Source organism: Catharus ustulatus, chromosome 38, assembly GCF_009819885.2.
Source record: "Catharus ustulatus isolate bCatUst1 chromosome 38, bCatUst1.pri.v2, whole genome shotgun sequence".
NCBI classification, from domain to species: domain Eukaryota; kingdom Metazoa; phylum Chordata; class Aves; order Passeriformes; family Turdidae; genus Catharus; species Catharus ustulatus.
Window position 1 is genome coordinate 235,287 of NC_046258.1, and position 142,257 is coordinate 377,543.

General features: G+C 41.2%; 5 protein-coding genes and 2 long non-coding RNA genes across 10 annotated transcripts; 2 read left to right on the forward strand and 5 right to left on the reverse strand.

Annotated features, from left to right (window-relative positions):
- Positions 1-2,601: 2,601 nt before the first annotated feature.
- PRMT5 (protein arginine methyltransferase 5) lies at positions 2,602-33,850 on the reverse strand. Its single transcript, XM_033084398.1, is given in 20 exon segments — positions 2,602-2,795; positions 2,798-2,836; positions 3,889-3,953; positions 8,899-8,992; positions 8,994-9,016; positions 10,824-10,853; positions 10,856-10,916; positions 12,733-12,842; positions 14,912-15,087; positions 17,430-17,552; positions 18,693-18,751; positions 19,518-19,595; positions 23,885-24,046; positions 26,072-26,235; positions 27,232-27,281; positions 27,924-28,036; positions 29,601-29,735; positions 30,364-30,449; positions 31,436-31,554; positions 33,729-33,850. Coding segments are annotated over 20 exon segments (1,908 nt in total). The 5' UTR covers positions 33,836-33,850; the 3' UTR covers positions 2,602-2,681.
- Positions 33,851-34,634: 784 nt separating this feature from the next.
- Positions 34,635-36,753, reverse strand: LOC117010141. Of its 2 annotated transcripts, none has more exons than XR_004420575.2 (3): positions 36,575-36,753; positions 35,487-35,590; positions 34,635-34,771 (listed from the first exon to the last, which is right to left on the reverse strand). It is a non-coding gene; the product is annotated as an uncharacterized LOC117010141 (long non-coding RNA). The 2 variants fall into 2 exon arrangements; XR_004420574.2 differs by lacking the exon at positions 34,635-34,771 and adding an exon at positions 35,031-35,207.
- A 1,327-nt stretch (positions 36,754-38,080) lies between these two features.
- Positions 38,081-64,458, forward strand: MMP14 (matrix metallopeptidase 14). The gene is made up of 10 exons (XM_033084348.1): positions 38,081-38,201; positions 42,228-42,376; positions 44,987-45,109; positions 45,842-46,152; positions 48,374-48,535; positions 50,147-50,289; positions 54,020-54,158; positions 56,880-57,030; positions 61,750-61,862; positions 64,139-64,458. Exons 1-10 carry the CDS (start codon positions 38,124-38,126, stop codon positions 64,456-64,458), a joined length of 1,689 nt encoding a protein of 562 aa, XP_032940239.1. The 5' UTR covers positions 38,081-38,123.
- Positions 64,459-68,475: 4,017 nt separating this feature from the next.
- Positions 68,476-77,247, reverse strand: PSMB5 (proteasome 20S subunit beta 5). The gene is made up of 3 exons (XM_033084339.1): positions 76,849-77,247; positions 74,085-74,391; positions 68,476-68,773 (listed from the first exon to the last, which is right to left on the reverse strand). Exons 1-3 carry the CDS (start codon positions 77,224-77,226, stop codon positions 68,493-68,495), a joined length of 966 nt encoding a protein of 321 aa, XP_032940230.1. The 5' UTR covers positions 77,227-77,247; the 3' UTR covers positions 68,476-68,492.
- A 1,375-nt stretch (positions 77,248-78,622) lies between these two features.
- Positions 78,623-92,757, forward strand: LOC117010134 (dehydrogenase/reductase SDR family member 4-like). 2 transcript variants are annotated; one of them, XM_033084384.1, is made up of 9 exons: positions 78,623-78,908; positions 84,561-84,678; positions 84,851-84,910; positions 86,421-86,522; positions 87,668-87,738; positions 88,649-88,700; positions 90,053-90,187; positions 91,522-91,577; positions 92,558-92,757. In XM_033084384.1, exons 1-9 carry the CDS (start codon positions 78,637-78,639, stop codon positions 92,670-92,672), a joined length of 981 nt encoding a protein of 326 aa, XP_032940275.1. In that variant the 5' UTR covers positions 78,623-78,636; the 3' UTR covers positions 92,673-92,757. The 2 variants fall into 2 exon arrangements, with proteins under 2 accessions (XP_032940275.1, XP_032940276.1); XM_033084385.1 differs by lacking the exon at positions 92,558-92,757 and adding an exon at positions 92,463-92,550.
- Positions 92,758-93,906: 1,149 nt separating this feature from the next.
- Positions 93,907-106,517, reverse strand: NGDN (neuroguidin). 2 transcript variants are annotated; one of them, XM_033084389.1, is made up of 10 exons: positions 106,451-106,517; positions 106,278-106,349; positions 104,011-104,151; positions 101,960-102,044; positions 101,817-101,869; positions 100,114-100,237; positions 97,442-97,592; positions 96,240-96,378; positions 94,602-94,668; positions 93,907-93,971 (listed from the first exon to the last, which is right to left on the reverse strand). In XM_033084389.1, the coding sequence occupies exons 1-10, from the start codon at positions 106,496-106,498 to the stop codon at positions 93,952-93,954; spliced, it is 900 nt and encodes a 299-aa protein (XP_032940280.1). In that variant the 5' UTR covers positions 106,499-106,517; the 3' UTR covers positions 93,907-93,951. The 2 variants fall into 2 exon arrangements, with proteins under 2 accessions (XP_032940280.1, XP_032940281.1); XM_033084390.1 differs by lacking the exon at positions 104,011-104,151.
- Positions 106,518-109,133: 2,616 nt separating this feature from the next.
- LOC117010150 lies at positions 109,134-112,375 on the reverse strand. The gene is made up of 3 exons (XR_004420576.2): positions 112,158-112,375; positions 109,876-109,976; positions 109,134-109,276 (listed from the first exon to the last, which is right to left on the reverse strand). It is a non-coding gene; the product is annotated as an uncharacterized LOC117010150 (long non-coding RNA).
- Between the last annotated feature and the right edge of the window lie 29,882 nt (positions 112,376-142,257).

Genomic DNA, 142,257 nt, shown 5'->3' on the forward strand with positions numbered 1-142,257 from the left:
ACCCATTTGGACCCAAATTCCCGCAGTTTTTGCCCCAAATTCCCCATTTTGGACCCAAATTTTCTTCAGTTTTCCCTCAATTCCCAAAGATTTGACCCCAAAATCCCCAATTTTCCTCCAAAATCCTCAAATTTCCCCCAAATTTCCCAAATTTCCCCCCCAAAATTCCTGATATTTTCCCCAAAATCCCCATTTTTTTTCCCCAAAATCCCCCAATTTCCCCTCAAAATCCCGATTTTTTTACCCAAAATCTCCAAATTTCCCACATTTTCCCCCCAAATCCTCAATTTTTACCTCAAATTTCCCAGATTTTCCCCCAAATTTCTCAGATTTCCACCCCAAAATCCCCATTTTTTTACCCCAAAATCCTCGAATATCCCCCAAAATCTCTAATTTCTCCCCAAAATCCCCATTTTTTTTTCCCAAAATCCTCAACTTTTCCCCAAAATTCCCCAAATTTTCACCCCCAAATCCCCAAATTTTCCCCCAAAGCCCCAATTTTTTTCCAAAATTTCTCCGATTTCCCCTCCAAAATCCCCATTTTTCCCCCAAATCCCCATTTTTTTCCAAGATTCCCTTTTTTCCCCCAAAATCCCCAAATTTCCCCCCAAAATCTCCAAATTTCTCCCCTAAACCCGTATTTTTTTTTTCCTAAATTTCTCAGATTTCCCCCCAAAATCCCCATTTTTTACCCAAAATTCCCCAAATTTTCCCCCAAAATCCCAGATTTTTTTACCCCAAATCCCCAAATCTACCCCCAATTTTCCATTTTTTACCCCAAAAATCCCCAAATTTTCCCCCAAACCCCCCAATTTTTTTTCTAAATTTCTCAGATTTTTCCCCCCAAATCCCAATTTTTCCCAAAATCCCCAACTTTTCCCCCAAATCTCCCCCAAATATCCCCAAATTTTCCCCAATAATCCCCATACTTTCCCCAAAAATCCCCAAATTTTCCCCCCAAATCCCCATTTTTTTCCCCAAAATCCCCAAATTTCTCCCAAAATTCCCAAATTTCCCCTCAAAATCCCCATTTTTTTACCCAAAATCTCCAAACTTCCCACATTTCCCCCCAAAATCCTCAATTTTTAACTTCAAATTTCCCAGATTTTCCCCCAAATTTCTCAGATTTCCACCCCAAAATCCCCATTTTTTTACCAAAATCCTCAAATTTCCCCCAAAATCTCTAAATTTCTCCCCCAAATCCCCATTTTTTTCCCCAAAATCCTCAACTTTTCCCCAAAATCCCCAAATTTTTCACCCCAAAATCCCCAAATTTTCCCCCAAACCCCAATTTTTTCCCTGAATTTCTCAGATTTTCCCCCCAAAATCTCCAAATTTCCCCCCCAAAAATCCCCAAATTTTCCCTAAAATCTCTAAATTTCCCCCAAAATCCCCATTTTTTCCCCAAAATCCCCAAGTTCCTCCCCAAAATCCACAAATCTTCCCCCCCAAAATCCCCATTTTTTCCCAAAATCCCCAAATTTCACCCAAAAATCCCCAAATTTTCCCCAATTCCTATATTTCACCCCAAAATCCCTATTTTTTACCCAAAATCTCCAAATTTCCCACATTTCCCCCCCCAAAACCCTCAATTTTTACCTCAAATTTCCCAGATTTTCCCCCAAATTTCTCATATTTCCATCCCAAAATCCCCATTTTTTACCCAAATCCTCAAATTTCCCCCAAAATCTCTAAATTTTCTCCCCCAAAATCCCCATTTTTTCCCCAAATCCTCATCTTTTCCCCAAAATCCCCAAATTTTCACCCCCAAATCCCCAAATTTTCCCCCAAACCCCAATTTTTTTCCCTAAATTTCTCAGATTTCCCCCCCAAAATCCCCATTTTTTTCCCCCCAAATCCCCATTCTTTTCCCAAAATTCCTTTTTTTCCCCCAAAATCCCCAAATTTCCCCACAAAAAATCCCCAATTTCCAATAAAACCCCGTTTTTTTTCCCCCAAATTTTCTCAGATTTCCACCTCAAAATCCCCAGATTTCCCCCAAAATCCCCAAATTTCCCCTCAAAATCCCAATTTTTTTGCCCAAAATCTCCAAAATTTCCCACATTTCCCCCCAAAACCCTCAATTTTTACCTCAAATTTCCCAGATTTTCCCCCAAATTTCTCAGATTTCCACCCCAAAATCCCCATTTTTTACCCAAAAATCCTCTAATTTCCCCCAAAATCCCAAAATACCCCCAAAATCTCTAATTTCTCCCCCAAAATCCCCATTTTTTTTCCCAAAAATCCCCAATTTTTTTTCCTAAATTTCTCCGATTTCCACCCCAAAATCCCATTTTTTCCCCCCAAATCCCCATTCTTTTCCCAAAATTCCCTTTTTTTTCCCTCAAAATCCCCAAATTTTCCCCCCAAAATCCCCAAATTTCCCCCAAAATCCCCATTTTTCCCCAAAAATATTCCATTTTTTTTCCCCCAAATCCCCATTTTTCCCCCAAAATTCCCTTTTTACCCCCCAAAATTTCCCTTTTTTTTCCCCCAAAATCCCCATTTTTCCCCCCAAAATCCCCAAATTTCCCCCAAAATCCCCATTTTTTCCCCATTTTTCCCGCCAATAACCACACACATTTTTGTGGGGGCGGGGCTCTGTCCCCGTTTATTTCCCGTGTCCGTCCGTCCCGTGTCCGTCCCGTGTCCGTCCCGTTGTCCGTCCGTCCCGTGTCCGCTCAGAGCCCGATGGTGTAGGAGCGCCCGCTGGGGTTGTGCAGGGCGGAGCACGCCGGCGACGTCACCGCCCACTCGTACCACACCTTGGTGGGCGTGGCCACGCGCCCAGAACGCCCACCGACACCGACTGCCCCGCCCGCACCGGCACCGGTTGCTGCCGAGAGAGGGGGGCGGGGTCAGGGTGGCCACGCCCACAAATATGGCAGAGTGGTCACGCCCACCAATATGGCGGCCAACTTCCTGTAGGGTGGCCACGCCCACAAAGATGGCAGGGTGGTCATGCCCACCAAGATGGCTGCCAACCTCATATAGAGTGACCACCCCCATCAAGATGGCTTGCCAGTGTTGGTGGATTTGGCCACGCCCACCAAGATGGCCACCCAACTTCCTGTATGGTGGCCACGACCACCAAGATGGCCACTAATTTCCTGTAGAGTGGTTACGCCCACCAAGATGGTCCGACAACCTCATGTGGAGTGACCGCACCCATCATAATGGCTGCCAGTGTTGGTGGGCTTGGCCACGCCCACCAAGATGGCCACCAACTCCCTGTAGCTTGGCCATGACCTCCAAGATGGCGACCAGCCTAATGTGAGATGGCCATGCCCACCCAAGATGGCCACCGACTTCCTGTAGGGTGGCCACGCCCACCAAGATGGCCGACAACCTCATGTAATATGACCACACCCATCAAGATGGCCACCAGCCTAATGTAAAGACGCCATGCCTACCAAAATGGCCACCAACTTCCTGTGGGGTGACCACGCCCACCAATATGGCTGCTAGCATTCTGTAAGTTGGCCACACCCACCAAGATGGTCGCCAGTGTTGATGTATTTGGCCACGCCCAACAACATGGCTGCCAGTTTCCAAGATGGCTGCTCCTTTTGGCCACGCCCATTCCAAGATGGCCGCTCCTTTTGGCCGCGCCCATTCAAGATGGCCGCTCCCTTACCCAAAATTCCCCTTTTGCCCCAAAATTTTTTAAAAAAACTTAAAATTTTTACTTTTTTAGCCCAAAATTTCACATTTTCACCCCAAAATTTTAAAATTTAAAATTTTTACCCAAATTTTACATTTTTGCCTCAGAAATTTAAAATTTTAAATTTAAAATTTCTAATTTCTTTCCCCAAAATTTCTCATTTTTCCAATTTGAAAACTCCCAATTTGCCCAAAATTTGCTTTTTTTGCCCCAATTTCTCTCACCTTGATGGGGAAGAAAATCGGGAACCAGGAGAACAAACCCGGCGAGTGCGTCTCGGGCCGGATGCCTGAAAAACCCAAAATCCACAAATTTCACCCCAAAAATTCCACCCCAAAATCCTCAAAATTTTCCCCAAAAAATTCCACCCCAAAATTTCCCCAAATTCCCAAAAAATTCCAAATAATTTTCAAAAAAATTCATAAATTTCACCCCAAAATTCCCATTTTTTCCCCAAATTTTTTTCAGATTTCCCTTTCAAAAATTTCCAGTTTTTCCCAAAATCCTCAAATTTTTCCCCAAAAAATTTCACCCCAAAATTCGGAATTTTTTCCCAAAATTCTCTAAATTTCCGCCCCAAAAATCTCAAATTTTGACTCTAAAAAAATTTTTTCCCTAAATACCAAAAACTCATTCAAAAGGTTTTTCCAACTAAAAAATTCTCCAATTTTTCATCTCCAAATTTCCTAATTCCCAATTTTTTCCCCCAAATTTTCTCCTGAAATTTCAATTTTTCCTCAAAAATTCAAATGTTTCCCCCCAAAATTTCCCCAAAATTAAATATTTTTTTTTGGTCAAAACATTTCCAATTCCAACCCAAAATTTTCCCCCAAAAAAATTTCCCTAAATTTCCCTAATTTTTCTCAATTTTTTTACCCAAATTTTTCATTTTTCCCACCAAATTTTTCCATTTTTCAAGATGGCTGCCGCTCCTTTCGCCACGCCCCTTTAGGCCCCACCCACAAACCTCAAGCCCCGCCCCCTTTCCCTTTTTAATCTCATATTTTCACCGTTTTTTCACCCAAATTTTGCCGTTTTTCACCCAAATTTTTGATTTTTTCAAGATGGCTGCCAATGCGTCAGCCACGCCCATTTAAGCCCCGCCCACTAAGTTAAGCCACGCCCATCCTCCATTTTTTATCCTATTTTTTCACTCAAATTCCGCCATTTTTTACCCAAATTTCGCCGTTTTTTCCCCAAATTTTTTCAGTTCCCCCCCCAGCCCCTCCCCTTCCGGCCACACCCATTTAAGCCACACCCACAAACTCAAGCCACGCCCCCTTTCCCCTTTTTTATCTCATTTTTTCACCATTTTTTGCCCATATTTAAATTTTTCACCTAATTTTTGAGTTTTCCAAGATGGCCACCAATGCGTCAGCCACGCCCATTTAAGCCCCGCCCGCAAATTAAAGCCACGCCCATCCTCCATTTTTTATCCTGTTTTTTCACCCAAATTTCACCGTTTTTTCACCCAAATTTTTTTCAGTTTCCCACCCAGCCCCGCCCCTTCCGGACACACCCATTTTAAGCCACACCCACAAATTCAAGCCACGCCCCTTTCCCTGTTTTATCTCAATTTTTTTTCCGTTTTTCACCCAAATTTTTGATTTTCAAGATGGCTGCCAGTGCATCAACCACGTCCATTCAAGCCACGCCCACAAAGTTAAGCCACGCCCCCCTTTCCCCTTTTTTATCTCATTTTTTCACCATTTTTTTGCCCATATTTCAGTTTTTTCCCCCAAATTTTTGATTTTTCCAAGATGGCTACCAATGCTTAGGCCACGCCCATTTAAGCCACGCCCACAACCTTAAGCCACGCCCCTTTCCCCTTTTTTATCTCATTTTTTCACCATTTTTCACCCAAATTTTTGATTTTCAAGATGGCCGCCAATGCATCAGCCACGCCCCTTTAAGCCCCGCCCACAAACCTCAAAACCCGCCCACTTTTCCTTTTTTTGTCCCATTTTTCCACCATTTTTTTCCCCAAATTTCGCCGTTTTTCACCCAAATTTTTGATTTTCCAAGATGGCTTCCAGCGCATCGGTCACGCCCATTTAAGCCCCGCCCACAAACCTTAAGCCACGCCCCTTTCCCCTTTTTTATCGCATTTTTTCACCATTTTTTGCCCATATTTCAGTTTTTCCCCCAAATTTTTGATTTTTCCAAGATGGCCGCCAATGCGTCAGCCACGCCCATTTAAGCCCCACCCACAAACCTCAAACCCCGCCCCTTTTTCCTTTTTAATCTCATCTTTTCACCATTTTTCACCCAAATTTTTGATTTTCCAAGATGGCTGCCAATGCGTCAGCCACGCCCATTTAAGCCACACCCACAAAGTTAAGCCACGCCCACTTTTCCTTTTTTTGTCCCATTTTTCCACCATTTTTTTGCCCAAATTTCGCCATTTTTCACCCAAATTTTGCCGTTTTTTCACCCAATTTTTTTTTCAGTTTCCCCCCCAACCCCTCCTCCACAACCACACCCCTTAAGCCCCGCCCACCACACCTCAAACCACGCCCACTTTTTCCCTTTTTTGTCCCATTTTTCCAATGTTTTTTGCCCAAATTTCGCCGTTTTTCACCCAAATTTTCACCGTTTTTTTTCCCCAATTCTTTTCAGTTTCCTCCCCAGCCCCTCCCCTTCCGGCCACACCCATTTAAGCCCACACCCACAAATTCAAGCCACGCCCTCTTTCCCCTGTTTGATCTCATTTTTTTTGCCGTTTTTTCACCCAAATTTCGCCGTTTCTTCCCCCAATTTTTTTGGTTCTTCCAAGATGGCCGCCAGTGCTTAAGCCACGCCCCTTTAAGCCCATGCCCACAACCTTAAGCCACGCCCCATTTCCCCTTTTTTATCTCATTTTTTCACCGTTTTTCACCCAAATTTTTGATTCTCCAAGATGGCTACCAGTGTTTAGGCCACACCCCTTTAAGCCACACCCACAAACCTAACCCACGCCCACTTTTCCCTTTTTTTGTCCCATTTTTTCCACATTTTCTTCGCCCCAAATTTCGCCGTTTTTCACCCAAATTTCGCCGTTTTTTCCCCAAATTTTTTCAGTTTCCCCCCCAGCCCCTCCCCTTCCAGCCACGCCCATTTAAGCCACACCCACAAATTCAAGCCACGCCCCCCTTTCCTTTTTTATCCCATTTTTCCACCATTTTTTGCCCATATTTCAGTTTTTCCCCCAAACTTTTGATTTTTTTCAAGATGGCTGCCAACGTGTCAGCCACACCCATTTAAGCCACGCCCCACAAACCTCAAACCCCGCCCACTTTCCCTTTTTTTATCCCATTTTTCCACCATTTTTTGCCCAAATGTCACCGTTTTTTCACCCAAATTTCACCATTTTTTCCCCAAATTTTTTCAGTTTCCTCCCCAGCCCCTCCCCTTCCAGCCACACCCATTTAAGCCACACCCACAAACCCAAGCCACGCCCCCTTTCTCCTTTTTTTATCCCATTTTTTCACCATTTTTTGCCCGTATTTCAGTTTTTCCCCCAAATTTTTGATTTTTTCAAGATGGCCGCCAATGCGTCAGCCACCCCCATTTAAGCCCGCCCACAAATTTAAGCCACGCCCATTTCTCCATTTTTTATCCCATTTTTTCACCCAAATTTCGCCATTTTTCACTCAAATTTCGTTCGTTTTTTCCCCAAATTTTTTCAGTTTCCCCCCCCCAGCCCCTCCCCTTCCGGCCACACCCATTTAAGCCACGCCCACAAACCTCAAACCCCGCCCATTCCCCGTTTATCTCAATTTTTTCACCGTTTTTTCACCAAATTTCACCGTTTTCACCCAAATTTTTGATTTTCAAGATGGCTGCCAACGCGTCAGCCACGCCCATTTAAGCCCCACCCACAAATTTAAGCCACGCCCCCCTTTTCCTTTTTTATCCCGGTTTTCCACCATTTTTTGCCCAAATTTCGCCGTTTTTCACCCAAATTTTTGATTTTCCAAGATGGCTTCCAGCGCATCGGTCACGCCCATTTAAGCCCCCGCCCACAAACCTTAAGCCACGTCCCTTTCTCCTTTTTTATCCTATTTTTCACCATTTTTTTTCCCCAAATTTCGCCGTTTTTTCACCCAAATTTCGCTGTTTTTTCCCCAAGTTTTTTCAGTTTCCTCCCCAGCCCCTCCCCTTCCGGCCACGCCCATTTAAGCCACACCCACAAACCCAAGCCACGCCCCCCTTTCCCCTTTTTTATCTCATTTTTTGGCCGTTTTTCACCCAAATTTCGCCGTTTTTCACCCAAATTTTTTGATTTTCCAAGATGGCTGCCAGTGCATCGGCCACGCCAATTTAAGCCCCGCCCACAAATTCAAGCCACGCCCCCTTTTTCCCTTTTTTATCTCATTTTTTCACCATTTTTCACCCAAATTTTTGATTTTCAAGATGGCTGCCAGTGCATCGGCCACGCCCATTCAAGCCACGCCCACAAACCTCAAACCCCGCCCACTCTTTCCTTTTTTGTCCCATTTTTTCCACCATTTTTTCACCCAAATTTCGCCGTTTTTTCCGCCCAAATTTTGCCGTTTTTTCCCCCAATTTTTTTTCAGTTTTCCCCCCCAGTCCCTCCCCTTCCTGCCACACCCATTTAAGCCACACCACAAACCCAAGCCACGCCCACTTCCCTTTTTTAATCATATTTTTTCACCGTTTTTTCACCCAAATTTCGCCGTTTTCACCCAAATTTTTGATTTTCAAGATGGCCGCCAATGCGTCAGCCACGCCCCTTTAAGCCACGCCCACAAACCTCAAGCCCCGCCCACTTTCCCTTTTTTGTCCCATTTTTCCTCACCATTTTTTTGCCCAAATTTCGCCGTTTTTCACCCAAATTTCACCATTTTTTCCCTAAATTTTTTCAGTTTCCTCCCCAGCCCCGCCCCTTCCGGCCACGCCCATTTAAGCCACGCCCACAAGCCTCAAACCCCGCCCATTTCCCCTTTTTTATCTCATTTTTTCATCCAAATTTCTGGTTTTCTCCTATTTTTTCATTTTTCCAAGATGGCTGCCAGTGCTTTGGCCACGCCCCCCTAAGCCCCGCCCACAAATCTAAGCCACGCCCATTTCTCCATTTTTTATCCTATTTTTTCACTCAAATTTTGCCGTTTTTCACCCAAATTTCGCCGTTTTTTCACCCAAATTTCGCCGTTTTTTTCCCCAAATTTTTTCAGTTTCCTCCCCAAGCCCCGCCCCCTTCCGGCCCCCGCCCTCTAAGCCCCGCCCCTCACTGAGGGTGACGTCATCGTAGAGCGTGGTCTCGAAGTAGCCGGCGAATCCGTGCAGGACGGTGCCCACCTGCACCCGCCAGGTGAGCTCGGCGTTAGCGCCCGTTGTCGGGGCAGGGATCTGGTTAAAAAAAAATAAAATTTACAAATTTTCAAAATTTCCAAAATTTCCCAAATTCCCAAAAAAATCCGCAAAAATTCGCCCCAAATTTTGGGTTTTTTGGGTTTTTATTGGGATTTTTGGTGATTTTTGGGATTTTTTGGGTGGGTAATTCTGGATTTTTTATTTCTTAAATTTTGGGATTTTTCTTCATAATTTTGGGGTTTTCTTCCTAATTTTGGGATTTTTTTTTTTTTTTTAAAACCTCGGATTTTTGGCATTTTTTCTTCAAAAATTTGAGATTTTATTTTTAAATTTTGATTTTGGTTTTTTTTCTTTTTTCCTAAATTTTGGGATTTTTTTTTCAAATTTTTTTTTTCTTAAATTCTTGATTTTTTTTTTCATAAATTTTGTGATTTTTTTTTTTCTTGGATTTTGATTTTTGTAATTTTTTTTGTCATAAATTTGGATTTTTTTGCTCATAGATTCAGGATTTTCTTAAATTTTCATTTTTTCGATTTTTTTGTTCATAAGTTTTGGGATTTTCTTCATAAATGTTGGGATTTTTGTTTCTTAATTTTTGATTTTTGAAATTTTTATTTCATAAATTTTGCGATTTTTCTTCAAAAATTTTGTAATTTTTTTTTCTTATATTCTGATTTTTGTAATTTTTTTCATAAATTTTAGAATTCTTCTTCAAAAATTTTAGTTGGTTTTTTTTCTTAAATTTTTGCCTTTTTTTCATAAATTTTTGCATTTTTCTTCATAAATTTTGGCTTTTTTTTTTTTTCTTATATTCTGATTTTTGTAACTTTTTTTCATAAATTTTGGAATTTTTCTTCATAAATTTTAGTTCGTTATTTTTAATTTTTGCCTCTTTTTCATAAATTTTCAGATTTTTCTTCATAGATTTTAGGAAGTTTTTTTTTCTTAATTTTTTATTTTTGTAGGTTTTTTTTCATAAATTTGAGAATTTTTTATTCATAGACTTTGGGATTTTTTTTCTTAAATTTTGATTTTCACTTTTTTTCTTGTATTTTGGGATTTTTCATAAATTTTAAGATTTTTTTTTTCTTAAATTTTGATTTTTGGCTTTTTTTTTTCATAAATTTTGGGATTTTTTTGATCCTAGATTTTAGGATTTTTTTTTTTAAATTTTGATTTTTTTGCTTGTTTCATAAATTTTGGGATGTTTTCTTACATTCTGATTTTTGTTTTTTCTTTTTTTCATATATTTTAAGATTTTTCTTCATAAATTTTGACATTTTTTTTTTCTTGAATTCTGATTTTTTTTTTAATAAAATTGGGATTTTTTTTTCCTACATTTTAATTTTTTGGATTTTTTTTTAAATAAATTTTGGGGTTTTTTTTCTCAAATTTTAATTTTTGTAATTTTTTTTTTAATAAATTTTGGGATTTTTTGGGCAATTTTCCTGGAATTATTGAGACATTTTTCCTGGAATTTTTTTGGCTGATTTTCCTGGAATCTTTTCCTGGAATTATGAAGATTTTTTCTAGAATTTTTTTACCATTTTTCCTGGATTTTTTTTGAAATTTTCCTGGATTTTTTTGCTGATTTTCCTGTAATATATTGAATTTTTTTCTTGGAATTATTGAAGATTTTTCTGGATTTTTTTTTACCATTTTTTCTGAATTTTTGGGCAAATTTTTGAACCATTTTTCTCCAATTTTCCCTCGAATTTTCCTCCAATTTTTGGAATTTTTCCCCCAATTTCCCCAATGATTTTTTTTGGGTTTTCCCAATGATTTTTTGGGTTTTCCCAATGATTTTGATGATGATTTCTGATTTTTTCCAGAACTTTCTGACCTGGGTTGGGGTGCTGGAAGCTGAAGCAGGCAGGGGCGGAGCCACCTGGTGGAAATTGTGCAGCTCACCACGTAGGGGGTCTCACACTTGGGCCTGAAAAATCAAAAATTCCCCCAAAAATTTGAATTTTTTACCTTCCAGATTTTTCCATTTTAATCCCAAATTTTTCCCTTTTTATTTCTCATTTTTCCCCATTTTTTTCTGATTTTTTTCCCCATTTTTTTCTGATTTTTCCCCATTTTTTTCCCAATTTTTCACCATTTTTTCCTCAAATTCCCATTTTTTCTCCAATTTTTCTCCCCAAAAATCTTTTTACCCAAATCCCCTTTTTCCCTTTTTTTTTCCTCTTTTCCCCCAAAATTCCCATTTTTCCCCCCTTTTTTTCCCCAAAATCCCCATTTTTTTTTCCTCAAAATTCCCATTTTTTCCCCATTTTTCCCAAATTTTTTTCCCCAAATCCCAATTTTTTTTTCCCCATCTTTTCCTCAAAATTCCCGTTTTTCTTAATTTTTTCCAATTTTTTCTCCAATTTTTTCCACCAAAATCCCATTTTTCCCCATTTTTCCCCAAAAATTCTCTTTTTTTCCCATTTTTTTCCCATTTCCCCCCCAAAAATTCAATTTTTTCCCATATTTTCAGTTTTTTCCTCCCAAAAAATTCCATTTTTTTCCCCATTCTCCCAAATTTTTTCCCAAATTCCCATTTTTTCTCTTTTTCCCCCCAAAATTCCCATTTTTTCCCCATTTTTCCCCCCCAAAATCTCAATTTTTTCCCCATTTTTCCCCCCAAAAATTCAATTTTTTCCCTATTTTTACCCCAATTTTTTCCCCAAAATCCCCATTTCCCCCCAAATATTCCTATTTTTTTCCAATTTTTTCCCCAAACTTTTCTCCATTTTTTCATTTTGTCCCAAAATTCCCATTTTTTTCCCCTAAAATCTCAATTTTTTCCCTTTTTCCCATTTTTTCCCCCAAAATTCAATTTTTTTCCCCATTCTCCCCCAATTTTTTCCCAAAAATCCCATTTTTTCCCCCCAAAATCCAATTTTTCCCATTTTCCCCCAAAAAATCTCAATTTTTCCCCCCATTTTTCCCCCCCAAAAATTCAATTTTTTCCCCATTTTGTCACTTTTTTTCCCCCAAAAATTCCATTTTTCCCCCATTTAACCCCAATTTTTTCCCCAAAATTTCAATTTTTTCCCCCCAAAATTCCCATTTTTCCCATTTTCTCCCCCAAAAATTCAATTTTTTCCCCATTTTTTCACATTTTTTTCCCCAAAAATCCCATTTCTTTCCCAAAAATCCCCAAATTTTTTCCCAAAATTTCAATTTTTTCTCTTTTTTCCCCCCAAAATTCCCATTTTTTCCCCCCAAAAATTCAATTTTTTTTCCATTTTCCCACCAATTTTTCCCCCCCTAAAAATTCAATTTTTAACCGATTTTTTCACTTTTTTTTCCCCCAAAATTCCAATTTTTTTTTCCCAAAATTTCAATTTTTTTTCCCAAAATCCCAAATTTTTCCCCAAATTTCAATTTTTCCCCCCAAACTCCCATTTTTTCCCCCTAAAAATTCAATTTTTTTCCATTTTCCCACCAATTTTTCCCCCCAAAAATTCAATTTTTAAACCCATTTTTTCACTTTTTTTCCCCAAAAAATTCCATTTTTTTCCCCATTCTCCCCCAATTTTTTCCCAAAATCCCAAAATTTCAATTTTTTCCCCCAAAATCTCAATTTTTCCCCTCCAAAATTCCCATTTTTTTTCCCATTTTCCCCCCAAAAAATTCAATTTTTAACCGATTTTTTCACTTTTTTTTCCCAAAAATTCCATTTTTTTTCCCCAAAATCCCCATTTTTCCCCCCAAAATTTCAATTTTCCCCCCCAAATCCCCATTTATTTTTCCCCGCAGACCTCGGGGTGCCGATCGTGCTCCCTGCACCCCCGGACCTCGTTGTAGAGTTTGGAGGAGCTGACGGGGGCCAGGAAGGAGGTGTACGACTGGGGGATGGAAACTCCATCTTCTAAAATATAAAATAAATATAAAAATTATAAATTTCAACCCAAAACATCAATTCCAAACATTTTCACCAAAAATCCCACTTTTTTCCCTAAAAAAAATCCCTTTTTTTTTACCCAAAAATCCAATTTTTTTCCCATTTTTCACCCAAAAAATTCCATTTTTTTTCTCATTTTTCTCTCCAAAAATTCCTATTTTTCCACCCCCATAAATTCTTCATTTTATTCCCCAAAATTTCCTTTTTTTTTTCCCTTAAAAATCTCCATTTTTTTCACCAAAAAATCCCATTTTTTTCCCATTTTTCCCCTCAAAAAATTGAATTTTTTCACATTTCTTTCTCCAAAAAGTCTCATTTTTGCACTCCCAAAATTCTCATTTATTTTTTTCTCATTTTTCCTTCAAAAAATTCCATTTTTTTCCCATTTTTCTCTCCAAAAATTTCTCATTTTTCCACTCCCAAAATTCTTATTTTATTCCCCCAAAATTTCAAATTTTTTCACCCAAAAATTCAGGTTTTTTCCCCAAAAATTCAATTTTTTTCCCATTTTTCTCTCCAAAAATTCTCATTTTTCCACCCCAAAATTCTCATTTTATTCCCCAAAATTCCCTTTCAGAGGGGGCCAGGAAGGAGGTGTACGACTGGGGGATGGAAACCCCGTCCTCTAAAACACAAAATAAATATAAAAAATTAATAAATTCAACCCAAAAATATCAATTCCAAACATTTCACCAAAAAATCCCACTTTTTTTCCCTAAAAAAATCCCATTTTTTTCTCATTTTTCACTCAAAAAATTGAATTTTTTTCTCATTTTTCTCTCCAAAAATTCTCTTTTTTTTCACCCCAAAATTCTCATTTTATTTTCCCAAAATTCCCATTTTTTCCCCCCAAAAATCCCATTTTTTCTCCCAAAATTTTAATTTTTTCACCCAAAAATTCAATTTTTTCCCCATTTTTCTCTCAAAAAATTCTCATTTTTTCACTCAAAAATTCCATTTTTTTCCCCACAAAACCTTATTTTATTTCCCAACATTCCCATTTTTTTCCCACCAAAATTCAATATTTTTCACCCCAAAAATCCCAATTTTTTTTGCATTTTTTCCCTCAAAAAATTCCATTTTTTTCTTCAAAAATTCTCATTTTTCCACCCAAAAATTCTCATTTTATTCCCCAAATTTCCTTTTTTTTCCCCCAAAAAATCCCATTTCTTTCCCACCAAAATTCAATTTTTTCACCCAAAAATTCCATTTTTTCCCCATTTTTCCTTCAAAAAATTTCTTTTTTTTCCCATTTTTCTCTCAATAAATTCTCATTTTTCCACCCAAAAATTCTCATTTTTTTCACCCAAAAATTCCATTTTTTCCCCCAAAAATCCCATTTTTCCACCCCCAAAAATTCCATTTTTTAACCCAAAAATTCAATTTTTTTTCTCATTTTTCCCCCCAAAAATTCCATTTTTTTCACATTTTTATCTCCAAAAATTCCCATTTTTCCACTCCCAAAATTCTCATTTTATTCCCCAAAATTCCCATTTTTTCCCTCTAAAAATCCCTTTTTATTACACAAAAAATTCCATTTTTTTTGCCATTTTTCCCCCGTTTTTCCCCATTTTTTTTCCCCAACTCCCCATTATTTTTTCCCCAACCCCCAATATTTTTATTTTTCCCCCCAAAATCCCCATTTTTTTCCCCAAAAATTCCATTTTTTTTTCATTTTTTCACCCAAAAATTCCATTCTTCACCCATTTTTCCCCATTTTTTTCCCATTTTTTTGCCTTTTTTTTCATTTTTTTCCCTATTTCCCCATTATATATTTTTATTTTTTCCCCAAATCCCCATTTTTCACCCCATTTTTTTCATCAAAACCCCCATTTTCTCACCCAAAAATTCTCATTTTATTCCCCAAAAATCCCATTTTTTCACCCAAAAAATTCAATTTTTTTTTCATTTTTTCCCCATTTTTTCCCCGTTTTTTTCCCATTTTTTTCACCATTTTCCCCCAATTTTTTTTCCCCATTTCTGCAATAATTTATTAATATTTTTATTTTTCCCCAAAATGTGAATTTTTCTCTCACCTTTGAGGCAGCCCCTGGCCCCGTCCAGGCACTCGGGGCTCAGCTCGTTGTCCCCGAAGGACCCCAGCAGCTCCGACACCACCAGATCCGCCGGCTCCGGGGCCTCCCAGCCCCGCATGTCCCGGGAAACCACCGAGACCTGCGAGCCCCACTCCTCCCACTGGCAGTTCTCCAGCCTAATCAACATTAATTAACACCAATTAATTAATTATTGATTATTAAAACCCGTCCGGAGCAATCCGGGATTGAATCTGATCAGAGATCAGTCAGATATTGGTGATCAATAACGCCTCTATTGGTTCCTCAGTCACTTTTCCACCTTTAATTAGCTCTAATTAGCCTTCATTAGTTCATTAACAGTCTTAATTACCATTAATTAGTGTTAATTAATTAATTATTGGTGATTAATGACAGCCCTGAGCAATCCCGGTGTGATTCTGATCAGGGATCAATGAGATATTGGTGATCAATAACCTGCCCCACTCCCCCCACTGGTGCTTGTCCATCCTTTATGACCCCTAATTAACCTAATTTAGTTCATTAAGAGCCTTAATTACCCTTAATTACCCTTAATTAGTGTTAATTAATTACTAATTATTAATAACTCCCTGGAGCAATCCCGGTGTGATTCTGATGACACATCAGTGAGATATTGGTGATCAATAACTCTCCCTATTGCCTTATGAGACACTTTTCCACACTTAATTAGTGCTAATTGAGTTGTTACCAGCCTTAATCAGCCTTAATTACCATTAATTAGTGATTATTGATTAATTATTGGTGATTAAAACCCGTCCGGAGCAATCCGGGATTGATTCTGATCAGAGATCAGTGAGATATTGGTGATCAATAACCCACCCCACTCCCCCCACTGGTGCTTGTCCATCCTTTATTACCCCTAATTAGCCTTAATTAGTTCATTAAAACCCTTATTTACCATTAATTAGTGTTAATTAATTAATTATTGGTGATTAATAACTCCCCGGAGCAATCCCGGTGTGATTCTGATATCAGTGAGATATTGGTGATCAATAACCCACCCCACACCTCCCACTGGTGCTTGTCCATCCTTTATGATCCCTAATTAACCTAATTTAGTTCATTAAGACCCTTAATAACCATTAATTAGTGTTAATTAATTAATTATGGTGATTAATGACAGCCCGGAGCAATCCCGGTCTGATTCTGATCAGGTATCAGTGAGATATTGGTGATCAATATCGGTGATCAGTGAGATATTGGTGATCAATAACCCGCCCCACTCCTCCCACTGGCAGTTCTCCAGCCTAATTAGTGATAATTAACACTAATTAATTAATTATTGGTGATTAATATTGATCATTGATCAGTTATGGATGAATCACGTGACCACGGCGTTGGGGTTTGATTATTGATCAGTTACTAATCAACTATTGGTTATCGATCAGTTAGTGATCAGTTATCAGTTACTGATCATTGATCAGCTCTCAGTTATTGATCAGTTATCACATATCAGCTATTGATCAGTTATCAGTTATGGATTATTGATCAGTTTTCGATGACTCACGTGACCACGGCATTGGGGTTTGATCATTGATCAGCTACCAGTTATTGATCAGCTATCGGTTATCGATCAGTTACTGATCAGCTCTCGGTTATTGATCAGTTATCAATGACTCACGTGACGACGGCGTTGGGGTTTGATTATCAGTTACCGATCAGTTATCAGTTATTGATTAGTTATCGGTTATTGATCAGTTGCTGATCAGCTCTCAGTTATTGATCATTGATCAGTTATCGGTTATCGATCACTCACGTGACCACAGCGTTGGGGTTTGATTATCGATCAGTTACTGATCAGTTATCAGTTATTGTTCATTGATCAGCCCTCAGTTATTGATCGGTTATTGATCAGTCACGTCACCACGGCGCTGGGGTTCGGTTATCGATCAGCTATTGGTTATTGATCACTTATTGATTATTGATCAGTTATTGATCAGTGACTCACACGACCACGGCATTGGGGATCGATTATCGATTAGTTACCGGTTAGCGATCAGTTCTTGGTTATTGATCAGTTATTGATCAGTTATCAGATATCAGTTATTGATCAGTTATTGATCAGCTCTCAGTTATTGATCAGTTATCGGTTATCGATGACTCACGTGACGACGGCGTTGGGGTTTGATTATTGATCAGCTCTCAGTTACTGATCAGCTATCAGTTATTGATCAGTTATCGGTTATGGATTATTGATCAGTTATCGATCAGTGACTCACGTGACGACGGCGTTGGGGTTCGATTATCGATCAGTTACTGATCAGTTATCGGTTATTGATCAGCTATCGGTTATTGATCAGTTATCGATCAGTGACTCATGTGACGACGGCGTTGGGGTTGGATCATTGATCAGCTACCAGTTATTGATCAGCTATCGGTTATTGATCAGCTATCGGTTATTGATCAGCTATCGGTTATTGATTATTGATCAGTTATCGGTTATTGATTATTGATCAGTTATCGGTTATCAATCACTCACGTGACCACGGCGTTGGGGTTCTTCTCCACGGCGTAGAGCCGCACCCGCGCCCCGGCCTGGCGGGCGGCTCTGAGCGCGGCCGCGACCAAGGGACCCCGCCCGGCGCCCAGCACCATGATCACCCTGGCAATCAACAAAAACGGGAAATTCCGGCGTTTATGGGGTGTCCAGGAGGGATTCTGGGGGATTTTGGGGTTTTTGAGATGATTTGGGGCCAAATTTGGGGTGAATTTGGGTGGTTTTGGGGCTCTCTTGGACCAATTTCGTTGAGTTTTCCGATGATTTTTTTGAGCAGTTTGGGATTTTTGGGGTGGAATTTTGGAGGAATTTTGGGATTTTTGGTTGGAAATTTTGGGATTTCTGGGATGTCCAGTTCGGATTTTGGGGCATTTTGGGGTTTTTGAGCTTATTAGGAGATGATTTTGGGGTCAAACTGGGGGGTTTTGGGGCTCTCTTGCAACAAATTTGATGAGTTTTGGGTGGAATTTTTGGGCAGTTTGGGGTTTTTAGGGTCGGATTTTGGGGGGATTTTGGGATTTTTGAGTGGAAATTTTGGGATTTCTGGGATGTCCAGGTGGGATTTTGGGGCATTTTGGAGTTTTTGAGATGATTTGGGGTCGATTTTGGGGTAAATTTGGGCGATTTTAGGGCTCTCTCAAGCCAATTTCATGCAGTTTTTCAACAGATTTTTTGGGCAGTTTGGGGATTTTGGAGCGATATTTTTTGCAAATTTTGGGATTTTTGGGTGGAAATTTTGGCATTTCTGGAATGTTCAGTTTGGATTTTGGGGGATTTTAGGGTTTTTGAGCTGATTTGGGGTCGATTTTGGGGTGAGTTAGGGTGATTTTGGGGCTCTCTCGGGCTGATTTCGAGTAATTTTCCAGAGATTTTTTTGGCAGTTTGGGCATTTTTGAGATGGAATTTTGAGGAATTTTGGGATTTTTTCTTGAAAATTTTGGCATTTCTGGGATGTCCAGGTGGGATTTTGGGGGATTTTGGGGTTTTTGAGCTGATTTGGGGATGATTTTGGGGTGAATTTGGGGGATTTTGGGGCCCTCTCGAGCTGATTGCGAGCGTTTTTCCCGAGATTTTTTTCGGGCACTTTGGGGTTTTTGGGTCATTATTTTTTGGGAATTTTGGAATTTTTGAGTCGGAATTTTGGCATTTCTGAAATGTCCAGGTGGGATTTTGGGGGATTTTGGGGTTTTTGAGTTAATTTGGGACCGATTTTGGGGTGAATTTGGGGGGTTTTGGGGCACTCACTGCACTTTCGTCTCCCGCTCCTCCTCGGGCACCCGGTCCTGGAGGCACCTGAAGATCGCCTGTCAATCATCCCAAATTTATGCAAATTTATGCAAATTTAGGCAAATTCCCCATTAATTAGCTGCTGAGAGATGCAGGCAGGTTAATTAGCAGTGATTACTGAATCAATAAAACCATTGATGATGTTAATTACACCACTAATCAACATGAGAACCAAACCATTAACAGAATTATTAGTTAATTAATTAATTAATAAGCAAATAACACAAATAACTGATTAATTAACACCAATCACTGATTAATTAACACAAATCAGTGACTAATGAAATTAATGGTTAATGCAAATCAACTTAATTAACACAAATTAATAATTAGTTAACACAAGTCATTAATTAATGCCAATCACCAATTAAAACAAATCATCGACTAATTAATGCCAACCACTAATTAATTAACACAAATCATTGATTAATTAATGTAAACCACTGATTAATTAATGGAAATCAGTGATTAATTAATGCCAATCACAGATTAATTAACACAAATTGCTGATTAATTAACGTCAATCACTCATTAATTAACATAAATCAATGGTTAATTAACACAAATCACTGATTAATTAATGCCAACCACTAATTAATTAACACTAATTAATAATTAACGCTGCACCACCCATCAATCAACACAAACCCAGCAGGGATTGATGGGAATTACTTTGATTCATTTAATTTATTAATTTATTTAAAATTCAGATTAACAACTAGATATGCAAATTAGATTGATTATTAATTAATTGATTGATTGATTGATTAATTAATGAGGCACCTGTTGGTACTGGCAGTACTTGATGGGATCCTTCTCGAACACCTCGTAGGTCTGGGACTCCAAATTGTCCATCAGGGGCTGGAAAATTAAAAAATTTAATTAAATTTTATCAAAATTGGAGAAAATTAACCCAAAAATTAATTAATAATTAATTAAAAATTGACAAAAAATAAACAAAAATTAATAAAATTGGATTAAATGGACTCAAAATTGTTCCCAGTCTGGGACTCCAAATTGTCCATCAGGGGCTGGAAAATTCAAAAATTTAATTAAATTTGACCAAAATCCAGGAAATTTAACCCAAAATTTAATCAATAATTAATTAATAATTAATTAAAAATTAATAAAATTGGATTTAATTGACCCAAAATTGTTCCAGGTCTGGGATTCCAAATTGTCCATGAGAAAATAAAAATGATAAAAATTAATAAATTTTAACCGAAATTTACCAAAATTGGGAGAATCAAACCCAGAACTTAATTAAAAATAACAAAATTTAATCAAAAATTAATCAGAAATTAACAAAATTTAATTAAAAATTAATCAAAAGTTAACAAAATTTAATTAAGAGTTGATTAAAAATCAACAAAATTTGGGTAAAATGAACCCAAACTTGACCAAAATTGGACAAAATCGGCCCAAAAATCGACAAAATTAAACAAAATTTACCAAATTTGGGCAAAATTGACCCAAAATCGACAAAATTTGATTAGAAATTTACAACTAATTAACACAAATTTACAAAATTTAACCAAATTTGGGCAAAATTAACCCAAAACTTAATTTAAAATTTTAATCAAAATTTAACAAAAATTGACCCAAAAATTGACAAAATTTAGTCTGAAATTTACAAAATTTTACCAAAATTGGGGAAATTTAACCCACAAATTCATAAAATTTGATTAGAAGTTGACTAGAAATTAACAAAAATTTACAAAACTTTACCAAAATTGGGTAAAATTGACACAAAATTGACAAAATTTGATTAGAAATTGACAAGAAATGAACAAAAATTTACAAAGTTTTACCAAAATTGGGCAAAATTGACCCCAAAACTTAAATTAAAATTTTATCAAAATTTAACAAAAATTGACCCCAAAATTGACAAAGTTTAGTCTGAAACTTACAAAATTTGACCAAAATTGGGGAAATTGACCCAAAATTGAAAAAATTTGAATAGAAATTGACAAGAAATTAACAGAAAATTACAAAATTTTACCAAAATTGGGGAAATTTAACCCAAAATTGTCAAAATTTATTCAAAATTCACCCAAATTTGGGCAAAATTGACCCAAAAATTTAATTTAAAATTCACAAAATTTAACAAAAATTTAAGAAAATTTTACCAAAATTGGGGAAATTTAACCCAAAATTGACAAAATTTATTCAAAGTTGATTCAAAACTTTACCAAAATTTACCAAAGTTGGGAAATTTAACCCAAAATTTACAAAATTTAATCAAAATTTAACAAGATTTAATCAAAATTTAACAGAAATTGACCCCAAAAATTGACAAAATTCAGTCTGAAATTTACAAAATTTGACCAAAATTGGGCAAAATTGACCCAAAATTGACAAAATTTGATTAGAAATTGACAAAAAATTAACAGAAATTTACAAAATTTTACCAAAATCGGGGAAATTTAACCCGAAATTGACAAAATTTAATTTAGAAATTGAACGAAATTGACACAAAATTGACAAAATTTGACCAAAATTGGGCAAAAATTCCTTACTGGGAGTTACTGGTTTGGGGTTTTTCCTTACTGGTTCATACTGGTTTGGGGTCAGGGGTTACTGGTTTATACTGGGATGAACTGGGATGGGATTTTAGGGCACTGGGACTTACTGGGAATTCATTTTTCCTTACTGCTTTGGGGTTTTTCCTTACTGGTTTATACTGGTTTGGGGTCAGGGGTTACTGGGAGCTCCCTGGGCCCTTACTGGTCTATACTGGTTTATACTGGGGCTCACCTGGAGGGGGCTCTGCAGGTAATCCTCCTTACTGGGAGTTACTGGTTTGGGGTTTTTTGTTACTGGTTTTGGGGTCAGGGGTTACTGGTTTGAACTGGGATGAACTGGGATGAACTGGGATGAACTGGGAATGGATTTTAGGTCACTGGGACTTACTGGGAATTCATTTTTCCTTACTGGGAATGGATTTTTCCTTACTGGTTTGGTGTTTTTCGTTACTGGTTTGGGGTTTTTCCTTACTGGTTTATACTGGTTTGGGGTCAGGGGTTACTGGGACACCCCTGGGCCCTTACTGGTCTATACCGGGATGAACTGGGATGAACTGGGAAGGGATTTTAGGTCACTGGAATGAACTGGGAATGTGTTTTTTGTTACTGGTTTGTTGTTTTTTGTTACTGGTTTGGTGTTTTTTGTTACTGGTTTGGTGTTTTTTGTTACTGGTTTGGGGTTTTTCCTTACTGGTCATTACTGGTTTGGGGTCAGGGGTTACTGGGACACCCCTGGGCCCTTACTGGTCTATACTGGGATGAACTGGGATGAACTGGGAAGGGATTTTAGGTCACTGGAATGAACTGGGAATGTGTTTTTTGTTACTGGTTTGGTGTTTTTTGTTACTGGTTTGGGGTTTTTCCTTACTGGTGGTTACTGGTTTGGGGTCAGGGGTTACTGGGAAGTCCCTGGGCTGTTACTGGTTTATACTGGGATGAACTGGGATGAACTGGGGCTCACCTGGAGGGGGCTCTGCAGGTAATCCTCCTTACTGGCAGTTACTGGTTTGGGGTTTTTGTTACTGGTTCATACTGGTTTGGGGTCAGGGGTTACTGGTTTGAACTGGGATGAACTGGGATGAACTGGGATGGGATTTTAGGTCACTGGGACTTACTGGGAATTCATTTTTCCTTACTGGTTTGGTGTTGTTTGTTACTGGTTTGGTGTTTTTTGTTACTGGTTTGGGGTTTTTCCTTACTGGTGGTTACTGGTTTGGGGTCAGGGGTTACTGGTTTGAACTGGGATGAACTGGGAGGGACTGGGATGAACTGGGATGAACTGGGATGAACTGGGATGAACTGGGAAGCGATTTCAGGTCACTGGGATGAACTGGGAATCCATTTTTCCTTACTGGTTTGGTGTTTTTTGTTACTGGTTTGGGGTTTTTTGTTACTGGTCGTTACTGGTTTGGGGTCAGGGGTTACTGGGAGCTCCCTGGGCCCTTACTGGTCTATACTGGTTTATACTGGGGCTCACCTGGAGGGGGCTCTGCAGGTAATCCTCCTTACTGGGAGTTACTGGTTTGGGGTTCTTTGTTACTGGTTGTTACTGGTTTGGGGTCACGGGTTACTGGGAGGTCCCTGGGCTGCTACTGGTCTATACTGGGATGAACTGGGATGAACTGGGGCTCACCTGGAGGGGGCTCTGCAGGTAATCCTCCTTACTGGGAGTTACTGGTTTGGGGTTTTTTGTTACTGGTCATTACTGGTTTGGGGTCAGGGGTTACTGGTTTGAACTGGGATGAACTGGGATGAACTGGGAAGGAATTTTAGGTCACTGGAATGAACTGGGAATGCATTTTTCCTTACTGGTTTGGTGCTTTTTGTTACTGGTTTGGGGTTTTTTGTTACTGGTGGTTACTGGTTTGGGGTCAGGGGTTACTGGTTTATACTGGGATGGACTGGGAAGGGATTTTAGGTCACTGAGACTTACTGGGAATTCATTTTTCCTTACTGGGAATTAATTTTTCCTTACTGGTTTGGTGTTCTTTGTTACTGGTTTGGGGTTTTTCCTTACTGGTGGTTACTGGTTTGGGGTCAGGGGTTACTGGTTTGAACTGGGATGAACTGGGATGGGATTTTAGGTCACTGGGACTTACTGGGAATGTGTTTTTTGTTACTGGTTTGGTGTTTTTTGTTACTGGTTTGGGGTTTTTCCTTACTGGTTTATACTGGTTTGGGGTCAGGAGTTACTGGTTTATACTGGGATGAACTGGGATGAACTGGGATGAACTGGGATGAACTGGGATGAACTGGGATGAACTGGGAGGGGCATTGAGGTCACTGGGATGAAGTTCTGGGCCATCAGGACTTACTGGGAATGTGTTTTTCCTTACTGGTTTGGGATTTTTTGTTACTGGTTTGGGGTTTTTGTTACTGGTTGTTACTGGTTTGGGCTCAGGGGTTACTGGTCCATACTGGGATGAACTGGGATGAACTGGGATGAACTGGGAAGGGATTTCAGGTCACTGGGACTTACTGGGAATGCGTTTTTCCTTACTGGTTTGGGGTTTTTTGTTACTGGTTTGGGGTTTTTCCTTACTGGTGGTTACTGGTTTGGGGTCAGGGGTTACTGGGAGCTCCCTGGGCCCTTACTGGTCTATACTGGTTTATACTGGGGCTCACCTGGAGGGGGCTCTGCAGGTAATCCTCGTAGCCCCTGGCGTAGAGCTCGTAGGCGGAGGGCGGGGGCCGGTGCTGCCCCAGGTGCTCCAGGTACTGCAGGTACGCGCTCAGGGGGCGGCCCCCGTGCTGGGGGGAGCCCTGCAGGATGATCTGCACGTCCAGCTGGGGGGGGAAACCAGTTAAAACCAGTATGGACCAGTACAAACCAGTATAAACCTTTTTTTCCCATTTTTTCCCCATTTTTTCCCATTTTTTCCCATTTTTTCCCATTTTTTCCCATTTTTTCCCATTTTTTTCCCTTTTTTTCCCACTTTTTCTCATTCCCAATTCATCCCCTGTGGACCCAATCCCAGTATAAACCAGTATGGACCAGTATAAACCAGTACAAACCAGTATGAACCAGTACAGACCAGTATGTGCCAATTTTTTCCCATTTTTCCCATTTTTTTCCCATTTTTCACCGTTTTTCCCATTTTTTTTCATTCCCAGTTCATCCCAGTTTGGCCTTCTGAAGGTCAAGTCCCAGCACAAACCAGTATAGACCAGTATGAACCAGTACAAACTAGTACAAACCAGTATGGGCTGATTTAACCTGTTTTTTCCCCATTTTTTCCCCATTTTTTACAATTTTTTCCCAATTTTTCCCCATTTTTTTCCCTTTTTTTCATTCCCAGTTCATCCCAGTTCATCCCAGTTTGGCCTTCTAAAAGTTAAGTCCCAGTATAAACCAGTATGAACCAGTACAAACCAGTATAAACCAGTATGAACCAATTTATCCTGTTTTTTCCCATTTTTTCCCCATTTTTCTCCCATTTTATTCCTATTTTTTTCCCATTTTTCCCCTATTTTCCCATTTTTTTTCATTCCCAGTTCATCCCAGTTTGGCCTTCTGAAAGTCAAATCCCAGTATAAACCAGTATAGACCAGTATGAACCAGTACAAACCAGTACAAACCAATATGGACCAATTTATTCTGTTTTTTCCCCATCTTTTCCCATTTTTTTCCCATTTTTCCCCATTTTCCCCATTTTTTTTCATTCCCAGTTCATCCCAGTTCATCGCAGTTTGGCCTTCTAAAAGTTAAGTCCCAGCACAAACCAGTATAAACCAGTACAAACCAGTATAAACCAGTACACACCAATTTAATCCCATTTTTTCCCATTTTTTTCCCATTTTTCCCCATTTTTCCCATTTTTTCCCATTTTTTTCCTGGTTTTCCCACTTTTCCTCCTTCCCAGTTCATCCCCCGTGGACCCAATCCCAGTATAAACCAGTATGGACCAGTATGAACCAGTACAAACCAGTATAAACCAGTATAAACCATTTTTCCCCCATTTTTTCCCATTTTTTTCCCATTTTTTCCCGTTTTTTCCCCTTTTTTTCATTCCCAGTTCATCCCAGTTCATCCCAGTTTGGCCTTCTAAAAGTTAAGTCCCAGTATAAACCAATATGAACCAGTACAAACCAGTATAAACCAGTACACACCAATTTAATCCATTTTTTCCCATTTTTTCCCCATTTTTTCTCATTTTTTTCCCATTTTTCCCCTTTTTTTCCCACTTTTCCTCATTCCCAGTTCATCCCCTATGGACCCAATCCCAGTATAAACCAGTATGGACCAGTACAAACCAGTATAAACCAGTATAGGCTGATATATTCTGGTTTTTCCCCATTTTTTCCCATTTTTTCACCTCCCAGTCCATCCCAGTCCATCCCAGTTCCCTCCCAGTCCCTCCCAGTTCCCTCCCAGTCCATCCCAGTTCATCCCAGTTTGATCCCAGTTCCCTCCCAGTTCCCTCTCAGTCCCTCCCAGTCCATCCCAGTCCATCCCAGTTTGATCCCAGTCCCTCCCAGTTTGATCCCAGTCCCTCCCAGTCCCTCCCAGTCCTTCCCAGTTTGATCCCAGTCCCTCCCAGTCCCTCCCAGTTCCCTCCCAGTTCCCTCCCAGTCCCTCCCAGTCCATCCCAGTCCCTCCCAGTCCTTCCCAGTCCCTCCCAGTTCCCTCCCAGTCCCTCCCAGTACAAACCAGTAACCACAAACCCCCATTTTTTTCCCATTTTTAACCCTTTCTCCTCCATTTCTCCCCCATTTTTAACCCTTTTCTCCCCGTTTTTTCACTCCCAGTCCCTCCCAGTCCCTCCCAGTCCCTCCCAGTCCCTCCCAGTATATCCCAGTTTGTCCCAGTACCTTGAGGAGCTGTCCCAGCAGGCGCTGGTGGCCCCTGCCCAGCACTGGGAACCCTTTTTTGTTGGTCAGGAAGAGCCTGGTGGGGAGCAGCGCGGCCCTGACCGGCTCCCCCAGCCAGCGAGCCAGGGCTGGGGCTGAGGGCAGGTCAGGGCCCAGCTCCAGGGCTGTGGGACCAGTATGGACCAGTATAAACCAGTATGAACCAGTATAAACCAGTACAGAGCAATATAACCCAGTACTAACCATTATAACCCATTATAACCCATTATAACCCAGTATAGCCCAGTATAAACCAGTATAACCCAGCCAGGGCTGGGGCTGAGGGCAGGTCAGGGCCCAGCTCCAGGGCTGTGGGACCAGTATGGACCAGTATAGACCAGTATGAACCAGTATAAACCAGTATAACCCAGTACAAACCACTACAAACCATTATAAGCCATTATAACCCAGTATAGCCCAGTATAAACCAGTATAACCCAGCCAGGGCTGGGGCTGAGGGCAGGTCAGGGCCCAGCTCCAGGGCTGTGGGACCAGTATAAACCAGTATAAACCAGTATGAACCAGTACAAACCAGTATGAACCAGTATAGAGCCATGACACCCACTATAACCCAGTATAAACCAGCACACACCAGTACAAACCACTATAAACCACTACAGACCAGTACAAACCAGTATGAACCAGTACAGACCACTATAAACCAATATGAACCAGTATAAACCAGCACAAACCAGTACAGACCAGTACAAACCAGTACAGACCAGCATAAACCAGTACAAACCAGTACAGACCAGTATGAACCAGTATAAACCAGTACAAACCAGTACAGACCAGTATGAACGAGTACAACCCAATACAAACCAGTATAAACCAGTATGAACCCTTCCAGTTCACGCCCCGCCCTCTCAGTCCAAGCCACGCCCCCTCATTTAGCCACACCCCCATGTTTTAGCCCCACCCCCATGTCAGGCCCCGCCCCTTTTAAGCCAAGTCCTTCATTGTTTAAGCCCCGCCCCCTCAGATTTAGCCACGCCCCGTTCTCCCTAGGCCACGCCTCTCACCCCAGGCCCCGCCCCCCGGGTTTAGCCCCACCCCTTCCTGCCCAGGCCCCGCCCTCCGGTTTTAGCCCCGCCCCTTCCGGCCCAGGCCCCGCCCCTCACCCAGGGCGACGCGTTTGTTGAAGTCGAGCAGGGTGCGGAAGTTGTGCCACCTGGGGGGGACAAAAACGGCAAAAATCAACACCAAAAATCATCCTAAAATATCCCAAAATCAGCCCAAAATACACCCTAAAAATATTCAAAATCAGCCCAAAAATCCCCATTTTTTAACCCAAAATCCCCATTTTTCCCCCAAATTTTCCTTTTTTTTTACCCCAACTCCCCATTTTTCCTCATTTATTTCTCCCCCAAAATTCTCAACTTTTCTCCCAATTTGTCCTAATTTTTTTCACCCAAAATCCCAAGTTTTTCCCCTATTTTTCCCCATTTTCCCCCCAAAATCCCTATTTATTTTTAACCCAAAATCCCCATTTTTTTAACCCAAAATCCACATTTTTTTCTCTCATTTATTTTTACCCAAAATCCTCAATTTTTCCCCAATTCTTCCTTATTTTTTTTTACCCGAAATCCCCATTTTTTAAACCCAAAAATTCAATTTTTTCCCCAATTTTTCCTGATTTTTTCAGATTTTTAGGCCCCGCCCCCTCCCCAGACCCCGCCTCCTCACCCCATCCCAGGCCACGCCCCCTCACCAGGCCCCACCCCTCACCCCATCCTAGGCCCCGCCTCCTCACCAGGCCCCGCCCCCTCACCCCATCCCAGGCCCCGCCCCTCTTCAGGCCCCGCCCCCTCACCATTCCCACGTGCTCTCCTCGGCCCCGCCCCCTTCCTGTGACGTCACCGCCTCGTTCCCGATGACGTCATCGCGGGAATCCTCCGGGGCCACCAGCGGCACCTGCACCCAGAACTGCCCAGTACGGACCAGTAAGGACCAGTACGGACCAGTATGGACCAGTATGGACCAGTATGGACCAGTATGGACCAGTATGGACCAGTATGGACCAGTATGGACCAGTATGGACCAGTATGGACCGGTATGGACCAGTATGGACCGGTACAGACCAGTATGGACTAGTATGGACCAGTACAGACCAGTATGGACCAGTATGCACCAGTACGGACCAGTATGGACCAATATGGACCAGTATAAACCAGTACGGACCAGTATGGACCAGTAAGGACCAGTATGGACCAGTATGGACCAGTATAAACCAGTATGGACCAGTAAGGACCAGTACGGACCAGTATGGACCAGTATGGATCAGTATGGACCAGTATAAACCAGTATGGACTAGTACGGACCAGTATGGACCAGTATGGACCAGTATGGACCAGTATAAACTGGTATGGACCAGTAAGGACCAGTATGGACCGGTATGGACCAGTATAAACCAGTATGGACCACTATGGACCAGTATAAACCACTATGGACCAGTATGAACCAGTATGGACCAGTATGGACCAGTATGGACCAGTATGGAGCTGTAAGGACCAGTATGGACCAGTATAAACCAGTATGGACCAGTATGAACCAGTATGAACCAGTACAGACCAGTATAGACCAGTATGAACCAGTATAAACCAGTACACACCAGTATGGACCAGTATGAACCAGTATGAACCAGTACAGACCAGTATGGACCAGTATAAACCAGTATGGACCAGTATGGACCTGTATGGACCAGTATGGACCAGTATAAACCAGTATGGACCAGTATGGACCAGTATGGACCAGTATGGACTGGTATAAACCAGTATGGACCAGTATGGACCAGTATGGACCGGTACCGACCGGTATGGACCAGTACGAACCAGTAAGGACCAGTATGAACCAGTACAAACCAGTAACCCCAATCCCCATTTTTAACCCTTTATTCCCCATTTTTCCCCCATTTTTAATCCTTTTTTTGCCGTTTTTTCCCCATTTTTTCCCCTCCCAGTATAAACCAGTACAAACCAGTACAAACCAGTACAAACCAGTACAAACCAGTAACCCTTAACCCCATTTTAACCCTTTCTCTGCCATTTTTAACCCTTTATTCCCCATTTTTCCCCATTTTTAACCCTTTTTTTGCCATTTTTTCGCCATTTTTTCCCTGTTTTTTCCCCTCCCAGTATAAACCAGTACAAACCAGTACAAACCAGTAACCCTTAATCCCATTTTTAACCCTTTCTCTGCCATTTTTAACCCTTTATTCCCCATTTTTTCCCCATTTTTAACCCTTTTTTTGCCGTTTTTTCACCATTTTTTCACCATTTTTTCCCCTCCCAGTACAAACCAGTATACACCAGTACAAACCAGTACAAACCAGTAACCCTTAATCCCATTTTAACCCTTTCTCTGCCATTTTTAACCCTTTATTCCCCATTTTTTCCCCATTTTTAACCCTTTTTTTGCCGTTTTTTCGCCATTTTTTCCCCGTTTTTTCCCCTCCCAGTATAAACCAGTATAAACCAGTTTGTCCCAGTACCTGTGTGGCGTGGTGGCCGCTGTGCAGGTGGGCACTGAGCCCCCTGGCCAGGTTGGGGTTGTGGCTCCCCCTGAGGGGCACCAGGTGAGCGGCCAGGCCCAGGTAGGCGCCGAAATCGAGCTCCTGACGCAGAGCCTGGGGACAAAAAATGAGAAATTTAACCCAAAAAAATTCAAAATTTATCTCAGAGTTATCTTAGAATTATCTAAAAATTATCATAAATTTATCTCAAATTTATTCCCAAAATCTCCTCAAAATTATCCAAAAAAATCCAAAAAAATTCCAAAAAAAATCCAAAAAAATTTTTAAAAATCATTAAACTTTCTTTTAATTTCCCCAAATTCCCAAAAATCCCCAAAATTCCAAAATATTCCCCAAAATCCCCCCAAAAATTCTCAAAAAATTAAAAAAAATTTTAAAAAATAAAAAAAATCCAAAAAAAAATCCAAAAAAATCCAAGAAAAATCCAAAAAAATTTTTAAAAATTTTTAAAAAATTTTTTTAAATTCCCAAAATTTCCAAATTTCCCCAAAATTCAAAATATTAAAAAAAATCCCAAAATACTCTTTAAAAATTAAAACAAAAATCAAAAAAAAAATTAAAAAAAATCCAAAAAAAATCCAAAAAAATTCCAAAAAAATCCAAAAAAATCCAAAAAAACCCCAAAAAAATCCCCAAAAAATTTTTAAAAATTTTAAAAAATTTTTTAATTCCCAAAATGTCCCAAAATGCCCAAATTTTGCCCCAAATTTCCCCGTTTCACCTTCTGGGAGTTTTTCCTGACGTGCTCCAGGGGCGAATCCGGGCGGATCCAGGGCGACAATTTCCCCACGATCAGGGTGTTCCAGTCTGGGGAAAAAAAAATAAAAAAATTCCAAAAATTGTCACAATTCAGCCCAAAAATTAAAATTAAATTATTTAAAAATCAATCAATAAAAATTAAAATAAAAATCATTAAAAAATTCAGCCCAAAAATCCCCAAAATTGATCCCAAAAATCAAAATAATTCACAAAAAATTCACCCAAAAAATCCCAAAAATTCAGCCCAAAAATCCCCTCCCAGTACAGACCAGTACAAACCAGTACAAACCAGTATAAACCAGTACAAACCAGTACAGACCAGTATAAACCAGTATAAACCAGTACAAACCAGTACAAACCAGTATAAACCAGTATAAACCAGTACAAACCAGTACAAACCAGTATAAACCAGTATAAACCAGTACAAACCAGTTTCTCCCACTCCCTCCCAGTTCATCCCAGTTCCCTCCCAGTCCTTCCCAGTAACCCCAGTTTGTTCCCAGTCCCTCCCAGTCCCTCCCAGTCCCTCCCAGTTTGCTCCCAGTCCCTCCCAGTAACCCCAGTTTGATCCCAGTTCCTCCCAGTTTAATCCCAGTCCATCCCAGTCCCTCCCAGTCCCTCCCAGTCCCTCCCAGTCCCTCCCAGTCCATCCCAGTCCCTCCCAGTTCCCTCCCAGTTTGATCCCAGTCCCTCCCAGTCCATCCCAGTTTGTTCCCAGTCCCTCCCAGTCCATCCCAGTCCCTCCCAGTTCCCTCCCAGTTCCTCCCAGTCCATCCCAGTACAAACCAGTAACCCCAATCCCCTGTTTTATCATTTTTAACCCTTTCTCCTCCATTTCTCCCCCATTTTTAACCCTTTTCTCCCCGTTTTTTCTCCCTCCCAGTCCCTCCCAGTCCCTCCCAGTCCCCTCCCAGTACAAACCAGTCCCTCCCAGTCCCTCCCAGTCCCCTCCCAGTGCCCTCCCAGTCCCTCCCAGTCCCTCCCAGTTTGTTCCCAGTCCCTCCCAGTATAAACCAGTCCCTCCCAGTGCCCACCTCTGCCGGCCAGCACCAGGTCCGAGCGGGTTTGAGGCCCCGGGCGCTCCCGGGCCGGCCCAGCCTGGAACTCACGGCGGTGCCGGGGGTGGAACAGGGGCAGGCACAGGAAATCGAACCTGCAAACTGGGGTTACTGGTGGGGACTGGGAGGGACTGGGAGGAACTGGGAGGGGTTTAAGGGTCACTGGGATGGACTGGGAGGGACTGGGGAGTTACTCCAGCCCAGCCTGGAACTCACGGCGGTGCCGGGGGTGGAACAGGGGCAGGCACAGGAAATCGAACCTGCAAACTGGGGTTACTGGTGGGGACTGGGAGGGAACTGGGAGGGGTTTAAGGGTCACTGGGAGGGACTGGGAGGCACTGGGAGGGAACTGGGATGGACTGGGAGGGACTGGGAGGGACTGGGAGGCACTGGGAGGGAACTGGGAGGGAACTGGGAGGGACTGGGGGTTACTCCGGCCCAGCCTGGAACTCGCGCCGGTGCCGGGGGTGGAACAGGGGCAGGCACAGGAAATCGAACCTGCAAACTGGGGTTACTGGGAGGCACTGGGAGGGACTGGGAGGGACTGGGAGGGACTGGGAGGGACTGGGGGGTTACTCTGGCCCAGCCTGGAACTCGCGCCGGTGCCGGGGGTGGAACAGGGGCAGGCACAGGAAATCGAACCTGCAAACTGGGGTTACTGGTGGGGACTGGGAGGGAACTGGGAGGGGTTTAAGGGTCACTGGGAGGGACTGGGAGGGAACTGGGAGGGGTTTAAGGGTCACTGGGAGGGACTGGGAGGGACTGGGATCAAACTGGGGTCAAACTGGGGGTACTGGGAGGGAACTGGGAGGAACTGGGATGGACTGGGAGGGACTGGGAACAAACTGGGAGGCACTGGGAGGGAACTGGAAGAGAGTGGGAGGGAACTGGGATGCACTGGGATCAAACTGAGATTACTGGGAGGGACTGGGACAGGACTGGGATGGACTGGGAGGGAACTGGGAGGGACTGGGGGGGAACTGGGAGGGACTGGGAGGAACTGGGATGGAACTGGGATCAAACTGGGGGTACTGGGAGGGAACTGGGAGGGAACTGGGATGGACTGGGAGGGACTGTGAATGACTGGGAGGGACTGGGAGGGGATTGGGATCAAACTGGGAGTACTGGGCAGCAAGTGGGAGGGACTGGGAGGGGCTGGGAACAAACTGGGATGGACTGGGAGGTACTGGGAGGGAACTGGAATGGACTGAGATCAAACTGGGGTTACTGGGAGGGACTGGGATCAATCTGGGAGGGGCTGGGATGGACTGGGAGGGAACTGGGATCAAACTGGGATCAAACTGGGCTTACTGGGAGGCACTGGGAGGCACTGGGAGGGACTGGGAGGGGCTGGGAACAAACTGGGATGGACTGGGAGGGACTTGGAGGGAACTGGGATCAAACTGGGAGTACTGGGCAGCAAGTGGGATCAAACTGGGATCAAACTGGGCTTACTGGGAGGCACTGGGAGGGACTGGGAATAAACTGGGATGGACTGGGAGGGGACTGGGATCAAACTGGGGTTACTGGGGGGGACTGGGAGAGAACTGGGAGGGACTGGGATGGACTGGGAGGGAACTGGGATCAAACTGGGAGGGACTGGGAGGGACTGGGATCAAACTGGGATGAACTGGGATGAAACTGGGATGGACTGGGAGGGAACTGGGAGATTTTTGGGGATCCCTGAGGGAATTTGGGGATCCCTGAGGGGATTTTGGGGATCCCTCAGGGAATTTGGGAATCCCTGAGGGGAATTTAAGGACCGTGATGGATTTTGAGGGAATCCCTGAAAAGATTTGGGGATCCCTGAAGGATTCTGAGGGAACTCCTGAGGAGAATTTGGAAATCCTTGAGGGAATTTGGAGATCCTTGAGGGAATTTGGAGATCCTTGAGGGGATTTGGGGATCCCTGAGGGGAATTTGGGATCCCTGATGGATTTTGAGGGAATCCTTGAGGGGATTTTGGGGATCCCTGAGGGGATTTGGGGATTCCTGAGGGGAATTTGGGGACCCTGAAGGATTTTAAGGAACCCCTGAGGGGATTTTGGGATCCCTGAGGGGATTTTGGGATTCCTGAGGGAATTTGGGGATTCCTGAAGGGAATTTGGGGACCCTGAAGGATTTTAAGGAACCCCTGAGGGTCTCTGCGGATCCCGCCGGAGCTCTGGGCCCTCCCGGAGACACGAGGGGAAATTCGGGGACGATTTTTGGATGTTCCCCAGTGAGATTTTCGGGGTTTCTTTAGGGGTTTTGGGGATCCCGCTCTCACCCCTGCCTGGCCACGGCCCCCAGCGCTCCCGCCACCTCCGGGACGCAGCTCAGGTCCCGGCCTGAGGAGACGCGAGCGGCGCCCGCCGCTCCCGGCCCCGCCGCCATCGCTGCGCTTCTGCTCCCGCCCCCTCCGTGAGGCGGCGGCCAATCAGCGCTGAGCCCGCCTCCCGCGCAGCCAATGGGAACGCGAGAACGCGCTGTCAATCAAAGCGCCCGCCCACGAGCGGCGTGAGGCCAATGGGAGAGCGCGTAGAGGTGTCGATCATAGAGGGGGCGGGGAAAACGGCAGCCAATGAGAGTGCGACGCTGGCTGTCAATCAAAGCGGTGGCGGGAAGGGTAAGCCCGCCCCGTGTGGGAGCGTGAGCCAATAGGAACGCGCTGTCCAGCTGTCAATCAACGCAGAGTAAGCTGGGCACGCCCACAAGAGGCTCTGAGCCAATCAGAGCGCGGTACGAGCTGTCAATCAGCGCTCAGGGGGCGTGACCTGCCTGACAACCACACCCCACCGGCCAATAGGCGAGCAGGTTTTACTGTCAATCATCCCTTTGGTCCCGCCCACTGTTCACTCAGATTTTTTTTTTTTTTTTTATTATTATTTTTTAGGTGGATTTTTGAGGAGAATTTTGGGGATTCCAGTTGGATTTTGGGGTGAATTTAAGGGATTTTGGGAAAATTTGTAGGGAATTTTGGAGTGATTTGGTGGTGATTTTTGTGGGAATTCTGCAGGATTTTTTGTGGGAATTTTGGGGTGATTTTCCATTATTTTTTTGGCAATTTTTGCGGATTTTTTTTGGCCTTTTCAGGCAGATTCCGGCGCGAATTTGGGACAAATCCCGACACAAACCAACTCCCCCCAGGAGCTGTCAATCATCCCCTCCCCACGCCCATATAAGGACACCGGCGGGCGGTGCTTGCAATATTTTAATGAGCTGCGGTGACATCATGGGAAGGGCGGGGCAATCCCAGGCTCCTCGAGGCTGCAAGCTCCGCCCACAAGATGGCGGCATCAGCCTTAGCGTCGTAGCGGAATGAGCAACGCCCTAAAAAGGAAAAGGGGGCGGGGCTTAGATAAGGGGCGGGGTTACAGCAATAAGGTGATGTCATCATTATGAGGGTGGAGCTCTGGCAATGAGGTGATGTCATTGTGGGGTGGGTGGGGTTATGCTAATGAGGGGGCATGGTCTCACACCTGATTGGCTGGCACGGTGAGCGTCCAATGGGATGCACGGCTGCTCCAGCCTAATGAATATTAATGAGCGTTAATGAGGGGGTGGGGCCTGGGGACGGGCTGGGAGGGGGGTTTGGGGTTACTGGGAGGGACTGGGATGCACTGGGAAGGACTGGGGTGCTCACCTGGTTAATGCCCATGCGCTAATGAGATGCAAATGAGATGCAAATGAGATGCAAATGAGATGCAAATGAGTTCCCGCCCCCAGCACAGGTGAGCACAGCTGGGCCAGGAGGGACAGACAGCGCCTGGAGAAACCAGTATGGACCAGTATAAACCAGTATAGACCAGTAAGGACCAGTATGGACCAGTACAGAACTCAAAAACTCAAATCAGGAACCCCAAAAACCCCAAAACCAGGAAATTTTGGGCAATTTTGGGCTGAAATTTGAGAAAAAACTGGGAAATTTGGGCTAAAAATCGGGAATTTTTTCCCAAATTTTTGGGTTTTTGGGGGGATTGTGGGGTTTTTTGGGAGGATTTTGGGATTTTTGAGGGGATTTTGGGTTTTTTTTGGATTTTCTCACCTGGCAGCAGCAGCAGGTCTGGGGTTGGGAGCTCCCCCAAATCCATTTTGGGGATTTTGGGGATTTTAGGGATTTAGGGGTGATGACCCCACCACAAAAAGCACCTGGGGAAAGGTAAAATTAAGTAAAATTAAGTCAGAAAATTCAATCAGGAAACCTCAAAATTAATCAGGAAATCCCAAAATTAATCAGGGAAACCCAAAACTAAATCGGGAAATACCAAAATTCAATCAGGAAACCCCCAAAATTTAATCAAGGAACCCCAAAATTCAATCAGAAAAAACCCAAAATTTAATCAGCAAACCCCAAAATTGAATCAGAAAAACCCAAATTTCAATCAGGGAACCCCAAAATTGAATCAGAAAAACCCAAATTTTAATCAGGGAACCCCAAAATTCAATCAGAAAAACCCAAAATTTAAACAAGGAACCCCAAAATTAAATCAGAAAACCCCAAAATTTAATCAGGGAACCCCAAAATTCCATCAGAAAACCCAAAACTCACTCAGGGCACACCCAAAATTAAATCAGGGACCGCCAAAACTCCCTCAGGAACCCCAAAAACTCAATCAGGAAATGTGGAATTAAATCAGGGAACCCCAAACCCACCCAAAATCTCCTCAGAACCCCCCGAATTTCCCTCAAAACCCCCGAATTTCCCCTCAAAACCTCCGAATTTCCCCTCAAAACCCCCGAATTTCCGTCAAAAACCCCGAATTTCCCCTCAGGACCCCTCAAAACCCCTGAAGCTTCTCTAAAATCTCCCACAATTTTACCCCCAAACGCCACAGGGCCGCCCCAAAACCCCACAAATACCCCCCAAAACCCCACAAATACTCCCTAAAACCCCACAAATACCCCACAAAACCCCACAGGATCCGACAAATCCCCTCTAACACGGTAAAAATCCCCTCCAGGATCACCCCAATTCCACTGAGAACCCCACAGAGGCCGCACAGGACCCAACAGAGCCCCTCAAAACCCCAAGAGAACCCCTCAAGGATCCCCTGGATCCCCCTCAGGACCCCCCGGATCCCCTCAGAACCAGCGGCCCCCGCCCTCCCTGCGGGCCTGCCCTCAGAACCCCACCTGGGCTCCCTAAACCCCACAAAAATCCTCCAAGGGGTGGCGGGGAAGCCGCCAGGAGCCCTCGGGGCCGTTTTTCGGTTCCTTTCCGCCATTCCCGGCCCCGTTTTTGCCATTTTTTCCCCCAATTTCCTCCCCCCGTCGCTGCTTCCCCTCACGGGGTTCGCGCCGCGCCAGCCAATGGGAGCGAGGGGCGGGAAAACCGAGGACCAATAGGAGCGAGGGGCGGGAAAACCGCGGACCAATGGGAGCGAGGGGCGGGAAAACCGTCAGCCAATCACAGCGTAGAGAGGCGGGGTTAGTTTGACTGACAGTTCAAGTAACCAATAGACGTTCGCGAATGCGAGAAAACGACCAATGGGAAGCGAGGGGCGGGGCAAAGCCGGCCCAGTGACCCGGACTTTACTCCCAGTCCTTCCCAGTATGGCCCAGTTCATCCCAGTTCATCCCAGTGACTCCCAGTCCACCCCAGTACGGCCCAGTAACTGTCCCAGATCAAACCAGTGATGCCCCAGTATAAACCAGTATGGCCCAGTGACCCCCGGGCCCCCTCCCAGTCCTTCCCAGTAACTCCCACCCTGCGCCCCAAAAGCTCCCAGTATAAACCAGTGCAGAGGGCTGAGGACGGGGGGTTACTGGGAGGGACTGGGAGGGGCTCTGGAGGTCACTGGGCCGAACTGGGCCGAACTGGGCCGAACTGGGAGGGGGCGGAGCCTTGGAGCCTCGGGTGGGGCCCGTTGGGGCGGCCTTAAAGCGGCAACGGCGTCTTAAAAGGGCAATGGCGCCTTAAAAGGGCAATGGGCTCTTAAAGGGGCAATGGCGCCTTAAAGGGGCAATGGCGTCTTAAAAGGGCAATGGCGCCTTAAAGGGGCAATGGCGCCTTAAAAGGGCAATGGCGTCTTAAAAGGGCAATGGCGTCTTAAAGGGGCAATGGCGCCTTAAAAGGGCAATGGCGCCTTAAAAGGGCAATGGCGCCTTAAAGGGGCAATGGCGCCTTAAAAGGGGCAATGGCGCCTTAAAAGGGCAACGAGGTCCCGCCCCCGCCGGGCCCCGCCCATTCCTGGCTTTAATTAGCCCGGCCATGCTAATTAGATTTTAATTAGGGGGAAAAAAAAAAAAAAAAATCCCGGAATTCCAGCCGGGAAGCCCCAAAATGATCCCGGGCCGGTGATGACGTCACGGGGGAGTCACGGGACCGGAGGGGTGGGGGAGGGGTGAGGAGGGGGGGGGGTGGGGGGAGGGGCTGACCACATCCTGAGCAAAAAAAAAAAATAAAAAATTAAAAAATTAAATAAATAAAAATTAAAATTTAAAAATTAAAAATTTGGGGGGGCCCCTCTCGAATCCTCCCGGCCGCCAGGGGGCGCCAACATCCCCCCAAAAAAAATTTAAAAACCCCAAAAAAACCCCAAAAAAATCCAAATTTTCGGGGTTTTTTTTCACCCCGGCCCCTCCTCCCTCCCAGCCCCTCCTTCCTTTTTTTTTTTTTTTTTTTTTTTTTGGGAATTTTTTCCCGATTTTTTTTCCCGCAGCAGCGCGGCCGCTCCCGGAGATGCTCCTGGAGCTGCTGCTGATTTTTTGGGGGGTCCTGGCCCCCCCCGGCGCCCCCCAGCCGCGATTTTCACCCGAGGTGAGACCCCCGAACCCCCCCCCGAAAAATCCACCAGGGCCCAAAAGGCAAAAAAAAACCAAATCCGGGGATTTTAGCACGAAAAACAGCGAAAATTCGGATTTTTTAACAAAAAAAACCCCAAAAATCGGGGGTTTGAACCCCAAAAAAAGCCAAAATCCGGGGAATTTAACCCAAAAAACAGCGAAAATTCGGATTTTTTAACAAAAAAAACCCCAAAAATCCGGATTTTTAACCCAAAAAAAGCCAAAATTCGGGATTTTTAACCCTAAAAAACCCCAAAAATCGGGATTTTTAACCCAAAAAACTCCGAAAATTCGGGATTTTTAACCCAAAAAAAGCCTAAAAATCGGGATTTTTAACAATAAAACCACAAAAATCGGGAATTTTAACCTAAAAAAGCCAAAATCCGGGGATTTTAACCCCAAAAACCCCAAAATCCGGCGGTTTTAACCCAAAATCTGGGGAATTTAACCCAAAAATCCCCAAAATCTGGGGAATTTAACCCAAAAATCCCCAAAATTGGGAAATTTTAACCCAAAAAATCCCAAAATTCGGAAATTTTAACCCAAAAAATCCCAAAATCCGGGAGTTTAACCCCAAATTTCCGTGTCTTTGACCCAAAATTCTCCGATTTTAACCCAAAAAATCCCAAAATTCGGAAATTTTAACCCAAAAAATCCAAAATTCGCCTTTTTTTACCCCAAAATTTCCCACGATTTGGGCAGGAAACTCCAAATTTTGGGGTGAAATCTTCAAATTTTGGGCAAAAATCCCCAAATTTTGGGTTAAAAACTCCGAATTTTGGGTTAAAACGCCCAAATTTCTCCCCGAGACCCCGAAATTTTGGGGTGAAAAACTTCAAATTTTGGGTAAAAATCTCCAAATTTTGGGTTAAAATTCCCGAATTTTGGGTGGAGACCCCCGAATTTTGGGCTAAAATTCCCGAATTTTGGGCAAAAATCCCCAAATTTCGCTCCGAGACCCCGAAATTTTGGGGTGAAATCTTCAAATTTTGGGTGAAAATCCCCAAATTTTGGGGTGAAATCCACGAATTTGGGGTTAAAAATCCCGAATTTTGGGCAAAAATCCCCAAATTTCGGTTCTGAACCCCCAAATTTTGGATCGAAATCCCCAAATTTGGGGTAAAAATCCTCAAATTTTGCAGCGGGACCCCAAAAAATCCGAGCCGAGACCCACAAATTTTGGGGCGAAATCTTCGAATTTTGGGTAAAAAACCCCGAAATTTGGGTTAAAATCCCCCAATTTTGCATTAAAAACTCCGAATTTTGGGGAAAAAACCCCAAATTTCGGCGCCGAACCCCCAAAATTTGGGTCGAAATCCCCGAATTTTGGGTTAAAAACCTCAAATTTTGCATCAAAATCCCCAAATTTCGCCCCGAGACCCCAAAATTTTGGGGTGAAATCTTCAAATTTTGGGTAAAAATCCCCAAATTTCTCCTCGACACCCCCAAATTTTGGGGTGAAATCCGCGAATTTTGGGGGAAAATCCCCGAATTTTGTGTTAAAATTCCCGAATTTTGGTTAAAACCCCCAAATTTCGCTCCGAGACCCCGAAATTTTGGGGTGAAATCTTCAAATTTTGGGTAAAAATCTCCAAATTTTGGGTTAAAATCCCCCAATTTCGCCTCTGAACCCCCAAATTTTGGGGTGAAATTTTCAAATTTGGGGTAAAAATCTCCAAATTTCGGGTTAAAAACCCCGAATTTTGGGTTGAGACCCCCGAATTTTGGGCTAAAATTCCCGAATTTTGGGTAAAATTCCCCCAATTTTGGGTTGAAAACCTCAAATTTTGGGCAAAAACCCCCAAATTTCGCCCCGAGACCCCGAAATTTTGGGGTGAAATCTTCAAATTTTGGGTTAAAATCCCCGAATTTTGGGTAAAAGTCCCCAAATTTTTCAGCGGGACCCCAAAAATCCGGGCCGGGACCCCGAAAATTTGGCGTGAAATCTTCAAATTTTGGGCAAAAATCCCCAAATTTCGGCTCTGAACCCCCAAATTTTGGGTTAAAATCCCCGAATTTTGGGCAAAAATCCCCAAATTTGGCAGCGGAACCCCCAAATTTTGGGTTGAAATCCCCGAATTTTGGGTTAAAAACTCCGAATTTTCGTTTAAAACCCCGAATTTTGGGCAGAAATCCCCAAATTTCAACTCTGAACCCCCGAATTTTGGGTTAAAAACCCCAAATTTTGGGGTGAAATCCCCGAATTTTGGGCAAAAATCCCCAAATTTCACCCCGACACCCCAAAATTTTGAGTTAAAATTCCCGAATTTTGGGCTAAAATCCCCGAATTTTGGGCAGAAATCCCCAAATTTCGGCTCCGAACCCCCAAATTTTGGGGTGAAATCCCCGAATTTTTGGTTAAAAACACCGAATTTTGGTTTGAAATCCCCGAATTTTGGGTTAAAATCCCCGAATTTTGGGTTAAAATCCCCGAATTTTGGTTTTTTTTGGATTTCCCCGCCCCTCCCCCCCCGCCACGTCTCCCGCCCGCCCCTCCCCCACCCGCTCGATTTTTTTATTTTTATTTTTTTTTCCGCTTTTTTCCCGGTTTTTTTTCCGTTTTTTTTTTTTTTTTTGCGGTTTTTATTTTGGGATTTCCGCTTTTTCCGCGTTTTTCTCCCCAAAATAAATTGGACAAAAATGAACCCGGGGGTGGGGGAGGGGCGGGACGTGGCTCCTTCCCCTCCCCCTCCCCCCGCGTTTCGGTTTTACCAAAATCCCGCGGGTTTACCCCAAAGTTTCAGTCCTAAAATAACAAAAAAATAAAAATAAATATAAAAATAAAATAAAAATGAAAATAAAAATAAAAATGGGAGGGGGCGACCAGACCAAAAATAAAAATAAAAATGAAAACAAAAATAAAGATCAAAATAAAAATACGGAATAAGAATAGAAAAAAAAATAAAGTATGAATAAAAATAAAAATAAAAATAAAAATAAAAATAAAATTAGAAATAAAAATAATAATAATAATAAAAATAAAAATAAAAATAAAAATAAAAATGAAAGAAAGAATAAAAATAAAATAAAAAGAAATGAAAATATAAATATAGGTAGAAATACAAATGGTACTGTAACTAAACTATAACAACTATAACTATAAATATAAACATAAATTAAAATATAAATATAAATATAAATATAAACATAAATAAAAGTATAAATATAAATATAAATATAAATATAAATATAAATATAAATATAAATATAAATATAAATATAAATAAAAGCAAAAATAAAAATATGGAATAAGAATAAGAATACAAAGAAAAATAAAATAAGAATAGAAATAAAAACTAAAATAAAAATAAAATATCCCTAAAGGTCCCCCAGAAAATCCCCAGAAAATAGAAATAATTTTTTTTTAAATTCCTAAAAATATTCAAAAAAAAACCCCCAAAAATCCCAAAAAATACCCAAAAAATCCAACCCCCCTAAAACCCCAAAATTTTAAAAATCCCTCAAAAAAAAATTTTTAAAAAATCTCTCAAAAAACCCTTAAAAATCCCTAAAAATCCCCAGAAAATCCCCCCACAAAAAAAAATAATTTTGAAAAAATATCCTAAAAATTAAAAAAAAAAAAACTGCAAAAAAATCCCCAAAAGCCCCCAGATAATCCCCAAAAAATCCCTAAAAACCACAAAAAGACTGGGGAAAAAAAATCCCCAAAAATGCAAAAAAATCCTAAAAAATCCCCAAAAACCCCAAAATTTAAAAAAAACCCAAATTTACAAAAAAAAATCCCTCAAAAAACCCCTTAAAAATAAAAAAAAAACCCTCAGAAAATCCCCCCCCCAAAAAAATTTTTTAAAATGGCAAAAAAATCCTAAAAATATTCCAAACATTCCAAAAAAATCCCCCAAAAAATCCCAAAAAATCCCCCATAAAATCCCAAAAAAATCCAGAAAAAAATTTTTTTAAATCCCAAAAAATCCCAAAAATCCCAAAAACCCCAAAACCCCCCAAAACCCCCCAAAATTTCCCTTTTTTCCCCCCCCAGGCGTGGCTGCAGCAGTACGGGTACCTCCCCCCCGGGGACCTCCGGGCGCGGCCCCGCGCGGCCTCGGCGTCGCTGGCGGCGGCGCTGGCGGCCATGCAGGAGTTCTACGGGCTGCGCGTCACCGGCACCGCCGACCCCGAAACCATCCGGTCAGTCAGGGGTTAAAAACGACGGGGGCGGGGTCGGCGGGGTCGGATTTGGGGTCAAGGTTGGGTTTGGGGTCAATGGGATCCATTTTGGGGTCAATGGGATCCATCTTGGAGTCATCGTTGAGTTTTGGGGTCATCGTTGAGTTTTTGGGGTCGATGGGATCCAGTTTGGGTTCAATGGGATCCAGAAACGCCAAATTTTGGGACGATCGTTGAGTTTTTGGGGTCAGTGTTGGGTCTTTGGTCAATGGGGTCGGGTTTGGGGTCAATGGGATCCATCTTGGGGTCATTGTTGGGTTTGGGGTCAATAGAATAAATTTTGGGGTCAATGGGATCCAGAAACGTCGATTTTTGGGACGATCGTTGAGTTTTTGGGGTCAATGTTGGGTCTTTGGTCAATGGGGTTGGGTTTGGGGTCAATGGGATCCAAAACCATCAATTTTGGGGATCAAGGTTGAGTTTTGGGGTCATTGTTGGGTTTGGGGTCAATGGGATCCAGAAACGTCGATTTTTGGGATCAAGGTTGAGTTTTTGGGTCAATGGGATCCATTTTGGGGTCATTGTTGAGTTTTGGGGTCAATGAGATCCAGAAACGCCAAATTTTGGGACGATCGTTGAGTTTTTGGGGTCAAGGTTGTGTTTTTGGGGTCATTGTTGGGTTTGGGGTCAATGGGATCCATTTTGGGGTCAATGGGGCTGGGTTTGGGGTCAATGTTGGGTCTTTGGTCAATGGGATCCAGTTTGGGGTCAATGGGATCCAGAAACGTCAAATTTTGGGATCAAGGTTGAGTTTTGGGGTCAATGGGATCCATTTTGGGGTCATTGTTGGGTTTTGGGGTCAATGGGATCCAGAAACATCAAATTTTGGGAACATCACGGAGTTTTGGGGTCAATGTTGGGTCTTTGGTCAATGGGGTTGGATTTGGGGTCAATGGGATCCAGAAACGCCAAATTTTGGGATGATCGTTGAGTTTCTGGGGTCAATGTTGGGTCATTGGTCAATGGGGTCAGGTTTGGGGTCAATGGGATCCATTTTGGGGTCATTGTTGAGTTTTTGGGGTCATTGTTGTGTTTTGGGGTCAATGGGATCCAGAAACGCCAAATTTTGGGACGATCGTTGAGTTTTGAGGTCAATGTTGAGGTTTTTGGGGTCATTGTTGAGTTTTTGGGGTCAAGGTTGGGTCATTGGTCAATGGGGTTCATTTTGGGGGTCATCGTTGAGTTTTTGGGGTCAATGGGATCCATTTTGGGATCAAAGTTGAGTTTTTGGGGTCAATGTTGGGTTTGGGGTCAATGGGATCCAGAAACGCCAAATTTTTGGGACGATCGTTGAGTTTTGAGGTCAATGTTGAGGTTTTTGGGGTCAATGTTGAGGTTTTTGGGGTCAATGTTGAGGTTTTTGGGGTCAATGTTGAGTTTTTGGGGTCAATGTTGGGTCGTTGGCGAATGGGGTTGGGTTTGGGGTCAATGGGGTTGGATTTGGGTCAGTGTTGAGTTTTGGTGTCAACGGGATCCAGAAACGCCAAATTTTGGGACGATTGTTGAGTTTTCGGGCAGTGTTGGGTCTTTGGTCAATGGGGTCAGGTTTGGGGTCAATGGGATCCAGAAACGCCAAATTTTGGGATGATCGTTGAGTTTTTGCGGTCAAGGTTGGGTTTGGGGTCAATGGGATCCAGTTTGGGGTCAATGGGATCAGGTTTTGGGGTCATCGTTGAGTTTTTGGGGTCAAGGTTGGGTTTGGGGTCAATGGGATCCAGAAACGTCGATTTTTGGGACGATCGATGAGTTTTGGGGTCAATGTTAAGTTTTTGGGATCAATGTTGGGTCTTTGGTCAATGGGGTCGGATTTGGGGTCAATGGGATCCATTTTGGGGTCAATGTTGGGTCATTGGTCAATGGGATCCAGAAACGTCAAATTTTGGGGTCATCATTCAGTTTGGGGTCATTGTTGGGTTTGGGGTCAATGGGATCCAGAAACGTCGATTTTTGGGATGATCGTTGAGTTTTTGGGGTCATACTGGTCCATACTGGTCCATACTGGTCCATACTGGTCTGTACTGGTCCATACTGGTCCATACTGGTCTGTACTGGTCCATACTGGTCCATACTGGTCCATACTGGTCCATACCGGTCTATACCGGTCCATACTGGTCCATACTGGTCCATACTGGTTTATACTGGTCCATACTGGTCCATACTGGTCCATACTGGTCCATACTGGTCCATACTGGTCCATACTGGTTTATACCAGTCCATACTGGTCCATACTGGTCTATACCGGTCTGTACTGGTCCATACTGGTCCATACTGGTTTATACCAGTCCATACTGGTCCATACTGGTCCATACTGGTCCGTACTGGTCCATACTGGTCCGTACTGGTCCATACTGGTCCGTACTGGTCCATACTGGTCTGTACTGGTCCATACTGGTTTATACTGGTCTATACTGGTCCATACTGGTCCGTACTGGTCCATACCGGTCCATACTGGTCCATACTGTTCCATACTGGTCCATACTGGTCCATACTGGTTTATACCGGTCCATACTGGTCCGTACTGGTCTGTACTGGTCTGTACTGGTCCATACTGGTCCGTCCTGGTGTCCCCAGGGCCATGCGCCGGCCCAGGTGCGGCGTCCCCGATAAGTTCGGCGCGCAGGTGAAGGCTCAGGTGCGGCGGCGCCGCTTCGCGCTGCAGGGGCTGCGCTGGGAGCAGCCCGAGATCACCTACAGGTAACGCACCTGGGGGGGGGGGGACACCTGGGGACACACCTGGGGGGGTTGGGGACAGCTGGGACACACCTCAGCTACACCTGAGACACACCAGGGGACACCTGGGACACACCTGGGCACACCTGGGCACACCTGGGGACACACTTGTGACACACCTGGGGACAACTGGGCACACCTGGGGACAACTGGGCACGCCTGAGACACACCTGGGCACACCTGGGACACACCTGGGATACACCTGGGCACACCTGGGCACACCTGTGACACACTGGGGGGTTACCTGTGACACACCTGTGACACACCTGGGCACACCTGGGCACACCTGTGACACACCTGTGACACACCTGGGCACAGCTGTGACACACCTGGGCACACCTGGGCACACCTGGGCACACCTGTGACACACTGGGGGGTTACCTGTGACACACCTGTGACACACCTGAGCTCACCTGTGACACACCTGGGCTCACCTGTGACACACCTGTGACACACCTGGGCACACCTCAGCTCACCTGGCCACACCTGGGGGTTACTGTAACACACCTGGGACACACCTGGGGGTTACCTGGGCACACCTGGGGACAGCTGGGACACACCTGGGACACACCTGGGCTCACCTGGGCTCACCTGGGCACACCTGGGCACACCTGGGGACACCTGGGTACACCTGTGACACACCTGGGCACACCTGGGACACACCTGTGACACACCTGTCCCCACCTGTCCCCCCAGCATCCAGAACTACACCCCCAAGGTGGGCCAGGCCGCCACCTGGGCCGCCATCCGCCGCGCCTTCCAGGTGTGGGCGTCGGCCGCGCCCGCGCTGCGCTTCCGGGAGGTTCCGTACGGCGACATCCGCTCGGGCGCGGCGCCCGGCGCCGACATCATGCTGCTCTTCGCCGAGGGCTTCCACGGCGACGCCACGCCCTTCGACGGCCCCGGGGGGTTCCTGGCCCACGCCTACTTCCCCGGGCCCCACATCGGCGGCGACACGCACTTCGACGGCGCCGAGCCATGGACGCACCGCGCCGACGACCTCAGCGGTGAGCGCTCAGCTGCCAGGACCCGAATTTATCACTGGGGTTGAGATTTGAGCTGCCAGGACCCGAATTTATCGTTGGGGTTGGGATTTGAGCTGCCAGGACCCGAATTTATCGTTGGGATTGAGAGTTGAGCTGCCAGGACCTGGCTGCATTCATTGGGGTTGGGATTTGACCTGCTAGGACCTGAATTTATCACTGAGATTGAGATTTGTCCTGCCAGGACCCAATTTTATCATTGGGATTGAGATTTGAGCTGCCAGGACCCGATTTGAGTCACTGGGATTGAGTTTGAGCTGCCAGGACCTGGCTGTATTCATTGGGGTTGGGATTTGAGCTGCCAGGACCTGATTTGGGTCACTGGGATTGAGTTGGAGCTGCCAGGACCTGGCTGTGTCCATTGGATTGAGATTTGAGCTGCCAGGACCTTGCCTTGGTCATTGGATTGAGATTTGAGCTGCCAGGACCTAGCTGTGTCCATTGGATTGGGGTTTGAGCTGCAAGGACCTGGTTCTGTCCATTGGATTGGGGTTTGAGCTGCCAGGACCTGGATTTATCGTTGGGGTTGGGTTTGGAGCTGCCAGGACCTGGTTCTGTCCATTGGATTGGGGTTTGAGCTACCAGGACCCAATTTGGGTCACTGGGGTTGGGTTTGAGCTGCCAGGACCTGAATTTATCGTTGGGGTTGGGTTTGGAGCTGCCAGGACCTGGATTAGAACCTAGGACTGAGGTTTGAGCTGCCAGGACCTGGTTCTGTCCATTGGATTGGGGTTTGAGCTGCCAGGACCCGAATTTATCGTTGGGATTGAGAGTTGAGCTGCCAGGACCTGGCTGCATTCATTGGGGTTGGGATTTGAGCTGCCAGGACCTGATTTGGGTCACTGGCATTGAGTTTGAGCTGCCAGGACCTGACCTTGATCACTGGGGTTGGGTTTGGTGGTTGGGGTTGGGTTTGAGCTGCCAGGACCTGGCTGTGTCCATTGGATTGGGGTTTGAGCTGCCAGGACCTGGCTGCATTCGTTGGGGTTGAGATTTGAGCTGCCAGGACCCAATTTGTGTCACTGGGATTGGGTTTGGTGGTTGGGGTTGGGATCTGAGCTGCCAGGACCTGGATTAGAACCTAGGACTGAGGTCTGAGCTGCCAGGACCTGAATTTATTGTTGGGGTTCAGGTTTGAGCTGCCAGGACCTGAATTAGAACCTTGAACTGAGATTTGAGGTGGCAGGACCTGATTTGAGTCACTGGGATTGAGGTTTGAGCTGCCAGGACCCGAATTTATCGTTGGGATTGAGATTTGAGCTGCCAGGACCTGGGGATTGGGGTTTGAGGTTGGGTTGGAGCTGCCAGGACCTTGCCACACATCGGCGCCGACGACCTCAGCGGTGAGACGGCGGCGCCGCGGTTTAGCGTTGGGGGTGGGTTTGGAGATGGCGGGACCTTGAAGGGTCTCCATTGACCTTGGACTCTTCCATTGACCTTCCATGACCTTCCATGACCTCTACCACTTCCATTGACCTTCCAAGACCTTTGGCATCTTCCATTGACCTTCCATGACCCAACGTTGACCTTGGCATCTTCCATTGACCTTCCATGATCTCAAAGGGTCTCCATTGACCTTCCATGACCCAACCTTGACCTCAAAGGGTCTCCATTGACCTTCCATGACCTCAAAGGGTCTCCATTGACCTTCCATGACCCAACCATGACCTCAAAGGGTCTCCATTGACCTTCCATGACCCAACCATGACCTCAAAGGGTCTCCATTGACCTTCCATGACCCAACCTTGACCATGAAGGTTCTCCATTGACCTTCCATGACTGTTGCCTCTTCCATTGACCTGCCATAACCCAACGTTGACCTTGACCATCTTCCATTGACCTTCCATGACCTTGAAGGTTCTCCATTGACCCAACCTTGAACTTGAAGGTTCTCCATTGACTTCCCATGACCTTTGGTATCTTCCATTGACCTTCCATGACCTCAAAGGGTCTCATTGACCTTCCATGACCCAATGTTGACCTTTGGCATCTTCCATTGACCTTCCATGACCTCAAAGGGTCTCCATTGACCTCCCATGACCAATGTTGACCTTCCATGACCGTTGCCTCTTCCATTGACCTTCCATTGACCTTCCATTGACCTTCCATTGACCTTCCATGACCCAACGTTGACCTTGACCTCTTCCATTGCCCTCCCATGACCTCGTGGCCCCTCCCCCCGCAGGTAACGACCTGTTCCTGGTGGCGCTGCACGAGCTGGGCCACGCCCTGGGCCTGGAACATTCCAGCGACCCCTCGGCCATCATGGCGCCCTTCTACCAATGGATGGACACCGAGGACTTCCGGCTGCCGGACGACGACCGGCGCGGCATCCAGCAGCTCTACGGTCGGGGCTTCCGGAACCTTCCGCGGGGATCCGGGGCGGGGTCGGAGAGTTTGGGGGAATTTTGGGGGAATCGCCAAAAATTTGGGTCAATTTCGGTCGAAAATTACAAAAAAAATCAAATTGGAATCAAGCAAAAATTGGAGTGAAATTGGTTCAGTCTGACCAAAAATCAAACCAAAAGTTGGCACAAAATTGCCCAAAATTGGCTGAAATTGCACCAAAAAATGACTCAAAATTGGGTCAAAATTGGCCCAAAATTGACCCAAAAATTTCCTCAAAATTGGCTCAAATTGCACCAAAAAATGACTCGAAATTGGGTCAAAAATGACCCAAAAGTCACCCCAAAATTGACCCAAAATTGACCCAAAATTGACCCAAAATTGACTCAAAATTGACACAAAATTGACTCAAAATTGACACAAAATTGACACAAAATTGACACAAAATTGACACAAAATTGACCCAAAATTCACCCAAAATTGGCCCAAAATTGAGCCAAAATTGAGCCAAAATTGACCCAAAATTGACCCAAAATTGATACAAAATTGACCCAAAATTGACACAAAATGGACCCAAAATTGACACAAAATTGACCCAAAATTGACCCAAAATTGACACAAAATTGACACAAAATTGACCCAAAATTGACCCAAAATTGTCACAAAATTGACACAAAATTGACACAAAAATTGACACAAAATTGACCCAAAATTGACCCAAAATTGACACAAAATTGACACAAAATTGACCCAAAAGTGACGCAAAATTGACACAAAATTGACCCAAAATTGACACAAAAATTGACACAAAATTGACCCAAAATTGGCTCAAAATTGACACAAAATTGACCCAAAATTGACACAAAATTGACACGAAATTGACACAAAATTGACACAAAATTGACACAAAATTGCCTCAAAATTGGTCCAAATTGCACCAAAAAAATTTCTGAAAATCGACTCAAAAATCGCCCAAAAATTGACACCAAAATTTTCTCAAAATTTGGCTCAAAATTGACTCACCATTGACCCAAAATTCCCCCAAATTCCCCAAATTTTCCCCCCAAATTTCCCCCAATTTTCCCCCAAATTTTCCTCCATATTCCCCCAAATTTTCTCAAAAATTTCCCCAAAATTTCCCCCAAATTTTCCTCCATATTTCCCCCAAAATTTCAACAAATTTCTCCAAAATTTCTCAAATTTCCCCCAAAATTTCCCAATTTTTCCCCAATTTTTCCCCAATTTTTTCCCAATTTTCTCCCAAATTTCCCCCAATTTTTCCCCAAATCCCAAATTCTCAAATCCCAAAATTTTCCCAAAAAAATTCCCAAAATTTTCCCCAATATTCCCTCAAAATTCCCCAAATTTCCCCACAAATTTCCCAAATTTTTCTCAGATTTTCCCCAAAATTTCCTCAAAATTTTCCCTAAAATTTCCCAAATTCTGCCCCAAATTTCCCCAAAATTTTCTCAAATTTTCCCTAAAATTTCCTGAAATTTTCCCAAATTTTCCCCAAAATTTTCTCAATTTTTCCCCCAAATTCCCCCAAATAATTTTTTTTAAATTATTTAATTTTATAAATTTAATTTTTATTTTTTTCCCCTCCCCCCAGGCTCGTCCTCGGGTCCCCCCCGCCCCTCCCCCACCCCGCGCTCCCCGCCCCTCCCCCCCCCGGGCCCCCCCTACGGCCCCCGGATCTGCGACGGCGAATTCGACACCGTGGCCATGCTCAGGGGGGAGATGTTCGTCTTCAAGGTGAGAAAATCGGGAATTCTGGGAATTCTGGGAATTTTTGGGATTTTTTGGGATTTTTTTGCATTTTTTTCTGATTTTTTTTGGAATTTTTTTTGAATTTTTTTGAATTTTTTGGGAATTTTTTTGATTTTTTTAATGATATTTTGGCATTTTTTCCAGTTTTTTAGCGACCTTCCAGGACCTTCTTTGCGGTTGTAATTTTTTAAGAATTTTTTGGATTTTTTTAGGATTTTTTTGGGATTTTTTTTGGAATTTTTTTTTTATTTTTTTGGAATTTTTTTGGATTTTTTAATGATATTTTAGCATTTTTTTCAGTTTTTTAGCGACCTTCCAGGACCTTTTTGGGGGTTATAATTTTTTAGGAATTTTTGGGATTTTTTGAAAATTTTGGGGGATTTATTTTTTTATTTTTTGGGGATTTTTTTAGCAATTTTTTTCTGATTTTTTCATGTTTTTTCCAGTTTTTTAGCGACCTTCCAGGACCTCTTTGGGGGTTGTTTAAGGGAGGGGCTTGATGGGAAATTTGGGGAATTTTAATAGAATTTTTTGGAATTTCTTAGAAATATTTCAGGATTTTTTTCAGAATTTTTTGGATTTTTTGGGATTTTTTTTTTAATTTTTGGGATTTTTTTGGAATTTTTGGGGGATTTTTTTGCATTTTTTTGCATTTTTTCATGCTTTTTTCTGTTTTTTAGCGACCTTCCAGGACCTTTTTGGGGATTGTTTAAGGGACGGACTGGATGGCAAATTTTGGAAATTTTTTTTTAATTTTAAAGGAATTTTTTAAGAATTTCTTAGAATTTTTTGAGGTTTTTTTCAGAATTTTAGGGGAATTTTTTGGGACATTTTCAGGATTTTTCACGATTTTTGGGGGAATTTTTTGGGTTTTTTTCAGGATATTTTGGGAAATTCAGGGGATTTTTTTTTTTCTTAAATTTTTCAGGATTTTTTCAAGAAGTTTTCAAGAATTTTTCAGGAATTTTTCAGGAATTTTGGGGATTTTTTTTTTTTAATTTTTCAGGATTTTTTTTTGGAATTTTGTTTTTATTTTTCAGGAATTTTCCAGGAACTTTTCAGGAATTTTTCAAGAATTTTTTGGGAATTTTTTTGAATTTTTTCAGGGAATTTTTCAAGAATATTTTCAGGAATTTTAGGGAGTTATTCAAAGAATTTCTTGGAATTTTTCAGGAATATTTCTGGGTTTTTTGGGGATTTTTAAAATTTGCTTTCAAATTTTTCCCCCTTTTTTCCCACCCATTTTTCCCCCATTTCCCCCCAATTTTTTATCCAACTTTTCCCCCATTTTTTCCCCATTTTTCCGCCATTTTTTCCACCATTTTTTCCGCCATTTTGTCCTCATTTTTTGATCGTTTTTTTGCCATTTTTTCACCGTTTTTCACCTTTTTTTTTTTCATTTTTCCCATTTTCCCCCCTTTTCTCCATTCTTCTCAAAATTGTCCTCATTTTTCCACCATTTTTGGACCATTTTCCCCATTTTTTCCCGATTTTCCCACCATTTTTTCCACCATCTTTTCCACCACTTTATCCTCATTTTTTGACCCTTTTTTGCCGTTTTTTCACCCTTTTTTCAATTTTTTCCCCTTGTTTTCCCTTTTCCCCATTTTTTCCCCATTTTTTCACCATTTCCCCACCATTTTTTGCCTGTTTTTTCCCGTTTTTTCACCGTTTTTCCACCATTTTTTCCGCCATTTTATCCTCATTTTTTGACCATTTTTTGCCATTTTTTCACCATTTTTTCACCATTTTTCACTGGGTTTTTTTCATTTTCCCCATTTTCCCATTTTTTCCCCATTTCCCCACCATTTTTTTCTCATTTTTTCCCAATTTTTTGCCATTTTCCGCCATTTTCCCACCATTTTTTCCGCCATCTTTTCCGCCATTTTATCCTCATTTTTTGACCATTTTTGACCATTTTTTCACCGTTTAAATCTTTTTTTTTCATTTTTTTCCCATTTTTTCTATTTTTCCCAAACTTCTCCCCCTTTTTCCCCCATTTTTTCCCCATTTTTCACCGTTTTTCGCCATTTTTTCACTATTTTTCCGCCATTTTTTCCGCCATTTTTTTCCGCCATTTTATTCTCATTTTTTGACCGTTTTTTGCCGTTTTTTCACCGTTTTCCCCCATTTTTTCACCGTTTTTTCAATTTTTCCCCTTGTTTCCCATTTCTCCCCATTTTCTCCCCATTTTCCCCCATTTGTTCCCCATTTTTCCCATTTTTCGCCATTTTTTCACCATTTTTCCCGCCATTTTTCTGCCATTTCCCCGCCATTTTCCCGCCATTTTTTCCACCATTTTATCTTCATTTTTTACCATTTTTTTTTACATTTTTTCACCGTTTTTCACCAGGGTTTTTACAATTTTCCCCATTTTTTCCATTTCCCCACCATTTCTCCCCATTTCCCCACCATTTTTTTCTCATTTTTCCGCCATTTTTTGCCATTTTTCCGCCATTTTTTCACCGTTTTCCCGCCATTTTTCCCGCCATCTTTTCCGCCATTTTATCCTCATTTTTTGACCATTTTTTGCCGTTTTTTCACCATTTTTTCACCATTTTTCACCGGGTTTTTTTCATTTTTCCCCATTTTTCCATTTTCTCCCCATTTCCCCACCATTTTTTTCTCATTTTTTCCCCATTTTTCGCCATTTTTTAACCATTTTTTCCGCCATTTTTTCCTCCATTTTGTCCTCATTTTTTGCCCCTTTCTTGCCGTTTTTTCACCGTTTTTCACCGGTTTTTTTCATTTTCCCCATTTTCCCCATTTTTCCCATTTTTCCCCATTTTTCCACCATTTCCCCACGAGTTTTTGACCGTTTTCCCACCATTTTTTAACCATTTATTCCATTTTTCCCCATTTTTCCGCCATTTTTTCCGCCATTTTATCCTCATTTTTGGACCATTTTTTGCCTTTTTTCACCGGGTTTTTTTCATTTTTTCCATTTTTCCCATTTTCTCCCCATTTTTTCACCATTTTCCCACCATTTTCTACCCGTTTATTCTATTTTTTTCCCCATTTTTTCCCATTTTTTCCCGCCATTTTTTCCCGCCATTTTTTCCGCCATTTTGTCCTCACGTTTTTGATCGTTTTTCGCCATTTTTTCACCGTTTTTTCACCATTTTTCACCGGGTTTTTTTCATTTTTCCCATTTTCCCATTTTCTCCCCATTTCCCCACCATTTTTTCTCATTTTTTCCCCATTTTTCGCCATTTTTCGCCATTTTTTCACCATTTTCCCGCCATTTTTTCCACCATTTTATCCTCATTTTTTGACCATTTTTGGCCATTTTTTCACCGTTTTTCATCGGGTTTTTTTTCATTTTTTCCATTTTTTCTATTTTTCCCAAACTTCTCCCCATTTTCCCCCATTTTTTCCCCATTTTTCACCGTTTTTCGCCATTTTTTCCCATTTTCCCGCCATTTTTTCCCGCCATTTTTTCCGCCATTTTGTCCTCACGTTTTTTGATCGTTTTTCGCCAATTTTTCACCGTTTTTCACCGGGTTTTTTTCATTTTTCCCCATTTTTCCATTTTCTCCCCATTTCCCCACCATTTTTTCCCCCTTTTTCCCCCATTTTTCCTCATTTTTCCCCATTTTTTGCCATTTTTCCGCCATTTTTTCACCGTTTGCCGCCATTTTTTCGCCGTTTTTCGCCGTTTTTTCGCCATTTTTTCCCATTTTTGTTAATTTCTCTCGTTTTTACCCCAATCCAGGAGCGCTGGTTCTGGCGGCTGCGCGGGGGCCGCCTGATGCCCGGGTACCCCCTGCCCATCGCCCACTTCTGGCCGGGGCTGCCCCCGAGCATCGACGCCGCCTACGAGAGGAGCGACGGCAAATTCGTCTTCTTCAAAGGTGGGAAAAATTAAATTTTTTAATTTATTGGGGTTTAATTTTATTTATTTGGGTTTTATTGGGGTTTAATTGGGGATTTATTGGGGTTTAATTTGATTTATTGAGATTTAATTTGATTTATTGGGGATTTAATTCCATTTATTGGGGTTTAATTGGGATTTATTGGGACTTACTGGGGTTTAATAGGGGTTTTATTGGGATTTAATTTGATTTATTGGCGTTTTATTGGGGTTTAATTGGGATTTAATTTGTTTTATTTTGGTTTAATTTGATTTATTGGGGGTTTATTGGGGTTTTATTGGGGTTTAATTGGGGATTTATTGGGGTTTAATTTGATTTGTTGGGGTTTAATTTGATTTGTTGGGATTTATTGGGGTTTATTGGGGTTTATTGGGGTTTAATTGGGATTTAATTTGATTTATTGGAGATTTATTGGGGTATAATTTTATTTGTTGGGGATTTATTTGGGGTTTAATTGGATTTATTGGGGATTTATAGGGTATAATTTGATTTTTTGGGGATTTATTTGGTTTAATTTGATTTATTGGAGGTTTATTGGGGTTTTATTGGGATTTAATTTGATTTATTGGGGTTTAATTGGTTTTATTGGGTTTAATTTGATTTATTGGGGATTTATTTGGTTTAATTTGATTTATTGGAGGTTTATTGGGGTTTTATTGGGATTTAATTGGATTTATTGGGGTTTAATTGGAATTTAATTGGATTTATTGGGGATTTAATTTGATTAATTGGGATTTTATTTGATTTATTGGGATTTATTGAGGTTTAATTGGGGTTTTGTTTGGGTTTTATTTGATTTATTGGGGTTTAACTTGGTTTATTGGGGATTTGTTGGGATTTAATATGATTTATTGGGGATTTATTGGTGTTTTATTGGGGTTTAATTTGATTTATTGCGGTTTAATTGGGGTTTTATTGGGGTTTAATTTGATTTATTGGGATTTATTCGGATTTAATTTGATTTATTGAGATTTAATTTGATTTATTGGGGTTTAATTTGATTTATTGGAGTTTTATTGGGATTTATTTGGGTTTAATTGCGATTTAATTCAAATTTAATTGGATTTATTGGGGATTTATTGGAGTTTAATTGGATTTATTGGCATTTATTGGGGTTTAATTTTGGGTCAATTTTGGGCTGAATTTTGGGGTAAATTTTGCTCTGAATTTTGTGAATTTTTTGTCAATTTTAGGGTGAATTTTACTCTAAATTTTGTGAATTTTGGGCTGAATTTTGTCAATTTTGGGCCAATTTTGGGTTGAATTTTGGGCTCAATTCTGTACAATTTTTGCCAAATTTTGCTCTAAATTTTGTAAATTTTGAGCCAATTTCAGGCCGATTTTGGACTGAATTTTGCTCTGAATTTTGCTCTGAATTTTGTTCTGAATTTCACGGATTTTGGGCCAATTTGGGCTGAATTTTGGGTTGAATTCCGTGGATTTTTGGGTCGATTTTGCTCTGAATTTTGTCAATTTTGGGCCAATTTTGGGCTGATTTTTGCCTGAATTTTGGGGTGAACTTTGTCAATTTTCAGCTGAATTTTGCTCTGAATTTTGTGGATTTTGGGCCAATTTTGGGTCGATTTTGGGTCAATTTTGGGCTGAATTTTGGGCTGAATTTTGTCGATTTTGGGCCAAATTTTGCTCTGAATTTCATGGATTTTGGGCTGAATTTTGTTAATTTTGGGCTGATTTTGGGTGGATTTTGGGGTGAATTTCTGCTGAATTTTGTGTGACTTTTGTGCAATTTTCAACCAAATTTTGGGGTGAATTTCGTCCATCTTGGGTCGATTTTGGGATTAATTTTGGGGTGAATTTTGTTGATTTTGGGCCGATTTTGGGGTGAATTTTGGGCTGAATTTTGGGGTGAATTTCATCAATTTTGTGGTGAATTTTGCTCTGAATTTTGTCGATTTTGGGCTGAATTTCATCAATTTTGGGCTGAATTTCATCAATTTTGGGCAAAGTTTGGAGTGAATTTTGGGCTGAATTTTGTCAATCTTGGGCCGATTTTGGGTCGATTTTGGGGTGAATTTTGGGCTGAATTTTGTCAATTTGAGGGGTGAATTTTGGGCTGAATTTTGTGGATTTTGGGGTGAATGTTGCTCTGAATTTTGGGCTGAATTTTGTGGATTTTGGGTCGATTTTGGGTCGAATTTTGCTCTGAATTTCATCGATTTTGGGCTGAATTTTGGGTTGAATGTCATCGATTTCGGAGTGAATTTTGGGCTGAATTTTGTCGATTTTGGGCCGATTTCGGGGTGAATTTTTGTGTGATTTTTCGGTCGATTTTGGGGTGAACTTCGTCCTTTTTGGCCCAATTTTGGGGTGAATTTTGTCGATTTTGGGGTAAATTTTGGGGTGAATTTTGGCCCAAATTTGGGGCTAAATTTTGGGGTGAACTTTGTCAATTTTCAGCTGAATTTTACTCTGAATTTCGCCCATTTTGGGCTGAATTTTGCTCTGAATGTTGTGGATTTTGGGCTGAATTTTGTTCTGAATTTCGTGGATTTTGGGTCGATTTTGGGCCAATTTTGGGTCGATTTTGGGCCAATTTTGGGCCAATTTTGGGCCAATTTTGGGTCGATTTTGCTCCGAATTTCGTCGATTTTGAGCCGATTTTTTGCCGAATTTTGCTCTAAATCTCCCCAACTTTGCTCTGAACTTTATAATAATTTATTTTCCCTTTTCCCCCCCCAGGCCCCCGGCACTGGGTGTTCGAGGAGGGGGCGCTGGCCCCCGGCTACCCCCGGCCCCTGGCCGAGCTCGGCCGCGGGGTCCCCGCCGACCGCCTGGACGCCGCGCTCTTCTGGGTGCCCAGTGGCAACACCTACCTCTTCCGGGGCGACAAGTGCGTCCTGCCGCCCTGCCGGCACCTTCTGGAACCTTCTGGGACCTTCTGGGACCTTCTGGGATTTTCTGGGATTTTTTGGGAATTTTTTGGGATTTTTATGTATCTTCCAGGACCTCTCTGGGCTCTTTTTGGGCTCTTTCTGGGCTTTTCTTGGACTTTTTGAGATCTTTCTTGACCTTCCAAGACCTTTCTGCACCTTCTCTGAACCTTCCAGGATCTTCTGGAACCTTCCAGGGATTTCTGGGATTTTCTGGGATTTTTTTGGATTTTTTTTAAATTTTTTAATGTATCTTCCAGGACCTGTCTGGGCTCTTTATGGGAACTTTCCGGGCTTTTCTTGGACTTTTTGTGAGCTTTCTTCACCTTCCAGGACCTTTCTGAACCTTCTGGAACCTTCTGGAACCTTCCAGGAGCTTCTCGGATTTTTTGGGATTTTCTGGGATTTTTTTGGGAATTTTCTGGGTTTTTTAATGTGCCTTCCAGGACCTGTCTGGCTTCTTTTTGGGAGCTTTCCGGGCTTTTCTTGGGCTTTTTGAGATCTCTCTGCACCTTCCAGGACCTTTCTGCACCTTCCAGGATCTTCTGGAACATTCCAGGGATTTCTGGGAATTTCTGGGATTTTCTGGGATTTTTTTGGGATTTTTATATGTATCTTCCAGGACCTCTCTGGGTTCTTTCTGGGCTTTTCTGGGACTTTTTGAGATCTTCTGCACCTTCCAGGACCTTTCTGAACCTTCTCTGAATCTTCTGGAACCTTCCAGGACCTCTCAGGAATTTCTGGGAATTTTTGGGAATTTTTCTGGGCTTTTTTATGTATCTTCCAGGACCTGTCTGGGCTCTTTTTGGGAGATTTCTGGGCGTTTCTTGGACTTTTTCAGCTCTTTCTGCACCTTCCAGGACCTTTCTGCACCTTCTGGAACCTTCTGGGGGCCTCTGGGAATTTCTGGGATTTTTTTGGGAATTTTTTTATGTATCTTCAAGGACCTGTCTGAGCTCTTTTTGGGAACTTTCCAGGCTTTTCTTGGACTTTTTGTGAGCTTTCTTCACCTTCCAGGACCTTTCTGCACCTTCTGGAACCTTCTGGGAATTTCTGGGAATTTCTGGGATTTTTGGGGATTTTTAATGTATCTTCCAGGACCTGTCTGGGCTATTTTTGGGAGATTTCTGAGCGTTTCTTGGATTTTTTGAGATCTTTCTGCACCTTCCAGGACCTTGTCTGAACCTTCCAGGACCTCTTCAGATTTTCTGGGATTTTATTTTTATTTTTTGGGAATTTTTATGCACCTTCCAGGACCTGTCTGAGCTCTTTTTGGGAACTTTCTGGGCTTTTCTTGGACTTTTTGTGAGCTTTCTTCACCGTCCAAGACCTTTATACACCTTCCAGGACCTTCTCTGAACCTTCCAGGACCTTCTGGAGCCTTCCAGGGATTTCTGGGAATTTTTGGGATTTTCTGGAATTTTTTTGGAATTTTTAAATGCATCTTCCAGGACCTGTCTGGGCTCTTTCTGGGCTTTTCTGGGACTTTTTGAGATCTCTCTGCACCTTCCAGGACCTTTCTGAACCTTCCAGGACCTTCTGGAACCTTCCAGGGATTTCTGGGAATTTCTGGAATTTTTTGGGATTTTTCTTTGATTTTTTAATGTGCCTTCCAGGACCTGTCTGGGCTCTTTCTGGGCTTTTCTTCGACTTTTTGAGATCTCTCTGCACCTTCCAGGACCTTTCTGCACCTTCTCTGAACCTTCTGGAACCTTCCAGGACCTCTTGGGAATTTCTGGGATTTTTTTTTTAATTTTTCTGGGCTTTTCTATGCACTTTCCAGGACCTGTCTGGGCTCTTTTTTGGGAGCTTTCTGCACCTTCCAGGACCTTCCAGAACCTTCCATGACCTCCCAGGAATTTCTGGGAATTTTTCGGGGTCTTTCCCCCCAAAATCATCCCCAAAACCCCAAAACTTGCCCAAATTTCCCCCCCATTTTTCCCCCCAAACCCTCAGGTATTTCCCCATTTTTCCCCCAATATTTTCCCAAAATCCCCATTTTTCACCTCAAATCCCCCAGGTATTTTCCCAAAATCACGTTTTTTCCCCCCAAAATCCCCATTTTCCCCCAAATTTTTTTCCCAAATTTCCCCATTTTTTCCCCATTTTCGCCCCAAATTTCCATATTTTTCCCCACTTTTTCCCCAATTTTTTCCCCAAAATCCCCATTTTTCCCCATTTTCTCCCCATTTTTCACCCCAAAATCCCCATTTTCCCCCCAAACTCTCATATATTTCCCCAAAATCCCCATTTTTCACCCCATTTTCTCCCAAAATCCCCATTTTTCCCCCCAAACTCTCAGGTATTTCCCCCAAAATCCCCATTTTTCTCCCATTTTCCCCCCATTTTCCCCCCAAAATCCCCATTTTTCACCCCAAAATTTCCCAAAATCCCCATTTTTCCCCCCCAAATTTTCCCATTTTTTTTCCAAAATCTCCATTTTTCCCCTCATTTTTTCCCAAAATCCCCATTTTTCTCCCATTTTCCCCCCCAAACTCTCAGGTATTTCCCCATTTTCCCCCAATATTTTCCCAAAATCCCCATTTTTCTCCCAATTTTATCCCAAAATCCCCATTTTCCCCCCAATTTTTTTCCCAAATTTCCATATTTTTCCCCATTTTTTCCCCAATTTTTTCCCCAGAATCCCCATTTTTCTCCCATTTTCCCCCCATTTTTTCCCAATATCCCATTTTCCCCCCAATTTTTGCCAAAATCCCCATTTTTCACTCCAAAATTCCCCAAAATCTCCATTTTCCCCCCAATATTTTCCCAAAATTCCCATTTTTCCCCCCAAACTCTCAGGTATTTCCCCATTTTTCCCCAAAACCCCCATTTTTCTCCCATTTTTTTACCCCAAATTTTCCCATTTTTTCCCAAAATCCCATTTTTTCCCCAAAATCCCCATTTTTCTCCCCATTTTTCTCCCCATTTCTCCCCATTTTTCCCCCATTTTTCACCATTTTCTCCCCAAATCCCCAATTCCCCCCCATTTTTTCCCCCAAAATCCCCAATTTTTTCCCAAAATTCCCCAAAAATCCCCCAAATTTCCCCCATTTTCCCCCCAAATTTCCATTTTTTCCCAATTTTCCTCCCCATTTTCCCCAAAATCCCCATTTTTCACCCCAATTTTCCCAAAATCCCCATTTTTCCCCCCAATATTTCCCCCAAATCCCCATTTTCCCCCAAAAATCCCCAATTTTTCTCCCATTTTTCCCCAATATTTTCCCCAAAATCCCCATTTTCTCCCCATTTTTCTCCCATTTCCCCCCCATTTTCTCCCCCAAATCCCCATTTTTCCCCCCAAATCTCTCATTTTTTCCCCAAAATCCCCATTTTCCCCCCATTTTTTCCCAAATTCCCATTTTTTTTCCCCCAAATCTCTCAGGTATTTTCCCCAAAATCCCCATTTTCCCCCCCAAATCTCTCATTTTTTCCCAAATTCCCATTTTTCCCCCATTTTCCCCCCAAAATCCCATTTTTCCCCCCAAAATTCCCATTTTCCCCCCAATTTTACCCAAAATCCCATTTTCCCCCCAAATTTCCATATTTTCCCCCATTTTTCCCCCAATATTTCCCCAAAATTCCCATTTTTCTCCCATTTTTCCCCCCAAACCTTCAGGTATTTCCCCATTTTTTCCCCAAATCCCCATCTTTTCCCCATTTCCCCCCAAATTTCCGTATTTTTCCCCATTTTACCCCCATTTTCTCCCCATAATCCCATTTTTTCCCCCCACTTTTTCCCAAAATCCCCGTTTTTTCCCCCCAATATTTTCCCATTTTTTTTCCAAAATCTCCATTTTTCCCCTCATTTTTTCCCAAAATCCCCATTTTTCTCCCATTTTTCCCCCCAAACTGTCAGGTATTTCCCAATTTTTCCCCAATATTTTCCCCAAATCCCCATTTTCCCCCCAATTTTTCCCAAAATTCCCATTTTTTCCCCCATTTTCCCCCCAATATTTTCTCCAAATCGTCATTTTCTCCCACTTTTTCCCCAAAAATCCCCATTTTTTCCCAATATTTTCCTAAAATCCCATTTTTCACCCCCAAATCCCCATTTTTCCCCATTTTCCCCCCCAAACTCTCAGGTATTTTCCCAAAATCCCCATTTTTTTCCCCCAAAATCCCCATTTTTCCCCCCATTTTCCCCCCAGTATTTCCCCAAAATCCCCATTTTCTCCCCATTTTTTCCCCATTTTACCCCCAAAATTCCCAAATTCCCATTTTTCCCCCAAAAATTCCCCAAAATCCCCATTTTTCCCTCCCAAATCTCCCATTTTTTCCCCTAAAATCCCCATTTTTCACTCCAAACTCTCAGATATTTTCCCAAAATCTCCATTTTTCACCCCAAAATCTCCATTTTCCCCCCATTTTCTCCCCAAAATCCCCATTTTTCCCCCCAAATTTCCCATTTTTCTCCATTTCCCCCCCCCATTTTTTCCCCAATATTTTCCCAAAATCCCCATTTTTCTCCTCAAAATTTCCCAAAATCTCCATTTTTCACCCCAAAATCCCCATTTTTCTCTGTTTTTCCCCAATTTCACCCCAAAATCCCCATTTTTGACCCCATTTTTTTCCCAAAATCCCCATTTTTCCCCCCAAACTCTCAGGTATTTCCCCATTTTTTCCCCATTTTTCCCCCCAAATTCCCATTTTTCTCCGTTTTCCCCCACTCCCCGCAGGTATTTCCGGCTGAACGAGGCCCAGGGCTCGGTGGACCCCGAGTACCCCAAGAGCGTTGAGCTCTGGGGGATCCCCCCCGGCCCCCGCGGGGCCTTCCTGGGGCCCGACGAGGGTGAGACACACAAAATAAATACCCAAAAAAAACAAAATTCAACCCAAAAATCATCCCCAAAAATAAAAAAAATCACCCCGAAAAAATTCCTTAAAAAATCCCTCAAAAAAACCCCCAAAAAATCTGAAAAACACCAAAAAAACCCAAAAAAATCCCAAAAAAATCCCCAAAAATCACCCCAAAAAAATCCCAAATTCAACCCAAAAATCACACCAGAAATCAAAAATATCACCCTGAAAAAATCCCTAAAAAAATCCCTCAAAAAACCCCAAAATCCTGAAAAAAACAAAAAAAAATCCCCAAAAAATCCAGGTTTGGATCCTTCCTGGGGCCCGACGAGGGTGAGAGACACAAAAAAATCCCCAAAATTCACCCCAAAAAACCCAAAATTCAACCCAAAAATCATCCCAGAAAAAATTCCTAAAAAAATCCCCCCAAGAAAACCCCAAAAAATCTGAAAAAAAACCAAAAAATCCCCCAAAAAATCCCAAAAAAAACCTAAAAAAATCCCCAAAAAGTCCCCAAAAAATCCCCAAATTCAACCCAAAAATCATCCCCAGAAATATAAAAAAAATCACCCCAAAAAAATCCCTCAAAAAAAACCCCAAAAATCCTGAAAAAAACCCAAAAAAAATCCCAAAAAATCCCAAAAAAATCCCTCAAAAATCACCCCAAAAAAATCCTAAAAAATTCCCTCAAAAAAACCCAAAAGAAATCTCAAAAAAACCCAAAATATCCTGAAAAAAACCCAAAAAATCCCCCCAAAAATCCCAAAAAAATCCTAAAAAAATCCCAAAAAAACCCCAAATTCAACCCCAAAATCACACCAGAAGAAATCCCAAAAAAAATCCCCCCAAAAACCCCAAAAAAACTGAAAAAAACCTCAAAAAATCCCCCAAAAAATCCCCAAAAATCCCCTAAAAAACCCCCCAAAAAAATCCCAAAAAATCCCCAAAAAATCCCCAAAAAAATCCCCAAAAAATCCCCAAAAAATCCAAAAAATCCCCAAAAAAATCTCAAAAAAATCCCCAAAAATCCCAAAAATAACCCCCCAAAAAAACTGAAAAAAACCCAAAACAACCCCCAAAAAAATCCTAAAAAATCCCCAAAAAATCCCCAAAAAATCCTAAAAAAACCCAAAAAAATCCCCAAAAAAATCCCCAAAAAATCCCCAAAAAAATCCCCAAAAAATCCTAAAAAAACCCAAAAAAATCCCCAAAAAAATCCCCAAAAAAATCCCCAAAAAAATCCCCAAAAAAATCCCAAAAAAATCCCCAAAATCACCCAAAAAATCCTCATAAAATAAAAAAAAAAATCCCCAAAATCCCAAACCAGTAAAAACCAGTGAAACCCAAATCCATCCCAGTATCTCCCAGTTCCATCCCAGTCCCTCCCAGTCCCTCCCAGTCCCTCCCAGTACAAACCAGTAACCCCAAATCCCATCCCAGTTCCTCCCAGTTCCCTCCCAGTCCCTCCCAGTTTGATTCCAGTCCCTCCCAGTTCATCCCAGTTCCCTCCCAGTTCCTCCCAGTATAAACCAGTAACCCCAAACCTCCTCCCAGTCCATCCCAGTCCCTCCCAGTTTGTTCCCAGTCCCTCCCAGTCCCTCCCAGTCCCCTCCCAGTTTATCCCAGTTTATCCCAGTGCCTCCCAGTCCCTCCCAGTTCCTCCCAGTTCCCTCCCAGTCCCTCCCAGTCCCTCCCAGTCCATCCCAGTTTGTTCCCACCCCCTCCCAGTCCATCCCAGTTTGATCCCAGTTCCCTCCCAGTATAAACCAGTAAATCCAAATCCCATCCCAGTTCCCTCCCAGTCCCTCCCAGTTCAAACCAGTTCCCTCCCAGTCCATCCCAGTTTGATCCCAGTCCCCTCCCAGTTCATTCCCAGTCCATCCCAGTTCCCTCCCAGTTCCCTCCCAGTCCGTCCCAGTCCCTCCCAGTACAAACCAGTAACCCCAAACCTCCTCCCAGTTCCCTCCCAGTCCATCCCAGTATAAACCAGTCTGATCCCAGTACAAACCAGTCTATCCCAGTCCCTCCCAGTTCCCTCCCAGTCCATCCCAGTATAAACCAGTCTGATCCCAGTACAAACCAGTCTATCCCAGTCCCTCCCAGTTCCCTCCCAGTCCATCCCAGTAACCCCCAGTTCCCTCCCAGTTCATCCCAGTCCATCCCAGTTTGATCCCAGTCCATCCCAGTCCCCCCCAGTCCCTCCCAGTCCCTCCCAGTCCCTCCCAGTCCCTCCCAGTCCCTCCCAGTATAACCAGTATCCCCTTCCAGCCTTCACCTATTTCTACCGCTCCCACCTGTACTGGAAGTTCGACAACTCCGCCCTGCGCCCCGCCCCCGGCTACCCCAAATCCGCGCTCCGCGATTGGCTGGGCTGCCCCGCCCCGGCCCCGCCCACCGCGCCCCGCCCCGGCGACGGCGACGTCATCGTCATCGCCGTGGGGGCGGGGCCGGGGGCGCTGGCGGCGCCGCTGGCCCTGCTGGGATTGGCCGGCGCCGCCGCGGGCGTGGCCGCCGCCTGCTGGAAAAGGGGCGGGGCCCACGCGGCGCACCTGCGGCGCTGCCAGAGGTCGCTGCTGCCGCGCGTCTAGGGGCGGCCATCTTGGGGGCGGCCATCTTGGGGGGCGGCCATTTTGGGGGTAACCATCTTGGGGGCAACCATCTTGGGGGCAGCCATCTTGGGGGGTGGTGGCCGTTTTGGGGGCGGCCATATTGGGGGGGAAGCCTTATTGGGTGTGGCCATCTTGGGGGCAGCCATTTTTGGTGTGTCCATTTTGGATGTGGCCATATTGGGGGTGGCCATCTTGGGGAAGCCATCTTGGGGCGGCCATCTTGGGGGCCGGCCATTTTGGGGTGGCCATATTGGGGAAGCCATCTTGGGGTAGCCATATTCGGGGGGAAACCTTATTGGGTGTGGCCATCTTGGGGAGGTAGCCATTTTTGGTGTGGACATTTTGGGTGTGGTCATTTTGAGGTGGCCATTTTTAGGGCAGCCATCTCGGGTGTGGCCATTTTGGATGTGGCCATCTTGGGGGTGTGGCCATCTTGGGGTGGCCATATTGAGGGGGAAGCCATATTTGGTGTGGCCATCTTGAGGGCAACCATCTTGGGGGTGGCCATTTTTTGAGTGTCCATTCTGAGTGTGGTCATTTTGGGTGTGGTCATTTTGGGTGTGGCCATCTTGGGGGGGAGATGGCCATCTTGGGGCAGACATTTTTGGGGCAGCCATCTTGGGTGTGGCCTTTTGGGGTGTGGTCATCTTGGGGTGGCAGCCATCTTGGGATGGTCACCTTGGGTGTGGCCATTTTGTGGGTGGAAGCCATTTTGGGGCAGCCATCTTGGGGGTGGCCATTTTGGGTCGGCCATTTTGTGGGTGGCAGCCATTTTGGAATGTGACCATCTTGGGTGTGGTGGCCATTGTTGGGTCAGCCATTTTGGGAATGGCAGCCATTTTTGGAGCAGCCATCTTGGGTTAGGCAGCCATTTTGGGGTCAGCCATTTTGAGGGGGTGGCAGCCATTTTGAATTGCGGCCATCTTAGGTGTGGCAACCAATTTTTGGGTCGTCCATTTTGGGAATGACAGCCATTTTAAGGGGGTCATTTTGGTGCTGGCAGCCATCTTGGGGTGGCAGCCATTTTGTGGCGGGTGTGGCCTTGTTCAGGGTGACACGCCCTCAAACTCACCTGGACACACCCCAGACCCACCTGGCCACGCCCCAAATTCACCTGACCACACCCAAAATTCACCTGGTCATGCCCCAGACTCCCCTGGCCACGCCCCCCAATGACCACACCCCCAAACTCACCTAGCCACGCCCCAAACGCACCTGGCCACGCCCCTCAATGACCACACCCCTCAACTCACCTGGCCACTCCCCCCACTCCTGGCCACGCCCCCACACTCACCGGACCACGCCCCTCAATGACCACGCCCCAAATGCACCTGACCACGCCCCCAAACTCCCCGGCCGCGCCCCTCAATGACCACGCCCTCAAATGCACCTGACCACGCCCCCAAACTCCCCTGGCCACGCCCCTCAATGACCACGCCCCCCACCCTTTCCCGCCATTTTTGCCCGCTCAGGCCACGCCCCCTTTCCCCATTATGGTGCTGCGGGCCAAGCCCCGCCCCTTTTCTCCCAGCAACGGGGGCGTGGTTATGCAAATGAAGGGGGCGGGGCCGCACCGTTCTCCCCCCCATCGATTCTTATTTTATTTTTTTTCTAAAATTTTTTTTATTTTTAAATTTTTGGGAATTTTTTTTTTTTTTTAACGATTTCCCGGGGTGGGGGAGGGGCGGGGGCTCCTCCCCTCCCCCCTCCCCAAAATTTTAATTTTGGTTTTTAAATTTTTTTTTTTTTTTTTCCCGCGGGCCGGGAGCTTGGGGGGAGGGGGAGGGGCCAAGTCCGAGCCCCGCCCCCAGAATGGGAGGGGTGGGGGAGGGGAGGGGATGAATAATTAATGATTAATTAATTGAAATTAATAAAGGAAAGAAACTGACTGGTGTGGACTGGTTTATACTGGGAGGGGCTTTAAATATTTTCTTCGTTGACTCATTTGCATAAATTTGCATATATACCATGGTGGGCGTGGTCACAGCGGTGTCCAACCCTTTCATTTGCATCTCATTTGCATAAATTACCTTTTTTTCACAAAAAATTTCTTTTCGCCCCCCACTTTCACAATTTTTACAATTTTCACATTCTCCCCAATCTTAAAACTTTTCCCATTTTCCCCATAATTTTTATTATTTTTTGCAGTTTCACAATTTTTTCCCCATTTTCCCCATGTTTATAAATTCTCCCAATTTTTACCATTTTTACTGTTTTTACCACTTTTCCCATTTTTCCCATTTTCCCCATTTTTCACCATTCTACCATCTTTACAAATTTCACCATTTTCACAATTTTCATTATTTTTACAATTTTTATTCCTTTTTCCACAACTTTCACTTTTTTCCTCCATTCTCCCATTTCCCCCCCCTTTTCCCATTTCCCAATTTTTATTTTTTTTACTGTTTTTCCCATTTTTCCCATTTCCCCATTTCTACAAATTTCCCCATTTTCCCCATTTTTATAAATTTCACCATTTTTCCAATTTTTTATTATTTTTACATTTTAAATTTTCTTCTACAATTTTTACTCTTTTTTTCCCTTTCACAATTTTCCCATTTTCCCCATTTTTCTCATTTTTCCCACTTTTCTAAATTTTATCATTTTCATCATTTTTCCCATTTCTACAAATTTTCCCATCTTTATAAATTTTTTAAAAATTCCACCATTTCCACACATATAATTTTTTCACTTTTTTATTACTTTTACAAATTTTTTTTACAACTTTTATTTTTTCCCCCATTTCCCCATTTTCCCCATTTTCCCACTTTCCCCATTTTAAAATTTTTATTTTTTTTCCCATTTTCCCCATTTTTCCCATTTTTATTAATTTCCCCACTTTTCTCATTTTTATAAATTTTCCCCATTTTCCCCATTTTTATAAATTTCACCATTTCCACAATTTTTATCATTTCTCCAATTTTAAATTTTTTTTACATTTTTTAATTATTTTTTTACAACTTTTATTCTTTTCCCCCATTTTCCCCCCATTTCCCCATTTTCCCAATTTTTACAATTTTTAAAATTTTTATTTTTTTTCCCATTTTTCCCATTTTCACCATTTTTCACCATTCCACAATTTTTTACAAATGTCACAATTTTATTCAATTTTTATTATTTCTACATTCTAAGGGTTTTTTTTCAATATTTATTCTTTTTCTCCCTTTCACAATTTTTCCCATTTTCCCAATTTTTCCCATTTTTATCATTTTTATATTTTTCCCCAATTTTCCCCACTTTCCCCATTTTTATTTTTTCTCCCATTTTTACAATTTTTATTATTCTTAAAACTTTTATTTTTCTTACAATATTTATTCTCTTTCCCCTTTCCACAATTTTTTCCCATTTCCCCCATTTTTCCCATTTTTATATTTTTTCCCATTTTCCCCATTTTTATAAATTTTCCCATTTCCTCCCATTTTTCTCACTTTCCCCATTTTCATAAATTTCACGATTTTTCCAATTTTTCATTATTTTGACCATTTTTATTATCTTTACAAATTTTTTTTTACAACTTTTGTTTTCCCCCATTTTCTTATTTCCACCGTTTTTATAATTTTCTCCATTTTCCCCATTTTTATAAATTTTATAATTTTCACAATTTTCTCCATTTTCCCCATTTTCTCCATTTTCCCCATTTTCATAAACTTCTCAATTTTTCCTATTTTCCCCATTTTCTAAATTTTTATTGTTTTCCCAATTTTTTATTTTTCCCATTTTTTATTATTTTTCCTATTTTTCTTTATTTTCCCCCTTTTTCCCATTTTTCCCCTTTTTACAATTTTTCCCATTTTTAAAATTTTTCCCATTTTCCCCATTTTTATAAAATTCACCATTTTCACAATTTTTGTCATTTTTACAATTTTTATTTTTTTTTATTTATTTTAATTTTTTTTTACAACTTTCATTTTTTCCCCCCATTCCCCCATCTCCCCAATTTTCCCAATTTTTAAATTTTTTACAATTTTTAAAATTTTTATTTTTTCCCCATTCCCCCAAATTTTCCAATTTTTTCACTCCCCGTACCTCTCCTGCAGCGCGGCGACGTCGTCGGCCGACTCCTCCCTCCACCCCTGTGGCCCCACGTGAAAAACTCGCACCCTCCCCCCCGAGTACGCGTCGCGCCGCGCCGCCTGGTAGATCGCGCGCCGCGCCAGCGCGCACGCCGCCTCCGCCGTGGCCGCCGCGCCCGCCAGCCCCCGGTCCAGCACCCCGTAGGCGTAGGAGGAGCCCGAGCCCACGGCGAACGCCCGGCCGGCCACGCGCTGGCCCTCGCTGTCCACGTAGTACAGGGCTGCAGGGGGGGGGGGAGAGACAAAGGGGCTAGTGAATTTAGAGGGGTGGCTACCGAGTTTGGGGGGTGGCTAGTGGGTTTGGGGTGAGTTTGGGGGACAAGGGATGGGTTTCAGGCGTTTAGGAGTGGATTTGGAGGTGTGGCTAGTGAATTTTGGGATGTGGCTACCAAACTTGGGAGTGTGGCTACCAAATTTTTTTGCATGGTGAGCAACCTTAGCCCCTCATAATCAACTCTAGACATGTCAGGAGTGACTCTGACCCCATTAAAACCCATTTTAAAGCTGTGGCTACCAAACTTGGTGATGCGGCTACCAAATTTTTTTGCTAGTCTCGCATGCTAAGCCTCTCAGAAGTTCACCTAGACATGTCAGGAATCAATCTGACCATGTTATAAGTGATTTTGAAGCTGTGGCTACCAAATTTCATGATGTGGCTACCAAATTTTTTAACGTGGCTACCAAATTTTTTTGTTTGTTTCGCATGCTAAGCCCCTCAGAACCAACTCCAGACATGTCAGGACCCAATCTGACCACATTAAAACCCATTTTAAGGCCGTGGCTACCAAATTCGGTGATGTGGCTACCAAATTTTTTTGCTTGTCTCGCACGCTAAGCCCTTCAGAACCAACTCTAGACATGTCAGGCGTGAATCCCACCCTGATAAAACCCATTTTAGGGCCGTGGCTACCAAACTTGGCAAAGTGGCTACCAAATTTTTTTGCATGGCGAGTAACCTTAGCCCCTCAGATTTGACTGTAGGCACATCAGGAATGAATCTGACCACTATAAAACCCATTTTAAGGCCGTGGCTACCAAATTCGATAATGTGGCTACCAAATTTTTTTGTTTGGCTAGTAACTTTAGAGGGTCAGAGGCCATTTTTACTGCATGGCAAATGACTTTGGACACGTTAAAACCCATTTTAGGGCCATGGCTACCAAATTTCCCGATGTGACTACCAAATTTCCTGATGTGGCTACCAAATTTTTTTGCATGGCGAGTAAGCTTAGCCCCTCAGAAGTCACTCTGGGCACCTCAGGACCCAATCCCACTACATTAAAAGTGATTTTAAGGCTGTGGCTACCAAATTTCCTGATGTGGCCACCAAATTTTTTAATGTGGCTACCCAATTTTTTTGCATGCCAAACAAGTTAAGCCCCTCAGAATCAACTCTAGACATGTCAGGAGTGATTCTGACCACACTAACACCCATTTTAGGGCCGTGGCTACCAAATTTGGTGATGTGGCTACCAAATTTTTTTGCTTGTCTCGCACGCCAGGCCCCTCATAATCAACTCTAGACATGTCAGGAGTGACTCTGACCACGTTAACACCCATTTTAGGGCCGTGGCTACCAAATTTCCTGATGTGGCTACCAAATTTCCTGATGTGGCTACCGAATTTTTTTGCTTTTCTCGCACGCTAAGCCCCTCAGAACCGGCGCTAGTCATGTCAGGAGTCAATCTGACCACATTATAAGTGATTTTGAGGCCGTGGCTACCAAATTTCCTGATGTGGCTACCAAATTTCCTGATGTGGCTACCAAGTTTTTTTGCTTTTCTCGCATGCTAAGCCCCTCAGAAGTTCATCTAGACATGTCAGGAGTGATTCTGACCACTATAAACCCCATTTTAAGGCCGTGGCTACCAAACTTGATGATGTGGCTACCAAATTTTTTTGCTTGTCTAGCACGCTTAGCCCCTCAGAAACTCATCTAGACATCTCAGAAGTGAATCTGACCACATTAAAAGTGATTTTGAGGCCGTGGCTACCAAATTTCCTGGTGTGGCTACCAAATTTTTTTGCTTTTCTCGCATGCTAAGCCACTCAGAACCGGCTCTAGGCACATCAGGACCAAATCTGACCACATTAAAACCCATTTTAAGGCCGTGGCTACCAAACTTGGTGATGTGGCTACCAAATTTTTTTGCATGGTGAGCAAGCTAAGGCCTTCAGAACCAACTCCAGACATGTCAGAACTGATTCTAACCGTGTTAAAACCCATTTTGAAGCCGTGGCTACCAAATTTGGTGATGTGGCTACCAAATTTTTTTGCTTGTCTAGCAAGCTTAGCCCCTCAGAAACTCATCTAGACATCTCAGAAGTGAATCTGACCACATTAAAAGTGATTTTGAGGCCGTGGCTACCAAATTTCCTGATGTGGCTACCAAATTTTTTTGTGTGGCAAGCAAGCTAAGCCCCTCAGAACCAATTCTAGACATGTCAGGAGTGACTCTGACCACGTTATAAATGATTTTAAGGCCGTGACTACCAAATATGCCAATGTGGCTACCAAATTTTTTTGCTTTTCTCGCATGCTTAACCCCTCAGAATTGATCCTAAGCATGTCAGGACCAAATCCCACCCTGATAAAACCCATTTTAGGGCTGTGGCTACCAAATGTGGCGATGTGGCTACCAAATTTTTTTGCTTCTCTAGCAAGCTTAACCCCTCATAAATGACTCTGGGCACCTCAGGACCCAATCCCACCACATTAAAAGTGATTTTAAGGCTGTGGCTACCAAACTTGGCAATGTGGCTACCAAATTTTTTTGCATGGCAAGCAATTCAATGCCTTCAGAATCGTGTCTAGGCATGTCAGGAGTGACTCTAGCCACGTTATGAGTGATTTTAAGGCTGTGGCTACCAAATTTCCTGATGTGGCTACCAAATCTGCTGATGTGGCTACCAAATTTTTTTGCTTGTTTCGCATGCTAAGCCCCTCATAATCAACTCTAGACATGTCACGAGTCAATCTGACCACATTAACTCCCATTTTAGGGCCGTGGCTACCAAACTTGGCAATGTGGCTACCAAGTTTTTTTGCTTTTCTCGCACGCTAAGCCCCTCAGAACCAACTCTAGACACGTCACGAGTCAATCTGACCCCATCAAAACCCATTTTAAGGCCGTGGCTACCAAACTTGGTGATGTGGCTACCAAATTTTTTCACGTGGCTAGCTAGCTTAGGCTCTCAGAAGTGATCCTGGGTATGTCAGGACTGATTCTGACCACATTAAAACCCATTTTGAGACCGTGGCTACCAAATTTGGCAATGTGGCTACCAAATTTTTTTGCTTTTCTCACACGCTAGGTCCCTCAGAACCAACTCCAGGCACATCAGGACCAAATCAGGCCCCATTAAAAGTGATTTTAGGGCCGTGGCTACCAAATTTCATGATGTGGCTACCAAATTTTTTTGCTTTTCTTGCACGCTAAGCCCCTCATAATCAACTCTAGACACGTCACGAGTCAATCTGACCACATTAAAACCCATTTTAAGGCCGTGGCTACCAAACGTGGCAATGTGGCTACCAAATTTTTTTGCTTGTCTCGCACGCTAAGCCCCTCAGAAGTTCATCTAGGCATGTCAGGAGCGACTCTGACCCTGATAAAACCCATTTTGAGGCCGTGGCTACCAAATTTCCTGGTGTGGCTACCAAATTTTTTAATGTGGCTACCAAATTTTTTTGCTTTTCTCGCATGCTAAGCCCCTCATAATCAACTCTAGACATGTCAGGACTCATTCTGACCATGTTAACACCCATTTTAAGGCCGTGGCTACCAAACTTGGTGATGTGGCTACCGAATTTTTTTGCTTGTCTAGCAAGCTTAGCCCCTCAGAAGTGATCCTGGGTATATCAGAAGTGAATCTGACCACGTTAAAACCCATTTTGAGGCCGTGGCTACCAAATTTCCCAATGTGGCTACCAAACTTTTTTGCTTTTCTCGCACACTAAGCCCTTCAGAACCGACTCCAAGCACATCAGGACCAAATCAGGCCACATTAAAACCCATTTTAAGGCCGTGGCTACCAAATATGCCAATGTGGCTACCAAATTTTTTTGCTTGTCTCGCATGCTTAACCCCTCAGAAGTCACTCTGGGCACCTCAGGACCAAATCCCACCACATTAAAAGTGATTTTGAAGCCGTGGCTACCAAACTTGGTGATGTGGCTACCAAATTTCCTGATGTGGCTACCAAATTTTCTTGCTTGTCTAGCATGCTAAGCCCCTCAGAATTCAATCTAGTCATGTCAGGAGTGACTCTGACCATATTATAAGCAATTTTAAGGCCGTGGCTACCAAACTTGCCGATGTGGCTACCAAATTTTTTTGCATACCTAGCAACCTAAGCCCCTCAGAACCAACCCTAGACATGTCACGAGTCAATCTGACCACATTAACACCCATTTTAGGGCCGTGGCTACCAAATTTCCCAATGTGGCTACCAAAGTTTTTAATGTGGCTACCAAATTTTTTTGCTTGTCTCGCATGCTAAGCCCCTCAGAACCGACTCTAGGCACATCAGGACCAAATCCCACCCCATCAAAACCCATTTTAAGGCCGTGACTACCAAATTTGATGATGTGGCTACTAAATTTCCTGATGTGGCTACCAAATTTTTTTGCTTGTCTCACATGTTAAGCCCCTCAGAACCAATTCTAGACACGTCAGGAGTGACTCTGACCCTGATAAAACCCATTTTAAGGCCGTGGCTACCAAACTTGGCAATGTGGCTACCAAATTTTTTTGCATGGCAAGCAATTCAATGCCTTCAGAATCGTGTCTAGGCATATCAGGAGTGACTCTAGCCACGTTATGAGCGATTTTAAGGCCGTGGCTACCAAATTTCCTGATGTGGCTACCAAATTTTTTAATGTGGCTACCAAATTTTTTTGCATGGCAAGCAACCTTAGCCCCTCAGAACCAACTCTAGACATGTCAGGACCAAATCCCACCACGTTAAAACCCATTTTGAGACCGTGGCTACCAAATGTGGCAATGTGGCTACCAAATTTTTTTGCATGGCAAGCAACCTACGCCCCTCATAATCAACTCTAGACATGTCAGGAGTGAATCCCACCCCATCAAAACCCATTTTAGGGCCGTGGCTACCAAATATGCCAATGTGGCTACCAAATTTTTTTGCATGGTGAGCAATCTGAGGCCTTCAGAATCAACTCCAGACATGTCAGGACCAAATCCCACCCCATCAAAACCCATTTTAAGGCTGTGGCTACCAAATTTCCAATGTGGCTACCAAATTTTTTTGCATGGTGAGCAATCTGAGGCCTTCAGAATCAACTCTAGACATGTCAGGACTGATTCTGACCATGTTAACACCCATTTTAAGACTGTGGCTACCAAATTTCATGAAGTGGCTACCAAATTTTTTTGCTTGCCAAGCAACCTTAGCCCCTCAGAATTGATCCCAGGTATGTCAGGAGTGACTCTGACCACGTTAACACCCATTTTAGGGCCGTGGCTACCAAATTCCCCCCGTGGCCACCATTTCCCCCGTCCTTACCGGGCCCGCGCTTGTCCCAGCCGCACACCATGGTGCCCAGGCTGAGCCCCATGCCCTTGTACTGGTACACCAGGTTGGCCAGCAGCTTGGAGGCGGCGGCCACCGACACCGGCTCCTTGTTGCGCAGCTCCTGCACGCGGCACTGCCGCGCCACCAGGCGCTGCCAGAAGGAGCAGTCGGCGGCGCCGCCCGCCATGGTGCCCAGGATGCGCGCGTTGATCGGGAGAACCTTGAGGACGGATTGGGAGGCGATGTAGGAGCCGGCCGTGGCGCGGGAGTCGACGGCGACGGTCACGCCCGCGGGGGACTGGGAAAATAATTTTAATTTTTTTGGAATTAATTTAAATTTTTTAGAATTTTTTAGGATTTTTTACAAGTGAAATTTTGGGGTTTTTCCGGATTTTTTACAGATTTTTTGGTGTTTTTTCGGTAAAAATTTTGATTTTTTGGATTATTTTTTTCTCTAAAATTCACATTTTTAACCTGAAATTTTCTCCATTTTTTCTCCAAAATTCTCATTTTTTTACACAGAATTTTCCCTATTTTTTCCCTAAAATCCCCATTTAAAAATCAAAATTTACCCCAATTTTTCCCTAAAATTCCCATTTTAAAATTTTTTTTTAAATTTTTTCCCCTAGAATTCCCGTTTTCTTCTCAATTTTTTCTCAATTTTTTCCCCTAAAATCTTAATTTTTTCCCTTCTTTCACCCATAAAAATCCATTTTTAACCCCAAAATATTCATTTTTTACCCAAAAATTTCCCCATTTTTTCTCAATTTTTTCCACTAAAATCCTCACTTTTTTCTCAATTTTTTCCCCCCAAAATCCCCAGTTTTTTTCTCAATTTTTTCTCAATTTTTCCCTAGAATTCCCCTTTTTTTCATCGAAATTTCACCCTAAAATCCCCAAAATTAAATTTTTAGAGTTAAGTTGGATTTTTAAAAAAAGTTTTTAGCATTTTTTAAATTAAAATTTTAATTTTTTTCCTCAATTTTTTTTTTGTTAGAAAAATTGTTTTTTCCTTTTTTGCCATTTTGTACATTTAAATTTTTTTTCTTCCTCAAGCGTTTCTGGTTTTTTAGCCAAAAAAGGTGTTTTTAAATTTTTTACCATTTTCAAACATTAAAATCTATTTTTGTTCAATTTTTCCTGTTTTTTGGCGTTTTCTGTGTTAAAATTTTCTTCTCTTGAGTGAGTTTTTTCCACTAAAATTCCATTTTTCTTCTCAAATTTTTCTTTTTTTCTCTCCCAAAATCCCCATTTTTTCCCCCATTTTGCCCCTAAAATTCCTTTTTCTCAAATTTTTCTCAATTTTATCCTCTAAAATTCCCATTTTCTTATCAAATTTTTCTCATTTTTTCTTTAAAATCTACATTTTTCCCCATTTTCCCCCTAAAATCCCCATTTTCTTCTCAATTTTTTTCCTAAAATTCTGATTTTTTTCTCAAATTTTTCTCCATTTTTTTTTTAACATTCTCTTTTTTCCCCTCAAATTTTTCTCATCTTTTCCCCAAAATTCCTCCTCTTTTTTGCAAATTTTCCTCATTTTTTCCTCCAAAATCCCCATTTTTTCCTCAATTTTTTACCCTAAAATTCCCATTTTTTACCTCAATTTTTCCCTGTTTTTTGTTATTTTTTTCATTAAAGTTCTCATTCTTGGGTAATTTTTTTCTACTAAAATTCACATTTTTACCTAAAATTTTCTACCATTTTTTCTCCAAAATCCTCATTTTTTTTCTCAAAGTTTTCTCCATTATTTCCCTAAAATCCCCATTTTTTTCTCAAATTTATCTCAATTTTTTTCCTAAAATTCCCATTTTTTACCCCAAATCTTCCCCATTTGTTTCCCTAAAATCCCATTTTTCTCTCAATTTTTTTCTCAATTTTTTCCCCCATAATCCAAATTTTTCCCCAAATTTTTCCTGGTTTTTGTTGTTTTTTTGATTAAAATTCTGATTTTTTTTGGATTATTTTTTTTCTGCAAAATTTCAATTTTTTAATCAAAATTTTTTCATAAAATCCCCATTTTTTTCTCAAATTTTTCTCAATTTTTTTTCCTAAAATCCCCATTTCAAAATCAAATTTTATGCCAATTTTTCCCCTAAAAGTCGTATTTTTAAATAAAAATTTCTCTATTTTTCCCCCCAAAAATTCCCATTTTTTTCTCAAAAATTTTTCCATTTTTTCCCCTAAAATTCCCATTTTTTACCTAAAATTTTCCCCATTTTTTTTCCTAAAATTCCTTTTTTTTATCAAACTTTCCTCATTTTTATCCCTAAAATCCTCATTTTTTTCTCAATTTTTCCCCCTAAAATCTCCATTTTTTTACCCCAATTTTCACCCCTAAAATCCCCAATTTTTTCTCCATTTTCCCCAATTTTTTCTCAATTTTTTGGGTCAAAAATGGGAATTTTTGGGTCAAAAATGCGAATTTTGGGCCAAAACGAGAAATTTTTGGGCCCAAAATGAAAACTTCGAGATCCCAAATTCAATTTTTGAGTCTAAAATCCAAATTTTGAGTTCCCAAAATGAGATTTTGGGTCCGAAAAGGAATTTTAAGTTCCCAAATTGAGAATTTTTAGGTCCAAAATTGAATTTTTTAGGCCCAGAAATGAATTTTGAGTCGCTTCAATCCGATTTTTTAATCCCAAATTCAATTTTACCGCGCACCAAACGCGATTTTCGACCTCAATTAAAACTCCCGAGTGTTTTTTACCCTCATAGGAAATTTTAAAATAAATTTTAAATTAAATTTTCCCCTCACCTTAAAGGCCAAGGTGGTTGTACCGTGAAGCATCTGAAAGCCGGGCCCCTCCGGTGCGGCCTCAACTCCCCAAGGCGGCGCCGCCAAAACCCGCGGAGGACCCGGAGGATCCCTCACGATTTCTGGAATCGCCTCGGAATCTTCTGGAAAAATTTTATTAAATTTAATTAAAGATTTATTAAATTCCGGCAGCTCCGAGCGGAGGACGCTGGCCAGCGCCATCTTGGATCGGGGGCGGGTGAGGGGAAGGCGGCGCCCGCAAAATGGCGGCCGCGCGGCCGCCATCTTTGTTAAGGGCGTGACCGACAAAAAAAGCGCGAAATGGCGGCTGCGCATGCGCGGTGTGATGTAAACAAGATGTGAAGACGCCACCGCCATCTTGATTGAGGGTAAAGAGAAGGGCGCAAAATGGTGGCGGCGCATGCGCAGAACGGAAAAAAGCGAAGGTGCCGCCGCCATCTTGGTTTAGGGCAAAGAGAAGGGAACAAAATGGCGGCGGCGCATGCGCAAAGCAGGAGTATAAAAGGGCGCGAAGGCGGGGCCGCCATTTTGTTTGAGGGCATGGATCAGCGGCGCGCGGTTAAATCGGAATTAAAGCTTTAAAATGAGGCGAAAAAATCGGATTTCGGCTAAATTTAACAGCGGGAATTAAAGTAATTTGATTTATGAATCGGCAGGAAGGGGTCTGTGGTGAAAATAAAATAATTCGGCGGTTTTGTGGGGAAAAATAAAAGGGGTGTTGGTGGGGTTGGGGGGGGAAATTTGAGGAAAGGCCTGAGGGGATTTGAGGTAAAAATTAATTTATAAAGGGGATTTGAGGCAGAAAAGTGACATTGGGAGGATTTTGTGAGGGGATTTGAGGTAAAAATTAATTTTTAAAGGGGGTTTGAGGCAGAAAAGTGACTTTGGGAGGATTTTGTGAGGGGATTAGGGTTAAAAATTTCTTTTTTGGGGATTTGTGAGGAGAAACTTGCAGGGTTTGGGGATTCGTGGAAGGCCTGAGGTAAAAAAAATTAAATTTGAAATAAACTCTGAGGGGATTTGAGGTAAAATTTGTGGTTTTGAGGCGATTTGTGTCAGAAATCTCAAATTTTGGGGCAAAATCCGAGGATTTTAAACCCAAAAAATTAAAAATTTTTTAACGAGGACCATTTGAGGAGCTCCTAAATAAATTAAAATTCTCCCAAATTCTTCGGCTGAGGGTGAAAAAAGGTAAAAAAAATAATTTTTTTTCAGTTTTTAATGGTTTAAATGGGACAGAGGTCGCTCCCAGTCGCTCCCAGTTCATCCCAGTGCATCCCAGTCCCTCCCAGTTAATCCCAGTTCATCCCAGTTGAATCCCAGTCCATCCCAGTCCCTCCCAATTAATCCCAGTTCATCCCAGTTGAATCCCAGTCCATCCCAGTCCCTCCCAGTTAATCCCAGTCCGTCCCAGTTCCCTCCCAGTATAACCCAGTTCCTCCCAGTCCCCTCCAATCCTCTCCCAGTCCCTCCCAGTTTATCCCAGTCCCTCCCAGTGACCTTTAAACCCCTCCCAGTCCCTCCCAGTCCCTCCTAGTCCCTCCCAGTAACCCCTAAACCCCTCCCAGTCCCTCCCAGTTCATCCCAGTCCCTCCCAGTATAAACCATAAATCGTAAAACAGCAAATAAAAAATGACAGAAATCCCTGCGCATCACAAGATGGCGGCACCCAGGGCGCTCCGTCCGTACAGCAAAATGGCGGCGCCTTCTCAATACATTCCGTACAGCAAAATGGCGGAGGGGGTATCACGACTTCCGGTCAGCAAAATGGCGGCGCGCACTTTCCGTACAGCAAAATGGCGGCGCCCTGAGCGCACATTCCGTACGGAATTCCCAGTCCCTCCCAGTTTATCCCAGCCCCTCCCAGTGACCTTTAACCCCTTCCCAGTTTATCCCAGTTTATCCCAGTCCATCCCAGTCCAGGCCATGTTCCGCACCGCGCGGCTCGGCGCCGTTTTCGGGGGGTCCCCGCTGAGCTCGGGGGGGTCCCCGAAGGTTCTGGAAGGGAAGGTGGCGCTGGTGACAGCGGGGACCGACGGGTGAGTGCGAAAAAAATAAACCAAAATAACCAAAATTCACCCCAAAATCAACGCGGGAAAAATCAGGGAAAATTCAGATTTTTTACTGTAAAAATCCCACTTAAAATAACACAAAAATGACCAAAATTAACCCAAAATTAACAGAAATTAACTCAGAAAAATTCAAATTATTCCTGCAATGTGAACCCCAAAATCCCTGGAATTTAACCCAAAATACACAGGGAAAATATCAGAAAAAAATCCGATTTTTTTCTGTAAAAATCGCACTGAAAATAACCCAAAAATGACCAAAATTAACCCCAAAATAACACAAAATAATTCAAATTAATTCAAATTATTTCTGATTAATTACTGAAATGTGAACCCCAAAATCCCTGGAATTTAACCCAAAATCCACAGGGAAAATGTCAGAGAAAATTCAGATTTTTTACTGTAAAAATCCCACTGAAAATGACCCAAAAATGACCAAAATTAACCCAAAATTAACAGAAATTAACTCAGAAAAATTCAAATTATTCCTGCAATGTGAACCCCAAAATCCCTGGAATTTAACCCAAAATCAACACGGGAAATATCAGAAAAAAATCAGAATTTTTACTGTAAAAATCCCACTAAAAATGACCCAAAAATGACCAAAATTAACACAAAATCAACACAAATTAACTCTAAATAATTCAAATTATTTCTAATTAATGATTGAAATGTGCGCCCCAAAATCCCTGGAATTTAACCCAAAATATACAGGGAAAATATCAGAAAAAATTCAGATTTTTTACTGTAAAAATCCCCCCAAAAATGACCGAAATTAACACAAAATTAATAGAAATTAACTCAAATTAATCCAAATTATTTCTAATTAATTATTGAAATGTGAACCCCAAAATCCCCGGAATTTAACCCAAAATATACAGGGAAAATATCAGAAAAAATTCAGAATTTTTACTGTAAAAATCGCACTGAAAATAACCCAAAAATGACCAAAATTAACCCCAAAATAACACAAATTAATTAAAATTAATTCAAATTATTTCTGATTAATTATTGAAATGTGAACCCCAAAATCCCTGGAATTTAACCCAAAATATACACGGAAAATATCAGAAAAAAAAATCAGAATTTTTACTGTAAAAATCCCACTGAAAATGGCCAAAATTAACCCCAAATTAACACAAATTAATTCCAAATTAACCCCCAAATTAACCTTTAATTAACATTTAATTAACCCTAATTAATCTTTAATTAACCCCGTAATTAACCAAAAATAAATCCCAGATTAAAGTTTAATTAAATTTTAATTAACCTCAAACTAACCCTTAATTAACCTTTAATTAACCTTTAATTAACTACAAAATTAAGCACTAATTAACCTTTAATTATCCTTTAATTAACCCCAAATTAATCTTTATTTAATCTTAAATTAACCCCTAATTAACCTTTAATTAATCCTAATATTAACCTTTAATTAATCCTAATATTAACCTTTAATTAACTCCTAATTAACCTTTAATTAACCCCAAATTAACCTCTAATTAACCTTTAATTCACTCTTAATTAACCCCTAATTAAACCCCAATTAACCTTTTATTAACTCTTAATTAACCCCAAATTAACACCAAATTAATCTTTAATTAATCTCTAATTAGCCTTTAATTAATCGCTAATTAACCTTTAATTAACTTCTAATTAACCTTTAATTGACCCCCAAATCAATATTTAATTAGCCCCTAATTAACCTGAAAATTAACCTTTAATTAACCTTTAATTAACCCATAAATTAACCCCAAATTAAGCAAAAATTAACCAAAAATTAACCCCTAATTAACCTTTAATTAACCCCTAATTAACCCCAAATTAACTCCAAAATTGTCCCCTAATTAACCTTTAATAAACCTTTAATTAATCTCTAATTAACCCCTAATTAACCCCTAATTAACTCCAAAATTAGCCCCTAATGAACCTTTAATAAATCTTTAATTAAATTCTAATTAACTCATAATTAACCATTAATTAACCTTTAATTAACCCCAAATTAATTCCAAATTTAAACATTAATTAACCTTTATTTAATCCCAAAATTAACCCCTAATTAACCTTTAATTAACCCCTAATTAACCCCAAAATTAACCCCTAATTAACCCCAAAATTATCCCCTAATTAACCTTTAATTAGCCTTTATTTAATCTCTAATTAACCCCTAATTAACCTTTAATAAACCTTTAATAAATCTTTTATCACCCCAAAATTAACCTTTAATTAAACTTTAATTAAGCCCCAAATTAATCCCTAATTAACCGTTAATTAACCCCTAATTAACCCGAAAATTAACCCCAAATTAACCCCTAATTAACCTTGAATTAACCTTAAATTAATCTTTAATTAACCTCCTAATTAATCTCAATATTAACCCAAAATTAATTCAAATTAACCCCCAAATTAACCTTTAATTAACCCCAAAATTAACCCATAATTAACCTTTAATAAACCTCTAATTAATCTCTAATTAACCCCTAATTAACTCCAAAATTCGCCCCTAATGAACCTTTAATAAATCTTTAATTAAATTCTAATTTACTCATAATTAACCTTTAATGAACCTTTAATTAACCCCAAATTAATTCCAAATTTAAACATTAATTAACCTTTATTTAATCCCAAAGTTAACCCCTAATTAACCTTTAATTAACCTTTAATTAACCTTTAATTAACCCCAAAATTAACCCCAAATTAACCCCAAAATTGTCCCCTAATTAACCTTTAATAAGCCTCTAATTAATCTCTAATTAACCCCTAATTAACCTTTAATTAACCTTTAATAAATCTTTTATCACCCCAAAATTAACCTTTAATTAAACTTTAATTAACCCCAAATTAACCTTTAATTAATTTCTAATTAACCTGAAATTAACCCCAAAATTAACTCCTAATTAATCTCTAATTAACATTTAATTAACCTTTATTTAACCTTGATTTAACCCTTAATTAACCTTTAATTAACCCCAAATTAACCCCAAAAAATCCAAAAATTTCCCAAAAATTCCCCCAAAAAATCCCCCCAGGTGTGCCCAGGTGTGTCCCAGGTGTGTCCCAGGGGTGTCCCAGGTGTGTCCCAGGTGTGTCCCAGGTGTGTCCCAGGTGTGCCCAGGTGTGTCCCAGGTGTGCCCAGGTGTGCCCAGGTGTGTCCCAGGTGTGCCCAGGTGTGCCCAGGTGTGCCCAGGTGTGCCCAGGTGTCCCCAGGTGTGCCCAGGTGTGTCCCAGGTGTGCCCAGGTGTGCCCAGGTGTGCCCAGGTGTGTCCCAGGTGTGCCCAGGTGTGCCCAGGTGTGTCCCAGGTGTGTCTCAGGTGTGCCCAGGTGTGCCCAGGTGTGTCCCAGGTGTGCCCAGGTGTGTCCCAGGTGTGTCCCAGGTGTGCCCAGGTGTGCCCAGGTGTGTCCAGGTGTCCCCAGGTGTATCTCAGGTGTATCTCAGGTATCTCAGGTAACCCCAGGTGTCCCCAGGTGTGTCCCAGGTGTATCTCAGGTATCTCAGGTAACCCCAGGTGTCCCCAGGTGTGTCCCAGGTGTCCCCAGGTGTCCCCAGGTGTCCCCAGGTGTCCCAGGTGTCCCCAGGTGTGTCCCAGGTGTCCCCAGGTGTCCCCAGGTGTGCCCAGGTGTCCCCAGGTGTCCCCAGGTGTGCCCAGGTGTATCCCAGGTGTATCTCAGGTGTCCCCCAGGTGTATCTCAGCTGTCCCCAGGTAACCCAGGTGTGCTCAGGTGTGTCTCACGTCTATCTCAGGTGTATTCCAGGTGCCCAGGTGTCCCCAGGTGTGTTCAGGTGTCCCCAGGTGTCCCCAGGTGTCTCAGGTGTCACACAGATGTGTCTCAGGTGTGTCTCAGGTGTATCTCAGATGAGTTCAGGTGTATCTCAGGTAACACCAGGTGTGTCCCAGGTGTGCCCAGGTGTCCCCAGGTGTCCCCAGGTGTGTCCCAGGTGTCCCCAGGTGTATCTCAGGTGTCCCCAGGTGTGTCCCAGGTGTCCCCAGGTATCCCCAGGTGTATCTCAGGTGTGCCCAGGTGTATCTCAGGTGTCCCCAGGTGTGTCCCAGGTGTGTCTCAGGTGTCCCCAGGTGTATCTCAGGTGTCCCCAGGTGTATCTCAGGTGTCCCCAGGTGTGCCCAGGTGTATCTCAGGTGTCCCCAGGTGTCCCCAGGTGTATCTCAGGTGTCCCCAGGTGTCCCCAGGTAACCCAGGTGTGTTCCAGGATCGGTCTGGCCGTGGCCGAGGCGCTGGGCGTGTCCCAGGTGTATCTCAGGTGTGTCCCAGGTATCTCAGGTGTCCCCAGGTAACCCCAGGTGTCCCCAGGTGTATCTCAGGTAACCCCAGGTGTATCTCAGGTGTCCCCAGGTGTATCCCAGGTAACCCCAGGTGTGTCCAGGTGTATCCCAGGTGTGCCCAGGTGTCCCCAGGTGTCCCCAGGTAACTCAGGTGTGTTCCAGGATCGGTTTGGCCGTGGCCGAGGCGCTGGGCGTGGCCCAGGTGTATCCCAGGTAACCCCAGCTGTCCCCAGGTAACCCCAGGTGTGCCCAGGTGTCCCCAGGTGTGCCCAGGTGTGTCCCAGGTGTGTCCCAGGTGTGTCCCAGGTGTCCCCAGGTGTCCCCAGGTGTGCCCAGGTGTGTCCCAGGTGTGCCCCAGGTGTCCCCAGGTATCTCAGGTGTAACTCAGGTGTGTTCCAGGATCGGTTTGGCCGTGGCCGAGGCGCTGGGCGTGTCCCAGGTGTGTCCCAGGTGTGTCCCCAGGTGTGTCCCCAGGTGTGTCCCAGGTGTGTCCCCAGGTGTGTCCCAGGTGTATCTCAGCTGTCCCCAGGTAACCCCAGGTGTGCCCCAGGTAACCCAGGTGTGTTCCAGGATCGGGCTGGCCGTGGCCGAGGCGCTGGGCGTGTCCCAGGTGTGTCCCAGGTGTATCCCAGGTAATCCCAGGTGTGTCTCAGGTATCTCAGGTGTATCTCAGGTGTATCCCAGGTGTCCCCAGGTGTATCTCAGGTGTGTTCATGTATATCTCAGGTGTATCTCAGGTGTAACCCAGGTGTGTTCCAGGATCGGGCTGGCCGTGGCTGAGGCGCTGGGCGTGGCCGGGGCTCAGGTGTGCCCAGGTGTATCCCAGGTAACCCAGGTGTGCCCAGGTGTATCTCAGGTGTCTCAGGTGTCCCCAGGTGTGCCCAGGTGTCCCCAGGTAACCCAGGTGTGTTCAGGTGTATCCCAGGTGTCCCCAGGTGTCCCCAGGTAACTCAGGTGTGTTCCAGGATCGGTTTGGCCGTGGCCGAGGCGCTGGGCGTGTCCCAGGTGTGCCCAGGTGTGCCCAGGTGTATCTCAGGTATCTCAGGTGTGTCCCCAGGTGTCCCCAGGTGTCCCCAGCTGTCCCCAGGTAACACCAGGTGTGTCTCAGGTGTGTTCAGGTGTCCCCAGGTGTATCCCAGGTGTGCCCAGGTAACCCAGGTGTGTTCCAGGATCGGTCTGGCCGTGGCCGAGGCGCTGGGCATGACCCAGGTGTGTCTCAGGTGTCCCCAGGTGTATCTCAGGTGTATCTCAGGTGTATCTCAGGTGTCCCCAGGTGTCCCCAGGTGTCCCCAGGTGTGCCCAGGTGTGTCCCCAGGTGTCCCCAGGTAACCCAGGTGTGTTCCAGGATCGGGCTGGCCGTGGCCGAGGCGCTGGGCGTGGCCGGGGCTCAGGTGTTCCTCAGCTCCCGGCGCCAGCACAACGTGGACAGGGCGGTGGCGCACCTGAGGGGGCGTGGCCTGCAGGTAAATACACCTGGGGGGGCGTGGCCTGCAGGTGAGAACACCTGGGGGGGTCTGGGGTCACCTGAGGGGGGTCTGGGGTCACCTGAGGGGGCGGGGCCTGCAGGTGAGAACACCTGGGGGGTCTTTGGGGTTACCTGGGGGGTTCTGGGCTCACCTGGTGTCACCTGTGCAGGTGAGCGGCGTCACCTGCCACGTGGGACGGGCCGAGGAGCGCGAGAGGATGGTGCAGGCGGTGAGAGCTCACCTGGGCACACCTGGGGGGGAGTGAACACACCTGAGGGGGCTAAACACACCTGGGGACACCTGGGATACACCTGGGATACACCTGGGATACACCTGGGATACACCTGGGGACACCTGGGGGGCAATGGGGGGCACTGGGACACCTGAGACACACCTGGGGATACCTGGGCACACCTGGGGGGGACTGGGGACACCTGGGGACACCTGGGCACACCTGGGATGGATTTTGGCCTCACCTGAGCTCACCTGTCCCCTGTATCTCACCTGTCCAATTTAATCTGTGACTCACCTGTCTAATCTCACCTGTCTCACTTGTGTCTCACCTGTATCTCATGTGCTTCTCACCTGTCTGTTCTCACCTGTCTCACCTGTTCCTCTCATCTGTATCTCACCTGTCCAGTCTCAATGTCACCTGTCTCACCTGTCTCTCACCTGTCTCACCTGTATCTCACTTGTCCAATTTAATCTGTGATTCACCTCTCTGATCTCACCTGTCTCACCTGTCCCAGGTGTATCTCCGCTGTCTCACCTGTCTCACCTGTCCAATCTCACCTGTCCCTTACCTGTCTCAGGTGTGTCTCACCTGTCCAATCTCACCTGTCTCACCTGTCCCCCCTTACTTGTCTCACCTGTCCAATCTCACCTGTCCAATCTCAATCTCACCTGTCCAGTCTCACCTGTCCAATCTCACCTGTCCCTCTCACCTGTCCCTGTGCCTCACCTGTCCCTATCTCACCTGTCTCTCACCTGTCTCAGGTGTGTCTCACCAGTCTCACCTGCCTCTCACCTGTCTCTCACCTGTCCCTGTATCTCACCTGTCCCCTCTCACCTGTCTCATCTGTCTCACCTGTCTCTCACCTGTCCCCTCTCACCTGTCCCCTCTCACCTGTCCAATCTCACCTGTCTCACCTGTATCTCACCTGTCCCAGGTGTCTCTCACCTGTCCAATCTCACCTGTCTCACCTGTATCTCACCTGTCCCAGGTGTCTCTCACCTGTCCAATCTCACCTGTCCCTGTCTCACCTGTCCAATCTCACCTGTCTGATCTCACCTGTCCCAGGTGTCTCTCCCCTGTCTCACCTGTCTCACCTGTCTCTCACCTGTCCCCTCTCACCTGTCCCTGTCACTCCCCTGTCTCACCTGTCCCAGGTGTTTCTCACCTGTCCATCTCTCACCTGTCTCACCTGTCCCTGTCTCTCACCTGTCCCAGGTGTGTCTCACCTCTCTCACCTGTCCCTGTCTCTCACCTGTCCCTGTCTCACCTGTCCCAGGTGTATCTCACCTCTCTCACCTGTCCCTGTCTCTCACCTGTCCCTGTCTCACCTGTCCCAGGTGTATCTCACCTCTCTCACCTGTCCCTGTCTCTCACCTGTCCCTGTATCTCACCTGTCCCTGTATCTCACCTGTCCCTGTCTCTCACCTGTCCCAGGTGTGTCTCACCTGTCCCTGTATCTCACCTGTCCCTGTCTCTCACCTGTCCCCGTCTCTCACCTGTGCAGGCCCTGGACACCTTTGGCGCCATCGACATCCTGGTGTCCAACGCCGCCGTCAATCCCCACCTGGGCCCCGCCCTGGAGGCCGACGAGAGCACCTGGGACAAGGTGAGACAGGACACGCCCACCTGGACACGCCCACCTGACCACGCCCACCTGGACACGCCCACAAAAAAAACTTTAAAAAAAAAATTTAAAATTTTTTTAAAAAGAGGAAAAATTTCTGGAAATTTCCCATAATCCTCTGTGGCCACGCCCCACTGTGACATCACTTCCGCCCCTAATTAGCCACGCCCCCACGGTGACATCATGGCTGTCTGGCCACGCCCACAAAAAAATTTAAAAATTTTAAAAATTTAAAAAATTTCTCAAAATTTTCCCCGAAATTTCCCACAATTCTCTGTGGCCACGCCCCACTGTGACATCACTTCCGGTCCTGGCTGGCCACGCCCCCATGATGACATAATCACAGCCTGGCCACGCCCACAAAAAAATTCAAAAATTTTAAAAAAGAAAAATTTCTTGAAATTTCCCCTGAAATTTCCCATAATCCTCTGTGGTCACGCCCCACTGTGACATCACTTCCGGTCCTGGCTGGCCACGCCCCCATGATGACATCATCACAGTCTGGCCACACCCACAAAAATTAGAAATAAAAAAAAAAAAAAAAAAGAAAAATTCTCTAAAAATTTCTCCTGACATTTCCCACAATCCCCTGCGGCCCCACCATGGCCACGCCCACTATGGCATCACACAATCCGCTGGTTGGCCACGCCCACAGTGACATCATCGCTGCATGGCCACGCCCACAAGAATTTTTTTTTAAAAAAAATAAAAATTTAAAAAACCCTAAAAAAAAATTCCCTGTAATTTCCCACAATCCCTTGTGGCCTCACCTCTGGCCACGCCCACTATGACATCACCCATGCAATCGATTGACCACGCCCACACGGTGACATCAAAATAAAAAAAAATTAAAAATACAAAAAAATTAAAAAATAAAAATCACCCAAATATCCCCACGAATTTCCCACAATCCCTTGCAGCCCCACCCCCCTGGCCACGCCCGCAATGACGTCATTTCTAGCTAGCCACGCCCACAAAAAAAGAAAAAATAAATTAAAAAAAAAAAGAGAAAAAATAAAATTTCCCTCGAATTTCCCACCATGGCCACGCCCACCATGACGTCACCTCAGTTGGCCACGCCCCCTCGTGGTGACGTCATCGCGTTCTGGCCCCGCCCCCTTTCCCAGGTGTTCCAGGTGAACGTGACGGCGGCGGCCATGTTGGTGCGGCTGGTGGTGCCACACATGGAGAGACGGGGGTGAACTGGTTTATACTGGTTTATACTGGGAGGGACTGGGAGGGACTGGGAGGGACTGGGAGGGACTGGGAACAAACTGGGATGGACTGGGAGGGGATTGGGATGGAACTGGGAGGGACTGGGAGGGACTGGGAGGGACTGGGAGGGACTGGGATGGAACTGGGAGGGACTGGGAGGGACTGGGATGGACTGGGAACAAACTGGGATGGACTGGGAGGGGATTGGGATGGAACTGGGAGGGACTGGGATGGAACTGGGAGGGACTGGGAACAAACTGGGATGGACTGGGAGGGACTGGGAGGGACTGGGAGGGACTGGGAGGGACTGGGAACAAACTGGGATGGACTGGGAGGGACTGGGAGGGAACTGGGAGGGACTGGTTTATACTGGGATGGACTGGGATGGACTGGGATGAACTGGGATGGACTGGGATCAAACTGGGAGGGAACTGGGAGGGACTGGGAGGGACTGGGATGGAACTGGGAGGGACTGGGAGGGACTGGGATGGACTGGGAGGGACTGGGAGGGACTGGGATGGACTGGGATGGACTGGGAGGGACTGGGATCAAACTGGGATGAACTGGGAGGGACTGGGATCAAACTGGGAGGGACTGGGATGGACTGGGATGGACTGGGATGGACTGGGTTATACTGGGTGGGACTGGGATCAAACTGGGAGTGACTGGTTTATACTGGGAGGGACTGGGAGGGACTGGGATGGATTTTGTGGTCACTGGTTTGAACTGGGATGAACTGGGATGAACTGGGATGAACTGGGATGAACTGGGAGCCGCCATTGCCTCACCAAGGGGGCGTGGCCGGGTTTGATTGACAGCTCTGGGGGCGGGGCTGGGTTTGACTGACACTGGGGGTGTGGTCAGCGCTAAGCCCCGCCCCCTCTCCCCTTTAGGGGCGGGGCCATCGTGCTGATGTCATCGATCGCGGGATACCGGCCCATGGCGGTGAGACTGGGTTATACTGGTTTATACTGGGAGGGACTGGGATGGACTGGGAGGGACTGGGATGGACTGGGAGGGACTGGGAGGGACTGGGATGGACTGGGATGAACTGGGAAGGGATTTTAGGTCACTGGGACTTACTGGGAATGCGTTTTTCCTTACTGGTTTGTACTGGTTTGGGGTTTTTTGTTACTGGTTTGAAGTGGGATGAACTGGGATGAACTGGGAGTGACTGGGAGGGCCTTTGGGGTCACTGGGATGAAGTTTGGGGTCACTGGGACTTACTGGGAATGTGTTTTTCCTTACTGGTTTGTACTGGTTTGAAGTTTTTTGTTACTGGTTTGGGGTTTTTTGTTACTGGTTTGGGGTTTTTTGTTACTGGTTCATACTGGTTTAGGGTCAGGGGTTACTGGTTTGAACTGGGATGAACTGGGATGGACTGGGATGAACTGGGATGAACTGGGAAGGGATTTTAGGTCACTGGGACTTACTGGGAATTCATTTTTCCTTACTGGGAATTTATTTTTCCTTACTGGTTTGGTGTTTTTTGTTACTGGTTTGGGGTTTTTCCTTACTGGTTCATACTGGTTTGGGGTCAGGGGTTACTGGTTTGAACTGGGATGAACTGGGATGAACTGGGAGGGGCTTTGAGGTCACTGGGATGAAGTTTGGGGTCACTGGGGCTTACTGGGAATGTGTTTTTCCTTACTGGTTTGTACTGGTTTGTTGTTTTTCCTTACTGGTTTGGGGTTTTTCCTTACTGGTTTGTACTGGTTTGGGTTCAGGGGTTACTGGTTTGAACTGGGATGAACTGGGATGAACTGGGATGAACTGGGAAGAGATTTTAGGTCACTGGGACTTACTGGGAATTCATTTTTCCTTACTGGGAATTCATTTTTCCTTACTGGTTTGGGGTTTTTTGTTACTGGTTTGGGGTTTTTCCTTACTGGTTCATACTGGTTTGGGGTCAGGGGTTACTGGGATGAACTGGGAGGGGCTTTAGGGTCACTGGGATGAATTTTGAGGTCACTGGGACTTACTGGGAATGAGTTTTTCCTTACTGGTTTGGTGTTTTTTGTTACTGGTTTGGGGTTTTTTGTTACTGGTTTATACTGGTTTGGGGTCAGGACTTACTGGTTTGAACTGGGATGGACTGGGATGAACTGGGAGAGGTTTAGGGTCACTGGGACTTACTGGAAACGTGTTTTTTCATACTGGTTTGATGTTTTTTGTTACTGGTTTGGGGTTTTTTCTTACTGGTTTGGGGTTTTTCCTTACTGGTTCATACTGGTTCGGTGTTTTTTGTTACTGGTTCATACTGGGATGAACTGGTTTGAACTGGTTTGCCCCCCCAGGGGCTGGGCCCGTACTCTGTCAGCAAATCCGCCCTGCTGGGGCTCGTGGCCGCCCTGAGCCCGGAGCTGCTGCCCCGCGGGATCCGGATCAACGGCGTCGCCCCGGGGCTGATCCAGACCCGCTTCAGCCAGGCTGTGAGGGCGCTGGGGGATACTGGGGGATACTGGTTTATACTGGGAGGGACTGGGAGGGGAGAAACACAAAAAAAATGGGGAAAATTGGTGAAAAAATGGGGAAAAATGGGATTTAAAGGGTTAAAAATGGGATTTAAAGGGTTAAAAATGGGATTTAAAGGGTTAAAATTGGAGGGAAATGGGGATTGGGGTTACTGGTTTGTACTGGTTTATACTGGGAGGGACTGGGAGGGGAGAAACACAAAAAAAATGGGGAAAATCGGGGGAAAAATGGGGGAAAAATGGGATTTAAAGGGTTAAAAATGGGATTTAAAGGGTTAAAATTGGGTTAAAATGGGATTTGGGGTTACTGGTTTGTACTGGTTTGTACTGGTTTGTACTGGGAGGCAACTGGTTTATACTGGGAGGGAACTGGGAGGGACTGGGAGTGAAAATTGGGTGAAAAAAGAGGAAAAAAATGGGGAAAATTGGGTAAAAATTGGGGTTTAAAGGGTTAAAAATGGGGGAAATGGGGATAGGGGTTACTGGTTTGTACTGGTTTGTACTGGGAGGGAACTGAGATGGACTGGGATCAAACTGGGAGGGACTGGGAGGAGAAAAACGGGGAAAAAATGGGATTTAAAGGGTTAAAAATGGGAGTTAAAGGGTTAAAAATGGGGGAAAATGGGGATTGGGGTTACTGGTTTGTACTGGGAGGGACTGGGAGGGAACTGGGAGTTACTGGTTTATACTGGGAGGGGACTGGGATCAAACTGGGAGTGAAAATTGGGTGAAAAAAGAGGAAAAAATGGGAAAAAAGGGTTAAAAATGGGATTTAAAGGGTTAACATTGGGAGTGGAGGGTACTGGTTTGTACTGGTTTGTACTGGTTTGTACTGGTTTGTACTGGGAGGGAGCTGGTTTATACTGGGAGGGAACTGGGATGAACTGGGAGGGGAAAAAATGGGGAAAATTGGGGAAAAAATGGGGAAAAATGGGATTTAAAGGGTTAAAAATGGATTAAAATGGGTTTGGGGTTACTGGTTTGTACTGGTTTGTACTGGGAGGGAACTGGGAGGGACTGGGAGTGAAAATTGGGTGAAAAATGGGGAAAAAATGGGGAAAATTTGGGTTACTGGTCCATACTGGTCCATACTGGTCCATACTGGTCCATACTGGTCCATACTGGTCCGCACTGGTCCATACTGGTCCATACTGGTTTGTACTGGTCCGTACTGGTCCGTACTGGTCCGTACTGGTCTGTACTGGTCCATACTGGTCCATACTGGTCCGTACTGGTCTGTACTGGTCCATACTGGTTTATACTGGTTTATACTGGTCCGTACTGGTTTGCAGCTGTGGCAGGACGAGGCCGTGCGGGATCGGGCGCTGCAGGAACTGGGAGTGCAGAGGTGAGATCCCAGTATGGACCAGTACAAACCAGTAACGCCCAGAGCCCCTCCCAGTCCATCCCAGTCCATCCCAGTTCCATCCCAGTCCATCCCAGTATAAACCAGTAACTCCCAAAGCTCTGCCAGTCCATCCCAGTCACTCCCAGTTTGTTCCCAGTCCATCCCAGTTCCTTCTCAGTTCCCTCCCAGTATAAACCAGTAACTCCCAGTTCATCCCAGTCCCTCCCAGTCCCTCCCAGTCTATCCCAGTCCGTCCCAGTTTGATCCCAGTTCCTCCCAGTCCCTCCCAGTTTGATCCCAGGCCGTTCCCAGTCCCTCCCAGTATAACCCAGTATAACCCAGTTCCCTCCCAGTCCCTCCCTGTCCCCCCCACTCCATTCCCAGTATATCCCAGTATAACCAGTTCCCTCCCAGTATAACCAGTTCCCTCCCCAGTCCCTCCCAGTTTGATCCCAGTCTCTCCCAGTCCCTCCCAGTCCGTTCCCAGTATAACCAGTTCCCTCCCAGTCGCTCCCAGTCCATCCCAGTTTGTTCCCAGTCCCTCCCAGTTCCCCCCAGTCCATTCCCAGTCCATCCCAGTATATCCCAGTATAACCAGTGTATATTCCCAGGCTGGGCACGCCCCCCGAGGTGGGCGGGGCCGTGCTGTTCCTGGTCTCCCGCAGTCCGTTCCCAGTATATCCCAGTATATCCCAGTCCCCCCCAGTCGGTTCCCAGTCCCCCCCAGTCCATCCCAGTCCCTCCCAGTCCCTCCCAGTATATCCCAGTATAACCAGTGTATATCCCCAGGCTGGGCACACCCCCCGAGGTGGGCGGGGCCGTGCTGTTCCTGGTCTCTCCCAGTCCATCCCAGTATATCCCAGTATAACCAGTATCCGTTCCCAGGCTGGGCACGCCCCCCGAGGTGGGCGGGGCCGTGCTGTTCCTGGTCTCCCCCAGTCCCTCCCAGTATATCCCAGTCTAACCAGTATCCCCCCCAGGCTGGGCACGCCCCCCGAGGTGGGCGGGGCCGTGCTGTTCCTGGTCTCCCCCCTCGGCTCCTTCGTGGCCGGGCAGACCCTGCTGGTGGCCGGGGGGGCCCTGGCCCGCCTCTGACCACGCCCACCGCCTCGGATATGCTAATTTATGCTAATGAGACGGAGGAGAAACGATTCCGCGCAGCTCTGACCACGCCCGCTGTGTTAAATATGCAAATTTATGTAAATGAGAAACAGAATAAAGGGCTTATGGTGGCTCTGGCCACGCCCACCATTCGGACATGACCACGCCCACCAAGCGGACATGCAAATTTATGCTAATGAGATGGAGGATAAATGATTCTGTGCCGTTCTGACCACGCTAGTTGTGTGAAATATGCAAATTTATGCAAATGAGAGACGCAATAATGGTTTGACAGTGGTTCTGACAACACCCACCAATCGGATATGACCCCGCCCACCTCAGTGGATATGCTAATTTATGCAAATGAGATGGAAAAGAAATGATTCCATGATGCTCTGACCACGCCTGCTGTGTGAAAAGATGCAAATTTATGCTAATGAGACATAGAAGAAATGGCTCTGTGCTACTCTGGTCAGAATCACTGTGATGATTATGCAAATTTATGCAAATGAGACACAGGATGACCGATTTGGTGCTGCTTTGGCCACGCCCACTATGATAATTATGGAAATTTATGCAAATGAGAGAAAGAAGGTAGGACTGAATGCGGTTCTGACCCCACCCACCCGTCGGATATGCAAATTTATGTAAATGACAAGAGAATAAAGGACTAAATGCATCTCTGACCCACCCATTGGATATGCAAATTTATGCAAATGAATAATTGAAGAAATGGGTTTTTGTGCTGCTCTGGCCACGCCCACCATGTGAAATATGCAAATCAATGCAAATGAGAATCGGGATAGATGATTTTGTGCCAAACTGACCACGCCCACTGTGACAAATATGCGAAATTATGCAAATGAGGCAGAACAACTAATTGGGTGTGTCTTTGACCACACCCACTGTGGTAATTATGCAAATTTATGCAAATGAGAGAATAGATAACTCATGTTTGCTGTTCTGACCACGCCCGCACACCCAGTTATGCAAATTTATGCAAATGAGACTTCAATAAACAACAGTGTTGCGCTCTGGCCACACTCACTGTGTTGTGTATGCAAATTTATGCAAATTAGATGAGCAAATATTTTTATCCCACTCTGATCACGCTCGCCAATGCCAGACATGCAAATTTATGCAAATGAGATCAATCTCCCCTCCCAGTACAAACCAGTAAACCCCCCGTGCCCCGCCCACCCCAGAAATGACGTCACAGATATGCAAATGAGATGCAAACGAGGCGGAAAATTCCGGAACTTTATTGGGAGAATCAACGGCGGCGACGGAAACCTGGGGGGGAAACTGGGAGTTACTGGTTTGAACTGGGAGGGAACTGGGAGTTACTGGGACAAACTGGGATGAACTGGGAGGGGATTCTGGGGCAATTTTGGGGCTCTGAACTGGTTTAAACTGGTTTATACTGGTCTAAAGTGGTTTATACTGGTCTGAACTGGTTTATACTGGGTTATACTGGTTTGTACTCATTTAAACTGGTTTATACTGGTTTAAACTGGTCTAAACTGGGTTATACTGGTTTGTACTGGTCTATACTGGTCTGAACTGGTTTATACTGGTCTACACTGGTTCATACTGGTCTATACTGGTTTATACTGGTTTGAACTGGTTTATACTGGCTTATACTAATTTATACTTGTTTATGCTGGTCTAAACTGGTTTATACTGGTTCATACTGGTCTATATTGGTCTGAACTGGTCTCAACTGGTTTATACTGGGTTATACTGGTTTACACTGGTCCATACTGGTTCATACTGGTTTATACTGATTTATACTGGTTTATACTGGTCTATACTGGTCCATACTGGTTTATACTGGTTCATACTGGTTCATATTGGTCTATACTGGTCTAAACTGGTTCATACTGGTCTATACTGGTCTATACTGGTCCATACTGGGCTCACCTCTCTTCCCTTTCCTTTTCCCCATTTTTTGTTTTTTCCGTTTTTTCTTCGCCGGCTCCGACGACTCCTGGGGGGAAAAAAAATAAAAAAAAATTCAAAATTTTACCTAAAAAATTCAAATTTCACCCCCAAAATTTCAAAATTTCATCCAAAAATTTAAATCTTTAATTAAAAATTCCCAAATTTGACCCCAAAAATCCCCAAATTTGACCCAGAAATTTCAAATTTGACCCAAAAAAATTCAAATTTCACCCCAAAATCTCAAATTTCACCCCAAAAAATTCCCAAATTTGACCCAAAATTCCCAAATTTCAATCCCAAAAATTTTAAATTTCCCCTAAGCCCCAAAATTTCAACCTTCACCCCAAAAATTTCAAATTTTTTTCCTCAATATTCTGAATTTTTTCCCTAAATTATTCCTCAAAAATCCCAAATTTTTCGTGGAAATTTTGGCCAAAATTTTTTGATTTTTCTCCCAAAATTTTCCCTTTTTTCCTCCTTTTTTCTTTTTCTCCCCAAATTTTTTTCCAATTTTTTCTTTTATTTTCCTAAATTTTTTCCCATTTCCTCCCAATTTATTTATTTTTCACCCCCATTTATTTTTCCCAATTTTTCCTTTATTTTCCCTAAATTTTTCTTAATTTTTCCTTTTTATTCCCCTAAATTTTTTCTCTACTTATTCCCAATTTTTTTCCCATTTTTTCCTTTTTTTTCCCTGAACTTTTCCCCAATTATTTCCCCATTTCTCTTTTTTTTTCCCAATTTTTTTCCCATTTTTCCTTTATTTTTCCTTAAATTTTTCCTAATTTTTCCTTTTTTTCCCTAAATTTTTCTTAATTTTTCCTTTTTATTCCCCTAAACTTTTTCTCTACTTATTCCCATTTTTTTTCCCATTTTTTCCTTTATTTTCCCTAATTTTTTTCCCAATTTTTTCCTAATTTTTCCTTTATTTTACCCAAATTTTTACCAATTTTCCCTTTATTTTACCCAAATTTTTTCCCAATTTTTTCCTTTTTTTCCCCAATTTTTTTCCTAATTTTCCCTTTATTTTCCCTAATTTTTTCCCCATTTTTCCTTTACTTTACCTAAATTTTTCCCTATTTTTCCTTTATTTTTCTAAAAAATTTTTCCCAATTTTTCCTTTATTTTTCCATAAAATTTTCCCCAATTTTTTCCTTTTATTTCCCCAATTTTTTCCCAATTTTTCCTTTATTTTCCCTAATTTTTTCTTTATTTTTTCCTTTATTCCCCAAATTTTTTCCTAATTTTTTCCTTTTTTTTCCTAAATTTTTCTTTATTCCTTTTTTCCCCTATTTTTTTTCCCAATTTTTCCTTTTTTTTCCCAGTTTTTCCCAATGTTTCCAATTTTTTCCCAAATTTTTTCAAATTTTTTCCCAATTTTTTTCCCATTTTTCCTTTATTTCCCCCAAATTTTTTTTAATTTTTCCTTTTTATTCCCCTAAATTTTTTCTCTATTTATTCCCATTTTTTTTCATATTTTTTCCCATTTTTTTTCCCGATTTTTTCAATTTTTTTCCCAATTTTTTTCCCAATTTTTTTCCCTTTTTTTTCCCATTTTTTCCCCATTTTTTCCATTTTCCCGCCATTTCCCCCCAAGCCCCGCCCCCTTGCCCTCACCTGATTGGCCGCCTCCCCCAGGAGGGCGGGGAAAGCCCCGAACTTGGTGACGTCATCGAGCTCAGGCCCCGCCCCCCGCGGCCGCCGCGGCCTCCAGGGGGCGCTGAGGCGCTGCAGCATCGACTCCTCGAACTGCACCCTGAAAATGACCCAAAAATCCCGAAATTTCACCCGAAATCAACACAAAAAAATACACAACACAATCTTGAAAAAATCCTGAAATCCTTGAAAAAAAATCGAAAAGAAATACAAACAAATTGAAAAAAAAAGAAAAAAATTAGAAAACAAAAAGATTGAAAAACAATTAAAAAAAATAAAAAATATATTTAAAAAAAACCTGAAATAAAAAAAAATTTAAAGAAAAGAAAATAAAAAAACCAGAAAAAAAAACCTGGGAAAAAAGCTCAAAAAGAAATAAAAAAATCACAAAAAATGAAAAAAAAAGTTGAAAAAAATTGAGAAAAAATTGGAATAAGTTGAAAACAAAACTGAAAAAATATTGAAAAAAAATTGAAGAAAAAATGAAAAAAAAATCAGAAGAGAGAAAAAAAAGGAAATAAAAAAACCCAAAAAAAAAAAAAATCAGAAAAAAATTGAAAAAATATTTTAGAAAATTGGAAAAAAATTGGAAAAAATCAGAAAAAAATTTGAATTAAAAAAAAAAATCAGAAAAAAATGGAAACTGGATAAAAATAGAAAGAAAAAAAACCTGAAGAAAAATTTTTTAAAAAATCAGAAAAAAACAGAAAAAAAAAAAGAAAAAAATTTGGAAAAAAATTGAAAAAATAATTGAAAATAAAAAATCAGAAAAAACCTGGAAAAAAAATTTTAAAAATCAGAAAAAAGAATTAAAAATACAACTAAGAAAAATAGGAAAACAATAAATAAAAAACTAAAAAAAAAAAATCAAAAAAATTCAGAAAAAAACCAAAAAAGAACTTGAAAAAAATCTGAAAAAAATTGAAAAAAAAGAAAAAAAATCCCCAAAAATTGAAAAAAAAAACTCAGAAAAGAATAAAAAAAAAGCTCAAGAAATTACTTTAAAAAATCAGAAAAAAACCAAAAAAAAAATCGAAAACACCCCAGAAAAAATTTAAAAAATCACAAAAAAATTTAAAAAAAAATGAAAAAAAATCAGAAAAAAATCCCAAAAAATTACAAAAAAAATTCTAAATTTTCCCGAAATTTCCCCAAATTCTCACCTGTGTTTTTGATGATTTGGGGTCCGTGTGAGCCCCTCCCCCACCTCGAGGGGCCCCTCCCCCAGCTCCTCCCGCAGCTCCCGGATCACGGCCGAGCTCAGAGCGCGGCGCCGGGAACGGAGCTGGGAGCGGGAACCGGGGGAGGGGGGGTCTGGAAAGAGAAAATAAATTAAATTAATTGGTGAGGGTTTGAAAGTGAATTTTTTGGGATTTTTTGGGTTTTTTTTGTGAATTTTTGTGATTTTTTTGCAATTTTTTTGTGATTTTTTGGGGATTTTTTGTGATCTTTTGATGATTTTTTTGAAATTTTTTTGGGATTTTTTTGGGATTTTTTGTGATTTTTTTGTGAATTTTTTGTGGGTTTTTTGTTATTTTTTGTTACTTTTTGTGGGGTTTTTGTGGGTTTTTTGTGAATTTTTTGTGATTTTTCAGTGATTTTTTTTGGATTTTTGGGTGAATTTTTTGTGGTTTTTGTGTTTGTTTTGGGGGATTTTTTGTGATCTTTTTGTGGTTTTTTTGTGATTTTTTGTGATTTTTTTGGGATTTTTTGGTGATTTTTTATGGGTTTTTTTGTGATTTTTTTGTGGTTTTTTGGGGGGTTTTTGTGATTTTTTTGTAGTTTCTTTTGTGATTTTTTGTAATTTTTTGGGGATTTTTTTGGGATTTTTAAGTGATTTTTTGGGGGTTTTTTGTGATTTTTTGGTGAATTTTTTGTGATTTTTTGTGGGTTTTTTGGTGATTTTTTGTGGTTTTTCTGTGATTTTTCGTGAATTTTTTGTGAATTTTTTGTGAATTTTCTGTGGTTTTTTTGTGAATTTTTTGTGAATTTTTTGTGGTTTTTTTGTGATTTTTTGGTGAATTTTTTGTGGTTTTATTGTGATTTTTTGGGATTTTTTTGTGATTTTTTGTGATTTTTGGGTGAATTATTTGTGATTTTTTAGTGATTTTTTGTGGGGTTTTTTGTGATTCTTTTTGTGGGTTTTTTGTGATTTTTTAATAATTTTTTGTGGTTTTTTTGTGGTTTTTGGGTGAATTTTAGGTGAATTTCTCATGATTTTTGGGTTTTTTTTCAGTGTATTTTGAGTTAATTTCAGATGATTTTTGTGGTGAGTTTTGGGTAATTTTAGGTGTATTATGTGTAAATTTGGGATGAATTTTACGTGAATTTTTTTGTGATTTTTGGGTGATTTTTAGGTGAATTTTTCATGATTTTTTGGGTGTATTTTGGATGATTTTTGGTGTATTTCAGGTGATTTTTGGATGTATTTTGGGTGAATTTCGTGTCATTTTTGGGTGATTTTCGGGATTAATTTTAGGTCAATTTTTCATGATTTTTGGGTGATTTTTGGGTGATTTTTTTGTCTTATTTTTGTGATTTTTTTATGATTTTTGTTGGTATTTTTGTGATTTTTTTGTGATTTTTGGCGAATTTTTTGTGATTTTTTTGTTACTTTTTGTGGGGTTTTTGTGGGTTTTTTGTGATTTTTTGGTGAATTTTTGGTGATTTTTTGGTGAATTTTTGGTGATTTTTTTGGTGATTTTTAGGTGAATTTTTTGTGAATTTTTTGTGATTTGTTGTGGTTTTTTTGTGATTTTTTTGTGATTTTTGGCTGATTTTTTTCGGATTTTTTTGTGATTTATTTGTGATTTTTTTTGTAATTTTTTGGTCATGTTTTGTGGTTTTTGGGATGAATTTTAGGTGAATTTTTTGTGATTTTTGGGTGATTTTTTTGTGATTTTTTGTGGTTTTTTTGTGATTTTTTGTGATTTTTGAGTGACTTTTGGAATGAATTTTAGATGGATTTTTCATGATTTTTGGGTGATTTTAAGGTGAATTTTTTGTGATTTTTGGGTGATTTTTAGGTGGATTTTTTGTGATTTTTGGGTGTATTTTGGGGGAATCTTGGGTTTAATTTGGGTTTATTTTGAGTATATTCTGGGTTAATTTCAGATTATTTTTGTGGTGAATTTTAGGTAATTTTGGGTGTATTTTGTGTGATTTTTGGGATGATTTTTGGGATGATTTTAGGTGAATTTTTTGTGGTTTTTGGGTTGATTTTTTGGGTGTATTTTAGGTAAATTTTAGATTTATTTTGGGCTGAATTTGGGATGTATTTTGAGTGTATTTTGTGTGATTTTGGGATGAATTTTAGGTGAATTTTTTGTGATTTTTGGGTGATTTCTGGGATGAATTTTAGGTGAAATTTCCATGATGTTTTTGTGATTTTTGGGTGAATTTTTTGTGATTATTGCCGAATTTTTTGTGATTTTTGAGTGATTCTTGGGTGTATTTTGGGTGATTTTTCTGTGATTTTTTGGTGATTTTTGGTCATTTTTTCTGTGATTTTTGTGTGAATTTTTTGTGATTTTTGGGTGCATTTTAGGTGAATTATTTGTAATTTTTGGGGTGATTTTTAAATGATTTTAAGGTAAATTTTGGGTGAATTTTTTGTAATTTTTGGGGTGATTTTTTAATGATTTTGAGGTGAATTTTGGGTGAATTTTTTGTGATTTTTGGGTGTATTTCAGGTGCATTTTCTGTGATTTTGGGATGAATTTTAAGTGAATTTTTTTATGATTTTGAGGTGAATTTTGGGTGAATTATTTGTAATTTTTGGGGTGATTTTTGGATGATTTTTGGGTGTATTTGGTGTCATTTTGGTGTCACTCACCGCAGCTGACGGGCACCAGCCTCGGGGGGACGTAGCGGCGCCGCCCCCCCCCCAGCCCCGGGGCTTTGGCTCCGCCCCCTCGGCCTTCGTCGCTTTCATCGCCCTCGTCCTCTTCATCAGCGCCCTGAGGGACACGCCCACTGTAAACCACGCCCACTTCCGGGCCAAACAACACTTCCTGTTTTAGACCACACCCACTTCCTGTCTCAAAACAATAGCACTTCCTGTTTCAGACCACGCCCACTTCCTGTCTTAAACGACCCCATTTCCTGTTTTAGACCATGTTCACTTACAATCTTAAATCCACTTCCTGTTTCAGACCACGCCCACTTCCAGATCTCCAAATAACGCACTTCCAGGTTTAGGCCACGCCCACTTCCGGTCACAAACCAATCACTTCCTGTTTTAGACCACGCCCACTCCCACGAAAAACCAACCCGCTTCCTCTTCCAGACCACGCCCACTTCCTGTCTTAAATGACCCCATTTCTGGTTTTAGACCACGCCCACTTCCTGTCTCAAATCAACACCACTGCCGGTTTTAAACCACGCCCACTTCCAGTCTAAAACCAACTACTTCCTGTTTCAGACCACGCCCACTTCCTGTTTCAAACAACGCCCACTTCCTGTCATAAATGACTCTATTTCTGGTTTTAGACCACGCCCACTTCTTGTCTCAAATAAACACCACTTCCGGTTTTAGACCACGCCCACTTCCTGTCTTAAACGACCCCATTTCCTGTTTTAGACCACGCCCACTTACAATAGTAACACCACTTCCGGTTTTAAACCACGCCCACTTCCTGTCTTAAATGACCCCATTTCCGGTTTTAGACCACGCCCACTTCCTGTCTCAAATCAACACCACTTCCTGTTTTAGACCACACCCACTTCCTGTCTTAAATGACCCCATTTCCTGTTTCAGACCACGCCCACTTCTTGTCTTAAATGACCCCATTTCCAGTTAGAGACCATGCCTACATCCGATCCCAAACCACGCCCACTTCCTGTTTTAGACCACACCCACTTCTTGTCTTAAACTGATCAATTTCCAGTTTCAGACCACGCCCACTTCCTGTCTCAAATAAACATCACTTCCGGTTTAAGACCACGCCCACTTTATCGTCAAACCCCGCCTAGAGCGCCTCTTAAACCGCACCCACTTCCGGTCCATAAACCACGCCCACTTTCACAGCAAAGCCACACCCACTTCCTGTTCAAAACCACCCATTTCCAGTCTCAAGCCACGCCCACTTCCGGTCTCAAGACACGCCCACTTTAGGTCTTAAACCACGCCCACTTAAGTCTCAAACCCTTTTCAGTTAACTTCGTAAACCACGCCCACTTCCGGCCTGAAACCACGCCCACTTCAGTAATAAACCCCACCCATTTAACCCCTTCAACCACGCCCACTTTTGGCCTTAACCCCCACCCATTTAACCCCTTTAACCCCGCCCACTTTCCCTTTAAGCCCCACCCATTTTATTTAGACCACACCCACTCATTAAGCACCGCCCCTTCCCCTCAAGCCCCGCCCACTTCCCCTTTAAGCCCCACCCATATTTCCCCTTAGGCCACACCCCCTTACCCCTTAAACCCCGCCCACTCCATCCCTTTAAGCCCCACCCATTTCCCATCAGGCCACACCCACTTAACCCATTAAGCCCCGCCCCTTTTTCCTTTAAGCCCCGCCCCTTTCCCCACCTGCGCCGCCATGTTGGAAGGGGCGGGGCGGAAGCTCAGCGGGTCCTCGGCACCTGCAGAATGATTGACAGCTGTCACTCACAGGGGGCGTGGCCGCTCCCAGGGGGTGGGTGTGGCTGTGAGGGGGCGGGGCCTGCACTGACCACGCCCCCCCGAGGCCGCCGCCCTCAGCAGTTTCTCCAGGTGGTGTTTGAGGCGCTGTTCGAGGGGGCGGAGCTTCTCCAGCACCTGGGGGAAAGGGGCGGGGCTTAGAGTTAGGGGGCGGGGTTAAAGGAAGGGGGCGGGGTTAAGGTGTTGGGGGTGGGGCTTGGGAAATTCCAGCCCAAAATGGACACAAAATTTACATAAAATTAACAAAAAATTATCCCAAAATTAACACAAAATTATCTAAAAATTAATGCCAAATTAAGCCTAAATTTTTTAAATTAATTAACCTAAAATTAAACTGAAATTAACTCAAAATTAATTTAAAATTAAGAGAAAATTAACCCCAAGTTGCCCAAAAATTAACACAAAATTGTCACAAAATTAGCCCAAATTAATGCAAAATCAAACCTAAATTAATCTAAAATTAATCCTAAATTAACCTGAAATTAAACTGAAATTTACTCAAAATTAATTTAAAATTAACAGAAAATTAACACAAAATAATCTCAAAATTAAAACAAAATTATCCCAAAATTGACTCAAAATTATCCCAAAATTAACACAAAATTAATCCAAAATTGACTCAAAATTAACAAAAAATAAATACAAAATTAACATAAAATTATCCCATAATTAATCTAAAATTAATCCTAAATTAACCTAAAATTAAACTGAAATTAACTAGGAGTTAATTTAAAATTAGGAGAAAATTAACCCTAAATTGTCCCAAAATTAACATAAAATTATCTCAAAATTTACCCAAAATTATCCCAAAATTTACCGAAATTATCCCAAAATCAACACAAAATTATCTCAAAATTAACCCAAAATTAAAACAACTTTATCTCAAAATTAACACAGAATTATCCCAAAATTAACCCCAAATTATCCCAAAATTTACACAAAATTATCTCAAAATATACCCAAAATTATCTAAAAATTAGCACAAAATTAACCCAAAATTAAGACAAAATTAATCCAAAGTTAACACAAAATTATCCCATAATTAATTCAAATTTAACTCTAAATTAACCCAAAATTAAACTGAAATTAACTCAAAATTAATTTAAAATTCAGAGAAAATTAGCACAAAATTATCCCCAAATTAACACAGATTTATCTCAAAATTTACCCAAAATTATCTAAAAATTCACACAAAATTAATTCAAAATTAACCCAAAATTAATGTAGAACCAACACCAAATTAACCCATAATTAATCTAAAATTAACTCTAAATTAACCTAAAATTAAAACGAAATTACTTCAAAATTAACTTAAAATTAAGAGAAATTAACCCTAAATTGTCCCAAAATTAACATAAAATTATCTCAAAATTAACACAAAATTATATCAAAATGACCCCAAAATTAACTTAAAATTATTCCAAAATTAAAAGAAAATTAACACAAAATTATCCCAAAATTAACATGAAATTATCTCAAAATTAAGAGAAAATTATCTCAAAATTAACACAAAAATAACCCCCAAATTATCCCAAACTTAACACAAAATTGTCCCAAAATTAAAATAAAATTTAGACAAAATTAACTCAAAGTTATCTCAAAATCCCAGCCCAGGACCTCCCAAAATTAACCCAAATTCCCCACAAAATCCCCTCAAATCCCCCCAAAATCCCCTCAAATTTCCCAAAATTCCCCCCAAAATCCCCTCAGAACCCCCTGGGACCCCCCAAAATCCCAAAATTCCCCCCAAAACCCCCTCAAAACCCCCTCAAGACCCCCAAAATCCCCCAAATTCCCCCCAAACCCCCTCAAATCCCCCCAAAAATCTCCCAAAAATCCCCCAAAATTCCAAAAATCCCCCCAAAACCACCCAAAAATCCTCTCAGGAACCCCAAAAATCCCCCCAAAATCTGCCCCAAAATCCCAATAAAATCCCCAAAATGCCCCCAAAATCCCCATAAAATCCCCAAAATTCCCCAAAAATCCCCAAAAATCCCCAAATTTCCCCCCAAACCCCCCCCAAAATCCCCTCAAATCCCCCAAATTCCCCCCAAATTCCCCCCAAATTTTTCCCCCCCCTCACCACTCTGGTCTCCAGCAGCCTGTCCCGGGCTCCCCCCGAGCCCCCCAGGGACCCCCCCCGGGCCTTGGCGCAGCCCAGCAGGGCCAGGTCCTGCAGGTAGCTCAGGAGGGCGTGGCAGCGCACCTGCACCAGGGACACGCCCTGAGGGACAGAAAGGAGGGGTGGGGGAGACCAAAAAATAAAAATTTATACTCAAAAAATCGAAATTTCCACCCCCAAAATCTTGGAAAATTCATTAAAAATTAATTCTGTGAGAGCGCCCCCTAGCGGACAGGAGGACCCCAAAAAAAACCCAAATTTTATCCCCAAAACCTTGGAAAATTCATTAAAAATTAATTCAGAGAGTGACCCCTGCTGGACATGAAGAGTAAAAAAAACCCCAAATTCCCACCCAAAAAATCCCAAATTTCCACCCCAAAAAATTGGAAAATTCGTTAAAAATTAATGATGAGAGAGCGCCCCCTAGTGGACGGGAGGACCACAAAAAAAAAAAGAAATTTCCACCTAAAAAACCCAAAATTTCCACCCAAAAATAACAAATTTCCACTCAAAAAATATTATAAAATTATTCCTAAAAGAGCGCCCCCTAGTGGGCGGGTGGACCAAAAATAAATTTTAAAATTTTAGGCCCAAAAATTTGGAAATTTAACCCAAAATTATTCATGAGAGAGCACCCCCTAGTGGGTAGAAGAACACCCAAAACCCCCCAAATTTCCACCCCAAAAACTTGGAAAATTCATTAAAAATTAATGCTGAGAGAGTGCCCCCTAGTGGACAGGAGAACCACAAAAAAAAATGAAATTTCCACCCAAAAAATCCCAAATTTTAACCCCAAAAACTTAGAAAATTCATTAAAAATTAATATTAAGAGACCACCCCCTGTTGGACAAGAGGAGTCCAAAAAAACTCAAAATTTCCACCCAAAAAATCCAAATTTCCACCCCAAAAATCTTGGAAAATTCATTAAAAATTAATGCTGAGAGAGTGACCCCTAGTGGACAGGAGGACCCCCCCAAAAAAATAAAAATTTACACACAAAAAGGAAAAATTTACAGCCAAAAATAACAAATTTTCACCCAGAAATGAATTCGAAATTAAACTTGAGAGAGCGCCCCCTAGTGGACAGGAGGACCCCAAAAATTCCAAAATTTGCACCCAAAAAACCCAAATTTCCACCCCAAAAATATTAAAAAATAAACTCAAAATTAATTCTAAGAGAGCACCCCCTGCTGGACAAGAGGAGTCAAAAAACCCCCAAATTTTTACCCAAAAAATCCCAAATTTCCACCCAAAAATCCCAAATTTCCACCCAAAAAATATTAAAAAATTAATGCTGAGAGAGCGCCCCCTAGTGGACAGGATGACCCAAAAAATTCTAAAATTTTAAGCCCAAACATCACCAAATTTACACCCAAAAATCCCAAATTTCCACCCCAAAACGTTGTAAAATTAATCCAAAAATTCTTTACAAGTGATGCCCCTTACTGAACAAGAGGAGTCCAAAAAAACCCAAAATTTCCACCCAAAAATCCCAAATTTCCACCCCAAAAATCTTGGAAAATTAATTAAAAATTAATGCTGAGAGAGCGCCCCCTAGTGGATGGGAGGACCACAAAAAAAAAAGAAATTTCCACCCAAAAAATCCCAAATTTAAACCCCAAAAACTTGGAAAATTTATTAAAAATTAATTCTGAGAGAGTGCCCCCTAGCGGACGGGAGGACCCCAAAATAATCAAAATTTTTACCCTAAAAAACCCAATTTTCCACCCAAAAAATCCCAAATTTCCACCCCAAAAAAATTAAAAAATTCACCCAAAATTACTTTATAAGTGGCACCCGCTACTGCACAGGAGGACCCCAAAATCCCCAAATTTTAACCCCAAATATTTAAAAAACTCACCCTAAATTAATCCCCTCAGAACCTCCCCACAAAAAAAATCCCCCAATTCCCCTCAGAAATCCCAAAATCTCCTCAGAAACCCCAAAAATCTCCTCAAAAATCCCCATAAATCCCCTTAAAAATCCCCAAATTCCCCTCAAAAATCCCCAAAATTCCGCTTAAAAATCCCCTCAGAAACCCCTCAAAAATCCCCAAAAATCCCCTTAAAAAACCCCAAAATCCCCTCAAAAATCCCCAAAAATCCCAAAAATCCCCAAAATCCCCTCAGATCCCCCCTAAAAATCCCCAAATCCCCTCAAGAACCCCAAAATCCCCTAAAAAAATTTTAAAAATCCCAAAATCCCCTCACGCCGCCCCCCCACGTTACCTCTTTGGTGTCCAGCTGCCCCCCCCTCACTCTCCGCAGCATCTCCCGCCCGTGCGCCGCCACTTCCGCCGCCTGCAGAGGCCCAGAATCGTCATTTTGGGGCGATTTCGGCGTTTTTTTGGGGTTTTTTTTGGGTTTTTTTGGGGTTTTTTTGGGGTTTTTTAGGGTCTCACCTGCGCTCGCAGCGTCTCCAGCAGCGCCACCGCCTCGGACGCCGCCATGTTGGAAATGAGCGTGAGGGGAGAGGGGAGCGACCAATCAGAGCGAAGCGCGCGGAGCGTTAACCAATCAGAGCCCCCATGGGAAATGATTGACAAGTAAACAACCAATCACAGCGCCTCAACGAGGCTCGCTGACCAATAGGAGTAGAGAAAGGCGGGATAAGAGTCCCCGCCTTAATGGGGGCTCAGCCAATAGCAGTGGGAGAAGTGATGATTGACAGGCGTTTTGACCAATGAGAAGCGAGATTTTACTCGCCCTCAGCTCATATTCTTAAGGTGGTCGCGACCCCGAAAATTCAATTTTTTTAACACCAAAATTTAAATTTTTGCACCAAAATTCCGGTTTTTCACCCCAAAAATCCCCTTTTATCCCTCCACAAAATCACCCCGGATGTCCTAAATCATCTCTGATTTTATTGCCCTGAAATTCTCCCCCGGGTTTAAAATTCTCCCAATTTTTGCCGAATTTCACCCAAATTTTTTCACTTTCCTCCCAATTTTTATTCGAATTTTTCTCATTTTTTCTCAGTTTTCACCCTATTTCTTCCCCCCTAAACTTTCCCAAATTTACTCAATAATTTCATTCAATTTTGACCCGAATTTCCACATTTTCAACCCAAATTCCCACATTTTTTACCCAAATTTCCACATTTTTTACCCAAAATCCGTATTTTTTGGTCCCAAATTTCCCCATGTTTTTACCCAAAATTCCACATTCTTTTATCCAAATTTGCACTTTTTTAAACCCAATTTTCCTGTCATTTTTTCTTGATTTTGACCAAAATTTTCAAATTTTTAACTCAATTTTTTTCATTTTTGAGTCAAATTTTTTCAACAATTTCCTGAATTTTCATCCAAATTTTTTCCACATTTTGACCCAAAATTTCCTCCAGTTTTGACCCAAATTTTTGAATTTTTACACCCAAATTTCACATTTTTCACCTAAAATTTCATTTTTCTTCCAATTTTTTTCATTTTTGAGCCAAATTTTTTCTCCAATTTCCCCAAATTTCATCCAAATTTTTTCCAGATTTTGACCTAAAATTTTCTCCAGTTTTAACCCAAATTTTTGAATTTTTACACCCAAATTTCACACTTTTCTCCCAAATTTTTACATTTTTCACCCAATATTTTTTATTTTTGAGCCAAATTTTTTCAACAATTTTCCCAAATTTATTCCAAATTTTTTCCAATTTTGACCCAAAATTTCCTCCAGTTTTGACCCAAATTTTTGAATTTTTACACCCAAATTTCACGTTTTTCACTTAAAATTTTACATTTTTCACCCAATTTTTTTCTATTTAGAGCCCGATTTTTTCTCTAATTTCCCCAAATTTCACCCAAATTTTTTCCAGATTTTAACCCAAAATTTCCTCCAATTTTTACCCAAATTTCCATACTTTTAACCCAAATTCCCACATTTTAAATACAAATTTTCTCACTTTTAACCCAAATTCTCACACTTTTTTCTCCTAAAATTCCACATTTTTCATCCAAATTCCCTCTTAAATTTTTCCATTTTCCCACCCAAATTTCTCCAATTTTTAACCCAAATTTCCTCCTAAATTTCCTCATTTTTGACCCAAATTTCCACATTTTACCCCAAAAAAACTCAATTTTCCACCATTCTTTTTCTATAACTTTTATTATTTTTATTCCCCTTCCCCTCCACCCCCCCAGAAATTTTTTTTGTAATTTTTTTTGGGGAATAAAACCCCGAAATTTTATTTTTTTTTGTCATTTTTTCAGCGCCTCCTCGGGCTGCGGCTGCGGCGCTTCCGGGACCCTCCGGGGGGCGCCCTCGGCCCCGCCCCCCCCGCGCTGGCCCCGCCCCTTTCCGAGCTGGCCCCGCCCCTCCCGTTGTGGCCCCGCCCCTCCCGTTGTAGCCCCGCCCCCTCCTCTCAATTTCTGCTTTTTTCACCCAAATTTTTGGCGTTTTTGACCCAAATTTTTGCGTTTTCCAACCAAATTTTTTCCTCCCTGAACCTTCCTGAATTTAACCCAAAGTTTTCTCCGGTTTTGACCCAAATTTTTGAATTTTTACACCCAAATTCCACATTTTTCACCTAAAATTTTACATTTTTCCTCCAATTTTTTTCATTTTAGAGCCAAATTTTTTCTACAATTTTTCCAAATTTCTTCCAAATTTTTTCCAGAATTTGACCCAAATTTTCCTCCAATTTTGACCCAAATTTTTGAATTTTCACACCAAAATTTTTAATTTTAAATTCTAATTTCCAAACTTTTAACCCGAATTTTCACATTTTTTCCTCCTAAAATTCCACATTTTGACCCCAATTTCCTCAAACTTTAGACCCAAATTTCCACATTTTCAACCCAAATTTCCACAACTTTTCCACCCTATTTTCTACCATTTTTTAACCCAAATTTCCTCATTTTACCCCCAAAAAAACTCAAATTTTCACCACTTTTTTTCTATAACTTTTATTATTTTTATTCCCCTTCCCCTCCACCCCCCCAAAAATTTTTTTTGTAATTTTTTTTTGGGGATAAAACCCCGAAATTTTAATTTTTTTTTCAATTTTTTCAGCGCCTCCTGGGGCTGCGGCTGCGGCGCTTCCGGGACCCTCCGGGGGGTGCCCTCGGCCCCGCCCCTCCCGCGCTGGCCCCGCCCCTTTCCGAGCTGGCCCCGCCCCTTCCGGACGTGGCCCCGCCCCCTCCCAGCTGCCGCTGTTTTTGCTCCTCCTCTTCCTGTTCCTTCCGGCGCCGCTCGCGCTCCCGGGCCCGGGCTGCCCGCTCAGCCTGCTTCTGCAGCAGCTAATTAACGATAATTAATGTTAATTAGTTAATTGGAATAATTAATTAGGAGTTTGTGATTTTTTATCCCGAAAAAATCCGATTTTATTTGGATTTTTTATCGAATTTTTGGTGGTTTTTTGGTGATTTTTTCTCCATTTTCCTGCTTCTGCACCACCTAAATTAATTATCATTAATTAAAGTTAATTAATTAATTAGGAAGTTTAATTATGGTTTTGTAGTTTTTTATCCCGAAAAAATCCGATTTTATTTGGATTTTTTATCGAATTTTTGGTGTTTTTTGATGATTTTTGCCCTGTTTTCCTGCTTCTGCAACACCTGAATTAATTTATCATCATTAATTAATAATGATTAATTAATTAATCAGAATAATTATGGGTTTGTGGTTTTTTACCCTGAAAAAATCTGATTTTATTTGGATTTTTTATCAGACTTTTAATATTTTTTGGTGATTTTAAATCACATTTTTTACCCTAAAAAGTCTCATATCTCCCCCTAAAATTCACATTTTTCACCCCAATCTTTTTCCCCAGCCACCCAAAATAATTACATTTATGTAAATTTATTTAAATTTATGCAAATTTATGCAGATGTCCCACCTGGGCGTCGCTGAGGGGCAGCCAGTAGATGCACGGCGCCGCCTTGGTCTTGCGGAACAAATCGTCCAGGAGCTTCGCCGGCGGCTCCTCGGGAGGCTTCTCTGGAATTCGGGGCCAAATCCAAAAATTTTGGGCAAAATTCAGAAATTTTGGGGGGTTTTGGGTGAAATTTCAGTGAAATTTGGGTGAAATTCCTGCTAAACCCCTCCCCCTTTTCCATATAAGGTCATAAAATCTTACCACCCCCTTTAAGCCCCTCCTAGTTGTCCATATATGGACATAGAGCCCCTCCCACCCCTTTTAAGTCCCACCTCCTTTTCCATATAAGGACACCAAAACCCTCTAACCACTTTAAGCCCCTCCCATTTGTCCATATATGGACATCAAACCATCTCCCACCATTTAAACTCCTCCCCTTTGTCCATATAAGGACACAAAGTACCTCCCACCTACTTAAGACCCTCCCACTTCTTTAAGCTCCTCCCATTTACCCATTTATGGCTTTTAAGCCCCTCCCACAATTTTAACCCCTCCCCCAGTCCCATATTAGGACACCAAGCCCCTCCCACCCCTTCAAACCCCTCCCATTGCACCATATAAGGGTTTCAAGCCCCTCCCACCTATCTAAGCGCCTCCTGTCTTCATTAGGCTCCTCCCCCTTTCCCATATAAGGACACCAAACCCTCCCCATCCCTTTAAACCCCTCCCACCGCATTTAAGCCCCTCCCATTACCCATATAAGGACACTGACCACCTCCAACTCCACTAAGCCCCTCCCACTTCAGTTTAAGCCCCTCCTACCCCTTTAAGCCCCTCCCACAATCTTCAAGCCCCTCCCTTTAATCCATATAAAGATACAAAGCCCCTCCCACCACTTTAAGCTCCTCCCACCATAATTTTAACTCCACCCACCCCCCTAAGCCCCTCCCACTTGCCCATATAAGGAAACTGAGCCTGTCCCACCCATTTAAGCTCTTCCTATTAATCCATATAAGGCAATTAAGCCCCTCCCACCCCCATAGGCCCCTCCCACTTGCTCATATAAGGACACAAAGCCACTCCCACCTCTTCAAACCCCTCCCACCCCATTTAAGCCCCTCCCACAATCCTCAATCCCTTCCCCCTTTCCCATATAAGGACACCAAGTCCCTCCCACCCCTTCAAGCCCCTCCCACTTGCCCATATATGGATATAAAGAGTTCCCCACCCTTTTAAGCCCCTCCCACTTGCCCTTATATGGAAATCAAGCCTCTCCTACTTCTTTAAACCCATCCTACCCGTTTAAGCCCCTCCCACTATCCTCAAGCCCCTCCCACTCGCCCATAAAAGTAAACCAAACCCCACCCACCCCTTTAAGGCCCTCCCATTTGCCCATATAAGGACACCAAGCCTGTCCCACCCACTTAAGCCCCTCCCATTTATCCATATAAGAACACTAAGCCCCTCCCACCCCTTCAAGTTCCTCCCACTTGTCCATATATGGATGTCTATAAACTTCCACCCATTTAAGCCCCTCCCATTTGCCCACATAAGGAAATCAACTCCTCCCACCCCATTTAAACCCCTCCCCTTTCCCACGCAAGCACATTAAGCTCCTCCCACCCCCTTTAAGCCCCTCCCACCCCTCTAAACCCCTCCCTTATTCCCATATAAGGACACCAAGCCCTTCCTACCCCCTTTAAGCCCCTCCCACTTGCCCATATATGGAAATAAAACTCCTCTCACCCCTTAAAGCCCCTCCCACTTTCCCATATAAGGAAACCAAGCCTCTCCCACCCCTTTAAGCCCCTCCCACTTGTCCATATATGGATATAAAGCACTCCCACCCCCTTAGGCCCCTCCCACTTGCCCATATAAGGAAACCAAGCCCCTCTCACCCCTCTAAGCCCCTCCCCCTTTACCAAATAAGGGCATCAAGCTTCTCCCACCCCTTTAAGCCCCTCCCACTTGCCCATATAAGGACACAAAGCCCCTCCCACCCATTTAAACTTATCTTACCCGTTTAAGCCCCTCCCACTTGCCCATATAAGGAAACCAAGGCACTTTGACCCTGTTCGGCCACTCCCACTTTCCCATATATGAATATAAAGAGTTTCCCCACTCCCTTAGGCCCCTCCCACTGGCCCATATAAGGAAACCAAGACACTCCCACCCCTTTAAGCCCCTCCCACTTGCCCATATATGGAAATCAAGCCCCTCCCACCATAGTTTAAAGTCTACCCACCCCCTCCAAGCCCCTCCCTCTTGCCCATATATGGAAATCAGGCCCCGCCCCCTCTCACCTTTCCTCTCGGGCCGCGCCTCCCTCTGGCCCCGCCCCTTCTCCTTGTCCCCGCCCCCTTGCTGCTGCTGGAGCTGCTGCTGCGGGGGGCGTGTCCTGGAGCCCCGAGGGGCGTGGCCAGCCCCGGCCCCGCCCCCGGGCGGGCGTGTCCCGGAAGGGGCGGGGCTTTTCCCCCGGTCCCACTCGCGCTGTTCCCGCGCCCGTTCGCGGCGGCCGCGCTCGCGCTCGCGCTCCGCCCACTGCCAGGGCTCCGCCCCCCGGGGGGCGTGGCCTGCGGGGGGAGGGGGGGAGGAGCCCGAGGGGGGAGGGGGGGGAGGGGTGGGGAGGAAAGGGGGGGAGGGGCGGGAGGAGGGGCCCAGAGGGTGGGGGGAGGGGCAGCTGGAGGAGGGGGGAGGGGCCAGGAGGCCGCGGTGGAAATCCAGCTGCAAAAACACAAAATATAAAAATTATAAAATTAAAAATAAAAATAAAAATTCAGATTTAAAATTAGAAATTAAAAATTAAAAGCTAGAACATAAAAATTAAAGTTATAAATTAAAAACCCGAACATAAAATTACAAAATAGAATAAAAATTAAAAAGTAGAAATTAAAATTAGAAATTAAAAACTACAACATGAAATTAAAAATCAAAAATTGAAATTAAAAACCAGAACATAAAATCAAAAATTAAAATTAAAAATTAAAAACCAAAAAAAACCAATTAAAAATTAAAAATAGAAATTAAAAATTAGAACATAAATAAAAAAATGAAAATTAGAAATTGAAAACTAGAACATAAAATTAAAAATGAAAATTAGAAATTAAGAACTAGAACACAAAATTAAAAATTAAAATCAGAAATTAAGAACTAGAACATAAAATTAGAAATTAAAACTAGAAATTAAAAACTAGAATATAAAATCAGAAATTAAAATTAAAAATTAAAAACCGAAAAATAAAATTAGAAATTAACATTAGAAATTAAAAACTAGAACATAAAATCAAAAATTAAAATTTGAAATCAAAAACTAGAACATAAAATTAAAAATCAAAATTCAAAATTAAAAACTAGAACATAAAATCAAAAATCAAAATTAGAAATTAAAAACTAAAAAATGAAATTAGAAACTAAAATTAGAAATTAAAAACTAGAACATAAAATCAAAAATTAATATTAGAAATTACAAAACCAAAAAATAAAATTAGAATTACAATTAGAAATTAACAACTAGAACATAAAATTAGAAATTAAAATTAGAAATTAAAAACTAGAATATAAAATCAGAAACTAAAGTCAAAAATTAAAAACTAGAACATAAAATCAAAAATTAAAATTTGAAATCAAAACCTAGAACATAAAATTAAAAAACAAAATTCAAAATTAAAAACTAGAACATAAAATCAAAAATTAAAATTAGAAATTAAAAACTAAAAAAAAAATTAGAAACTAAAATTAGAAATTAAAAATTAGAACATAAAATTAGAAATTAAAATTAGAAATTGAAAAGCAAAAAATAAAATTAGAAATTAAAATTAGAAATTAAAAATTACAACATAAAATTAAAAACTAAAAATAGAAATTAAAAATTAGAACATAAAATTAGAAATTAAAACTAAAAAATAAAAACTAGAACATAAAAATTAAAAATAAAAACTAAAAACTAGAACGTAAAATTAGAAATTAAAATTAGAAATTAAAAGCCAGAACATAAAATTAAAAATTAAAATTTAAAAACTGAAACTAAAAATTCACGTTGGGAATTAAAATCAGACAATAAGAATAAAAACCTTAAAAATTAAAATTTAAAATTTAAAAACTGAAACTAGAATTTAAAGTTAGGAATTGAAATCAGAAAATAAAAAAAAAAATCAAAAAATTAAAAATTAAAGATTAAAATTAGAGAATAAAAGTAAAATTAAAAATTAAAGATTAAAAATAAAAATTAAAATTAGAAAGTAAAAACAAAAAACAAAAAAGAAGAATTACAAATCAAAAATTACAGGTAAAAACTTAAAAATTGATATTAAAAATTAAAACCAAAAATTATAAAGTGAAAAATGAAAACTAAAAAAATGAAGTTTAAAAACTGAAATTAAGAAATTGAAAATTAAAAATGAAAAACAACAAATTAGAAACTAAAAAATGAAAAAAAAATACAATGTAAGAATTTAGATTAGAAACCAAAAATTAAAAATTAAAGTCAGAATTTAAAATTAAAAACTAAGATATGAAAAATAAAAAATAAAATTTAAAACCTAAAATTAAAAAATTATGGTAAAATAATTACAATTAAAAATTAAAATTAGAATATTAAAAAATAGAAACTAAAAAATACAACTTTAAAAATTTAAGTTAAACTAAAATTAAAAATTGCCAATTAAAATTAAAAACTAAAAAGTGGAAAAATAAAAAATAGAACTTAAAAACTTAAACTAAGAAACTAAAATTAAAAGAACAAAAATTAAAAACTAAAAAATGAAAAATAAAAAATAGAATTTAACAACTAAAATTAAAACATCGGAATTCAAAATTAGAAATTAAAAATTAAAATGAAAAAACTAAAAAATCAAAAATAGAACTTTGAACAAAAACTAAAAAATTAAAGATTAAAAACTAGAAATAAAAAAAGTAAAAATGCATGCAATTTACAAATATAATTATTAAATACCAGTACATATATTTAATGTATATAATGTAAAAAATAAATGCATACATAATAAATACAAACCTAAAAGTGGCCATAAAATTATTATAAATAATTTATATATTATATATATATATAAATATATATTTATATATTATATGTATAATATTATATATTATAACAATAAATATATCAATAAAAACATATAAACATCCCTAAACCCTCAATTTTTAAATTTTTCCTTGCATTTTCATGTGCCCAAAAAAATCAAAAATTAAAGTCAGAATTTAAAAATTCAGAAATAAAAAATTAAATATAAATGAAAATTAAAAAATAAAAGCTAAAAAATCAAAATTGAGAAAGAAATGTTAATCCATAAACACAAAATATATAAATTGAAGTAAAAATTTGTAAATATAAGCATTTTAAAAAATATATGAGATTATATAAATGTAAAATATAAACATAAATATAAACATATAAATTAAAAAGTGAAACTTGAACAACAAAAATGGAAAAGTAAAAATTAAAAAAATAAAAATTAAAATTAAAAAAATAAACGTGAAAATATAAAAATACAGATAAATACAAACACAAAAATAAAAATAAATCTATAAAACAAATATAATAAATCACACAAATACCTACAAATACATATAAAAAGCAATAAATAGGTATAAAAATTAAAATATAAATTGAATTTTTTGTCACCTCCTCCTGCTGGGCGAAGTCGGCCGCGAGCACCTTGGGGTTGGACTGCGGCCACTTCACCCCGTGCAGCGCCTCCCGCGTGGCCACCGCCTCCTCCACCGAGCAGTACTGGGGGGAAAACAACAAAATTTCATCAAAAAATCAAAATATAAAATTTGGGGAAGTCACAGAAAAAATCCCCAAAAAATTCGGTGAAATTTGGATTTTTTACGGATTTTTAAAGCGAAATAATTTGAATTTTTGGGGATTTTTTGCTGGTTACCGCCTCCTCCACCGAGCAGTACTGGGGCAAAAAAACAGATTTTGGGTAAAAACAAAAAATACAAAATTTGGGGAATCAGGGAAAAAAAATCCTGAGAAAATCGGACGAAATTTGGATTTTTTACGGATTTTTAAAGCGAAATAATTTGAATTTTTGGTGATTTTTTGCTGGTTACCGCCTCCTCCACCGAGCAGTACTGGGGGGAAAATCCAAATTTTGGGTAAAAATGAAAAATATAAAATTTGAGGATTCAGGGAAAAAAAATTCTGAGGAAATCGGACGAAATTTGGATTTTTTACGGATTTTTAAAGCGAAATAATTTGAATTTTTTGGGATTTTTTGCTTCTTCCACCGAGCAGTACTGGGGGGAAAAATCCAAATTTTGGTTAAAAATAAAAAATATAAAATTTGGGGAAGTTATAGAAAAAATCCTGAAAAAATTCGGTGAAATTTGGATTTTTTACGGATTTTTAAAGCGAAATAATTTGAATTTTTTGGGATTTTTCCGTCAAATTCTTGGAAAAAAACTGAGGATTTTTATAGGAATGTCATTAATTTTATCAAAATATTATTTGAATTTTAATTCCCATTTTTTTTTTATTTTTTAGGGATTTTCACCAAATTTTAAAGTATTTTTTTAGCAGAAAAATTGGAACTTTTCGTCATTTTTTTAGTCAAATTTTAAAATTAATTAAAAAGAAATCTCGGAATTTTCCAGGCAAATTTTATTAGTTTTATCAAAATATTTTTTAAACTTTATTTCGATTTTTTGGGGAGTTTTAGCGAATTTTAAACCAATTTTTTAGCAAAATAATTGGAATTTTTTCTGATTTTCTTTGCCACAGTTTCAGAAAAAATTTTCAAAATTTTAATGCGACTTCAGGGTTGAAATTTTTGGGCTGAAATTTCAAGATTCTCTGATTTTTAATTTTAATGTCTCAAAATTTTGAAATTTTAAAATTTTTCAATCCCGGTCCTCCCGTCCACCAGGGGGCGCCGTCACCGCCTCTCCATGGTTTTATTTTAATTTAAAAATTTCCAAAATCTCGCAGAAATTTCAGATTTTTCGGGGGGATTTCACCATTTTTATACTGACATTCCAAAACTTCGGATTTTTTCGGTTGAAATCTCAGAATTTAAAATTTTTTACTGTGACAAAGCAGCGAAATTTCATCAAAAAACCCCCGAAAAATAAAAAAAAAATTCCACCAAATCACCAAAAACTCACAGAAATAGTTTTTTTTTTTGCAATTTGTCTGCTTTTGGTCTGTAATTTTTAAAATTCAAACTTTTTTGGGTGAAAATCAGAAAACATTGGTTTTTTACCGTGACAAAGTAACGAAATCACATCAAAAAATCCACCAAAATTCCTAAAAAATCGCTAAAAAATTGCAGAAATTTGGATCTTTATTTCAGGATTTCACCACTTTCGTCGTTGAACTTTTATATTTTGGATTTTTTTCACCTAAAACTTTTAAATTTTGGAATTTTTACCATGACAAGGCAGCGAAATGTCATCTAAAAACCCCCCAAAAGATAAAAAAAATCTCTAAAAATTCTCTAAAAATCACCACAAACCCACAAAAATTCTGGATTTTTAAAATAATTCCAACGGTTTTTGACCGAAATTTCCAGATTTCAGATTTTTTTGGGCTGAATTTGTAAAATTTCGGTTTTTTACCACGACAAGGAAGCGAAATTTCATGAAAAATCCCCCAAAAATCCCCGAAAACTGACAGGAATTTCAGATTTTTTCAGGGATTTCTGCATTTTTAGTCTGGAATTTTTATATTTTGTATTTTTCAAGACTAGAATAATAAAATTTTGTGATTTTTACCGTGACAAAGCAGTGAGATTTAATCCAGAAAATACAAAAATAATCCAAAAAATTCACAAAAAATCCCCCAAAAAATCGCGGGAATTTCAGGTTTTTTTTGGGATTTTTCCATTTTTTCACTGGAATTTTTAAATTTTGTATTTTTTAGGATTCAAATAATAAAATTAATGTATTTTTACCGTGACAAAGCAGTGGGATTTGATCCAAAAATCCCCAAAAAATAAAAAAAAATCGTAAAAAATCACCAAAAAATCTCAAAAATTTCAGATTTTTTTTGGGATTTCACCATTTTTTCACTGGAGTTTTTACATTTTGTATTTTTTAGGATTTAATTAATAAATTTAGTTGATTTTTACCGTGACAAAGCAGCGGGATTTGACCCAGAAAATACAAAAAAATCCAAAAAAACTCAAAAAAATTCGTAAAAAATCCCCAAAAACCCGAAAAAAACCCAGATTTTTTTTGGGATTTCGCCATTTTTAATCTGGAATTTTTACATTTTCTATTTTTTAGGATTTAATTAATAAAATTCATTTATTTTTACCGTGACAAAACACTGAAATTTCATCGAAAAATCCATAAAAGATCCTAAAAAATCCCCCAAAATCACCAAAAAATCGCAGGAATTACACATTTTTTCAGGGTTTTTTACATTTTTAATCTGGAATTTTCATATTTTATGTATTTTATGATTTAATTAATAAATGTTATTGATTTTTACCGTAACAAAGCAGTGGGATTTGATCCCAGAAAATCCAAAAAATTCAAAAAAATTTAAAAAAAATCATAAAAAATCCCCAAAAACTCAAAAAAAACCAGATTTTTTCTGGGATTTCACCATTTTTTCACTAAAATTTTTGTACTTTGTGTTTTTTAGGATTTGATCAATAAAATTTGTGATTTTTACCGTGACAAAACAGCGGGATTTATTCAGAAAATACAAAAAAACCAAAAAAAATTCACAAAAAATCCCCAAAAAATCGCAAAAATTTGGGATTTTTTCGGGGATTTCGCCATTTTTCCACTGATATTTTTGTACTGTACATTTTTTATGATTTAATTAATAAATGTTATTGATTTTTACCGTGACAAAGCAATGGAATTTATCCCAAAAATACAAAAAAAATCCAAAAAAATTCATTAAAAATCCCCAAAAAATCACAGAAATTTCAGATTTTTTCAGGGTTTTTTACATTTCTAATCTGGAATTTTCGTATTTTATATTTTTTAGGATTTAATTAATAAAATTTTGTGATTTTTACCGTGACAAAGTAGTGGGATTTGATCCAAAAATCCTTAAAAAATCCTCAAAAATCCCCAAAAATGCCAAAAAAATCCCCCAAAAACTCGCAGAAATTTCAGATTTTTTTGTGGATTTTGCCACTTCTATTCTGGAATTCTTATATACTTTATTTTTTCGGACTCAAATCTCAGAATTTTAGAATTTTTACCGGTACAAAGCACCAAAATTCCATCAAAAAATCCCCCCAAAATCCAAAAAATTCATAAAAAATCGCCAAAAACTTGCAGAAATTCGGGATTTTTTGGGGGATTTTTCCTTTTTTTCACTTATTTTTTTATATATCCAATTTTTCTGAGTTCAAATTTTAAAATTTTATGATTTTTACTGTGACAAAGCAACGAAATTAAAAAAAACTCACAAAAAATCGCCAAAAAATCCCAGAAATTTCAAATTTTTTTTGGAATTTTTCCCTTTTTTTACTTGAATTTTTAAATTTTATACTTTTTAAGATTAGAATAATGAAATTTTGTGTTTTTTACCGTGACAAAGCAGTGGGATTTGATCCAAAAATCTCCAAAAAATAAAAAAAATTCATTAAAAATCCCCAAAAACTCGAAAAAAACCCTGATTTTTTCTGGGATTTCACCATTTTTTCACTAAAATTTTTGTACTTTGTGTTTTTTAGGATTTAATCAATAAAATTTGTGATTTTTACCGTGACAAAACAGCGGGATTTATTCAGAAAATACAAAAAAATAAAAAAAAATCATAAAAAATCCCCAAAAACTCGAAAAAAATCCCATTTTTTTTTGGGATTTCGCCATGTTTGATTTAGAGTTTTTACATTTTGTATTTTTCAGCATTAAAACAATAAAATTTTGTGATTTTTACCGTGACAAAACAGAAGGATGTGATCCAAAAAATAGAAAAAAATTCCAAATTATTCACAAAAAATCCCCAAAAATCTCCAAAAAATCCCAGAAATTTCAGATTTTTTGGGGGATTTTGCCATTTTTAATCTGGAATTTTTATATTTGTATTTTTTAGGATCTAAACAATAAAATTTGTGATTTTTACCATGACAAAGTATCAAAATTTCATCTGAAAATGCCCAAAAAATCCTAAAAAAATACCAAAAAATCCCCCAAAAATCCCAGAAATTTGGGATTTTTTTGGGATTTCGCCATTTTTTATCTGGAACTTGAAAAATTTAAATTTTTTTGGTCTGAAATAATAAAATTATGTGATTTTTACCGTGACAAAACAATCAAATTTCATCTGAAAATACCCAAAAAATCTTAAAAAATGCCAAAAAATCCCCAAAAAATCCCAGGAATTTCAGATTTTTTCAGGGTTTTTTACATTTTTGATCTGGAATTTTCATATTTTATATTTCCTACGATTAGAACAATAAATTTTATTGATTTTTACCGTGACAAAACAGCGAGATTTATTCAGAAAATACAAAAAAAATAAAAAAAAATTCACAAAAAATCCCCCAAAAATCGCAAAAATTCAGGATTTTTTCAGGGATTTTTCCATTTTTTCACTGGAATTTTTACATTTTGCATTTTTCAGGATTTACTTAATAAAATTAATGTATTTTTACCGTGACAAAGCAGTGGGATTTGATGCGGTCGATCCAGAATCCGTCGTCCTTGAGGCGCCCGGTGCGGCCCAGGAGCTCCTTGAGCTGCCCCAGGGTGAAGGGGCGCACCTGGGGAGCCCCAAAAACCCCCAGAATTAACCCAAAAATCATCACAAAAATAGCCCAAAATAGCATTGAAATAACCTCAAAAATCCCCTCAAAATTCCCCCCAAAAATCCCAGAAAACTGCCCCAAAAATGGCCAAAATCAACCCAAAAATACTCATAAAAATCACCCAAAATCCCATAAAAATACCACCAAAAATTGCCATAAAAATGGCCAAAATTACCCCAAAAATCACCCAAAATTCCGTAAAAACACCATCAGAAAACCTCCTAAAAATAATCCCAAAAAACCCCAAAAATTGCCCCAAAAATGGCCAAAATTAACCCAAAAATACTCCCAAAAATCACCCAAAATCCCACAAAAATACCACTAAAAGTCATCCCAAAAATCCTCCAAATTACCCTAAAAATCCTCCAAAAAAACTCCCTAAAATGGCCACAATTTACCCCCAAAAATGCCTAAAATTAACCCAAAAATTCTTCCTAAAATCCCCCCAAAAACCTCAAAAATTCCCCCAAATTAACCCAGAAATTCTCCCAAAAATCACCCAAAATCCCATAAAAGTATCACTAAAAATTACCCCCAAAAATGGCCAAAATTAACCCAAAAGTCCACCCAAAATTCCCAATTTTTTACTCAAAAATTCCCCAAAAATTCCCCAAAAAATCTCAATTTTTTACCTAAAAAATCCCCCAAAAATTAAAAAAAATCCCAAAAATTTCCCCAAAAAATCCCATTATTTTACCCCCAAAAAACCCCAAAAATTCCCCCAAAAAATTCAAATTTTTTACCCAAAAAATCCCCCAAAATTATCAAGAGATCCCAAAAATCCCCAAAAAAATCCCAAAAAAAAATCCCCAAAAATTCCCCCAAAAATCCCAATTTTTTACCCAAAAATTCCCCAAAAAATTCCCCAAAAAATCACAAAAATTCCAATAAAAATCCTAGTATTTTATCCAAAAAATCCCCAAAAATTCCCCCAAAAATTCCCCAAAAAATCCAAAAACATCCCAATGTTTTACCCAAAAGATCCCCAAAAAATCCCCAAGAAATCCCAAAAAAATCCCAAATATTCCCCCAAAGATCCCAATTTTTTACCCAAAAATTTTCTAAAAAATCCCCAAAAAATCCCATTATTTACCCAAAAAATTCCAAAAAAATCCCCATAAATCCCCAAAAAACCCCCCAAAAAATCCCAATCTTTAACCCAGAAACACCCCAAAAAATTCCAATTTATACCCAAAAATTCCCTGAAAAATCCTAATTTTTTACCCAAAAAATCACCAAAAAATCCCCAAAAAATCCCATTTCTTACCCAAAAATTCCCTAAAAAATCCAAAAATGTCCCCAAAAAATCCTGATGTTTTACTCAAAGTTCCATTTAAAAACCCCCAAAAAATCTCAATTTTTACCCAAAAAATCCCCAAAAAATAAAAAAAAACCCCAAAAATTCCCAAAAAAACCCCAATTTTTACCCAAAAAAACCCCAATTTTCTACCCAAAAAATAAAAAAAAATCCCAAAAAATCCCAAACAAATCCCAAAAAAATACCATTTTTTTACCCAAAATTCCCTACAAATATCTCCAAAAAATCTCCATTTTTCACCCAAAAAATCCCCAAAAATTCCCCAAAAAAATCCCCAAAAAATACAAAAAAATCCCCCCAAAAATCCCATTTTTTACCCCAAAGAATACCCAAAAAATCCCATTTTCTTACCCAAAAAATCCCAATTTTTTACCCCAAAAAATCCCAAAAAAAACCCCAAAAAATTAAAAAAAATCCCAATAATTTACCCAAAAAATCCTCAAAAAAATCCCAATTTTTTACCCCAAAAAATTCCAAATAATCCCCCTTTTTCACCCAAAAAATCCCATTTTTTACCCAAAAAATCTCAAAAAAATCCCAAAAAATCCCCAAAAAATCCCAAAAATTCCCAAAAATTCCCCCCAAAAAATCCCAATTTTTTACCCAAAATTAACTATAAAAATCCCTAAAAATTCTGATTTTTTACCCAAAAATTCCAAAAAAATTCTCTAAAAAACCCAATAAAAATCCAAAAAAAATCCCATTTTTACCCAAAAAACCCCAATTTTTTACCCAAAAATTCCCCAAATTTTCCCCAACCCCCCCAGATTTTATTTATTGATATTTTATATTTCATATTAATTTCTCTCACCAGGTTGCAGAGGTGCACGATGGGGGAGGGGCGCTGTCTGGGGGGGGAGGGGCGCGGCGCCGCCCGCACGGGCTCGTCCACCGGGAGCAGCAGCAGCCCCCCGGGGCGCCAGGGGGGGGGGAGGGGCGCGGCGGGGGGGGGGGAGGGGCCGAGCCTGGGGGAGGGGAAAAAAAAATCCAAATTATTTCTATTTTTTTTGGGAATTTTTTTGTATTTTTTGATGATTTTTTTGAATTTTTTTAGGATTTTTTTTTATTTTTTTGGGCTATTTTTCTGAAATCTTTTGAATTTTTTACGATTTCTTTAGGAATTTTTTTGGGTTATTTCCATGATTTTTTTGGATTTTTTTTTTATTTTTTAATGAATTTTTTTGGCCATTTTTATGAATTTTTCAGAATTTTTTAGGATTTTTTTGGGCCATTTTTGTTGAATTTTAAAATTTTTTTCGATTTTTTCAGTGTTGTTTTTCTAAATTTTTTTGATTTTTTTTTCAGGAATTTTTTTTGGAATTTTTTGGGCTTTTTTTATGAATTTTTTTTGAACATTTTTAGGATTTTTTGAGGGCTTTTTTTGTGAACTATTAGAAATTTTATTCCATTTTTTCAGGAGATATTTTAGATTATTTTTGTGGACATTTTAAAATTTTTTCCCATTTTTTAAATAATTTTTTAAAGCTATTTTGCTGAATTTTTCTGATTATTATTTTTTTATATTTTTATTAATTTTTTTGGCCCATTTTTCTCCTTTTTAAAAATTTTTTTTACCCCTCCCCCACCCCATTAAGCCCCTCCCCTTTCCTTAAACCCCTCCCCCTTTCTCTAAGCCCCTCCCCTTTCTTTAAGCCCCTCCCCCTTTCTTTAAACCCCTCCCCTTTCTTTAAGCCCCACCCACTTTTAAACCCCTCCCCCTTTCTCTAAGCCCCTCCCTTTCTTTAGGCCCCTCCCCTTTTAAGCTCCCATTTTTAGCCCCTCCCCCATTCTTTAAACCCCTCCATCACCCCTTTTAGCCCCTCCCCCTTTAAAGCACCACCCACTTTAAGCCCCTCCTCTTTTAGCCACACCCCTTTCTAAGCCCCTCCCCCTTTCTTTAAGCCCCTCCCCTTTTAGCACCACCCTGTTTTAAGCCCCTCCCCACCCCTTAAGCCCCACCCCTTTAAGCCCCTCCCCCTCACCTTTAGGCCCCTCCCCCTTTCTTTAAACCCCTCCTCCATTCTTTAAGCCCCACCCCCTTTTTAGCCCCTCCCCTTTTAGCCCCTCCCCCTTTCTTTAAACCCCTCCCCCTTTCCTTAAGCCCCTCCCCCTTTCCTTAAACCCCTCCCCTTTCCTTAAACCCCTCCCCCTTTTAAGCCCCTCCCCCTTTTGCCACACCCCTTTCTAAACTCCTCCCCCTTTCTTTAAGCCCCTCCCCCTCTCTTTAAGCCCCTCCTACTTTTAAACCCCTCCCCCTTTTAGCCCCTCCCCATTTCTTTAAGCCCCTCCCCCTTTAGCCCCACCCCTTTTAAGCCCCTCCCATTCTTTAAGCCCCTCCCCCTTATTTAAGCCCCCCCCTTTAAGCCCCTCCTTTTTTAAACCCCTCCCCTTTTCTCTAAGCCCCTCCCCATTCTTTAAACCACTCCCCTTTTAGCCACACCCCTTTCCAAGCCCCTCCCCCTTTTAAGCCCCTCCCCTTTTTACCCACCGCTTTTAGCCCCACCCCTTTTAGCCCCTCCCCTTTTAAGCCCCTCCCCCCTCACCTTTCAGCCCCTCCCCCTCCGCCGTTGATTGGGGGGGAGGGGCGGGGCCGGGCGTGGCCCCTCCCCCCGGCAGCGATGACGTCACGGGCCTGGCCCCGCCCCCTTCGTCGCTGAGCTCCGCCTCCTCCTCCTGCCCCTCCCCCCCCCGCTGCCCGTTCTCGGGGGGCACCACCTGCGGGGGAGGGGCTGAGTGTTGATTGGGGTGGGGGAGGGGCTGATGTTGATTACAGGGGTGGGGGAGGGGCTCAGTGAGTGGGGGAGGGGCTCTGAGATTGTCGATTGTTGATTGGGGTGGGGGAGGGGCTCTGATGTTGATTACAGGGTGGGGGAGGGGCTGTGATGAGGGGGGAGGGGCTGATGTTGATTACAGGGGTGGGGGAGGAGCTGACAGGGTGGGGGAGGGGCTGTGATGTTGATTGGGGTGGGGGAGGGGCTCTGGGGGTGGGGGAGGGGCTGATGTTGATCTCAGGGGGTGGGGGAGGGGCTGATGTTGATTGGCGTGGGGGAGGGGCTGATGTTGATTACAGGGTGGGGGAGGGGCGGGGGTGTTGATTACAGGGGTGGGGGAGGGGCTCTGAGGTTATTGATTATTGATTCGGGTGGGGGAGGGGCTCACTGAGTGGGGGAGGGGCAGTGTTGATTATTGATTGGGGTGGGGGAGGGGCTGTGATTGATCTCAGAGTGGGGGAGGGGCTGTGATTGTTGATTGGGGTGGGGGAGGGGCTGTGATGATGGGGGAGGGGTTGATGTTGATTCCAGGGTGGGGGAGGGGCTGATGTTGATTGTTGATTGTGGTGGGGGAGGGGCTCAGTGAGTGGGGGAGGGGCTCAGATTGATCTCAGGGGGTGGGGGAGGGGCTCTGATGATGTTGATTGTTTATTGGGGTGGGGGAGAGGCTGAGAGTGTTGATTGTTGATTGGAGTGGGGAAGGGGCTGAGATTGTTGATCAGGGTGGGGGAGGGGCTCAGAGGTTATTGATTATTGATCTCAGGGTGGGGGAGGGGCTGTGATTGTTGATTATTGATTGGGGTGGGGGAGGGGCTCTGATGTTGATTACAGGGTGGGGGAGGGGCTGATGTTGATCTCAGTGTGGGGGAGGGGCTCAGATAAATCTCAGAGTGGGGGAGGGGATCTAAAGATGTTGATTGGAGTGGGGGAGGGGCTGATATTGATCTCAGGGGTGGGGGAGGGGCTCAGTGAGTGGGGGAGGGGCTGTGATGTTGATTGGGGTGGGGGGAGGGGCTCACAGGGTGGGGGATGGGCTCGGATTGTTGATCGGAGTGGGGGAGGGGCTGATATTGATTGGGGTGGGGGAGGGGCTTTGATGTTGATTACAGGGGTGGGGGAGGGGCTCAGTCTGATTTCAGGATGGGGGAGGGGCTCTGATTGTTAATTGGGGTGGGGGAGGGGCTCTGATATTATTGATTATTGATCAGGGTGGGGGAGGGGCTCTAATGTTGATTACAGGGTGGGGGAGGGGCTGATGTTGATTACAGGGTGGGGGAGGGGCTCAGATTGATCTCAGGATGGGGGAGAGGCTGAGATTGTTGATTGGGGTGGGGGGAGGGGCTGTGATGTTATTGATCATTGATCATTGATTATTGATCAGGGTGGGGGAGGGGCGGTACCTGCGTCACCGTCCTGCAGATTTTCAGGTGCAGGGTGGGGGAGGGGCTGATGTTGATTACAGGGGTGGGGGAGGGGCTGTGAGGTTATTGATCATTGATTATCGATTATTGATCGGGGTGGGGGAGGGGCTCAGGTACCTGCGTCACCGTCCTGCAGATTTTCAGGTGCAGGGTGGGGGAGGGGCTCTGGGGGTGTTGATTGGGGTGGGGGAGGGGCTGCTCCAGGCCGGGGGCGGGGCCCGAGTTGGAGGCCACGCCCCCTTCCCCCAGCCCCTCCCCCTCCTGCCCCTCCCCCACCCCCGGGGTCTCCCCTCCCCCGCTGGGGTCCTGGGGGGGGTCCTGGGGGGGGTCAGGGCCGGCCCCTCCCCCACCCCGCAGCTCCGGGATCAGGCCCTGGAGAGAGAGAGAAATCAATAATCAATAATCAATAATCGATAATTGATAATCGATAATCGGGGATTAGGCCCTGGGGAGACAGAAATCAATATTCAATAATCGATAATCAATAGTCAATAATCCATATTCAATAATCGGGGATCAGGCCCTGAAAGGTGAGAAATAATAATCAATAATCCATAATCAATAATTAGTAATTAATAATCGGGGATCAGGCCCTGGGAGAAGAGAAAAATCATCAATATTCAATAATCAATAATCGATAATTGATACTCAATAATCAATCAATAATTAACAATTAATCGGGGATCAGGCCCTTGGGGGAAATAATCAATAATCAATAATCTATAATCAATAATTGATAATTAGGGATCAGACCCTGGGGAGAGAGAAAGAAATAATCAATAATTGTTAATCAATAATCGATAATTAATAATCAATAATTGGGGATCAGGCCCTGGGGAGAGAGAAATCAATAATCAATAATCGATAATCAATAATCTATATTCAATAATCAGGGATCAGGCCGTGGAGAGAGAGAGAAATAATCAATAATCAATCAATAATCAATAATAAACAATAATCGAGGATCAGGCCCTGGAGAAAGAGAGAAATAATCAATAATTGATAGTCAATAATCAATCAATAATTGGGGATCAGGCCCTGGGGAGCGAGAAATCAATAATTAATAATCGATAATTGATAATCGATAATTAGCAATTAATAATCAGGGATCAGGCCCTGAGGAGAGAGATATAATCAATAATTAATAATCAGTAATCGATAATCAATAATCTATATTCAATAATCGGGGATCAGGCCCTGGGGGGAGAGAGAAATCAATAATCAATAACCAATAATCAACATTCATTAATCAATATTCGGGGATCAGGCCCTGGGGGAGAGAAAAAAATAATCAATAATCGATAATCGATAATCTATAATCTATATTCAATAACGAGGGATCAGGCCCTGAGGAAAGAGAAAAATAATCAATAATTGATAATCGATAATCAATAATCTATATTCAATAATCTATACTCAATAATCTGGGATCAGGCCCTGGGGAGAGAGAAATCGATAATCAATAATCGATAATCGATAATTAATAATCTATATTCAATAATCAATGATCGGGGATCGGGCCCTGGGGAGAGAGTATCAGTAATCAATAATCCATAATCAATAATCAATCAACAATAAACAATTAACCAGGGATCAGGCCCTGGGGAAGGAGAGAAATCCTTCAAAAACCTCAAATTTTGGGGTAAAAAATCCAAATTTTGATGTAAAAACCCCGGATTTTTTTCCAGAAAAATTAATTAATAATCCTAATAAACCTAATTAATAATTAATTAATGATTTTAATCATCCTTGAGTGACTCAGTGCTGATGCTGATCGAGGATTTTGGGGTAAAAAATTCAAATTTTGGGGTAAAAAATCCAAATTTTGATGTAAAAACCCCGGATTTTTTTCCAGAACAATTAATTATTAATTCTAATAACGCTAATTAATTACTAATAATTAATTTAATTACCTTGAGTGACTCAGTGCTGACGCTGATCGAGGATTTTGGGGTAAAAATTTCAAATTTTGGGGTAAAAAATCCAAATTTTGGGGTAAAAACCCCGGATTTTTTCCCATAAAAATTAATTATTAATCCTAATTAGTATAATTAATTACTAATTAATGATTTTAATTACCTTGAGTGACTCAGTGCTGATGCTGATCGAGGGTTTCTTCGGCGCCGTCGCTCCCCAGCGCCGCTTGCGGGGCCCCCCCGGCCCGGCCCCGCCCCCCTCGGCCTCCAGGGCGCCCCTGGCTGCTGATTAATCAATAATTAATTAATAATCAATTAATTGGGTCATTAATCAGCTCCTTTACTGCCCTAAAAACTCATAAATAATTATAAAAATAATAATAAAAATTGAATTATTAATGATTTATTTTCCTCCCCTTTCGGCCTCCAGGGCGCCCCTGGCTCCTAATTAATCATTAATTAATTAATAATCAATTAATTGGATCAGTAATCAATCCCCTATCTGCCTCCAAAGTGATAAATAATAATAAATATAATTAATAAACAATAATTATAAATTAATTTTTAATTATTGATTTTCCTGCCCCCTCGGCCTCCAGGGCACCCTTGGCTGCTGATTAATTAGTAATTAATAATCAATTAATTGGGTCATTAATTGACACGCCTCTCTACCTCCAGGCTGTTAATTATTTAAATATTTCATTAGGAATTAATTAATTAAAAACCGTTAATCCCCACTCTCATTTTCAAGAAACCACGCCCCCTTTTAGCCATCATTTGCATATCAAAGCCACTCCCACTTCAAGCCCCACCCCTTTCCCACCTCATTTCCATATCCAAGCCACTCCCCCTGCCCCAAACTCCTCCCACTTTAAGCCACACCCATTTTCCTTTAAGCCCCACCCACTCCCACCCTCATTTGCATATTCAAGCCCCTACCACTCCACCAAACCCCTCCCACTCCAAGCCACACCCCTTTCATTTAAACCCCGCCATTGTTCACCCTCATTTGCATATTCAAGCCCCTCCCACTCCCTTCAATGACTCCCACTTTAAGCCACACCCCTTTTTCTTTAAGCCACACCTCTTCCCACTCTCATTTCCATATTTAAGCCCCTCCCACCCCCACACACCCCTCCCACTTTATGCCACACCCATTTTCCCTTAAGCCCCACCCACCACCACCCTCATTTCCATATTTAAACCCCTCCCACGGCAATAAACTTCTCCCACCTTAAGCCACGCCCCTTTCCAACGTCATTTCCATATTTAAACCCCTCCCACTCCCTCAAACCCCTCCCACTTTAAGCCACACCCCTTTCCCTTTAGGCCCCACCCCTTTCACCCCTCATTTCCATATTTAAACCCCTCCCACTTCAAGCCACGCCCCTTCCCACACTCATTTCCATATTCAAGCCCCTCCCACTCCCGTAAACCCCTCCCACATCAAGCCACGCCCCTTTTCCTTTAAACTCTGTCCATTACTACCCTCATTTCCATATTTAAGCCCCTCCCACCCCCTCAAACCCCTCCCACTTTAAGCCACACCTCTTTGCCATTAGGCCCCACCTCTTTAAACCCTCATTTCCATATTTAAACCCCTCCCACATCAAGCCACGCCCCTTTCCCTTTAAGCCCCACCCATTCTCACCCTCATTTCCATATTCAAGCCCCTCCCACCCCATAAACTCCTCCCACATTAAGCCCCACCTTTCACCACACTCATTTCCATATTTAAGCCCCTCCCACTCTATTAAATTTTTCCCTCTTTAAGCCACGCCCCTTTCCATCCTCATTTGCATATTTGAACCCCTCCCACTGCCCCAAACCACTCCCACTTTAAGCCACACCCCTTTCCCTTTAAGCCCCACCCTTTCCCATCTTAATTTCCATATTCAAATCCCTCCCACTCCCTTAAACCCCTCCCACTTAAAGCCACGCCCCTTTCCCTTTAAGCCACACCTCTTCCCACCCTCATTTCCATATTTAAACTCCTCCCACTCCCTTAAACCCCTCCCACTTAAAGCCACACCCCTTCCCCTTTAAACCCCGCCCATTCCCACCCTAATTTCCATATTTAAGCCCCTCCCACTCCCATAAACCCCTCCAACTCCAAGCCACGCCCATCTTTGGTTAGACCACGCCCATTTATCACTAAGCCACGCCCCCCCACCCTTATTTCAATATTTAAGCCCCTCCCACTCCCTTAAATTCCTCCCCCTTCAAGCCACGCCCCTTTCCCTTTAAACCCCGCCCATTCCCACCCTCATTTCCATATTTAAACCCCTCCCACACCAAACCACGCCCCTTTTCCTTTAAACTCCGCCCTTTCCCACCGTAATTTGCATATTCAAACCCCTCCCACTCCCTTAAACCCCTTTCCACTTTAAGCCCCGCCCATTTCCACCATAACCACGCCCCTTTCCCTTTAATCCCCACCCTCATTTCCATATTCAAACCCCTCCCACTCCCCAAACCCCGCCTCCATTTTAACCCCACCCCCTTCAGGCCCCTCCCCTTTAAACCCCGCCCCCTTTAGGCCCCTCCCCTCCAAGCCCCGCCCCCTTTTTCGAGGCCACGCCCACTCACAGAGCACCGCAATCTTCCTCTTGAATCCCCTGGGCGTGGCCTGGGGAGAGAGGGGGCGGGGCCAAGGGGAGGGGGCGGGGTCAAGGAAGGAGGGGGAGGAGCTTCAGCAAAAAAGGGGCGGAGCCTCGCGCTCAGCCCCTCCTCCCCCTTCCCCCAAGCCACGCCCCCTCCCCCCAGAGCCCCTCCCACACTTCCATATTTGGCGTGAGGGGGCGGAGCCTCTCGGGGTCATCGCGGAGCTTCCTGGGGGGATTTTTTGGGGCTTAAAAGTTGAATTTTTCTGTCCCAAAATTTCGGTTTTTTGGGGGCTCAAAGTCCTGTTTTTGGGGTCTTGAAAGTTGGTGTTTCTGCCCCAAAATTTCAGTTTTTTTGGGGCTAAAAGTCCTTTTTTTGGGGTCTTAAATTCCGTTTTTTCTGCCCCAAAATTTTCATTTTTTCTGTCCCAAAATTTCGGTTTTTTTGGGGTTCAAAGTCCTTTTTTTGGGGTCTTGAATTCCATTTTTTCTGCCCCAAAATTCCATTTTTTCTGTCCCAAAAATTTGATTTTTTTTGGGGTGTAAAGTCCATTTTTTGTGTCCCAAAATTCCTTTTTTTGGGGTCTTTAAAGTTGATTTTTTGTGTCCCAAAATTCCATTTTTTGGGGTCTTCAACTCCATTTTTTCTGTCCCAAAATTCGATTTTTTTGGGGCTCAAAGTCCATTTTTTGAAGACTTAAATTCCCTTTTTTGTATCCCAAAATTCGATTTTTTTCTGAGGGTAAAAGTCCATTTTTTAGAGTCTTGAAAGTTGATTTTTTGTGTCCCAAAATTCCATTTTTTGGGGACTTAAATTCCATTTTTTCTGCCCCAAAATTTGAATTTTTCTGTCCCAAAATTCGATTTTTTTGGGGCTAAAAGTCCTTTTTTTGGGGTCTTGAATGCTGATTTTTCTGCCCCAAAATTTGATTTTTTCGGGGACTTAAGCTCGACTTTTTTTGTCCCAAAATTCGATTTTTTTGAGGCTAAAAGTCCTTTTTTTGGAGTCTTAAATTCCATTTTTTGAAGACTTAAATTCCACTTTTTGTGTCCCAAAATTTGAGTTTTTTTGGGGTTCAAAGTCCTTTTTTGGGGTCTTGAATGCTGAATTTTCTGCCCCAAAATTTTCGTTTTTTCTGCCCCAAAAATTCGATTTTTTTGGGGCTAAAAGTCCTTTTTTTGGGGTCTTGAGTGTTGGTTTTTCTGCCCCAAAAATTGATTTTTTTGGGGTTTAAAGTCCTTTTTTTGGGGTCTTAAATTCCATTTTTTCTGCCCCAAAATTTGAATTTTTCTGTCCCAAAATTCGATTTTTTTGGGGTCTTCAATGTTGATTTTTCTGCCCCAAAATTTGATTTTTTTGGGGGCTCAAAGTCCTTTTTTTGGGGTCTTGAAAGTTGATTTTTTGTGTCCCAAAATTCCATTTTTTGAAGACATAAATTCCATTTCTTGTGTCCCAAAATTTAAATTTTTTTGGAGTTAAATGTCCTTTTTTTGGGGTCTTAAATTCTGGTTTTTCTGCCCCAAAATTCCAATTTTTTCTGCTTCAAAATTTTATTTTTTTTGAGGCTCAAAGTCCTTTTTTTGAAGTATAAAATTCCAGTTTTTCTGCCCCAAAATTTGATTTTTTTTGGGGTTTAAAGTCCATTTTTTGGGGTCTTAAATTCCATTTTTTCTGCCCCAAAATTTAAATTTTTCTGTCCCAAAATTCCATTTTTTTGGGGCTAAAAGTCCTTTTTTTGGGGTCTTGAATGTTGGTTTTTCTGCCCCAAAATTTGATTTTTTTTGGGGTTAAAAGTCCATTTTTTGGGGTCTTAAATTCAATTTTTTCTGCCCCAAAATTCGATTTTTTTGGGGTGCAAAGTCCATTTTTTGGGGACTTAAATGTTGATTTTTCTGCCCCAAAAGTTGATTCTTTTGGGGTTAAATGTCCATTTTTTGGGGTCTTAAATTCCATTTTTTCTGCCCTAAAATTCCATTTTTTTGGGGTTTAAAGTCCTTTTTTTGGGGTCTTGAAGGTTGATTTTTCTGCCCCAAAATTTAAATTTTTTTGAGGTTTAAAGTCCATTTTTTGAAGACTTAAATTCCATTTTTTCTGTCCCAAAAGTCCATTTTTTGGGGTCTTAAATGTTGATTTTTTCTGCCCCAAAATTCGATTTTTTTCTGCTCCAAAAATCTGAATTTTTTGGGGCTAAAAGTCCTTTTTTTGGGGTCTTAAATTCCACTTTTGTTGTCCCAAAATTCAATTTTTTTTGGGTCTTAAATTCCATTTTTTGAAGACTTAAATTCCATTTTTTGTGTCCCAAAATTCGGTTTTTTTTGGGGTTCAAAGTCCTTTTTATGGGGCGTTGAATGTTGATTTTTCTGCCCCAAAATTTCATTTTTTTGGGGTCTTAAATTCCATTTTTTCTGCCCCTAAAGTTGATTTTTTTGAGGCTAAAAGTTCTTTTTTTGGGGTCTTAAAATTCCTTTTTTTGTGTCCCAAAATTCGATTTTTTGGGGTCTTCAAAGTTGATTTTTTCTGCCCCAAAATTTCATTTTTTTGGGGACCTGAAATCGATGTTCTCTGCCCCAAAACTTGAATTTTTTTGGGGTTAAAAGTCCATTTTTTGGGGTCTTAAATTCCATTTTTTGTATCCCAAAATTCGATTTTTCCTGAGGGTAAATGTCCATTTTTTGGGGTCTTGAAAGTTTATTTTTCTGCCCCAAAATCTGAATTTTTCTGCTTCAAAAGTTCAATTTTTTTGGGGTTAAAAGTCCTTTTTTTGGGGTCTTGAATGTTGATTGTTCTGCCCCAAAAGTTGATTTTCTGGAGACTTTAAATTTCATTTTTTGGGGTCTTAAAATTCCATTTTTTCACCCCAAAATTTCCTTTTTTGGACGAAGAAAATTCCATTTTTTTCGCCATTTTTCACCCCAAAATTTCCATTTTTTGGGGCCTTTAAATTCCATTTTCTGGACTCCTTAAATTCCATTTTTTCACCCCAAATTTTCCTTTTTTTGGGGTTTAAAATTCCATTTTTTGGACTCTTTAAATTCCATTTTTCACCCCAAAATTTCCTTTTTTTGGGGTCTTTAAATCTCATTTTTTCACCCCAAATTTTCTTTTTTTGGGGTCTTTAAATTCCATTTTCTGGACTCCTTAAATTCCATTTTTTCACCCCAAAATTTCCATTTTTTTTTCCATTTTTTCGTCGTTTTTCGCCCCAAAATTTCCTTTTTTTGGGGCCTTTAAATCTCATTTTTTCACCCCAAAATTTCTTTTTTTTGGGGTCTTTAAATTCCATTTTTTCACCCCAAAATTTCCTTCTTTTTTCCATTTTTTCGTCGTTTTTTGCCCCAAAATTTCCATTTTTGGGGACTTTAAATTCCATTTTTTCACCCCAAAATTTCCTTTTCTTGGGGTCTTTAAATCTCATTTTTTCACCCCAAATTTTCCTTTTTTTGGGGTTTTTAATTCCATTTTTTGGGGTCTTTAAATTCCATTTTTTCACCCCAAAATTTCCATTTTTTTTCCATTTTTTTTCCATTTTTTCGTCGTTTTTTGCCCCAAAATTTCCATTTTTTTTCCATTTTTTTTCCATTTTTTCTCCATTTTTTTTCCATTTTTCGCCCCAAAATTTCCATTTTTTTTCCATTTTTTTCCATTTTTTCCATTTTTTGCCCCAAAATCTCCTGGTCTTTTGTGGTTTTTTTGTATTTTTATTTTTTTGCCGCCGCCTTTTTTCCGTTTTTTCGCTTTTTTTGCCCCAAATTTGCCGGGTCCTTTCCGGAAGGTTCCGCTGGGTGCCCAAAAAAAAAAACGTGTGGGGGGGGGAGGGGGGCGCGGGGTTTGGGGGGAAAAAACCCAAAATTGGGAAAATCCCCGGGAAATGAAACTTTTTTTTGAGAAAATCTGAATTTTTTGGGGTTAAAAATCCCTTTTTTTGGTCAAAAATCCCTTTTTTTGGGGTTAAAAATCTTAATTTTTGAGATTAAAAATGTCAATTTTTTGAGTAAAAAAATTTGAATTTTTTGGGTTAAAAATCCCTTTTTTTTGGGGTTAAAAATCTTGATGTTTGGGTAAAAAAAATCTGTTTTTTGGGGGTTAAAAATCTCAATTTTTGGTTAAAAATCCCTTTTTTTGGGGAAAAAAAAATCTGAATTTTTTGGGGTTAAAAATTCCTTTTTTTGGGTCAAAAATCCCTTTTTTTGGGGTTAAAAATCTTAATTTTTGCAGTTAAAAATGTCAATTTTTCGTAAAAAAACCTGAATTTTTTGGGGTTAAAAATGTCAATTTTTGGGTTAAAAAATGCCTTTTTTGGGGTTAAAAAATCATCTTTTTGGGGAAAAATGCCTTTTTTGGGGTTAAAAATGTCAATTTTTGGTAAAAAAATTTGAATTTTTCGGGGTCAAAAATCCTCTTTTTTGGGGTTAAAAATTTTGATTTTTCAGTGAAAAATCTGAATTTTTTGGGGTTAAAAATTCTTTTTTTTGAGGTTAAAAATTCATTTTTTGGGGGAAAAAAATCCCTTTTTTGGGGTTAAAAATATCAATTTTTGGTAAAAAAAAATCTGAATTTTTGGGGTTAAAGATCTCAATTTTTGGTTAAAAATCCCTCTTTTTTGGGGAAAAAAAATCCTTTTTTTGGGGGAAAAAAATCTGAATTTTTGGGGTTAAAAATGTCAATTTTTAGTAAAAAAAATCTGATTTTTTTGGGGTTAAAAATTCCTTTTTTGACGGAAAAAATCTGAATTTTTTGGGTAAAAAAAACTGAATTCTTTGGGGGTTAAAAATCTCAATTTTTGGTCCAAAATCTGAATTTTTTTGGGTTAAAAATCAATTTTTTTGGGGTTAAAAATGTCAATTTTTGGTCAAAAATTCGTTTTTTTGGGGGTTAAAAACCTGAATTTTTTGGGGTTAAAAATCCCTTTTTTCAGTAAAAAAATCTGAATTTTTTGGGCAAAAAAATCTGAACTTTTGGTCAAAAATCCGTTTTTTTGGGGGTTAAAGATTGAATTTTTTGGGGTTAAAAATGTCAATTTTTTGGGAAAAAAAATTTGAATTTTTTGGGGTTAAAAATCCCTTTTTTTCAGTAAAAAAATCTGAATTTTTTGGGGTTAAAAATGTGAATTTTTTGGGTCAAAAATCCCTTTTTTTTAGGAGTTAAAAATCCCTTTTTTGGGGTTAAAAATGTCAATTTTTTGGGTAAAAAAATTTGAATTTTTTGGGGTTAAAAATCTGAAGTTTGGGTCAAAAATCCCTTTTTTTGGGGGTTAAAAATTCTTTTTTTTTGGTCAAAAATCCCTTTTTTTGGGGTTAAAAATCTCAATTTTTGGGGAAAAAAATGCCTTTTTTGGGGTTAAAACATCATTTTTTTGGGGTTAAAAATGTCAATTTTTGGTAAAAAAAATCTGAATTTTTTGGGGCTAAAAATCTCAATTTTTTGGGAAAAAAATGCCTTTTTTTGGGGTTAAAAAATCATTTTTTTGGGGAAAAACGCCTTTTTTGGTGGTTAAAAATGTTAATTTTTGGGTAAAAAAACCTGAATTTTGGGGTTAAAAAATCTTAATTTTTGGTCAAAAAATCGGAATTTTTTTGGGTTAAAAATCCATTTTTTTGGGGTTAAAAATCTCAATTTTTGGTCAAAAATCTGAATTTTTTGGGGTTAAAAATCTTAATTTTTTGAGGTTAAAAATCCCTTTTTTTGGGGGGTTAAAAATTCCTTTTTTCGGAAAAAAAACATGAATTTTTTGGGCTAACAAATCTTCATTGTTGGTCAAAAATCCCTTTTTTTGGGGTTAAAAATTCTGATTTTTGGGTAAAAAAATCTGAATTTTTGGGGTTAAAAAATCTTAATTTTTGGGGTTAAAAATCTTTTTTTTTGGAGTTAAAAACATCAAAATTTTTTGGGGTTAAAAGTCTCAGTTCTGGGTAAAAAAATCTCAATTTTTTGGGATTAAAAAAATCTCAATTTTGGGTCAAAAATCCTTTTGGCTAAAAAATCCCTTTTTTGGGGGTTAAAAGATCTTAGCTTTTGGGGTTAAAAATCTGAATTTTTGGTCAAAAATCCCTTTTTTGGGGGGGGAAAATCCCTTTATTTGGGGTTAAAAATCCTGATTTTTGGGTAAAAAAATCTGAATTTTTGGGGTTAAAAATCTCAATTTTTGGTCAAAAATCCCTTTTTTTGGGGGTTAAAAATCCCTTTTTCGGGGTTAAAAATGTCAATTTTCTGGGTAAAAAATTTTGAATTTTTGGGGGTTAAAAATCTGAAGTTTCGGTCAAAAAATCTGAACTTTCTTGGGTTAAAAATCCCTTTTTTTGTGGTTAAAAATCTCAATTTTGGGTAAAAAAACCTGAATTTTTTGGGGTTAAAAATCTTAATTTATTGGAGTTAAAAAATCTCCATTTTTTGGGGTTAAAAATCTGAATTTTTTAGAATTAAAAATCTCAACTTTTGCTCGAAAATTCCCTTTTTTGGGGTCAAAAATCTCTTTTCTTGGGGTTAAAAATTCATTTGTTTCGGGGAAAAAATCTCATATTTTTGAGGTTAAAAACCTCAATTTTTTAGGGGAAAAAATCCTGATTTTGGGGTTCAAAAACTGTTTGTTGGTCGAAAAGAAAATCCTAATTTTGGGTCAAAAAATCCCCAATTTTTTGTGATTAATAATTCCAATTTTGGGTGCAAACCCCCCAATTTCAAGTTTAAAAACCATCAATTTTAGGGTTAAAAAAAAAATCTCAATTTTTGGGTGCAAAAACCCCAAATTTTAGATACAAAAATATTAAAAAATACAATTCCAGGTTTAAAAAACCCCAATTTTTTGGGTATAAAAAACCCACTTTATATTTAAAAAAATCCCAATTTTTGGGTTAAAAAATCCCCATTTTAAGTTTAAAAAACCTGAAATTTTGGGTTTAAAAATCCCAATTTTTTATTTAAAAACCCCCCAACTTTTGGGTTTAAAAATCCCAATTTTCAGGTAACAAAACCCCATTTTTTAGGTAAAAAACCCCAATTTTTGGGTATAAAAATCCCAATTTTTGGGTATAAGCCCCGCAATTTTAGATTTAAAAAACCTGAATTTTTGGGTATAAAAAAAATAAATTTATATTAAAGAAAACCCCAATTTTTGGGTATAAAAAAACCAAATTTACATTAAAAAAACCCCAATCTTTGGGTTAAAAAACCCCAATTTTGGGTATTAAAAAAACAATTGTAAGTTTAAAAAAATCCCAATTTTTGGGTTAAAAAACCCAATTTTAGGTCTAAAAAACCCCAATTTTTGGGTACAAAAAACCCGAATTTATATTAAAAAAACCCCAATTTTTGGGTGTAAAAATCATAATTTTAGATTTAAAAAATCCCAAATTTCAGGTAACAAAACCCCCAATTTTTGTGTATTAAAAAAACAATTTTTGGGTTTAAAAACCCCCATTTTATGTTTATAAAAAAACCGATTTTAGATCTAAAAAACCCCAATTTTCAGGTAACAAAACCCCAATTTTTGGGTTAAAAAACCCCAATTTTTGGGTTAAAAAATCCCAATTTTTGGGTTAAAAAACCCCAATTTTACATTAAAAAAACCCCCAATTTTTGGGTTAAAAAACCCCAATTTTTTGGGTTAAAAAATCCCAATTTTTTGATGTAAAAACCTCAATTTTTGGGTACAAAAAACCCCAATTTTTAGGTAACAAAACCCCAATTTTTGGTTTAAAAAACCTGAATTTTTGGGTTAAAAAACCCCATTTTTGAGTATTAAAAAACCCCATTTTATGTTCATAAAAAAAACAATTTTAAGTAACAAAATCCTCAACTTGTGGGTTAAAAACCCCCAATTTTCTAAGTATAAAAACCCCAAATTTCAGGTTATAAAAAACCAAAATTTTAAATAAAAATAATCCACATTTTTGGGTTTAAAAATCCCAATTTTAAGTTCACAAAATCCCCAATTTTTGGGTGTAAAACCCCCAATGTTTGGGTTAAAAAAATCCCAATTTTTGGGTATTAAAAACCACAATTTTAAGTTTAAAAAAACACAATTTTTGAGTGTAAAACCCCCATACTACATTTAAAAAAAACCCAATTTTTGGATTAAAAAATCCCATTTTATGTTCATAAAAACCCCAATTTTTGGGTATAAAAAAACCCAATTTATATTAAAAAAACCCAAATTTCTGGGTATAAAAAAATCAAATTTATATTAAAAAAACCCCAATTTCTGGGTATAAAAATCCCAATTTTTGGGTATTAAAACCCCAATTTTTGGGTATAAAATCCCAATTTATGGGTGTAAAAAACCCCAAATTACGGGTCTAAAAATCCCAATTTTATGTTCACAAAAATACCAATTTTTGGGTGTAAAAATCCCAATTTCAGGTTTAAAAAACCCCAATTTTTTGGGTATAAAACCCCCAATTTTAGGTTTAAAAAACCCCAATTTTTGGATTTAAAAATCCCAATTTTAAGTTCACAAAACCCCAATTTTGGGTGGAAAAAACCCCAATTTTTGGGTCCAAACCCCCAATTTTTTGGGTATAAAAAACCCAATTTATATTACAAAAACCTCTATTTTTGGGTGTAAAAAACCCCAATTTTTAGGTGTAAAAAACCCAATTTTTGGGTTAAAAAACCTGAATTTTTGGGTTAAAAATCCCATTTTATGTTCATAAAACCCCCAATTCTCGGGTATAAAAAAACCCAAATTTATATTAAAAAAACCCCAATTTTTGGGTATAAAACCTCAAATTTTTGGGTTAAAAAATCCCCATTTTATGCTAAAAAAACCCCAATTTTAGGTTTAAAAAACCCCAAATATTGGGTTTAAAATTCCCCATTTTAGCTTTACAAAAACCCCAATTTTTGGGTTTAAAAATCCCAATTTTAGGTGTAAAAATCCCAATTTTAAGTTCATAAAAACCCCAATTTTTGGGTCCAAACCCCGAAATTTTGTTCCCCACCCCCCATTTCCCATCCCCCACCCCCCCATTTTGGCCCCTCCCCTCCCCCTCCCCCCCCCAGCCCCTCCCCCTCCCCCTCCCCCCTCCCCTCCCCCCCCATTGGGGTCCCGCCCCTCCCCCCCCCCCTGATCCGGGGTTACCTCGGGGGGGGCGGGGCCAGGGGGGGCTCCGGGCTCCATGGGCGGCGCCGCCTCCAAGCTGGGGGAGGGGAAAAAACCGAATTTTGGGGGGAAATTTTGGGGTTAAAAATAAAATTTGGGTGAAAAAAGAGAAAATTTGGGTGAGAAACAGAAAATTTGGGGGATTTTTGGGGTGAAAATCCAAAAATTTGGGATTTTTTTGGCCTTAAAACCCCAAAATTTGGTTCCTAAAATCAGAAATTTGGGGGTAAAAAAAATAAAATTTGGGGTGAAAAAAATAAAATTTGGGAGGTTTTTGGGTTTAAAACCCCAAAATTTGACTCCTAAAATCAGAAATTTAATGAATTTTGAGATTAAAAAAATAAATTTGGGAGACTATGGGGTCAGGAAAGTAAAATTTGGGGGATTTTTGGAGTGGAAATGCAAAAATTTGGGAGATTTTTGGTCCTAAAAGCCCAAAATTTGGTCACTAAAATCAAAAATTTGAGAAATTTGGGAGTAAAAAAAATTAAATTTGGGGTGAAAAAGAGAAAATTTGGGGATTTTTGGGGTCAAAACACCAAAATTCGGGATTTTTCGGCCCTAAAATCCCAGAATTTGGTCCTTAAAATCAGAAATTTCAGAAATTTGGGGGTAAAAAAATTGAAATTTGGGGTGGAAAAGATAAAATTTGGGGATTTTTGCGGTGAAAATCCCAAAATTTGGGATTTTTTTGGCCCTAAAACCCCAAATTTCGACTTCCTAAAACCAGAAATTTAATAAATTTTGAGGTAAAAAAATATATTTGGGAAATTATGGGGTCATAAAAGCAAAATTTGGGGGATTTTTGGGGTGAAAATCCAAAATTTGGGAGATTTTTGGGGATTTTGAGCCCTAAAATCCCAAATTTGGGAAATTTTTGACATCAAAAAATCAAAATTTTGGGATGAAACCCCAAAATTTGGGAGATTTTGGTCCCTAAATCCACAGATTTTGGAGTTTTGGGGATAAAAATCCCAAATTTGGGGGATTTTTGGGGTCAAAAAAATAAAGTTTGGGAAATTCGGGGGTCAAAACCCCAAAATTTGGGAAAATTTGGATCCTAAAACCAGAAATTTGAGAAATTTGGCGGTTAAAAAAAACAAACCTGGGAGATTTTGGAGTTAAAAAAGCAAAATACAAGAATTTTTTGGGGTGAAAATCCAAAAATTTGGAAGATTTTTGGGGTGAAAATTCCAAAATTTGGCAGATTTTTGGGGTCAGAACCCACAAAATTCGGGAGATTTTGGGGTCAGAAAAATAAAAGTTGAGAAATTTTGGGGGTCAGAGAAGCAAAACTTGAGAGATTTTGGAATGAAAACCCCAAAATTTGGGAGGTTTTGGTCCCTAAAACCCTAAAATTTAGAAAAACTTGGGCCTAAAACCTCCAATTTGAGAAAACTTTTGGATCAAAAACTCAAATCTGAGAGAGTTTAGCCCCTAAAACCATAAATCTTGGGAATTTCGGGATTAAAAAACCCAAATTTGGGAGATTCTGGTGTCAAACCCCCCAAATTAGGGAAAACTGGATTCCTAAAATCACAAAATTGCAGAAATTTTGGGGCTAAAACCACAAAAATCCCCAAATTCCCCCAAATTTCCCCATTTTCCCCTCACAAATCCCAAAATTCCCCTCAAAATCCCGATTTTTCTCTCAAAAATCCCCATTTTGGCACCCAAAATCCCCATTTTTTCCTCAAAAAACCCACAATTCCCCTCACAACCCTCACTTTTCTCACAAAAATCCCCATTTTTCCCACAAAGATCCCCATTTTCCCCTCACAAATCCACAAATTCCCCTCACAAATCACAATTTTCCCCTCATAAATCCCCATTTTTCCCTCAAAAATGCAAAAATCCCCCTCAAAAATCCCCATTTTCCCCTCACAAAACCCAAAATTCCCCTCACAAATCACCACTTTTCCCTCATAAATCCCAATTTTCCCCTCAAAATCGCAAAAATTCTCCTCAGAAATCCAAAAAATCCCCTCAAAATCCCCACTTTTTCCACAAAAATCCAAAAATTCCCCTCACAAAACCCCATTTTTCCCTCACAAACTCCACATTTTCCCACAAAAATCACAATTTCCCCCTCACAAATCCCAACTTTCCCCTCACAAATGCCAATTTTAACCTCAAAATCGCAAAAACTCCCCTCACAAATCCCAAAAATCCCCTCAAAATCCCGATTTTTCCCTCACAAATGCCAATTTTAACCTCAAAATTGCAAAAATCCCCTCAAAATCCCAATTTTCCCCTCACAAACCCCCAAACTCCCCTCATAAACCTCACTTTTCTCACAAAAACCCCATTTTTTCCACAAAAATCTCAGTTTTCCCCTCAAAAAACCCAATTTTTCCCTCACAAATCCCCAATTTTCCCTCAAAAACTCCACATTTTCCCACAAAAATCACAATTTCCCCCTCACAAATCCCCATTTTTCCCTCATAAATACCAATTTTCCCCTCATAAATCCCAATTTTTCCCTCACAACCCTCACTTTTCCCACAAAAATTCCCTTTTTTCCCTCACAAACT

Coding starts and splice junctions, on each gene's coding strand:
- MMP14 (XM_033084348.1), top strand. CDS start 38,124: ATGCTCCTGGAGCTGCTGCTGATTTTTTGGGGGGTCCTGGCCCCCCCC. Junction 45,110..45,841: donor CAGCCCGAGATCACCTACAG/GTAACGCACCTG, acceptor CTGTCCCCCCAG/CATCCAGAACTACACCCCCA. Junction 57,031..61,749: donor TACCTCTTCCGGGGCGACAA/GTGCGTCCTGCC, acceptor CACTCCCCGCAG/GTATTTCCGGCTGAACGAGG.
- PSMB5 (XM_033084339.1), bottom strand. CDS start 77,226: ATGGCGGTGGCGTCTTCACATCTTGTTTACATCACACCGCGCATGCGC. Junction 74,392..76,848: donor CAACCACCTTGGCCTTTAAG/GTGAGGGGAAAA, acceptor TTATTTTCCCAG/TCCCCCGCGGGCGTGACCGT. Junction 68,774..74,084: donor CTGGGACAAGCGCGGGCCCG/GTAAGGACGGGG, acceptor CCCCCCCTGCAG/CCCTGTACTACGTGGACAGC.
- LOC117010134 (XM_033084384.1), top strand. CDS start 78,637: ATGGCGGCGCGCACTTTCCGTACAGCAAAATGGCGGCGCCCTGAGCGC. Junction 78,909..84,560: donor GTGACAGCGGGGACCGACGG/GTGAGTGCGAAA, acceptor GGTGTGTTCCAG/GATCGGGCTGGCCGTGGCCG. Junction 86,523..87,667: donor ACGAGAGCACCTGGGACAAG/GTGAGACAGGAC, acceptor CCCCTTTCCCAG/GTGTTCCAGGTGAACGTGAC.
- NGDN (XM_033084389.1), bottom strand. CDS start 106,498: ATGGCGGCGTCCGAGGCGGTGGCGCTGCTGGAGACGCTGCGAGCGCAG. Junction 97,593..100,113: donor GCTGGTGCCCGTCAGCTGCG/GTGAGTGACACC, acceptor TTCTCTTTCCAG/ACCCCCCCTCCCCCGGTTCC. Junction 93,972..94,601: donor GAAAAGGAAAGGGAAGAGAG/GTGAGCCCAGTA, acceptor TTTCCCCCCCAG/GTTTCCGTCGCCGCCGTTGA.